Source organism: Balearica regulorum, chromosome 5, assembly GCF_011004875.1.
Source record: "Balearica regulorum gibbericeps isolate bBalReg1 chromosome 5, bBalReg1.pri, whole genome shotgun sequence".
In the NCBI taxonomy this organism is placed as follows: domain Eukaryota; kingdom Metazoa; phylum Chordata; class Aves; order Gruiformes; family Gruidae; genus Balearica; species Balearica regulorum.
The window spans coordinates 9,031,074-9,175,252 of NC_046188.1; the positions used below are offsets into that span (position 1 = coordinate 9,031,074).

General features: G+C 43.2%; 2 long non-coding RNA genes across 2 annotated transcripts; both read left to right on the top strand.

The window, feature by feature from the left end:
- Positions 1-14,972: 14,972 nt before the first annotated feature.
- LOC142601897 (uncharacterized) lies at positions 14,973-59,724 on the top strand. Its single transcript, XR_012835470.1, has 3 exons — positions 14,973-15,080; positions 58,020-58,221; positions 59,282-59,724. It is a non-coding gene; the product is annotated as an uncharacterized LOC142601897 (long non-coding RNA).
- Positions 59,725-129,713: 69,989 nt separating this feature from the next.
- Positions 129,714-135,856, top strand: LOC142601898 (uncharacterized). The gene is made up of 3 exons (XR_012835471.1): positions 129,714-129,803; positions 130,430-130,481; positions 131,511-135,856. It is a non-coding gene; the product is annotated as an uncharacterized LOC142601898 (long non-coding RNA).
- Positions 135,857-144,179: the final 8,323 nt, after the last annotated feature.

Here is a 144,179-nt window from a genome sequence, read left to right on the forward strand (position 1 = left end):
CTGCACCGCTGCTAGTGCAGGGGACCGAGGACTTGCGCCTCAGGAGGGCTCTGGGGTGGCGCAGGCGTGCCACTAGTCTCCTTTGCTCTCTAGGGATGCACCCAGCTTCATAATGGTTGGACTTGATGTTCTTAAAGGTCTTTTCCAACCTAAATGATTCTATAACCAGAGTGCTATGTGCTGTGCTGTTCCGTCTGTGGTCCTTTTCTATGGTTGGGATGGGTGTGCTGATACCTGTGGTCTATGTCAGAAAGAAGTTTTAGCTCAAAAAATAGTTGTAGGCTAAGCCAGCCAGTACTGGCATGGCTCTTTGCAGTAACCAGCGGGGCAGACTGGATGAGCTTCTGACCTTAAATCCTTGAAGAGCAATGATGAACCTTGTGGTGGGTTGACCCTGGCTGAGGGCCAGGTGCCCACCAGAGCCGCTCTATCACTCCCCTCTTTCATTAGACAGGGGAGAAAAGGTACAATGAAAAAAAAAACTTACGGGTCGAGATAAGGACAGGGAGAGATCATTCTCTAATTATCATCACGAGCAAAACAGACCGAACTTAGAGAGGGAATTCATCTTATTTATTACTAAGCAAAACAGAGTAGAGGAATGAGAAATAAAACCAAATCTTAAAAACACCTCCCCCCACCCCTCCCATCTTCCCGGGCTCAACTTCACTCCTGGCTTCAACCTCCACCCCCCTCAGCGGCACAGGGGGACGGGGAGTGGGGGTTACGGTCAGTTCCTCACGCGGTGTTTCTGCCACTTCTTCCTCCTCAGGGGGAGGACTCATCGTTCCCCTGCTCCAGCGTGGGGTCCCTCTCACGGGAGACAGTCCTTCACGACCTTCTCCAAAGTGAGTCTCCTCCACGGGGTGCAGACCTTCAGGAGCAAACTGCTCCAGCGTGGGTCCCCCGTGGGGTCACAAGTCCTGTCAGCAAACCTGCTCTGGCATGGGCTCCTCTCTCCACGGATCCACAGGTCCTGCCAGGAGCTTGCTCCAGCGCGGGCTTCCCACGGGGTCACAGCCTCCTTCAGGTGTCTCCACCTGCTCTGGCCTGGGGTCCTCCACGGGCTGCAGGTGGAATCGCTAAACCCCCTCATCCTCCCTCCATGGGCTGCAGGGGGACAGCCTGCTTCACCATGGTCTTCACCACGGGCTGCAGGGGAATCTCTGCTCTGGCGCCTGGAGCACCTCCTCCCCCTCCTTCTTCACTGACCTTGGTGTCTGCAGATGTTCTTACATCTTCTCACTCCTCTCTCTGGCTGCAAAAGTGCTCTCTAACTGTTATTTCTCTTTCTTAAATGTGTTATCACAGAGGCGCTGATTGGCTTGGCCTTGGCCAGCGGCGGGTCCGTCTTGGAGCCGGCTGGCATTGGCTCTATCAGACACAGGGGAAGCTTCTAGCAGCTTCTCATAGAAGCCACCCCTGTAGCCCCCCCTGCTACCAAAACCTTGCCATGCAAAACCAACACAAACCTTTTGGTACTGTATGCAGTAGGCTGCAAATTGGCAAGGCTAAAGGTGTCTAGAAGGGAGTAGCCTGTGGGACATATGGAAGAGCAGGGACCTGGCAATCATGAAGCCTGGGAAAAGAAAGTCTTTGGGTTAGGAAGACTTTTTTCTGTGTAAGGGTGTGGCTTGTGGTCAGCGAGAGCACAACCATCTCAGCAGCTGCGCTGTCTGCTGGTTATATGACTGTGCTGACCCCAGCTAGAACTTCTGTCCCCATACGTGATCAATGGGCAGCACCTGGGGTTTGGCACGCTGGGCTCTGGTTTAGGCTCTCAGGATTCAGCTAATCAGGAATTTGTTGTTGAACTGTTATGTTCCATTTAGTATTATGACTTGTAGCTCCACAGGATGTTTCATGCCTCGTTGTCTTTTGCAGCACCTTACACCAAGGTGCTGCTTGCACAGGGTTCCCCAAGCAGCTTCTTAGAGCCAGCTCCTGCTTAGAGAGCATCCAGCTCCCTCCCATCCCCTGCACCCAGACCCACACCATGGCTAGGTGGTACACTGCATCCATGAACCAGTCCCAGTTAAAAATCCTCTCTCTCCTCCTCTTTCTTGGCAGGTTTGTTTGTAAGCATGATCATTCCTTGACCATTGCAGGGCCCTCATTGCGTGTGCACAACTGAGGGAATTGATCCTGGTGGAGGGTGGCAGGGTCCACGTAGCTGCTGTGCTGCAGCCCTAAAAGATATTTAGATTATTCCCTCAGAAGTGCTGTGAGTGACAAGAACTCATACAATAGCTATGCCTCTTGTTTCTATCCAACACTTCACTGTGAAATGCTGTGGACTGCCCAGAAATAGGGTCAGCATGGGCAACTGCTCTTAAGGCCACTAGGCATCTTTCTTTGGAAGTTGGTTCTATGAGTGGCTCAGCAAAAAATATTCTTGAAACACTTAATAACAGGAAGTTTTAAGTCTTTAATAAGTGTTTAAAAAAACCAACCAAACAAAAACTTTTGTAGAAAATTGGGGGTTTTGTTAAACTGTTTGGTCAAAGAACCAAATCAGGGTGGTCTTTGCTTGAGTTTTAGGTGTTCCTTGTGCCCCATTCTTTTGTGCTCCTCACATGCACCCCCTCCTTTTCAACAGCACTTCAAGCCTCACTTACTGTCTCATGGAACTTTGATGCTTTATGGGAAATGTAGTGCATTTGAGGATCTGGCATTGCAGAGAAGAAAAGAACTACAGTTCCTATGAGGACTTACAGCATCTATTTTTAGCCAAAATATTCTTTAAAGTTTTTAGGGGAAAGAAAAAAAAAAACAAACAAAACCATTCACAGTAAAATTTTAATGAATGGTAGGGTGGTAACTGCTGCTAACAGTTTCCACTTGAAATTTTGTGTATTTGTTTCTACCAGTCTAGTGGTTCTCTGTTGCATTACCGTGTAAAAGCATATGCCATGGCTGGTGAGCAAACTCAGAAACCTGACTCTAGGGCTGGCCCTCTTCACTGGTGTCCAAAGACACTGTTTTTTTTGTTGTTGGGATATTCAGCTGTTTGTTCATTCTAAAGCCTTCAAGTCTGATCAACAGGTGCAACTTTTTTGGTAGATTTGGAAGTGATGTTTCACTGTGGCATCAGTTTGTAGTCTGAGAGTTTATTGTTACGGCTGTTCTTGTGCAAACTGAATGGGCTGATGTTATTGTTCAGTTTCTTTTCTTTCCTTGTGCCTCCATATTCATCCTCTTTTCACAGCGGTACTGATTCTCCCAATACATATTTCACAAAAAAAAGTCTGCAGACTTGCTGGATCTGACCGGAGTCATGTGGACAGTGTTGACCTGGCCCCTGCCAGCCCTGTCAGTGTCACTGTAAGAAACCTGGCGTTTGCTGGGGATAAGTAGGAAAATCTTTCCTATGCAAGCTGGAAAAGCTGCCCTGACAGATTGCTTTAATGTTCTAGATGGTACCCACAGCCCCACACACCTGACCTGAAATCTCATCAGCCAGCTCTGTCCTGGGGCAGAGTGTCACACAGGGCCAGTAGCCTGAGAAAGCACAAGAACTCCTGCACACCATGTGAGCCTCCTCCTGGCCTCCAAAAGGAAAGCATTGGTGCACATGGGCTTCTGCTAATAGTGGATCTGTTGTAGGTATGTGCTGGTCATGACAGCTTGATCTTTTTAATATGGTGCATTGCTGTACGTACAATATAAGTGTGCCTTGAGGAGGACTTGAAGCAGCAGAGGATAGTAACTTTGTGAATTAGTTCAAGGAGATGCCCTAAAAAAACTTCCATCAATGGTATCATCCTGCTGTGTGGTTTCAGCACAAAGACTAGTCAATGCTCTATCTTGCTCCATGCTGAATTTGCAGATGACTATGTTTCATCAGTCCGGCTCTGCCAGTTCTTCAAAAACACCAATGTGCAAGGGAGGAAATGAGGCACATGAAGACAGTACTATTGTAATAAACTCATGACCTTACTAACCTCTGGCCCCATATTCATACAAAAAATACTGTGACCAAATAAGACTACAGCTTTCAACAGATGGAGAGTCAATACAACATTGCTGAACGATAATGTATTAATTTCATTTACACAGCTAAGAAAATCCAGTATACACCAGTTACAGTGAGTATAGCTCTGCCCTCTGAGTTGACCTCTTAGAAAATTTTAACAGAGCTATACAAAAAGTAAGAGAGAAATAGTAGATGGTCATTAAATTAGGAGAAGGAATTGCCTGAAAACGGCATTTGGGAGACTATTTTTAGATAATAGAGTTGGAAACACAATGAAAATAGACCTATCAAAATAGAATATATATGACAGAGTTTTTATAAAGCATCACAAGGCTTCTGCGAATATAACATGCAAGCTGGGAATATTGGATTCAAAATTATATAAAGCTCCCAGTCAAGCTCCATCTCATTGCAAAGAGCTGTAGTGGCTTTAGGCAGATGCTAAGAAGTTGCAAGCAAGTGCTTAAGCAGTCTTACATAAGAGATAAATATGATGGATCCACATGTAGTAGAAGCACTTCTTAGGATAAAGTGAATCTCCCAAAAATCACAGTAGAGGCAAAGCTAGAAGCTGTGATAGATTCATCTGAGGCTACTGTATGAACTACAGCATAAGAGGCCAATTAATTCTCAGGCTATATAGTGAGTAGATTATAGGATCAAGGACTTTTTGCATTTGGAAACCAAATGCAAGGTTAGAGCTGAAAAGACTAGGAAGCAAGGAAGATCTTTGGAGACAATAGCCCGTGTGTATTGGATCCAGCTGCTCTCTGCAGCTGTACCCATGATTTTTCCGTGTTCTGAAAAAGCATTTGCAGTCCTACCAAAAGGTGAGACGACACTGCACAGAGCAGGCCTGATTTCATCTTACTTATACATGTATAAGTTGCATTGTACGACAGTACATCCAATGTGACGTCTGCAAGGAGGACTTTACGCGGTGTGCGGCTCTAAAAATAGCTCTGTAATGGTCCTGCCTGGCCTGTGTGCATGCATACACACACACTCACACATTCCTATGATGAATAGAGATGTACACAGGCTGCCTCTCCCAGTCCCTAGTCAGACTGCGTGGTTACACATTTCAAGACCAACGCAACATGTGATGCATCCTACTTTTTCAGAGAATACTTCTCAAAAATAAAATGGAAAGTTTAATCCTCCCCCCCCAACCTGTTTTTTTAAACCTTCTCAAATGATGTTTCTTTGTGCTGTAATTTGGGAGCTGTATAAATATATTCTGCTGCAAAGGGTGATAATTACCACACCCACACAATTTTATAATACACACATCTAATTGTAGTACAGTTATTTGTGGCAGCCAAGCACTCAAAATACACTTTTATTGTATGTCTCTCAGCAATGATAAAAAGGTCTTTTTATTGCTACCTGAATGTATACTTTCAGGGCACTTTTATTTCACCTAACCAATCTGCTTTTGGATTTTTCCCTTCGTGCGGCTTTCAAAATTCCCTTTCTGCAATTAAAAATATAGGTAATTAGTAGGGACGTATAAAGACTCTCTGGGAATGTCTTTTCAGTGCATCAGTCTCCTGCTGAGATGCTCAAGCTGGATCCAAAAAAAAGGTGAAAGACCTTCCCATTGGTACAGCAGAAAGAAATTCAGATACTGCGATTTCTTGTGGGTCAGCCTGGTCAGGGCAGGACCCCGACCAAGGTGGGGGAGGGGATAGTCAAGGTCTATTTATCATCCTTTTATATATGTCTTGCTGAAGGAAAAGCTCCCTTTCTCTCCTGAGAAGCAACAGCCTTTTCCACAATTAACCCCTATTCTCAGAGGTTTTACCTGCACTGTCCAACTAGTGCCATCGTTTGCTCCCACATCCTGGTCCCTTGATTGCCAGCACTCCACGACGTTGGATGTTGCTCTGGTCTGAAAAAGGCTCTCAGAGGCAATCAGCTATTTCTCTTTGAATTTAAATCTCAGTATTGTTCTGGGAATGGTTTACCCCAGGGGCTGTCCCCTACAGGCAGTCCTTATAGTTTCCCTATAGGGTGGTCCTTTGTATCCTCTGAGCTCAAGACCTGATCTACCCAACCTCTCCCTGCCTGTGCCTGAGGGGCAGTTCATTCCTTAATCGCTTCCTGAAGCCTGTACTTATTAGAACTTGTTTTGGGATTTGCTGGAGAGAAGCCTGAGCCTGAAATTCTCACTCCCTCATGTAGTCTTAGCTCCCAAGATTTAGCATGCCTGTGCTGTGCTATAGGCCTTCACCATCCGAACAGACTGCGATTTGCTTGCTGCTTGCTTTTTGTGAGAGGGAAGAGTATATCCAGCACAGTCAGAGGGAGCTTTGGGTCAGATCACCAAGGGTCCTGCCTCTGACTGGGTGGCTGTGGTCATTTTTAACTCTAGGCAAAAAAAAAAATCCCCATGAGCAGAAAACATAATTTAACTATGTCCTGACTGAGTCAGGGAGAGATCTTGCCTCTCAGCTCGCTGGAAGAAGACAGAAAGAAATGGCTGTGACACCCCTGAGCGAGATGTCCAGGGGATGTATCATCCTGCACAGCGAGTCAGGGGAAGCTGTCAGGCAAGTCATGTTGGTTTTTAGCAGGCACTGTGCAAAGCAATCCCTCTGCGCTTCTTGGAGAGATTTACCCTCTTGAGGTTAAGCTGCTGCAATTTTGACTGTGGAGGGAACCCCCCCCCCAATTCAAAGGCAGAGTTTCAAAGTCAGGCTCATACATGGGATTATGGCAGAAAGATTGGGACTAGGGCAAGAGGCAAGGAGAAGGGGGCATGGAGAGAGCTGGCACTGAAATTTTGCGTGACAGCCTGCTCGGCAGCTGGCAGCAGCACAGACCCTGCATGGTGTCGCTTGCTGCAGCACATCTGATGCTGGGACATCAGACCATGCTTCCCCTTTCTCTGAAGATCTCCACATTTCAGCTTCATGGGTTGGAGCAGGCCTTTGCCGATCTTAAGCTCCTTCTATCCTCGGGGTGTTTCTCTTCATCCTGTTGAAAGACCTCTCTTTGAAAAGGATGCACAAGCAAACCCTTTAGATCTCAGACATAGTGAAGGGGGTTGAACACACCTCAGTCCCTTGGAAAGGACACAAAACTGAGTGCTTAAACCCTCTGGCAGTGCAGAAATCCTCCACCTTGGTGCTGCTGCAGGACCTGCAGGAGCCCTGGAGATTTCCAGCATGGTTGTGGTGTCAGGACCCTGCCACCTTGTGCCACCACAGTGTCCATCAAAGGACACCCGGCACCTCTCCTATGGCTAAAGCAGGGGCAAGCCAGGCTGCCAAGTCTCTAAGGGCACGGCTGCAGCCCAGATGCCTCTGGTCACAACTTGTTGTCAGGATGCAATTAATCTAATTGCCTAATTTGAGGGACCAGATGCACAAGCCCTTTGGAACCTGACCCTCTCTCCTGGCTCTGACCCTCTTTGGGCAGTCTAGGTTTCATCCTGGATTGTCCGTGTCCTCCTGTGCCCATTTCTCCACTTCCCCATTTTTGCTGTCTCCCTGGGCTTCCAGCATGGATCCCAGCATCAGCCCTTCCAGTCCCTTCACCTTCCCGTTCTTCCAGCATGTCCTGAAACCAATTTTCAAACCAGCTTTCACTGTGGAACTTTGCTTCTGGGACTCTGCTGTCTACCATATTTTATTCTACGATTGTCACCCTTAGCAGTTTACCAAGGTGTCACTGAAGCCTAGCCCCAAGGACTTCTGTCACAGAGGCACAGAGCAAACTTGCAAAATATCAGCCTGACCCAGCATCCCCCACTGTCTTTCTGGTACAATGACAGTAATAACTGTTGGTAGTCTAGCTGTCTTCATTGATTCATTTAGATTATTTTTTAATCATCTTGCTTAGCACCTTTTTAATGTCCTGTCTAATATTGATTAGAAAATCTTGAAAACATTAGTTCACTGGAGGTAAACAAATATGATAGAAGTGTTGAAGAGAGATATGTCAAGTGTGCCACCAAAAGATAGGTCAAGTATCAATTTTTGCCTGTCTCTGAGCCAAGGTGAGCCAAAACACACTGAATGAACAGTTGGAGGCAAGAGGAGACTGCACGAAGTTACCACTTTAGGGGCTGTAACACTTGACTCCAGCTAGAAGCAATGCCAAAGCACCTAGATCAGCAGCGTGGTGCGAGGTCCAGGACACCGTGGTCACTGCTCAATGAGAAAGGTGGCACATCCCTTGGGAAATACAAGTAGGTGTCTACCAAAGCCCTTTCACACAGGCTTAACTGTTTTTTTTTTCTCTTTGAGAAGAAGATGCTGTTGCTCCTTCTTTGGTGTGTGATTCTGGCCTGACAGCTGAGCTTGAGGAACGCCAGTTACCCTTGTTGGCAAAATAGGTGGCAGGTACCACAGACCCTGGTGCAGTGCAGGCACAGAGCTGCCCAGCGCTATGAGGCTTTAACCTCAGCAGGGCTATGTCTGAAGCAGGCTGGGAAATCTTCCCCGGGCAGATATGCAGTAACTTCACTCAGAATTGCATTGCTCTACTTGTGCTCCAAGACACAGGACCCAGGTGTCCTGGCTTAAGTGTCTGCTCTGCATGTCTTATAAGTTATTGAATGATTGGGAATTGAGAATATCCCTGTGAATATTCTGATTTGACAAGTACATGCACAGATAATAACAGAAAGCTTTTATTATGGAAATAGAGATAAAGTTAAAAAAAAACAAGAGCCCTGTTTATTAAAGCTTTGGTTGCAGTGTAATATCTTACATTTGGTGACTCACCCTGAGAGTCATCGGAACATGCATACTAATGCTGCGATGCAGTAGGCTGAGTAATGAAGAGCGAAAGATCATTCCAGTTAGGAAGATGACCCAAACAGCTCTGCTCATCCACTACCTGCATCTCTGTCATGGCTAATGTGCAGAGCACCTTATCTGTATCCCTAATCTGCTTAAACGCATGACTCACACAACAGGCCCATGCCAGAAAGATGATGGTGAGAGATCTGAACGCTGGGGCTGGCAAGTCCCCTCCCAGCCAGCTCACCAGCAGCCAGTGGACTGAGCGAGCTGCGTCCCTCAGTCCTGGGGTGGAAACTCTGAGCCAGCGATGACGTCGCAGTCCAAGTGCTCCGGGCATCTCCGCTGAAACGGCAGGGCAGTACTGCAGATGAGATCACTTTCTCGTGCTGGCGCTCTGGTCCTGGCTTGTGGTGGGTGTCCGGGAGGCTGGGAGTGCGGAGGGAGCATTTCAGCTGGCAAATGAAGCGTGCTTTGAAAATGCAACTATATTAACAGCGTGTAATAGGCTGACAGATTGCCTCCCTTCTCAAGGTGAAGCTTTGCTTATTGAAGGAGCCAGTCCTACCAGCTGATAGGCACCTGGTAAATGCAATCTGTACGAGTGCCATTTACATGTGTGCAGCCTAGACTGGCTCATACCTGCCTGTTGCAAGGGACGAGGATTTGCTCATCATCATCTTCAGGAGTGGGGCATTGCTGGAATCCTCCTTTGACTCCTCTTCAAATACTTCAAACTTGCCAAAGCACTAGGAAGGCCTAGAACTGCTAAGATCCTTTAAGAAATAAAATGAACTCATGCTCCTGAAATGACAAACAACCCAAGTTAGCACTAACAGGGGGTTGTAGGGATCCTTCACTCAGACGGCTGCACTGGGAAGATGGAGTGGCAGGGGTGACAGGAACAAGGGAGGCAAGTGGATTCATGGACTGGGACCTGCTATTGAAATGCTGCATGACCACAGAAGTATATTCACAGCCATCCTCAGGTGGTACAAGCTCACTGTGGAATATCTTGGCTTCCTCCCTTGCTGCTGCTGCTTTTAACTCTGAAGTTTGCTTGGCTGAGGGATGTCTGTGTGGATCAGGGCCTGGTGATGTTGATGGAGCGTTGCAATATCTTTCCCACTGAGTGACAGGCAGCATATGAATCATCAGCTGGTACGGAAGGGGGGGCTACCATCTCCTTCAGTCTCGTTTCCCCTTTGACAGGGCTCCCCAGGGCTTGTCACACATGAGGCTTGTATAGTCAAGGTCTTACTCTTGGTTTTATCTTGGGAAGAGTAATTGAGTAATTGCCTAAATAGGATGGGGAGATAAACGTCTTGATGGCTCTTAGGAAAAGATCCAAAGAAGATGAGCTCCTAAAAGCCAGGTATTACAGCATCTAAGTATGAGGAGCCAGGCCTCAATGCTGCAATTCAGCATTTAGTGTGAGCAGCCTGTGGGGCCAGAGGAGAGTGAGCCCCAGAGGAGTGCCGAAGGGCATGTCCTTCATGCTGGCAGAGTGTGCAGCTCCCGCAGTGAGGCACGAGAGAAATACTGAGGGTTTCGGTGCCTAAGCAGTTTTCTGGGTCTGCCTCTTGGCAAAACTGCTTATTTTAGAGCAGTTGGGAATTCATCTGCGCTCTTCATTGGTTTCAGTTTTGGGATCCTGCCTTCACCCTGCAATGGGCTGAGGCAGCCAGGTGAAACAGCCGAACTGTATCCATCTGGACCAGGATTTTGTAGGAGTCTCTCAATAAACAATTTGATCCTTACATGCTGTTCAGACCTTCCAGCAATGCTGTCCCAGAGACATCTTTGGATGCACAGATTTTTACAGGGGTGTTGTGTCTCTTGTCTAGAGATTCCCCAGGAGCTGCCATACCCCTGGCAGCTTCAGCTACCCCCATGGCATGAGAGCAAAGAGCTTGACTGCAATTGCCTGTGCAGAAATGGCAAATAACCAGCCCTTTCCCACTTCTCTTTAGTTACTGATCCTCTCCCCCCACTCTGCGCGGGGTGGGCAGAGCAGCATTGAAAGTGCTGCCGCTGAAAGGCTTGTCCCTTGTTTATTCCTCAAATAAACCTTTCATTTATCAGCTGACATTTCGGCCAAGCTGTCTTTCCTTGGGGCTTGGCAGGAACTGAGCTAGAAACTTGTTTAACTTGGTGGAAGGGCTCTCCAGTAAGAGAAGTCTGGCAATGCTGAAGGGTGCTGGGGGTTGTCAGCTCCCTTTTGCAGGCAAGGAAAACCTCACAACACATCAGTCTGCTCCTAACAGTTTGTTACCTCCCAATGTTCATCTACTTAGACTTCAGCCTCTTCACTGGACAAATGGGAGTAATTTAGTCATTATTTCCAGCAGCAAATTGACTCCATTAGAGTTCAGCTGCCCGATGCTCCAGCTGCTAAAGGGCTGGGAGTGGTGCTGTCTGGCTGCTACAAATTAGACATCTTCTCCGTTCCTGGTTTGCCTTTACCGCTCTCCTTTTCCTTTCTGCATCCCTTCCAACTCAGACCTTGGTCTGATGCTTTTTTCACCTTTTCTCAGAGCCCTGGTGTCCTTTTTGTTTTCATGCACAATGCAGCATTGGCAGGTTTGTTGACTTTGCCATCTCTCCTGTGCCCCCTCTCTATCCGCGATGCTCCTCTTTCAGGCAGCGTGTAACACAGTCGCTGCAGACATCTGTCATCAGCTGGGCCCCCTTTGACTTGTACCATGCAACTCCACTTTCCCACTCTCCACCTTTGGTTCACAGCAAGTGGTGAGCCTGAGGGAGGGGGCAAAGCCTCCCCTCCCTGTATGGCAAATTCATGCATGGGCACAGCTACCGCTTAGGCTTTGTGTTCAGGAACAGAAACGCTAGTGACCCTTTTGTGTTATATTGACCGTTTGTTAAATCTTTAAAGTCCATCTGTTTAGGCTGAACTCCTTTTAACGACTGGACATGAACAATTTAGTGATGATTTTTCAGGAGAAAATTGGCTTGGTTTCAACTTCGGTGCCCATTGTTCCAGCTGGTAAAGCGCGGACACTGGTTTCGTGACGTGAACACAGCTTTGCAGGGGATCGTTAAGGGCTGGTGGCCAGCCCCATCAGGAGAGTACAACAGATGTGATTTTCTTATCTCTGGCACCCCAATGCTCTCCCTCCCTACTTTCCTCTCTATGTGCTGGGAGAGATGCTGTTTGTTCTGCTGATTGTCTCGTTAGGAGAATACAATTCTGTTGTTACACACTGGTATTTTTCCATTGCCCCTCCTAATGCTGATGCTCATACAAGTTTACTGTTCTGGCTCTGGCAAGTTTTCTTCCAGCCATTTGTGTCTAAACTGCTGCCCCTCTACAGCATATGTTGATGCCCCAAAGGGTCAGAGTCACAGGGAAGAGCATCTTTGAGATGAAACATTTCAGATCAAACCACTCTCAATCACCATGGCTCTGAGCAAGTTCTCAAAAATGTGTGGGTCAAGAAGTAAAAAGAACCCAACACCCAGGGAACAAGAAATTATGCTGATGAAAAGCCAAAACAACTAAAAGTCCTGCTAGAGGCAAACATTTTTATGCAGGCTATTTGGGGGGGGGGGAAGCCCCCAACATTTTACTATCTGCAAGGTACAAGTGCCAGCAAATAGGAACGTGGCAGAAGATGACCTGATTTTGATAACAGCTTTTTCTCAAGCAGTTGATGGTTGTCACTAGTTTTTTTTTCTGTAACTCAGGAGGTTAAAGATGAAGCAATATACAGAAGTTTGAGAACTGGACTTTATGGCAGATCTGGTACTGATCCGGGACTGAACTGCTTTAGTGGAAGGTTTAGGTCTCTCAGATCCTCATTGTATTTATAACTGGGACATGGGGCAAAAATAACACAAAAAGATCTAAATTGTGAAAATTAGAATTTGACAAACGAAGGAAGTTATCAAGCCTAAAGTGAAATATATAAAGCACACAGAAATCCAGAACAGGATAAGAAAGGAGATCTAGAAAGAAAACAGATGTTCAAAGTGATGTACCACAAAAAGTGACAGACTAAGCTGAACACGCCGCAGATTGGTAGCACTGTCCTACTAGAAGATGATCAGCAAAGCCTGAGATGAGACCTATCATATGTATTTTCAGTAGACACATTAGCTCTGACAGTGATCCAGAGTTTTGTGGCATAAATTTAAGCAGTTTGCAGTGAGTGCATATTGCCGCTAATTCCAGTTATCTGTAATTCAGTGGACCGAAGGGAACCCATGTCAGTCCTGGAAATTATCTGCCAAGCAGGGTTACAGGATGAGACTCTGGCCTGGTTGTAGTTTGGTGAATCACCAGTGGCGCAGCATGAGTTGTTGCCTGCTGAGAACAGGAATGTTAGACACTGAAAGTCAGTGGCAACTTGTATCTGGATAAAGTGCCAGATAAAGCAAAGGAGATCAAGCTCCACATTACACTCAGTGTAGTGTTGAGCCGTACACACGGCCGGCACTTTGTGAGAATGATGTTTTGAGTGTCTGAAATTGGAAACGAGCTGCAAACAACAGCAGTGTTACAAAAGCTGTCCCTATAGCTGGGTGGTACTGTCATTTAGAGAGACGTGTATTCAGAGTAATGGGAAACAGCTCCAAATCCCAAGAAGAGTGGTAAAAAAGTGCACTGAGAAAACATCAAATACAACAGCCATCGGAGGCTGAAATGGCTGAAGCTCAGGCATGATATGGGCAGAACTGATGGATTTACTACTGCTGGGAAACACTTGTGCTGATATTTCAGGGTGATCCATGGGTACATGCTAGAGATGCCAGAGAGTCTGATTTAATGTTGGCTGAGAAAGGCAGTGTTAGACGTGTATTTCTGAGAGTCTCTCTGCCCTCCAGAGCTATTTACAAGCCTGCATTGTGCTCAGCCTTTTTCTGTGCAGAGCTGGTGGCTCTGTGACACTGAGGATGCCATGATCAGTAGATGGCACAGCTTTGGGTGATACTGTTGCCCTCTTCTGTGCTGGATCACTTCCCACCAGTGGTACAGACACCACCATTTGAGAAATCACCTCAGAAATAGCACTTTGGGAAAGAGTGTGGACTGCAAATGATGGTAGATCTCCCATGTTGCTGACAGGTCAGTTACTTTTATAATAAACAGCAGCAGCAAAGGACTAATAAGCGCTTATTTTCCATCAGAATTTGTCTGTTCCCAGATCCTCTCCACTGGCTTGTGTTATAGTACAGTCAGGTGGATGAAGAGAGGCCTTTATATCACATGAAGATGTTAAAGTCTTTGAAAGCATTCTTCAGCTGGATCGTGCATGCTGCCATTGAGCATCCTCACTGCAACAGTGGCCTGGCAATTTGGGATGGGGTGGGCTTTTCCCTGAGTTTGTTTTAAAGGAAGTAGTTCAGTTTTTAGCCTCCTTCTCTGGAAAGCTGCATTCAGCCTCCATCTTTGCTTTCAATGCAACCTCAGGAGGGAAATGGCAACTTCTCTATTTCTCCTTTATAGTCAACCTCAGCTGTTTTGGGCTCTGAACTGTCAGCAAAGGAGAAATAACACGTGTGGATTTGCAGGTTGTTATGCTTTTCAGCAGACCCCTGACACACAGTTGAGAAGGATGTATGCCAACCAGGGCACTTGGGGGTTTTCCCCGGGGAAGGAAAGTCTGGGTTACCCTGAAATGGAAACTAGTCCATGAGTCGAGAGCCTTGTCTGTGGCAGAAATTGGTTAGCTGCTGACCAGGAATTCCTGATAGTCACATCATGTTTCATGCCATGAAATAAAGGCCCTCACAGTCTGTTCTGAACTGAGCAGCCCCTACACCCTTCTGCTGCGCTTCCTCAGTTTTTATTAAGCTTCATTAAGGAAACCAAACATCCAGCGTTTATACGAACTGACACCTTTTCATTATTGTTGAAGAGGATGAAATGTAATCATTTGCTGCAATTCACTCTTGTGTAATATCACAAATGCAAAAAAAGGCTCAAAGCAATTGTATTTCCTTGCCACCTTCTGCTTAGCAGCCCCAACAGCCCAGGTGTTAATGGGGAAACACCTGGGCTCTGGCTCTTCTTGTCTGTAGGTTGCAGCCCCTCTCCCTGTTTGTGCACTTAAATACATGCACATATGTGCTCTCTGCTGTTTAAGTGGTTGCTGACAAATAATTTGGCTACGCACATGGAGAAAACTCTCTACTTTGGAAGCCTTTGTATATATGTGATTTAGGGGAGGATTTTTTTTCAAATCAGAGCAGCTTGTTTATTCAGCTCTCTTCTGTTTCAGCCCTGAGCACCAACTAAGTATGGATGGACCTTCACAACCATTCCTAAGCTTTGTGTTGCTCAGACCTCAAGTTCCAGTGTCTGCACACGTTCACGTAACCGGACGGTAAACTTTGACAATGAATAATGTGTGGCTGAAGGGAGAACAGGAAGAAATGAATGGTGGGATTCTGCATCTGGGGAAGGAATGGGGATATGGGATGAGGGTTAAGGTGGACCACTGATGTTATTTTTTAAAGTGGGACCTTATTAACAAAGATTAGGTTGAGGAATGCTAAGAGCTCAGTTTTATTTTTGTCTTCCAGTTGCTCAGTAACATTAAACATGTGTCTTGGCTAATAAGCAATGATGATTTTTGACCCAATGGGGGGGGGGCACTCTGTAACTGCCTATTTTTTAAGCTTTTAAATGTACGTATAATGATATATACATAAGCCCAACAGGGCAGATGCTTGATGAAAAAAGAAGGGGACTGTGAAAGAATACCCCTCTCCTTCCTCCCTCCTGTATCCCAAACATTTTCATGCATCTTCTGAGCATCTCAGCATCTTCTGTTCAGCCACAATCACCTCTCTCAAACTGAGGTCTCCTCTTCCCTGCTGCAAATGCCACTGTCACCTTGCAATTGCTACTCCAGAGTCCAGAAGGAAAGCATTTACCCCCGACTTTGCTCTGCTCCTGGCCTTTGGCAGCTCTTCCTTACTTCATTTTCAGGATTTGCTGTCATGGTTCAAGTGAGAGATCTCTGCCTTTTTTCAGTGTGAATGCACTTGCAAAGCTAGATACATCAGTCCTGTGTTTATTTACATGTCAGGTACAGGACAGGCAAGAGCAATCTGAGATTTCGCATACTGCTTTACATAGCACTGACCTCTGCAGTGACCCACACTGTTATGGAGGCTGAGGTAGTTCAAACTCTGCATCAGCTCAGCCCTCAGCCCACAGAATATCATATGGGATGGCTCAAATATGCCAAATTGTGTGTTGTGATTAAGTGGAATGGTCCATGATCTATTAAGATCTGAGCAAATTACAGCCACATTAATTAAACATAGGCTCTCTGGTTGAGCCTAAGCCACAGATGGCATCCCACAGATGGAATGCCACTCTTGATATTCACAGAGCCACTCAGCCCTTTAACTTCAGCTTGCGCTGATTAGCAGAGCAATTTATTTTAGGTGCAGCTATTGGCCTCTGCTGAGGAGAGTGCTCTTAAATGGATATCACTGACAAGGGCCTAGTATAGAGAAAGAGGCGCAATGGGGAGTAGGGATAATGGAAGCTCCAAAAGTTATCAGTTGTTCTTCCATCCTGGCCTGTCAAAGCAGCGGGAAGGGGATTGGGCACTGAGTTCCCACTGATGTTCAGCAGCATTTGCCTATTTTACTATGGTAGGTGCTGTTTTTTGACTGATTGTAGCTGTGATCTTTTGGAGGATGTTATGATTAGATCTTCTAATACTGAATGTGGAGCATTTCTATAATGGAAACATTTACCCTTTGAAGCTGAGTCCTAAAGTCATCCTCATCTCTCCCTCCAGAAGGCTCAAGTTATGGCTCATTAGTTTTTGTGTTGTCTTTTTGGCAGTGCTTGTGGGAAAGATGCATGGTAGCATAGCAGGGTTTGTTTAGCAGGAATGGCTACTGGTGATAACCTAGAGTGGGGCCCCATTCTGTTAAGCACTATGTATCCTCTGTGCTAAAGAGGGGAAGGATTATATGAAATAAAACTTCGTACATCTGGCCACGTGGAAACCGATGCATGGATAAGAAATGACTTTTCCAAGGTCATAAAAAAAAAAAATCTGTGGCAAAGCTAAGACCTAGCACAAGACAGTCTGAGTTCTAGGCCAGCACAATAATGTCAATTATAATTATTAATGTCAGAGGAGGAGGAGGGAAGAATAGAGGAATGACATTTCTGCAAGGAAGAGGATGGCAGGGAATTATTTAACACTTTAAGGCATCCTGACACTGTGTGTAAAGATAAGTGTGGGATTCTAAAATCAAAATAGATTTCTTTTAAAATACACCATCTCATTTCTAACATTAATTTTTAGTTAGAGAGGTGGGAAGGACTTTGCTATTACTGCCTTTGAAAGCAGGCAGCCTGTGACATCGGTAATTAAGAGCAGTGCTGGAAAGGGCTTGCATGCTTTTCCTTCATCTGCTTCAGGGCCTCTTTTTTAACTGTAAGTGGCCAGGCTTGCCTGAAGATGCAGCAGTTGCCCTGATAAAAGTTCATCTTCAGAAATAAGTTGAAGGTAGTTTGGAGGTTCTAGGGTGTATTCTGGCTAGCTGGCTCCTGGATCGGAGCTGGCTTGTGTCTTCTGTTGCTAAAGGCAGCACCAGCCAACAACCACCACGTAATGGTGCAGTTCCTGGAAGAGTGGGGAGCATGTGAGTGCAAAACTCTGGAAAAGCTGGGAGCTCACTTTTTGGATGAGCAAGAAGAGCAACCCAATGCTTTGGCAACTGTGATGTGGATATATATGTCTCCCTATAGAGAGCAGTGAGGCATGAAATACTTGGGGACAGCTTGTCCACATCTCATGAAAGAGGCATGGACTTAATGTTTGAGGCAAGGCATAGACTACAAAGATTGGAGGGCAGGGCTCTGGAAAAACAGTGCTTTCCACTGGTCCCTTCTCTCCATTGACATCTCTAGGGGACCATCTGCAGCCTGTAATAGAAAGTTAAGACCCATCAGTTTAGAGCTGTGACGAACCAAGGGCAATTAGTTTTGGGCCTTTATTCTCCTCAGCTGAAGCTTATTTAAGTTCTTTCATGTGGGCTGTGGTTGTTCTGGGAGTGCTTTCTTCTGTAAACAGCTGTGAGGAGCACTGGCTTTCTTTAGTGCAGCATCTGTAGTTGCTCCTCACTTGGCCAGTAATAGAAGGCTGTGGCTCTACTTTTGTTCGTCATCATGTGTGCTGGCTCCAAGCCTAGACCTTTGGCCAGGACTGCTCACGCTTTGCTCCTCAGCAGTAAAGTTTGTGCATTTGAATCCTTGTGTTGTATCCCTTGTGTCTAAATAATTGCTCATAGGTAAGGAAAATAAGGTTTTGCTGGAACATCCAAGTACTGTAATCTATTTTTCTAAGATTTTAGGCAGGGGGATGTGCTGGAGTAGTATAATTTTGCGTAGGGTTTAGGGAAACTTCTGTTCTCCAGATAAGCCTATTGCCCACTTCATATTTTGGTGGGCTCGACTGAAACATAGATGAAGTTGTCTTGGGCAGGGACTTCAAATGGAGCCTAGTGGGAGGTTTCTCTAGAGCACTAAGGTTAATAGCAACAGTACCAGTGTGCAGAGCTGCCTTGGGGCCAGTGGCTGGAGACCTGGAGACTGAGCTGGAACAAAGAGTCTCCAGTTTCATGGTGGGAGCTGTCTTGATACTAGGGGACAATTTAGTTCTCCCTCAATTTTGTGGCTGCTTGGAGGATTTCTTGGAGTCAGGGCTACAAACTTCTGCAGCTCATTTGTAGAAAAAATTGGAAAAATCTGTTTCAGAAAAAGTAATTAAAATATTTTTCTTCCTATAGGAAACTGAGATTTTCAAGTTTTCATTCATACTCTGAATAAAAACTGAAATGTCAGAATTCTCAGTAGTAGGGAAATACTAAGTTATGACCAGTTCTGAGTGGAACTATGCTTTTCTTTTCCACTTTGGCCTTGTGTTCCTAGTTAATTCTCACTTTCATCTGGGTTATTTTAGGTCAGAGCTAGCTGAGCTGGATCAGGTGATTTTTTTTTTTTTTTTTTTTTTTCCTTCCGCTGCTCTACTAGATACTTGCAGGCTTCTGGGGATGCATTAATTCAGTGTCTGTTGAAAGATCTGTTTTCTGTCAGTATGTTTCCTTGCTCTAGTAAACTGTTGGGGTGTTCTGCTGGGTTTAATATTCTCAGACAGTGAGTCCTTGATCTTGGTTAACCTGAAGTTCTACCATGAAAGTCAAGTTATTCAGATACTGTTAGTTAGCTACAAAAGTTTTGCTCTGAGGCATACTGAAGTCTTTGGAAGGCTTCTCCTGATTTTATTGGCTATAGAATTAGTAATAAGTTCATTATTTTGAAAATATGGAACAACCTGATTTCTTTTTTTCCCCCCTCCATCGCTTCTGAATATATAGCTTTAAATACAAGCATCAGCAAAATTTACTTGTAACTATATTAGTTTTACTATAAGGAGTATATTATATAAATTCTCATAATATAGATTCCAATATAAGACTTACCTGTCTTTTCCTTTGGAAAGCGTTTTTCTGTCCTTTCTTCCCCAGCTTTATAATATTGGGAGATCTGTCCCTTCCCAAAAGTGTGCTGTTGGTATAGCTGGCTGTTACTGGAAATTATAGCCTTTCACAAATTAATAGCCTCCTTTGGATTGTACTCTACAAGAACCACGACTGTTTCTGTGGATAGGGAGCAGTGAAACTGAGAATGCTGGAAATTTTCCTTCAAAAATACTATTGTGTTTGAAAATTTTCACCATTTGCTTGCCTTGATATGATGAGGACCAATGGAAGGACAATGGAAAAAAAACCCCAGTTTATTCAGGAGACAATGATACGAAAGGGAGAATTAGTCCTTCCAGTGTCTCATCACAAAACTCCTGAAAACTGGGGGAAACCAAAGCCTACGTCCTTTTCATTTTGAAGTAATCATTCTCATAATAACCCACCCAGTCTTGTCCCAGCTCTGTTGATAGCAAAGCTTATTGATTATTTACCTGTATTCATGGTGCCCTTCCTGACCCTATTTAATTTGGATCCTGTGCAGGCACTTATCTTTGTGATCACTGTGGTTTAATGTTAGTGACTGAAAAATGATACACGCGGGCTCGCAGCCTCAGAAGCCATTAGGCCCTATCACCTTCGGTCGCCATCTCTTCTGTTCTATCTCAGGACTGATAAGCTTCCTGTCAATATGATGAAAGAGACCTTCCATCATTTCTTATCCGGGTATTTAAATTGTTATGTCCATGCATGTGATGAAATGCAGGGGACCTTCATCGCCAGCACTTCTCAGACAATTTCTGCGGGGTGTTTTTTCTCCTATTCCAGCATGCTGCTGCAGCATACATGTTTACTTTGTAGGAACTTAGCGAGTAAGTTCAGCTCCATGCACAAAAGTCCTACGCATCTACCTCTTGGCTGGAGATGGACAAAGCCCCGAATTGTGCTATCCATGCTCAAAAGCACTGGAGCAGAGCTGAGAGTCCAGGGGAGCTGAGGGTTTGTTTAACAGTGGTGGATTTGGCCAGCATACTGGCAGGAAGTGAGCCCAAGGCATGGGCTCCCTGCGCGAGGCCCTGGGTGGGACGCCATGCTGAGGAGAACAAGGAGGCCGTTATTAAAGCAGGGCGCAGCAGAGCAAAGGTAGTGCTGAGAGACTTCAGAGAGGAGGTTGTTTCACCGGAGAAGCCGGCCTGCGGCAATGAGCCCCGGGAGGCTGAATACCTCACCAAAGAAGAAGGAATGAAGCAAGCCACTGAATGAAGCGACTTTGAGGCCACGCAGTTATTGGTTTGGAAGTATCCCCTACAATGCAGGTCTCCTGAGGACTGTGTGCATGTGTAGGGCTACACAGCCCTTAGCGATACCTTGGCTGGATGCTGTTAAGTAAGGTTTTAAGAATCAGAAGACAAAGCGTTATAGACTGGAGGGGCTGGGACTGCAAGCCCTCTGTGGCAAAGGACTCTTTCTTCCCCTGTCTGCAGGCTGCCTAACGCAGCAGGGGCCCTGGTCTGTCATTAAAGCTTACTCTGAGCTAGCTCAGTCCAAATCACCAATATGATGGTTGACTGGCAGGAGCTTTGGAGGGGGAAAATGGCAATTACAAACTAAATGGAAAGGGGGAAATAATGGAAAAATGGAAGTTATAGAACAGAATGGACCACAGAATGAAAAGGGACTTTCTGGAAACCTAATAAAGCATCATTACCTTTGCTAGAAGTACACGGAGAACTGCAGTGGTAGAATGTGAATCAGAAAAAGTGATGCCTGCCCAATGCCAGTCGTAGCCCTTGGATTGTTTGCTGCTGGCCTTTTCTATCGGCCTTCTCTGTGTTTTCACAAAAAAAGTGGTGGCATTGAGGGAAACGTGCTGCTGTTTTTATATTCTACCAGTTCCCTTTCTTCCACTTAGCAGCAGTAGCATGCAAATATGTCTAATTTGATTTTTTTCTACCACTTCCTGATAAAAGGTAGTGTCTACCAACTCAGAATCTCCTGGGGTGTCAAAGGGGACTGGGGAGAGAGGATGAAGTTAATATGTTTTCAGTTCTCTCTAGATAGTTTTTTATTTCATTTTTCCTTAGGAATACGTATTCAGTGACCCTTCTTGCTTTTCCACTGGAGATGTGATTAACTTGTAGCAGTTCAACATAGTTTTCTATCAGTATTTACCAAGCCATAAGAACCAGGGATTGAAATAAATCTACTTCAGACTACTTCAGCTGTAAGAATTTATAGAAGACCTTATTTACTATGAAATTAAACAAGGATAGATACCTGTTTACAATCCCTGGAATGAAGCCAACAGATGTGTTTCATTACTATGGCTAGAAAGAAAAACATCCTCTATAGAATTTTCTTTTGACCAAAGTAAAAGAATTAAAAGAATTCAAATTACTTTGCTCCTTGTATTAGATTAACGATTGAAAGACAGACAAAATGGTTCATTTGGTTGAAAAAAAAATATCTTGGACCATGTTCACAAAAGAACCCTCATCAAACCACTAACTTGTCCCATGTACCTGCATTTTTACTGAATATTTGAGAAGAAAAGCTTGAAATGCCAACCATTATTTGTTTAAAAAAGGGAAAAGAAAAATGAAAAAAAAGAAGCCATTAGCTAACTGCTGTGTGTCAGCTGGTGAGTTTGATCAGCAGTGCATTTTGTAGGGTTATGCACTGTCATTATATTAGTTGATTGTGCCTCAGAAATAAAATATTAGCATGCATCTGATTGCAGAAGTTCAATAATAATAGCAGATAGTGGTAATACAGTGCAACTAGGGACAACGAGGAGCAGTCAGCAGCAGTAGCAAAGTACTATCTAATTGTCTATTTGAGGCCCATCTTGTCTCTCTTAATTTAGCCAGCTGCCAAGAATTGCTTTTATAACCTATTCAGATATCTGGGTTCAGATTGGTCCTTTGACTCCCTCCACTCTGCCCATGTCTTCCTTGGCACAGATGATCGTGACTTTGAACTCTACCGAAGGAAGTCTTGCTGAATTTACAAACTCTGGGTATTCAAAAGCAACCGATAAGCCAAGGATCTTGCTTTTTATATGGGCGTGGGCTAAATAAACTCAAATTACACTTTTAATCTAGGATACTGCTACTGGGATGACCCCCTCCACAGCCCTGTGTGCGTGATGCACAGCTACACTGTGAACTCAGAGCAGAGACTCTTCTTCGGTTGTGTGTTTGTGTAGGCTGGGACATGGGATTCCTATATGGGATCAAAACCAGATGAACAGTGATAATATAGGCTGTACTGGTAAATGATTAGCATCCTGAAATGTGAACTCTGCCTTTCTGATTGACATCCTGCTTACCTTTCCTTCTACCTGCCCGCACAGCTCCAGCCTCCCCAGCCCCTGGCTGAATAATTCTGTTTTGGTCTTTTGGGTGTTGGCAGCACAGCTGGGCTGCGGGTTAGCTCTGCCCCTTTCCGAGCCAGACAGGCATCAGCTTCCTCCTGTTCAAAAACCCTGTAAGGGGGTGAGCCCTGCTGAGAGAGAAGACTCATTAGCACAGGCACAGTGTGTGTTAATGAGTCTAAATAGCTTCTGGAGGAAGCTCATGGCTTTCCAGCACACAGAGTGGGTGGAGTGCTGCACCTCACGGTTATCAGCATCCCCTTCCCTGGGTCTGGTTTGCTGAAGTGCACGTTTCAGTAGGAAAGGGAAGAAAAATGGATAGATTTCTAATTTCTTGACTGTTCCTTCCACAAACAACCCTTCCCTGGAGCCTGCAGATTTATCACAGCTGAGAGGGAATTCTGTGGCAGCTTCTTATTAAAATATTGGCAGCCTATTACTGTTCCTTACAAATGATGCAGATGGATCACCGACTGAAACAGTGCTGAAAGGCAGCTCTGTCTGAGGTGAAACGCTCTTTGTCCATCACTGCTACCTGCACTTTCCCTCACTGGAAAGCAGATTCTTAATATTTTTTTTTATTTTGCCTACCTCAGCAAATCAAGGTCCTGAAAGTGATTTCAGAGGCTCTCTTATCTTTTAACAAATATCTATGGTCTGTAGCTGTCCTGACCTTGAATTGGTTACCCGTGCATTTCTCACATCAAGATTAGATTATTGCGACTCCCTCCTGACAGCCTGGCCTGATAAGACCCTGTACAATTTCCAGCTGGTGCTGAATGCTGCTGCCAGGCTCCTGTAATAGAGAGATGATCTCCACATTTCACCTCTGTCCAACGTGCTGTGTTATTTGCCAGTTAAGCAATATATTGACTTGAAGAGTTCCCTGTTAAAGATGAACTGCGCTTTTTATCCACACTTGCGCGCGCGTGTGTGCTTTGAGAAGTGAGATGAAAGCACGGGTAGGTGCTGCCCCATGTAATGATAATAGGAAGGGCACTGGGCACCTAACCTCACCTTACCTGCATTACTGACAGATTATTTGCAGCTCACCTCTGAACAGGATGGCATGAGTCCAGCCTATTTTTTCCTGTATCTTTTTAATTTCCTCACCTAACAGTAGAAACCTGAATTGATATCAGCTGGCTTCCCTGCCCCACTGACTGATAACTCCTGTGTTTCACAAAATTGGATGCAGGAGACTGCTGCCATTGGGGATGGAAGCAGGAGATGCTCTGTGGCTAAATGCAGCAGTTTCTGTATCCTGCGCTACAGAGCTAAGCTTGCACACAGCCTACTTCAGCAGACGTGTGTAGATCGGGAATCATCATATGCTGTACGCTACGGTGTGTTACTACAAACACTGTGAGGCTGCAGGAAACTACAAAGTGCCTACTGAAAAATGAGTAGCAGGGGGCCTTACAGGAGAAAGAGGTGCAGGGGATGGTTGAAATGTGATATTGTGCACGATCTAATAAAAACCAAGGTGGGTGAAGGACTTTTTTTACTTCTTAGCATTTAGATATTCCTTTTTTTTTCTGTATTTAAAAATATTTTCAGCTTCTGTGATTCGTTGGGAAAAGGAGACTATGTTTCAGTAAGGAAGCTGTTGATGTTCTTGCTTAATTATTTTTTTTTTCTTTAGAACTATAAATTTTTACATCCTTGATATATGGGGCATATTGAGGAAGATGAGGAACTGCATGCTTTCACAAAAAGTATCTTTCCTACCTCCCCAAGGCCGACCTGTTTCCTTCCTGCCCCAGCCAGGCTAAAGGAGCCTGTCCCTCCCAAATGGAGGGATTAGCCCCTCTTCCAGTCTGCCAAGGGGTTGGTGGATTTTCCATTACCAGAAACTTTCAAATCTTTTCTTAAATGGCATGTTCTAGTTTAAATGTGTTTTGGTTTGGTTTGGGTTTTTTTTCCAAACAGTGATCAAACTTAAAGGCAAAAGTGGATCCTCTAGGCTTTTTAATTTTTGATAACTCTGTAAAACACCAGTAATTGAGACAAGGTGAATGCTTCTCTCCTGTGCCTCACTGGCTCCAGAGGACACCCAGCCTTGACAGCACTGAGCTAGAGGCTGTGTTAGATTCTGCATTGCCACTTCATGATTGTACAGATGCAGGTAGAATGAGTCTTCCCTGAAACTGAATTTTGCTGTCATATGCCAGAGGGGTTTTATGTTGTTGCCTAACTTTATAATTAACTGGGAACTTTTTACCTGTCATTAGCTGCAAAGGTAAAAGTGAAATGCCACAGGGCTTCATGGAGTCCCTTCTCACTCTTCAAGGTCATAATTCTGCAAGGGAGGAGGGATTTTGTGTTGCTTTTTTTGTTTGAACTTTAGGAGTGGAGAGGGTGGTCAGTGTAATGCTCATGTTTGTCATTGGTGAGATTCTCCATCCCTTGGGATTACATCAGAGAGCAACAATGTGGTAAGGAGAAGTTAGTAAAAATTATGTGGAGGTGCTTTGCGTTAACTTCATTAGCCCATCTTTTGCTAGTTTTTGTTGCTTTCACAATCCAAAGACTTCTCCTAAATATTAAAAAGGCAAAAAAAAGAGAAATGCTTCTAAGCAGATGAGCTCAATCTGCTCCAAGAAATATCATGTTCATAAAGCATATGCACGGTACTCAAAATAGCTAATTTCTTTTTAGCAATGATAGCTCTAGAATGCCCTTGACCTTCCAAAGAGAAGAGATTTGTACTATTGCAGTATATAGGATTTTAATATTAAAAGAGGTTAAATAGCAGAAAGTGAAAAGCTCTTTGCTTCCTCTTTGGTAAGAAGTGAGCTAATGCCAGCAATTTCCATGGCAACTGCAAACAGACCGTCCTGTTCACTTCCATGTTATAAATAAAACAAAAATATTCTCTAAATTACATGCTGTGCCTACGTGTATTTGCTATCACCATGTTCAGCAGACACTGGAAAATATTTCTGTACATGATTTGTTAGGAAAGATTACAAGGTTTGTGCAAACTCAATAGTCTTGGTGGGCTATGTTCCTTTGAGAAAATAATAAAAATAACTTCAAAACAATGCCATCCTTTTCACTGCTGATATTCTCAGAGTTTTGCAAATAATTACAAGTCCAAAACTGATAGCTTACCAGCAGCTGGTGTAAACAATAATAAACTTGCAGCAGCATAATTTTAAATAGGAACAAAAATAATTTTAAAAAGGGTAGGTGATGACTGGGACTTTTGCCTTTATATTTCTGATGGGACACACAACGACTGGAAGGATAGTTGTTTTGTCTTATTTTGCACAGATTGCAGTAAGACTGGACCTACATTGTGTGCCCTCTCTGTTTTCTAAGTCTAAAATGTAAACTACTCCAGTTCACAGCAATTCTTTAGGCATGGGCAAGTTTCCATTCTGTCCTCCTTCAGGTCCATGAAGTAGTCTTTCCCACGTGTACAGCTGCAGGGCTCAGATGAGGCTTTGGAGCAAGGGATAAAGCACAAGAACTTCTTGTGCAAAAGCAGCTGAAGAACTTTTCTCCAAATTCCTCAGCCCCAGCTGGCATTCAGTCAGAGGACAAGCCCTGCAGAGGCATCTGGGACACTGCTCACTTGCAGCACTGCTCCAGAAGTGGAGATCTATTTTTCCAGTGTGGGGTGACCATCCCATATGCAGCTTCCCAGCCATGAAAGAAGGGTTGGGAGATGTGAGAAGAGCTTTCGGAGACAGCTGCTTCCATTAACTGCTCCTTGAGGCCTGAGGTGACCTTGAAGGAGTAACTCGTACTGCTAAAAGCAGAAAGATGCATTAGACTGAACCTGTCGCTCTCTGCAGGGTTTTTGCTGGGACTGCCCTGTCCATTTGCAGATTGCTCGGAATTCAGCAGCACAATTGCTCGCTGGCCGGAGCCATTAGGATCCTATTGTGCTTACTCAGCGTCCTGTCTGTGGGCTGAGTGTGGATGGCCAGATCACTTGATATTATTGGGTTTTAAAAGCACTTATGAGTACTGGCCTTGCCTCTTTTCACACCCAGGTTCTCAGGCTGTATTATATCAGCAAGTATGTGCGCTCACATCTGTATGTTGAGTTAGCAGGAGATGTAGACGTTGCAAAGGAGACTCTTGTTTCCACTAGTGCTATCAAGTTATCTGTCTCCTACCTTAAAATAAAAAATTCTAGTGATTGGCCTGTCCTGTTGCTTTCAGACAGAAATCTCTAAAAATGTATTATTCTTCCTGTGTGTGTGAAAGTGTCTTGCTTTTTCAATCTCTTTATTACAAGAAGATGTTACGTTGGGTTTGGTTGCTGAGGTTAGTTGCAGTTTACTATACTTGTGTATGTGTAAAGGAGGTAGGTCAAGACTTTTTTTGTATCATGTATTTTAATTCCTGTATTTTAATTCCTTCCAAAGGTTGAACAGAAACTTGTAAATACAGGATAATAAACACCTTGGCATAGCAGTGAGTGCTTTAATAGATTCTGTTTATTAAAGACAATTTTTTTTTCCAGTTAAAATTACAGGCAAGGTTCTAATTACAGTACAAATTTTCAAGTGTATTTTCCTCCACTAAAAATCTGTGTAGCGGACAGTACTGCACTTGATTCAGAGCTGGGAATCCAGCCAGAGATGTGACCCCCTTGATCCTGCCATTCTGAGATTTTTTTAAAAGCACAATTGAGGGTGAGGTGGAGGAGGAAATGTCTCCATTTTCTATTATTGAGTGTTGAATCCTGCCTCATCCCTCTGGCTGCTCAGCCACCTCAGGTTCCACCTTCCTCTTATTTACACTGGAGATCCCTGCTATTTACGTAAAAGATTTCGGCAATGCTCTTGAAATTATACTGACAAGTTTAACCACTTTTGTAGTGTCAGACATACCTTATGCTAGTCTACGAGTTTACAGTGATGTTTAACTTTAAAGGAATAGGGAGGTGGCTGAGGAGCTCCATTAGTGCCATACCTTCAGTAGGCAGGGACCTTTCCACATTGCTTACCTGTGCAATGTGAAGGCACTGTGGTAGGGATGCTTGCTGTTTGGCCAAACTGGGGTCACTTTTGAGGCTTCATTAGGGATTCCAGTCCTGCACGTCTGTGCAGAAGATACTCTGTCACACCGGTCTCGGTGCTTTGCATGAAGTCAGTGCTTTCCTGATGCTCCAAGATGCCTGTGAAGGGGTGGGAGAGAGGACAATATGGTCTGGGCAATGGTGTGGGGTGCTACCTAGCACAGCCAGAGGTTTGCATAGAGGAAGATATTTCAAATATGGCCCATACCCAATTCCACTGCTTCCAAACCCATTGTCAGTGCCCTGAGGGAATTAATAGGCCTTAACAGCTCTGACCAGCCTCACTGGGGACCCACGCCCCTGTCAGGAACTCCATTTAAGCTCAAGCCTGGGCCTTCAGACTTTTCATGACCTATGTTGTGGGTGGGTCTTGGAGCTATATTGCAGGTATCTGCTCTCATGGATCACCTGAATGTACGTTGTAAATTGTCTCTCAGCCTGTATTTGGCCCTGTCTCCTGGACGGACTTTTGACCCATGTTGTAGCCTTGTCTCCTAGCCCTGTCTCCATTTGTTCCTGACTAGATTCCCTGGTTGCCCCCTGGATCTGGTGCACTACCTGCCTGGTCTTGCATCATTGATGGACTCTTTTTCCCAGCATCTGACTCTGCCCACCATGTTCAGACTCTGTGGGACTGTGCCCCACTGGTGAGGGCACTGCCTGGGCTGGAGTCACCCTTTCCTCCCAGGCTGTCCCCACCTTGGGAAGCAGCCGTCTCTCACTGCTCCCTGGTGCTGGCTGTACAGAAGTTTCTGCTGCCATGATCTCTCACCCATTGCTCTGCAGTGCCCCTGCTCTTACCAAAGCGCTGTCCCTCCCAGCCTTGAGTTATGCCTCCTGAGGGACATCTACCATAGACCTGTGTGTCTAACTCCCCTGAATTTCTCCACCTCAGGTAGAGGGGGTAAGAGTCTCAGATCTCGGCACATGGTTTCTTCCTTCTCTCCTGGCATTGTCACTTCTCTTACAAGACCAAGCATCTATATGTATCTCCTACCCTGGAGTCAATGCCACCGGACAGCAGGATACAGCAGCCTGCCTGGGCTGTTCCTGCTTCGCCAGGTAACCGTGTTTTGTTACCCCCCTATGTGGAGTTCTCTTCTTTGCATTATGTGGTTGGGGAGTGGAGGGGATGTCTGGCCCTTTATGTTTATTTGGGGACATGTAAGTAATTGACATGTTTCAGTGGGTATCAGGGGAAAGGGGGGGGGGGGGGGCGGAAAGGATCCTTCAAGCCTCTCTGGTTGCTAAGAGACGGATGCTTCAACTTTGAGAGCCTCCATGCACGCAGGGAATATTTTCCTGGCAACGTGGACTTTCAAATCTGGCAGCAAGGGAAAAAAGGTGATGCCCAAAAAATAGAGGGCATTTAGGTGATTTGATTTCAGAGACATCTGTTCTCCTTTGCTAGGAGGGCAGGGGGCCGCTCCAGTTAGTGAACATATGTGACCACATTATATATAATAAGTTTACTTGTGAGTGGTTTGCTCCTATGCTCACAGCTTGGCCAGGTGACCCCCTTTCTCTCCTCCTTTCTGGCCTGGTTAATTTTTAACTCTGCTTTTGTGTACAAAACTTGATTGTGTAGTCAGGACATGTGTAGCACTTGCTTTGAAGCCCGGAACAGGTTTGCATGCAGATGGAGGGCATGATCGAGTAGCAGTTTAAAGTTTTATACCCACGGGACCTGCAAGCCTCCCTTGTAAGAGCCTTCTACTACCTGGTGCAGGACGTCAAAGCACAGAGCCTGCTCATCTGTAGCATTCGCGTCTGGAATAGCAGCTGCCTCCCTTGGCTGCTTTGCTGTAGCTTCTCTGACTGTGTAACTTTCTCCAAAAGCACTGCTGTTGATTGCCCGCCAAGTGAAGCTTTAGGAAGGATGCTGTAAAGGCTGTGACCTCCTTCTTTTCTATGTTTAGACTCTGCATCACGTGTTGGCACAGAGTTAAGTGCTAACACTATTGCATTGCTCCTGTCACAGTTTGTAAAAGGATGCAGGCAAACCTCTGAGCCGCCTGTGTTCTCCTCAGTCTGTAAAATGGGCTAGGAGGTTGGTGTGCACTCCAGACTGATACAGAGAAGCCATGGTGCTCTCCCTGCAGTTTCTGTGCTGCAGGATGTCCTACTTGCACGCTGCTCTGTTGGTGTGCCTTGGGCCGCAGCTGACCACGCAGTGCTTGCTTGATGTTGTTGCTCTAGTTGTAAGGCTTGTGTTTGCAGAGCAGCGAAGAGGGGAATTAAGATCTGGGGCTGCTTGGTCCTGCATTGCCCTGGGTCTTTCATGTGCTCTACAAATGATGCTTCTTTCAGAGAGAAATTCCTACAGCTGTAGTGCTTGGACACAAAGTGTTGGCAATACCAGCTGTTTAGTGGGCAAATCGTGGTTTCAATCTCAGTCACGATTCACTGAGGGGCACACCTGAGTACGGTGTGCTTAATTCGAAAGTACATAAATGACCCAGAGTCTCAGAGGTGTCCACGTGAATTCTGCCACTTGTGGAGCATTAAACACCTATATCAGGTACAGGCTTTGAGTGGAAAGATTTCACCTCACTGGGTTCTGGCTCAAACAGCCACCTTCAGCCTTTTTCTTGAAGGCATGGGAAAAGACAAACCCAAATACATTTACAGTATAAAATATTTATACCTGTTATAAAATATCAAAACATGATATTCTAACAGTACCTGTGGTTCCTGTTCCTTGTGATTGCAGAGAATTATTTAAGACCCACCTTCTTGTTTGCTGGCCATTTTGAAGGCATTAAAGAAGGTAACAATGGTGTTTTGGAGGAGGAGGTTAGCTGAGATGGACTAGGACTGCTCATGCTCTGGGATCCTGATTCTGCTTCCTTCCAGACTAATGCACCAAAAGGAGGTGGTGGTGGGGGGAAGCAACCTGCGAGGAGACTGCTACCTTCATTTCTTTTACCAACTGCTACTGACTCCAACTTGTAGGCTTGCCTGACATCAGCAGTCAATCCCGTACCTGCTTACTGGCCATTTTGCTTTTGGGCAAGCACAAATTGGATCCAGGCTGGGTATCATACCAGAGAGCTCTTGAGGTTGAGAGTTTATGAAGCAAAGTGCAGGCCTTCTCTCAGGCTGGTGCTTCAGCCAGTAGTAGAGCACTTGGTAATTTTACCATTAGTAAATTTTTGAGATGTTGCCTTTATGCATCTCACAAGCTCAGAGTAGCTTTGGAGAATGACCAGTATTGGCCATCTAAACTAGATGCTTTCTATCTTATTTGCTAAACAGAACATAAAAGAAAAAGTAGAAAATACATTAAAAGTGAAAAGGAGAAGATGCATGAAAAAGGGAATAGGAAGGGCTTTTTTTTATCTTTAGCCAGTGTTTGGGATTAAAGCTGAAGCTGAGAGCTGATGTCAGAGGCCCTTCCTGGGGCAGTTTCCTTTCAAGATCAGGACAAAGGGTCAGCCGTGTCATGGTGGACCAGAGACTAAAGGAGGAGATGAATATGTGGTAGAGTTCATATTTTTCAGGTCACCTGTCCTCATGGGACTAGTGTCAGATAAGGTAGTCTACGAAGCGGTGACAGACCCATCCTGTTGCTATTTTGCTCCGTAATTTCCAGCATACCCAGTTTGGGCTTGTCGCTCTGGTCCCTGCCCTTCCTGTTTACCAGGTGTGAGCTAAACTCAGCTTTCTCTGAGCAGTGTCCCTGACCTTCCTGCTTAGGTGAATTAAACCACTTAATAAATTTCATTAACTTTTCTGTGCAAAATCGCACAAGAGGCTGATTTTCATTTCTCTTGGACAATAGACAGTGTATGGCCACATGTTCAATCTCACTCTTGATGCTGTCCTTACTGTGCAGAGAGGTCTGCATTTTCACCTGGAGAAGAACCAGCCCAAAGCATTCTAGTTTTCCAGGAAATTAAGGCTCAGAGCCAAACTTTTTAATGCAGTCTCTTTTCCAGCTTTTTTTTTTTGCTTTCCTCTGCCTAATTGGAATCGCCTGTCAGTGTGCATTCCTAATATACTTTTCTGAATACAGCTCCTGAACCCTACATGGTAATGTAAAACCATTGCTCTGTGCTGTCTGTAACAGATGGGAAATGTAATCTTCTGGGTCCTGCGACGGGGTCTGCTCATTATTATATGAACAATGAGAGAAGAAACGTAAAGGTGCAACGTAGATTTATTTCCTGACACCTTGTTTAAAAGTCAATGGGCCCAATTCTTACCCACTGTAAGAGCTGCTGGGAGCTCTTTGGTGTAAGAGACCTCTAACATGAAAGGAGAATTCCCTAATATACTTTTTTTTTTTTTTTTAATACTCTAAGTTCTCTCACCTTAGGCTTTTTAATCTAGCTTGTCATTCAGGCAGCTTTGAGTACTGGCATGCATTTATGAGAGAGTGGGTGATAAGGTGATTCCCACAACTAAGTGAATCTCAGGATATTTGTTCTCAGAATCTCTTTAGCCTGAAGTTTTTGCTTCTGTCTCAGACCTGAAGAAGAGCTGCGGGGCCCTCTCCAGCTGCATCTGTGTGTATGTGATTTATTTATTTAATTTTATTTTTCAAAGACATGTCTTCCTGAAAACCTGCCTCATTCTCACACCTCTGAGGCTGTACCAGGAGAAGACCTATACAGGATACTTTTACTAGGGGCAACATCTTCAGTCTCCATGTTATGACTGAGAGTCTGGAATCTGTTGGGATGCTAACAACCTTCTGATGAAAGTGGATTGTATATTGCTTCTTTGAGACAGTTTGTGTATAGTTATCAGGTCTATGATGTTAAAAGCACCGGTGATTCAGACCAGTAAGACTTACTCAGACCAGAGAAGCCTTAACTAAAGCTAACAGACCAGACAACTGAAATGCTGCTAGTGCATTTTTGTTTCATTCTGCAGGTACTGAAGTAGCTTGAATGACAACGTTCAGAGAACTGAAAGAACCCAAGTAATGCATTTTTCTGTTGGACAATGCCTTCTGTCTTCTCCTTCACTGTGTCCTTTTCTGCCTCTGACCTGTCTGCTGGCAGCAGGCCAGGTATAAAGTCCCTGATATCTGATCTTCTGCTATCCTTTTACCTTCCCTGCCCCGTGCAGATCATTGTGCTATCTGACCCTGTTTGAAGTTCCAGTGTGATGGACTCCACTTCCCTATCAGGCCTACCAGTCTAGCTGGTTTCAGCGTTTCAGCAATCTTCTGTGTGGGTTGGTGCATTACCTGTAAGGAGTGGAGTTTCATGCTGGAGCTATTATGCCCTACTTATTTTTAATCCCTCTCCACCATCAGCACCTTTGCCAAGAATTGGAGTCAAGCTTTGCAAGCACTGGTTTGATCTTGCTTGCATCTTAGGTAACATCTGTATCAGCATTTGCATATTGATTCCTGGCGGATGGGTTCACAAGCCAGATTTCATTTAAAAAGCAATTGTTTTCCAATAATAATTCCTTTATCTACAGGTATGCACACAGACACACATGTGGGTTTTGGACATGCTTACAGCAGTTCCCTCCAATCCTGCAATGTGTCTTTGTTTATGGGAAAATGAATGAAACTGGATTCTGATCAGGGGAAGGGAATTCATCCCAAGTTTATTTGGAGATCTTTTAAAAACAAACAAGGCTAATTTGAAAGCTCAAGCATTTCAGTTATCAAAAGTGTTTGACTCATCATATTTCTTAGTCTGAGCCAAAGCCCACATAATAAAGTTGCTACGTAGGTATTAGCCTTTCCCTTTGCAACTTGCTATTTTTTGTGCAGGATGAAGCCATAAACATTGTTCCTTTGATTCTTGTTTCCAGAGGGAGGTAACATCCATTGTGGAAACTACTTTTTTAGGGTTGTGCTGGCTGGAGCCAGATGTGTATTACAATGCCACCGCAGTTGTGCCATCACAGGTCACATCACGTACTGGTAATTAAAGAGTAGACTCTCGGGTCATCTTGGTACACTGAGCCACTTAGTAAGTTTTCCCTAAGAGGGTTTGGTAAGTACCCACCCCTCCATACAGAAAACAGAAAGCCTTCCCTTTCCCCATTTCCTCAGGATGCCGAGTGTTTCTAGTTACTAATGTACGAGTGTTGAGGAAGGGAGGGAGAACAGCATAAACCCTGAGCTGTTTGTATTTCATAGATCTAATTACTGTATCTTGACATGGAAATGTATACAGGTACGTGAATGTATATTAGAATTAGGCAAATACAGCACAAATATATTTGTGCATTGTCCTTCCAAATGAGCTAAAACAACTGATGTTTCAATGATTGATTTTCTAGTGTATGCAATTGCAGCCTGGCTTATTGGTTTATTTGTGAACAGCTGAGCAAGTGAGGTTTTCTCTCTCCATAATTTCTGCAGAAAGCAGAAATCGCAGCAAAAACACAGTAAATAATTATCCATGAGAGTATTTGTACAACAAATTATGCTATGGGCTTTCTGGAATTTACTTGTAATGTAGAGAGCTCATAAGGGAAGAGTGAGAGCATGGATCTACCCATGGGTAGTGACAAAGTTGGGAACATACACTGTCCTTTGCATTTGACAGTGTATTATTTCTACTGCTGTGGAAGAAAACCAATATCCTTTCCCATTGAAGAGTCTGAAATATTTCCTAAAACGTTTTTAGGCCTTATCTATTCTCATCCCCTTTGGGCGATGGATGTAATGAAAGTCAGTGTCTTTTCATGTAACATGAAGTGAAGCTAAGGAACTCCTTCCTGCAGGCTGTTCTGGCTGCTGGAAGTTCATATGAATTCATAGGGAGACTGGACAAGTTCATGGAAAAGAAATCCATGCAGAGTTATTAGACACCAGTGAAGCACCTCTGCCTCTGAAAGTCTGAGACTCGGGCTGCTGGTGATCGGAAGAGTGTTCTTGTGTTGCAATGCCCTGGTTTTTAACTTTTCCCTATATATCTGCTGTAGACTACTGATGGAGACAGGTTACTGCTCTTCCCTGTACAGCCTTTCCATCCTTGGACCCCATGAGGGAACTGAGGTCTGTTATTGAAGCTGGGATGAGTGAGCTGTTGTGTCCAGCCAGCACATGTAGGTCACTATGCAAGGAAATATTTTAAATCTTGCATAGCCCCTTCTGGGGATAGGTCTAAGTTCTCTCTTGGATCAAGGCAGACATGAAAAGACTATTTGTGACTGAGTTACAAAATACAGCTTGCATTCCTAACTGATCCATTGCATGTTTAAGAAAAATAGAATAAAAGTGATGAAAATCACTGCCTCGGCTTGTAATTTGTGATCAGACAAAAGGGTTAAGATCTTGGAATGATGACTTATTCATCCAGCTGCAGTGCATATGCAGACACACATAAAACATGGCAACGAATATTTTATTCATATTAAGATATCAATGAACTACACGTGTTGCACAGATAACAGGAGGGACCAATGTGCCAAACAGAGATGCCTTGCTGTTGCTCTTTAGGTTTGATTCTACCACATTTAAAACAGTAAGAATTTTGCTACTGACTTTGGCAGAACCAGGATTTTCATCCTCAAGTATCAAACTGCAGGAATTCAAGCACCTATCTTTACACAGTCCAGATTGGAAACAAAATGTTTCTTTTAGTGATCTACAGAGGTGATGCATTCCTAATGGCTCATCAGCTTAAATTTCCTCTCACGTATTCTAAGAGCAGGCAAAAAAATTAAAAAAAAAAAAGAACAATGGAGAAAAAGTAGTATGTTGAATTAATAATACAATTTATACACTGAAAGGAATTTAAAAAATATCTTTCTATAGAAATTACTTCAGAAATACATCAGAGGCACAAATTAGGCCCTCTGAGGTATGAGTAAATGTGAGGATGTAACACATGGTAATCGAATCATGTCATTTCATAGTCATGGAGGTGATCAAAGCATTAATAAAAACTGCAAGGTCACCTTGAATTGAGGATTCAGTTTTGAGTGTTAAATGTTTCTTTCAAACACTTATCTGTGGTTTGTGAGACTTCCAATGACTTGGGGAAAATTTTGTCCCTGTGCATGAATCACCATTACTTCAGAGAAATATAAAGCTGAGTATGTGCCTATACATCCCACTTGATAGAGCTGACCTAGCCTATGTGGGGCTCTGAGTAACCCCAGCTGAAAGGATAATAAGGTACAGCAAAGGGATGGGTCAGGCTGATCCTGCAGGATTCTCAGCCCAATTCTTTTCCTGCATCAGACACAGACTATTGCAAATACAGACAGCTAAACCCCCAGGGTTTCCAGGTGGCAGAAAACTGTGGGCTTTTTTATTCCATTTTCTCTCAGTCTAAAATAAGACGCCTTCTTTACTTCACGTGAACCAGAAAACCTAAGAAAAGTCTTTTTCAGACACATCAATACACTGTTTCCGAAATGAAATATGCTCCCCAGATGCTGCAGCTTCTCAGAGAAATTGATGATCTTGTCAGTTCTGCTGCTGGTAGCAGCTGCACATGTCTCAGGATTTGTGGCTGGGCTGGAGCCAGTGCCACTCTGGCTTTCACAGTCCCAGTTCTCCATCAGAGACCAGTCTACTTGGGTGGCTCTGGTGTCCCAGGACCACCACCTTTGGGGAAACCTGCAGGAGTGATCTAGCCCAGGGCTGGACCAGCAGCTGGTGAGACCATTTGAAACCTCTGACTCTGAAGGCCCCCATGGGCCTGGCATCCCATGACTCTTCTGCCCTCGAGTGATTTGCAGATTCACACAGAATGGTAGAGATTGGATGGAGATCATCTAGTCCAATCCCCCTGCTAGAGCAGGTTGCACAGGATCATGTCCAGGCGGGTTTTGAATATCTCCAGAGCAGGAGCCTCCACAACCTCTCTGGGCAGCCTGTTCCAGTGCTTGGTCACCCTCAGAGCAAAGAAGTTTTTCCTCATGTTCAGATGGAAATTCCTGTGTTCCGCTTTGTGCCCATTGCCCCTTGTCCTGTCGCTGTGCACCATTGAGAAGAGTCTGGCCCCCTCCTCTAGACATCCACCCTTTAGATATTTATAAGCGTAGATAAGATCCCCTCTCAGTCTTCTCTTCTCCAGGCTAAACAGACCCAGCTCTCTCAGCCTTTCCTCATACGAGAGATGCTCCAGTCCCCTAATCATCTTTGTAGATGTGTAATCATCTTGAGTGACATGCTTGATGCCATGGCCCAGAGCTGTTGTCTCAAGAAACCCCATCTCCTTAACCCTGACACAACCAATCATCTCATGAGTCATTCCCAAATCTGGAACTGCACACTGGCTGCAGCCCCTCAAACTTGGGTGGATTTCCCCAGTTCTGGGGCCATGGGGTTTCCATAGCATCAGGTTCCTTGGTTTCTGCAACAGGTTGTTGATGTGAAGATATTTTTAGCAAAATGTCAAGAGCTCCATCAGATGTAATTACAGCCTCTTGGCTATGGTGTGGCTCCTGATTTACGTGGGGAAAAGTGAGACAAACCAGGACCTTGTGATGGCCTGGAAATGCTTGACTAGAACTAGTCAGGAAATGCTTTGTTTTCTTGTTGCAAAATTTGAGGAAAGTAATAAATAATTCTAATTTTTATAGACATAATTTAGTGAATAACTTTTCCTGGCAAATTGTAAGGACATTTTTTTTATTCGAAGCTTTGTTGTTTTTGAGGAGAACGCCATGAAAATGTTGAATCAAAATCTGCTCTGGGAAAACTGATTTAAAATTGGAAGACTTTCTGACGTAATCTATTTTGCTTGAAGAGATTTTAAGCTTAGTACAAAATCCAATTTTCTGTTGAGGGAAAAATATTGTCAATTGTTCTGGATTTTGGGGCAGCTCTTCAGTTCCCCTGGGGTGGAATAGTACAAAGTAATCTTAATGGCTATCTGAAAAAAAAAAATGAACTGAAAATTTCCCCAGGACCAGGAGGTCACCAGGCCAAGAAATCAAGCAGAGAAGGCTAGAGCTGGAGACTCTGCAGATTCCTGGCTGGGAAGATGGTGTCTCAGAGGCTGGTTTTGTAGCTTGTTGTTACACTCTGTGTGGCAAAACTCCATGCTGACTAATTGCAACTTAAATATGCTCTCAGTGGATGATTACTAAGTGTGGAAACATTATTTATATTTTCCAAATAATTTCAAACAAAACAACCACTAGCTAATGAAAAAGAAAAATTCATCACCAAATCCCCTCAGTCCTGTTAAGTGTTCCTGCTCGGGAATATCATGATCTGCACAAGGACATGGTCCTTGCAAGAAAAAGAATAAAGTGCCTGTGTGCTGCTAGTGACCTCAGTGGGAATTCCTGGTTGCTGGAGAAATATTGGTCTGTGCCTATGGGGGAAGCAGTTATGTGCCCAGCCTGCTTCTCTGACACAGGACTAATGGTTGTTTGTAAACACATCCAGCCTGGTGGCATAGAGGATGCAGAATCATGTCAGATATTAATTACACTGTGAATAAATACAGAGATGGAAGCTCTATTTTTATCACTAGCTAGGTAGTGTATATTTACTCTGATTTTCTCAGTACTGCCTTTCATCTTGGTTTCATTGCATCAATAAGTACATTCATTAAGTCATTTTTTGCAGAGTCCTCGCAAGCTGAATTCTCTTCTAAGATGCAGGTACTAATGTAGCTTATAAAGTAAGCATATAAAGTAGATTATTCACCATAAAAGAACATTTGGGGCATTCCTACATTTCCAAAGACTTTCCAGGACTCCTCTTTGCCCTCACACAGATTAAGTGTGTGGATGAAATGAAACATGATTATATACTGTTGCACATACAGCATGCATATTCACACCTACTTTATGCCATAGATTTTTATAGCTGTTAAATTTCCTTTTCATTATATTTGATTTGCTAAGATGAAGGCTTGTTTTATCAAAACTAATTACATGGTATGTATTTAATGTTCTGTCCCTAAGGTTTTCATAGTAATAAAATTGATTGTTACTGATTAAAATGGTTCTATTACATCAGCTTAATGTCACTTGAGGTGAATGCAGTATTAGAAAAATGGCCATTAAAATGTTGAACAGAAAACACAGAAGCCAAGATTAAATAATAGGAAAATATTTTTTTAATGGAAATTTTTTTAAAAAATTGATTATGATCAAGAATTTTAAAACATTTCACTTGGCAGGGAGAGTTATCAGATGTATACAAAATCTTATTGTGGTTATTGCTTTTATATAACTTCTTGTCATTGTCGTGTACAGAATAACGCAGGCAAATATGAACAGTCCTGCCATGTAAGGTAAAACTGTCCATAGAGTGGCAAAAATGAGGTTGATATTTGGAAAAAAAATCTGCCTAATGATGAGCATCCTTTATTCTCTGTCAAAGTAAACCCAGGAGGTAATTAGGGTTTATTACAGGGGAAGGAGGGTAAGGGTACAGCCGTGGGCTCTGCTGCAGTTGTTGGAAAGGTCTGGAGATGTCAGTGGGAGCCATCTGTGTGTCCCTGGGCTGGGACAGAGGGAGCGAAGAGGGTGGGCACAGGAAAGCATCACTGAGAAAGAGGAAGAAACAAATTTTGAAAGGAGGAGTCAAAAGAGGGGAGATACAAGACTGAGAAAAGGAGGAGATGTTAAAGAACAAGTCAGTATAATCTGGGCATTTTTAAGGGGAGAAGTCAAGCTCTGGGGCTTCCTCCACGCCATTTTAGGTTAGAAACTATGGACAATATAACAATTATCTTTGTTTTACTGCTATTATAATGCAGCTTTGAAAGAGTTGTGCATGGCTGCACTTTCAGTGAGTCAGTACCCTCATGATTTGTCAAAATATTTAGTATTTTCTTGAATCCCAACTTCCTGGAGTCATGTGACAAGCTGAGGTCTGATCTCTCTCTCTCTCTCAAAACCTGGAAATATGATTAGTGTTTAGCTACTCAAAAGACAAGTAAGACGAACTAGAAGGGTGTCACTTTATAAAATCTGCATGATTTTTAAGCTGCTCCTGGAGCCTCACTTCAGAGCAGCTCCCCATAACTTTCCCCATACTCTCGTGATGGAATTTTTAACAAATTGAGAACTATCTGACCATCCTCCATGCCTCCTCTCTCTACAGTCTCTGTCAATTTTATCAATAATTCCATATTCTTTTTTTTCTGAGGCTGAATATTAGTACTTGATGCCATTTGCTTCTCACTGCCTTTTTCAAGAAGGCCGAAGTGTCCCACTTCACTTTGACTTCAACTGAACATATTCAGAAGAGCTGAATGCAGTTGTCTGGTTAAAACGGAAATTTGCAGAAGGGGCAGCAACTTTTCCTTTAATTTGAGGCTTAGAGACACAGTGGAGTTGGAATGTGTTCTGTAAACCATGGCTGGGAAGTGGCACGATGCAACACCAGAAGAAAAATCTGGGAGGTCTGAGGGAGGAGGAGGGGAGAAGGAAAAGTCCTGAAAACTGGAAGCTTACAGAGGAAATCCATAAATAGATAGTAACAATGAAACAATAACAACCACAGTGGGCAGTGCGTCTTTGAGATTTCAGTGACATTTTCCTAGGAACAGAAGATATATCCATCCATAAACAACTTGGGAAACACTCCAGACAAAAATTATTCTTGACATAAAAAGGCATTTTTCTTGAGCTTAATTACTCTATAGGAGATGGTGACCAAAGACTGGGGAGTGAGAGTCTTAACCCCAATATTGTGAGAAGACCACTGCTGTACAATATACACAAGGAAGGAATAAACTTAATTCAAGGCAATATGAATCTTTTCCTATAGAGGTATGCTTTTCAAAACTTTTAAATGCTGTGTGCACTTTTATTTCCTTCCTCAGTCAGTATTAACCCATCCTTGAGATTCCATTAAGTTGACAATATTGTTTAATTACCAGAAAGGAGAGCTTTGTATCCATGGAGAGAATGATTCTTCTTATTTGCCAAGAAAGAGTGATTGTGTATTAGGCCCTTGAGGGTAGGAAGATAGAAGAGGAAACAAGGAAACAGGAGAATCTGAGGCATCCTAGCTTGTAAAGTGTGTGCACAAAAAGAAATTACTGCATCTTTCCTGTAGCCAAATCATAGGCAGCCCCAGTAAAATAGGTATTTTTATTCTACAGCTTACGTGTGACTTTCTGTTCTGTACTTAGATCAGTCAAGAATATAAAAAGGCTACAAAATGGCCATGGAAGAGGATTTTTGGCATTCTCTTTGTTAAACCAACCCTTCTTCTGAAGGGCATTTTTCTGGGTCCTGGAGGAACTTTGTTCTTCAAAGTAGCCCTTAGAAGGCCAGGAGTTGGTAGGAAATCTGCCATGTTTGTCCACAGCTTAAGGACAATGCTTTGGGACAGGTATGTGTGTGCTTTTCACTGATACCCAGACTAGAATGGGATGATTTTCAGTTAAACATCCCGTTTATTTAATGAAAAATGAATTTTTGAGGAAACTAGAAATGTTTGTCAATCAGCACTGGATTTGGTCTCTTACACTTTCAGATTAAAAAGAAATCAGAAGAGAACTCTTTTTAATTTAAAATGTTTCATTTTTAAGTTAAACCTTTGAACATTGCGATTTGCAGTGGTATCTTGTGGGAAACTGTAGCAAAGCAACATTGGAAAGAAATCCTTTGTTTCAGGCTGAAAGAAGTATTTTAAATAACCTATTTCACTGAGACATTCAAACGCTTTCTTTTCAGATCAGCCTGAAACAACTGCAATCCGACCAGGAAATGTGAAGTTTGTCATTTACATAATTCCACCCAAAACACAGTTTTGGTACTGAACAGCAGGACCTGATGCTCAACAGCTGCATAAATCTCGGGGTTTTAACATTTTAAGAGAAGTCTGGACCAGGAAAACTTCCTCTCTTTGTCTGATTCATGTTGTCAGATGGTAAAAGGATTCAGGGGGGAAATGGGACATATAGGTGTTTTGAGATATTCATACCATCTTTAGGCTTCTAATAAAGGTACCTGGTTTATGAGCCTAGACAGGTTATATATTCCATGGGGAGAGGTAAACTCCTAGTCGAGCTCTTAAATCTTCTCCAAAATCTCTGCTGACTGTAAAGCAGCCTAAGCAAGGCACTCAGATTGGGTACCTAGAAGTAGGATGTATGGATGCCTTCCTTGGATTCCTCAAAAGACCATATTGGGGAATTTCAGATAATATTTTCAATGTTTAATGAGCAATGGCTCAGCTAGAACCTGGGAGGAACTGACATGTTGTTTCCTAACATCTGGCAATGCAACCTGTGGGAGGACGGCAGTGTCTTGTTGCCTGTTTCACAGTATACTGAATTTAAGTATCTTGGAGCATTCAAACTTAGGATACATGTGTAATACCCACTGAAATGATAGTTATTCTTTTGTTTACAGAGTTAGGGAAAACAGACAGGAAGAGAGAGCTGGGAAGCGGGAAGGCCGGCTGCTAGCAGTAATTGCCAGCTGTGTGTGCGCAGGAAAGAACCTTGTGCCTTTATGAAAACCTGCTTTTAGAGCGGTTAAATAAGGGGGAGAGGCAGGAAGTGGAAGGAGTGGCTCCAGCAATTCTTAGCTAGATGTTTATAGCAAAGAAAGGGTAATTGTAACCATAGATTGAACTGCAGCAAAATGGAGCTAATTATAGTTTGCCACCAGTCTATCTCTTGCATTTACTATATTCCCATTACAGTAGGTAGCTGGAGCCATAAGAGCAGAGTGTATCTCCTTTTCTTTTCCTTACATAGAATTTCCACTAATGAAGATGCTACAGAAGAGTCTGCCTAAAAGTGAAATGTTAGTTCCTCAGCTGATGTAAATCACTGTAATCCCATTGAAGTCAACACTGAAGATTTAACATCATGCTAATTGAAGTCAATGGAGCTAGGCTGATATATACCAGCTGAGGTAAATTCCCCAGTGCATTCTTTCTAGCTCTTACGAGTGTTTGGAGCCTGCGCTCTGGTTTGAGTCACAGAGAGACCCCAGCTGTGCAGTTCAAACCAGGCTCCTTATTTAGAGCTGACCTTTCCTAAATTTCAGTCATGGTGTTGAGACTGGTGATTTCAGTCCAGGTTCATCCCCGCACTTAATTTGCAGGGTTTTTTTCATCTCCTTGTTCCTTGTGGTAGCATTCCCTTGTGTTTGCAGATTTTTGCTTTTTGGCCTGTTATCTAATTAGGTCTGATATATTTAGCTGTCACAGAGTACAACAATCTGTAGCTAGGCTTCTGTTATTATTGATGGTAATATTGTATGGAAGGATCCCCAGATGGTGTTAAACATAGTCTTATGAGTTCCTTTTCTGGTGTGTAAGCAAATGCTCAGTCTACGGAAGACCTGCTGTCTGATTTGGTCTCTCTCTTCGTTATGCAGTGATCTTTGAGCAAAAGCTGTAGCAAATCGTGAATGCTGTAGCAAATCGTGAATGCTCTCTTCTCATTTTCTATATCTGATGACAATTCATAGGACATAGTATTTTGGGGGGAAGTAGAAGCAAAAGCCAGATTACATATATTTTCTTCCATGGACCCATTGGAATGTGTGGAGTTGTACACGTGAATTGCTTTATAACAACAAAGCCAGCTTCTAGTGAAGCAGAGGCATGATGTGAGCATCAAACAGTCTCTTTGCAGATGGTATGAATGAAGTCAGGGATGGCACGGCCTCTAGATGCCCTCTTCTGTAGTGAATATTTTAATCAGCAGGCTCTTACTTGAAAAACATGTGAATTGCAATGACTGTATCCAACTTTGTCCCTCTTTTAAGAAACCGATGGCAAGAAAGATGATCCAATGAAACCTTTTACTCAGATAAGGAGGCAACCAGTGGCTTCTGAGCTAGGGGGAAAAACACCCAAATCACAGTTCTAGATACACACAGAATTTAGCTGCTTTAGTCTCAATTTAGACATCTGAGGTCTCTGTTATATTTAGCTTTAAATCTTGGAGTGTTGTGGAAATAATTGAACTTCCAACATCCTGTGCAGTGGTGTGTGCATTAAGAGCAGCTTTAAGGGTTGCATTAAATGTGCTCACAAACACGTGCAAATGCATTTGGCCATAGGATAGATTTAGGTTTCTGTCTTTTTGTGCAGTAGGTGAGAATATTGCCATGGATTTTACAGTTACATGCACCAAGCATTCTGTGTCACCGCTGCCTGTATTTTTAGGCTTTCTTTCAGGACATAAATACTAATGATGCCAGTTGCCACTAGGAAAAGGCCTAGAGAACTGGTGAGGAACATAAGGCTTGTGAGAAGCAGTTTGCTGGGAACAGTAGCTCCACAAGAAACACTGGGTTTAGCAGGCACTGTTTTCCAGATGGACAATATTGCTGTGAGCAGCTGCAGATGAAATCTTCAAAGCCAGTATGGGAGGTGGAGATGAAGGGAAGAGAGTAGAAAATTCTGCAAGCTGCTAAGACAATGAGAGAAGCCAGTCATTAAAATCATATAATGGTTGAAAGAATGGCAAGAGTGCTCCTCCCTAAAAATGCGACAAATTATTTTCTTCCTTGCTGGTTGGGGGAATTACTGCTCTGCTGCATCCTGACATTTCTTCTCTCCTTGGGGCATGGTAGGCATCCTGTAGAGACATTCTGTTCTTGCTGCTGCTTTCAGTGCTACCAGAGGGCCTGATTCTGTTTGCTGAAATCCCTGGGAAAGCTCCTATGGTCTCCCACCAGTGTAGGACCGACTGCTGGAAATGGTATTCCAAAGTAGAAATCTGGTTGGCATTTTCCTAACCAGCTAAGAATTGAGTTTTGTTAGGCTGAACACAAGTTATCTGAAAGCCAAAGGATGTACATGGGCTGGTTTTCCTGATATTAGATGTTTTTTAGATATTTCATTTTATGTGATAGCATTTTACTAGCAGCAAAGGCTGTCTCTGTTGTCCTGGGCTCCTGATGCAAAAGGGGACAGACAGCCATGGGTGTGTAGAAGAGGACTACATTGCATAAAACTCATGAGACTGAAGGTGAGACTATTTTCCTATTGAGAATTGCAGTCAGTTTTGCCTCTGACAGGGTAAAATGAGGACCAATGAGCAGATGGCTGTGGACTCAAGGCACTTAGAAGCCGTTAGGGTATGTCTTTGTGGCAGGACACAGCACTGTGGAGATACCAACCCTGTCTGTGAATGAGCGAGGATAGCACAGAGCAGTTTAGGGATGCTATCATATTGACAACTCATTGATGCAAATAGGTGTTGATAAATAATATGCAGCTGATCACTAGGTTTAGCAATGTACCTAACTCTAGAGTCTTCTCCTCTGTTTCATATTGGATTATGACTTTCTGAAGCCTGCTACACAATGCTGCAGGTCAGCACCATGTGTCTATACAGGCAAATCTGCAGATAGCTCAGGACCTTTGAGGTGAGCTAGTACCAGCTGGAGAAGATCCTGGGCCTCTGTCGTTTGTACTGGCAGGTAAGACCTCCCAATAAAGGAGTCTGCCTGTGTTTTATATGCGCTTACCCTTGACTGTAAAAAGCCCCTCATAGGGGCTATACAGCCCTTAAAATCTGTAGGGAAAGAGACACTCAGTTCTGAGGTTTACCCAGCAAGACTAGGAGAGGCTGATGCTGTTGGAAAGAGATTTGGTCTCACTGGCACAGCTGGTGCCTGACAAAACCGCAGGCTAGCAGACCTAGCACGTTACAATATGAAAGTTTCCCCTGTGTGGGCCTGTTTGGAGTTCTGGGAAGAGGGACAGCATTAAGTCTCTCTTCCTTCGTAACTGTGTATATTGTGGGCAAAAGAGAAGTGCCTGCAAAGTCTGTTCTGTTTGCCATGAGTCTGTCTTCCCACTGTGTTGTGACAGCCTGGCTTTGCTACAGCCCTTTCTGCCTCCGTCCCTGCCCTTACAGTCCACAAATGCAGATGGGTAAGAGGTCCAACTGGGAGAGCTGTCTGAAACGGCTAGCTTTGTTCCCTTCAGCAGAAACAAAATAAAATATATGAATGTCTATTGCCCTGTTGTAAAATTTTCACATGAACTGTGATTTTGCTATGAGCTTTCTCTGATCCACTCTGTACTAAAAATAGTGGCTAGTTACAAAACACCTAAGTGAGTGGACGTCAAGTGCCCATTACCCACCAAACCTGAATAATCCTCTCCATTTCTTCTTTAGTTGATTTGAAAATAAAAGGAAGGACTTGAGTAAGCCTGTATGATTTCTGGAGCAGTTGTTAGCAAAAATGAAGGTTGAAACTCTTGACCTCTGGTACAGAGCAGGCCTCCGTGTTCTTGTCTTGCCTCATGTGGCAAGACATGGGTTTCCTTGAATTGCTGAGCCACTCAGATGAGCAGAGAAAGGCAGTATTTAGCCCACCACGGGCCTTGTTTTCAGAACAGATTAGTGTTGTTGATAGGTCTCTACTCATGTGCATCACTAGAGAAACCTCTAGCATTTGGGACCATTTAAGTTTGCTGAATCTTCTTGCTCAGGCTCTGGCAGAGGCTGGTAGATACAGAGGCTGTCCATGGCTCTAGCAGCAGTGGACTGTGGCTAACATGTTCGCTTTAGCAGAGCCAAAAGTTGTCTAGGTTCATATGGGCTTTACTGGAGGGGCTCTCCTCATCCAAGTGAGCATGGTCATCCCCTGAAAGCTCTCCTAAGAAGAGACGGTGAAAACATCTCCTGTCTCCATCTTGGCTGCCATATTTCCCTAGAGATGAAACTACCCCAAAGTCTCTGCTTCTGTTTTCTGTGACTACTGGATTTGGTGGAGCAGATACAGGTGAAAAATTCTCTCCATTCCCTCTTGTGCATTCAGTCCCATGCTCAGGCACAACTAAAATCTGTGCCAAGAGGCAATTCAGGTTAGGAAAGGGATATGCCATTTTTCTCTACCTCTGCTTCTTGTCACATTTTGTTAAACGCGGTCATGTAGCATGTAATGAAGACATCTGTTCGTTTTGTAGGAAACTGTGAAAAAGTGCGTGCGTTTGCCTTGTGCCATCTGTTGCCATTCTGATAAACAGTTGAAAGCTCTGGCAAACATAAACAAAAACAGTGTGCTTTGGTGCTAACTGCACCGTTTTCTTTCTTGGTGCTCTGTATTTGAGCCTTTTCTTGTGATACGTTCACTATTTGGGGCTCTGGTCTGCTGTAAGGAGATCCGATGCTCAGCAAACACTGCAGTTCTTTCTTCTGCCCGTGTCCCTCCCCTGAACTTGAGACAGTAAGTAGACGCAGGAGTTCCTGAGCTGCTGGAATGATGTGAAATACTGTCTGTGCACCTGGATGGCTCAACTTTCCCCCTCCAAATTTTGTGCCTCTGAGTGGAAACTTGGCTGAATCAAGGAAATGATTCGGGGAATATACTACTGATCAGGAGGGATTTAGATGTATTATACAGGATTATTATTTTTCCAGAAGTCTATCTTGTGAGCAAAGGTTCTGCGTTACAGAATGTGTTGAAAATAAGTAGCTTATAATGGATTTCTGGAGATTCTGTGAAGATGAAGCACTATTACTGTAAGGAAAGACAAAAAAAGGGCACTTTGGTGAGGCTCATGCTGTCAGAGAAACACAAGACAATGTGGGAGAGGGGGGTATGGTGGCCAGTTAAAAGCAGACAGTGGAGAAAGAACACAAACTTTTGAGTCTGGCTTTCAATGCAAGAGCATATAGTAGTTCTCAAATATGACTGTATAAACATATTTTCTTTTTTTTTTAAAGACCAGAGGTACTTGCACAGAAGTCTTTAGCATGTGTTACTTTGCATACTCAGACTGAATCTACAGAAATAGTTTCTGTGAAGGGGAAAAAAGACCCCTGTTAACTCCTTATGCTACATCCTTGCTAGTGTTTTCTAGTGACGGTGCAGTTTTGCTGGCATATATAGACTGTGCCAGTTAACAGCTAAATTACCTTTTGTAGCTTTCTGCCTGAGTTGCATATAAAGTGGGCTATGCTGCAGGTTGAAAACAAAATGTACTGTTCTAACAATTATTCAGATTCATGTCTTATAAAGTACTTTTTGCAAAGAAGTTTCATGCAGATTGTCTAAGCCTATATTGCAGTCATCTTGGGCCTGTTCTAACAAGGAAAACAGTATGAGTACACAGTGATAAAAATATAAAGAAGCGAGGAAAAGATCATAGGAGAAATAACAGATCTTTTGAGACAAGCCATGGAAATGTGAAATTAAAAAGTACTCTAATGCAGACTGACAGGGAGCGGAGACACAGCTCACATTGCAGCTATAGCTGTTCATAACAGCTAGTTATTTTTAGTCGGCTTTCCTTAGGAAGCCAGGCTTATGAGCACAGAGGGGTATGTTTGTGTGTGTATACACATGCATCTGCCTGTGCGCTGTCCTTATGACTTCAATCTGCTGGTCTCTTCTAGCAGAGTTTGACAGAGAGATGGTAGTTTGCATCCTGACAAGTTTCCTGAGGGTGGATGGGGAGGGGAGTTTGACTCCGTCCCATGTTAGGCGTGAAGGAATTCACACGGGTAGAGACTAGAATAACACCCCAGCTACAGGAAAACCTTGAGAGGGAAGGTCTATCACCTTGTTAGACACAGGAGAATCTGGCTGCAAGGCACCAAATCATACAAAAACAGATTTCAACAGCTCCACTGCTTATGGAACAACTTTTGAGGAGGTGGGACTTCTGGCAAAAGCTTCATTTTGGCAAATTCAGCAGACTCTCCTTCTCTGGGGACCAGGCGGAGAAGAGAACATGAAGCACAGACACAGCAGTGGGTTACACCAGCTCTTGGGAGTAGAGCTGCCAGGGGCTGGAGTTTCTATTTCTGAGAAGATGTTGCAACTTTTGGGGGGGGGGGGGACTGACAAACTAGATGAGCATGAATAATGTCCTTTGTGGGAACATATATCAAATTATCTTAATTTTTATTTTAACATCACACTGGTTTTTAAATATATGAAAAAATGTTGAACTTTCATGCTGTAAAACATTTTGAGAGTCAAAACACCATTGAAATTATTTTCTTCAGTTTCAGTAGAATTGTATGTTCCTGCAAAAGGTTAATTTTTATGAAAAAGCATTTTTTTATTAAAAAAAAAGAACCTTGTCAGAAAGAGTTTATTGCTTGGAGTCCAACCAATTTCAGTATCAAACGATAAATCAATCTGTACAATTACAGCTCTAACTGGGATTAGGTCACAGTAAAGCTTATGAGTACTCAAGACTTAATTAGCTCACTGAGATCAGTGTGATTCTATATTGACTTGGTAAGTCTTGAATCAAGCTCTGAAGGTCTGATGAGCAGAAGGACTAAGTGCTGTGGTACCTAAATTTCACTGACATTTCCCCAGCTGGGACTCGCTGTCATGACTCCCCTGGAGTTTGGGAAGTCATCAGATGTGCTATTCCTTTATTTTTGTTTTCCTCCTCCTACCCCCTGTTTGGTAACAGTCTTAGGGCCTGTGCCTGCATCAAAACATCCCTCTACCTGGGGGACGGGAAACCCTCATTTCCCACTTGAACCACTAGGTTTGGAGATTCTTCTTGGCTTCTTCTCTTAGACCTCTTCTGTTTTGCATTGGAATAGTTACACTGATGTTGTCATAGAGAGTCTCTCTGGAGACTTATGGTAAGGGCACTCATAGGACTATAACCTCTTTTGTAGACTCCTTGATAACCTGAGTAGTAGTATCTTTATGCAAGGCAGGAGCTCCTGGCTTTGGGTGAACTCCAGCTTTGCCCCCTCTCTTCTGTCATTGTCCTGCTTGAGGGACCAGGCAAGGGTATGTGAAGTTTCCATGCTTCCAGCTGGGTCAAAGAGATTTTATTCTTTCTTGTTTGACCTGGTCCATGGACAGATGGCCTTGCTGCATGTCTGTACATTTACATGAAGGAGATACGAGTTGCAAGCTGTGTTGCTGTATTTCTGTAACTGATTTTGAACAGCTTTGGTAAGAGACTCCAGAAGAAGCCCAGCCTCTGGGAAAGGAGGGGGAATTTGAATCCTGTCTTCCTGCATTCCAGCCAAACACACTTATTACTAGGCTAGAAGTTAAAAGTGAAGAGTGTGGACCTTCCATGTTTTGGCCAGAATCTGGTGCAGGTCTGCTCTTTGCTTTACTTCTCAAATGTTTTCTTAATTGAAGGATTCTTTCATATAATAAAAATATTTAAAAATCACAAGTTGTTTTTTACGCTGTTGCCTAACTGGGTTTTAATATGGCCCCATTTTACTTGTGTCCTTGCTCATGCATATGGGACTATCTGGTTTTGTTCAGTGAGTTTTCAAGTCCTCTCCTGACCTGTTATGTGCTGCCATCAATCTATGTCTCTCTGGCTGAGAAATACAGCTACAGGGGTACTGGGCTCTACAGGTGTAAGTTAGGCAGGGAAACATCTGGTTTGTGACTCACAGTAGGGCAAATGAGATGGTGTCAATCTGCTCAACAACATAAAGACTTGGACAGTTCTAATAATGCCTCAAAGTGCTAATTTTATGTCCCTAAAGTTAAGCTAACTTTATTAGCAAAAATATAGGTACCTTGGGACTTGAGGTGCCCAAGGGTTAGGCTGCAGTGCTCTGGGAATTTTTAACTTCAACTGGTTTGTTTTTTGTATAAAAATATCAACTAGAGGCTTTAAACAACAACAAGGCTCCAAATCATGTTGGCAGTGAGAAAGAATCCCTACCCTGAGAAGATGACTGTCTTGCTAGGCAGCAAATGAAGAAAGAACGAGTACAGGGAGTGAGGGGAAGTAATTAGTGTGTCACATTTATCAGTGGAGATGGGATTCTTGAAGCCTCTGCCTTGTGCTTTTACCTGTGTGCCTTAAGTGCCCTTTCACATCTGGGCCAGTTTCTAGATGTGGGGTTACTGCTGTTTGTCTCCGGCATCACATGGGGATCTCGGATCAGTTTAACCCATTTATAACTTGTTCTTAGTCATATAGCAACTGTAGAAGAGCGGTCAGTATTTGGGTGGCCATGAACACTGGATGCTTTTTCTCAGCTGTTTCTTATGTCTTATGGTGTTGGTGAGGAGATACTTATGTTCTAGTATCTGCCTTATGTATGAGAGGACAAGTCTATAGAAATAGCAATCTATCCCCTTATTAAAGACCTTGAGGCACAGACTGCTTATGAGAAGAGGAACTGGAGGTAATACAAGGTCATCATCTAAGATAGTGGGATCCCTTATGATCTCCCAATCCAGTCAATATTCAGGATTGGCGGGTTTATAGGACTGGTTTCCTCTCCTATGGCTGGACAGAAACCTGCTGGGTGTTACCCACTAATTTAGCAGTCCCCTTAAAAGAGTGGTGGATGCTGTAGCCAGGCTACCCTGCTGAGGACCTCTTTTGGATTCCAGTTTATGTTTAATGTGTGGCATTCCTCTACTTTCCAAAGTCATTCTTGAGTCATCCACTGCCCATCAGTCTTCCCTGGTTTTGTTCTGTGAAATGTCTGTTGGACAACAAGGTGATGGACTGTATCTCCAGCTACTTTAAAAAACAAGGAAGAAGATACTGAGCAAAACCTCAAGTAAACACCATGAATATGTAAAATGTTGAGCATACAATTAAACAGTACCTCTGTGTGGAAAATTAATGTTGGCTGTATTAATGGCTTTGTTGGAATGGAAGTGGGCACATAAGGCATAATCTCTGCTATATCTGAAAGTGAAGGCCGTTTGCAGTGGTGGTAGTAGTGGGCAAGAAGTCACAACACTTTGAGACCAGCAGCTCAGGCAGTTTTCAGTCCACCTCACAGTCTGTTTAGCTAGTCTGTACTTCATCAGTTTGTCTATGAAGATGTTATCGGAGACAGTGTCAAAAGCCTTAGTGAAATCAAAATAAACATCCTCCCTCATCCACCAAGCCTGTCATCTCATTGTAAAAGGCTATCAGGATAGTCAGGCATGATTTACCCCTCTTAAATCCATGCTGACTACTCCAAATCACCTTCTTGTCCTTCATATGCTTGGAAATGGATTCTAGGAGGATCTGCTCCATCACCTTCCTAGCAATCAGGGTGAGGCTGATGGGCCTGTAGTTATCCAGACCCTCTTCCCTGCCCTTCTTGAAGACAGGAGTGACATTTGCTTTTGTCCAGTCCACAGGAACCTCCCGTCTCCCCATGATTATTGTCTCATACTGACATCAGCCACCTCCCCAGCATTCACGGGTGCTTCCTGTTAGGTCCCATGGATGTTTTTGTCCAGTTTGTTTAAATGTTGCCTAAACTGATCATCCTCTCCAGAGGGTAAGTCTTCCTTGTTCCAGCATTTCCTACTGTCCTCAGGGACCAGGGGTTCCTCAAGACCACTCTTTGCAGTAAAGACCCAAGAGAAGAAGGCATCAAGTTTCTCAGGCTGGGGGCCCGTATTCCCACCTACGTGAGCTTGTGTCTTTGCTGCTGATAGGAAATAGAATGAAGGTTAGTTCTGCATCTTCAAATAAGGCATTTAACTAAAGGAAAATAGGTCGTGATCTTTTGATAATTTTTTGGTAAATGAGAACTCTTTTATGTTGTATTGCTGACACTTGTGAGTGTAAGTGACAGAAGACCAAAATGTCTGTTAGCCCAGTTATGTCTTACATGCAGCAAAGCAGCTATTAACACAAAAGAGAAACAGGACCCCCCGTGGTTTGTCTTTTGCTTTCAGTTATTCATTCCAGTAACCAGTATGGGAAAGTTTTACCAGGTAACTTTGTTTCTGAGGCTACAAATCACAGCAAGCAGATTGATCATGAGTTAGCGACTAGGGAGAGACAGAAGGAAAAAACAACACCCTCCAGCTATAATGTTTCCTAAAGTTAACATGTTGCATAAGAGGTGTAAATAATAGGAGGTCTGAGGGCTGCTGAATTTCCAAATGCTTTGCTGCAATATCTTGGGCTGGCAATTAATCAATTTTCTGTGCCTTTCAGAGTTTTCCTCTGAACAATGCTCTTCCTCTGAAGCTCATTAGCCATCAAAACCTGTCATGTCTACACATGTTTTTCTTGCACCTCATTAAGAGATTATTGATTGTTGGCTTCTACCCCTTTCAGAATTCGCTTCAGAAAATTAATTTCAACCACAAGTGCAATTTAACTGAATGCTTTTGCCAATGCTTGATAATGACTTGCTTTGTTAAAATTAAAAGTTTTCATCATATTTATTTTATTTTGCCCCCTGCAAAACACGAATCATCTTCATCTGAAGCAAAAATAGGGAGAAGCCTCACCTTGTTAAAAATGTATAATATTGTCTTAAGATAGATTGAAGCCTGAAGCAATTTCAGAAATGCAAGAAAACTTCATAATTGCCATTGATCAATTTGTAACAAGTGTATCTTGTGGCCACCAGCTTTCTCTTGCTATATGAGATTTGTCAATATAGTCATTCCATTGAGGGAGGAACATAGGCCAAGCAATTAACATTTTTTTTTCAGAATTGCTTTGGTAATTAGGGACAATTTTTCACTGGTAGGTTATTAATTATTCAGCTCTCATGGGTTTCTTTTAATAGGAAACATTGGCAAGTTCTCTCTGCAGTCATGAATGAACTTCTCCTGAGTCATCAGCCAGTGAAGTCAGTCAAATCTTTTGCTCAGGAAGAAGAAAAAAGGCTATTTACATCTAGCAGTTCCTTGATGTTTTGTCCATTCTGGTTAGTGCATACAGCGAAGGGTAGGCTTGGCTTTAAAAGCTGGTGTGGCAGGCAATGCAATGGTACCCATTCTACAGGGAAACAATTGAAGTAGAGAAAGATGAAGGACTAGATTTGTCCAAGGTTTCTAACTGCTCTTGGAGGCTGATAATTACCTAATGAGAGTCTCAGAAGTACCCTCATAAGGTGAGGCATCAAGATTCTGTTGTTTCCATGCTGAAATCAAGTAGATGCAGAGCATCAAACCTTTTTGTATACTTTTGACATTGCAGTGAGATGATTACAGCACCCCATCCTGGAAGATGTGTCACTAAGGGTCTTCTTCGCAAGAGACCTTATCTTGACTGACAAAGCTGTGTTAAGAGGTTTTCCTTCTTTACCCAGCATCATTGCTGGCTGCTTGTTCCTGCCTTCTGCTTTATCACACAGGTTTTATAGACCCCCTTCAGTCGTGTTAAAATTGACTTTTGTGACAACAGTGGAACATGGACAGATGAAGTATTATGATTCACAATCAACACTCAAGAACTGTACTGTGCAGCTGGAGGGCAGTGGTTTCTGGAAGAGAATCATAGGATCATTGAGACTGGAAAGGACCTCTAGAGATTGTCTAGTTCAAGCCCCTTGCTCAAAGCAGGGTCAACTAGAGCAGTTTTCTCAGTGCCATGTCCAGTCAGGTTTGAATACCTTCAAGAATGGAGACTCCACAATTTCTCTGAGTAACTGGTTCCAGCATTCAACTACCCTTGCAATTAATTTTTTTCTTATGTTTTTGTGAAGATTCTTGTATTTAATTTTGTGCCTGTTGCCCCTTTACTGAGCACCACTGAGATTTATCTGGCTCTGTCATCTTTATTCCTCCCTGTCAGATATTTATACATATTGATAAGATTCTCCTGAGTCTTTTCTTGTCTAGGCTAGGCAATCTTGGCTTTCTCAACCTCATCTCATATGTAGGTGAGGGGTAGTGACATTTGAATCTGGCTTCACTGTCAAGAGTAAGCTTGTGAAAAGTCACTCTAAGGATACCTGATAACTGGAGCTTAGGTTTCTGGTTTCCCAGAGCTCTCTATTCAAGCCTTGTTGGTGTTTTTTTGACCTTTCATCCCTCTAGATAGAAAGATGAATAGTGGACCTGACTAGATGGGCCCTTCTGATCTTCAAAGCCTCAGATGGAGAAGTTTCCCCCTCCATGATGTTGGTTCAGATATGCTCCATTCTTTATGTCCCAGCCTCCCACTGTTAATGATACCCCTCCACTGTCTTGGCAAGAATGGCTGGGTTGACCCATCTGTCTCACTTAACTAATTAGGGATTGATTGGGTGAGATTCAGACTGTCAATTTATTTTAAACAAGGCAGGTTAACCTGAAATCTGTGGTCTCCCGTAGCATACTGAAAAACAACATTTTAAATTCCAAGTTAAAATTACAAATCTATTCAACCACCAATAATAAGAAAACAAAATCTACAGACGCATTTGCTGTGGTAATTGTTCTGCATATCACTGGAGGAGAAACATTTAAATGGCTTTCAATTAGGAAATATGTTATCTATATAGTTTTAAAGCCATTTAAAATTAAAAGAAACTTTTTAAAAAAAAAATCATGTGGGCAAATGTTTTGTTTCATGGAAGAGACAGACCAGTTAGTTACCTGATTTTGTACTCTAACCTCTTGCTTCTCCCACTAACTTCTGCACACAACTCTCTTGCCTTCTGACTGGATACTTGGGGATTCACAGCCCATTGCCTAATCCTGGGTACATTTGCCTGAGGATAACTAACTGTCTGTCCTGCTCCTGGAGTGGTCTTTGACTTGACAGACTATTCTTCAAGCAGGATCAGTAGCCACCAGCTGCTCCCTCCTGTTAGTTCAGTTCTGGTTATGCTGGCTTCTGTTCAGCTCATACCAGTGCGCTTAATCAAATTACCACCTGTCACTTCTCTGTTTCTGGACTGTACAACCCAGCATGAGACAGCCAAGTTCAATCCTGCTGCAGTCAGTGGTAAAGCTACCACCAACCTTAGGGAGATAAGAGTTTCCCTTGGTGTTTGATAACGTGGTCTACAATTATGGAGATACCTATCTATAACCCATTGCTTTTCTGGCATTAGAAACTGGGAACTGCCAGGCAGGCAGTGCACTGTGCTATGTGGAAAGTCAGTCCAGTGCCTCTCTGGCCATTGGCAGTTTCGCATGCTCCAGTGAGAAGCTCAGAGGCGTTGATGGATGATAATGACTGGATTTGTAATGCTACTGCATTAAGCATAATATGTGGATAAGAGCTGTGGGTGAAATCCCCCTTCCTTGTACAAGTGCCAGGCTTGCAAAAGCATTCAAGGTGCATACTTCTTGCTGCAGTTGGTGGTATTCTGGTACTGTAAATGCCTTTATGGATCAAGGTTGCTGCTATGGACCCTCTTCCTCAGAGTAAGAGAATAAGCTCAGGGCCTTTGGGCAGGTTGGGTGTAAAGTACCTACTGTTATGACCACGAATGGCCGAGACCAATGTGCTCTGCCTTGAGAAGTATTCTCATCCACAAGACTGCTATGTTCCCAGGTCTCAGGCTGTTATGGGCACCACTATACTCTTCGTGAAGGTGTTGAGTTCTAACTTAAAAGCAGTTGGACTTCTTTTGCTCTACTGTTCCCCTTGGCAGGCTATTTCAGACCCTAATTGCTGTAGTGGTTAGGAACCCTCTTTTAATTTCCAACCTAAATGTATTCATGGCCAATTTATATTCATTTGTTCTTGTGCCAGTATTGCCCATTAACTCAAATAGTTCTTTTGTCTTCTGGTGTTTATCCTCAGGATAGATTTGTAGAGAGCAGTCTTCCCCCTTTCACCAGCTATTTTGCTAGTCTAAACAAGCTGAGCCCCTTTGGTCTCCTCTTGTAAAACTGGTTCTTCATCCTGATTGATCTTGGTCTCTTATCCAGTTTGAAGTCAGCTGTACTCACACAGACACAAATCCAGAACTCTTTCCTACCTCTAGAGGCTATATCATCTTCCCGACTTAAGTAAATGCATTTGCTCTGTGGGTCCATTGGCCAAGCATTACCATTCTCCTCATGTATCGCTGTTCTTCATATTTCTCTAAGCAGAAGGTAGCTGAATAATCCAGTTCCATCGTTAGAAAGATTTGTGAACGACACCAGCCATATGTCCTGCTGTAGCAAAACTGCTGTATTTCATTTGTGTTGGACTATGGCTAATGCAGAGACTTTGTTTTAGGCTGGTTTCTCTCATGTGGTGTTCTTGATCTTTCCCTCCTGTCTCCTCTCCTATTTTTTTTGGCGGGGGAAGCCCTTAAGAGGGTAGTCAATGGGATGGTGTGTAAGAGCAAGCCCTGCTTTCTTCCTGACTTTTCTTCCTCTCTGCCAGCACAGTTGTATTCAGCTGGAGGATCACATTGAATATTTCCAGCTGCTCTGACATCTCTTAGCTTTTCAGAAGTCTGAATTTCCTCTTCGCTGGCAAAGATTTAAACGCCTTTCGTTAGGCCTTGGTCTTCATCAGACAAAATATCAGTGGTTTGTTCAGTTTTCATGATGAAGAGCAATCCTACTGGGAGAACATCAGTGAACTTCTGAGCTAAAACTGGTAAGCTTTGAGGGTTTTGTTCACTGGTGTTGGCAAGACTCTGGAACAGTTCCCTGCAGGTCTAATTATTTTTACTAGACAAACTCCCATTGCAATGAATAGGAAGTTTAGACTGTGCCATGATTTCAATGGACTTTATGTTGTAAGACTGTCATATCAGAATAATTCATAACATACCATGAGAAGGGACTGCACTGTGAGAGGAACGTGCTTGCTGGCGTGTCTCGTATAAGCAGGGCTATGCTTTAGCAATAGTTCAATATCATATTTTGACTGTGTATATTGTTTCAATTCACAGTGTCTTGGCAGTGCAAGCAGTCACATTTCCTAGTGTTTGAAAAGAACAAGGAAAATTAAATATGCAAGAGCATTAGAGTACTATGCAGCATTTCACATAAAACCGCAAAATTAAGGCAACCCAGACATACGCCTGCTGCTCTGCCTTTTGTTTGCATCAACATGCCTCTCAGCTTCAGCTCTATGACATCTACCACTTTGAAGGGACAGTTCTATGAGTTTATGATGATTAAGAGTAATTTAAGAGTGAATTAAGGATGGACTGTGGTGGCCGTATTATGCTTCAAACTTGTTTCTTTTGTTTGTTTGTTTGTTTTTCTTTCAAAATTTTCCCTAACATCAGAGCCATGGGTAGGACTGGCTTTACTCACAGAGCCTGACTTAGAGACTTAGGTCCATGTGTCTGTGAGGGTCAGGGTTAGTATGGTAGAGACTGGGAGATAGTTTATGCCTGGTTCTGACAGTGTTTTTTCTTGGTTAGCCCTGAGCAAGTTATTTCTATTCCTTACTCTTCTGTCTCTCCCTCCCACTTTCTTTGTTCCAGTGCTTTGAGACCTGGTAGGGGTGTGCAGGGGTAGGATGTTCCCAAAATATTGCCTGGTATTTGGTAACCCATGCAACAGTTGGTATGTTTGTGTTAAAAGCACTACTGTCTTTTTATGTATTCCTGGACCTCATCTTTGGAAAGGTCTTTTTTTCTCATCCTGCCAAAATGCAGCATAGAAAGAGGTAGGATTGTTTGTATTTTTGGATGGAGAGGAGATATTTTTCTGAGATCTGGTATAGAAAAGAAGTTCAGTTTCTATGCTGTTAACTTTTCATTGAAACTTCCTAAATTTCTGTGTTCATAAAGAAGTTCATTGTTCAGGTCAAAATATTTTTCACCTCAAAAACTTCTGGAAGATGTTTAACCAGCTCTCCAATACAGTCTTGTTGGAGCCAGTGAAAAATAAAGGTAAGGTTCAAAAGACTTGAGGGGCAAAACCACTTCATGTTCCTAATCTCTGTTCTTGTAGGTGATACGCTCGCTCCTCGTGAGTAAATCCTGAAGCATGTTACAGCAGCGCAGTGTTCTCCTGTTGCACATACTACACTGGGGCTGTGGATCAAGGATGGCATTTGATCTTCAGAGCTGTGTCTCATCTACTGTTAACGAAGGCAGGACTGTCTAGCAGATGAGACGTGATAAATAAACATAAGGGATCACATTGAAACACTGTGAGTCAAACTTGATCACAACATCTTTTTTTGCCTTAAATTCCCTATTTAGAAAATTGGTCAGAATAACGCTCCGTTTCTCACAGCCTGAGTCTGTCCTGTTTGTTTTGATTGCAGGCTCGTTGGGACTCCCATTATTCTTGTACAGAGACTGGCATTATGGGACACAACAGTTGCAGGGGGGTCCCAGGCATGATGACAATAAAATATTAAATGATGATAGTAGGAAGATTGTTTGTAAAAGTCAGAATCCTTGGCACAGGTCTTAGACTAGAACTTGATCCAGGCAGGAAAGATGCAACTGTCCATTATCATTTAGATACAGAGCTGGTAGTCCAAGCACTACATATCCCAATTCTGTTGATCAGCGAAAGCTTTATAAACAGAATAACAAAACACAAGACCCCAGAGGTTGTGTCAGGGGAGTACTTTAGAGGAGTAAAAAGTTGGTCTATGCTTTTGTTTCCATGGGCACCCTCCAGTTACTGTTATGAAGCAGGGATTATTGGCTCAATAATTAATTCACTGATTTACAAATAAAGGGTGTAACGCATCAGGGTGCACTTTTTATATGAGAAAATGCTACATTATGGCTTTCAGATTACTTGCTGAATGTACAAAGTTAAGGTAGTTTCACTTTGGTGTGTCAGTCAATAACTTCAATTAGTGGAGGATGTGGGAAGAAGAGGCAAAAGAAAACTAAAAGAAAACTTCCTACTGTCTGATCCTCTGCATAGGAGATACATTGCAAAAGCCAAAGAAGAATAGTGTGCACATAGAAAGAGCATCTAACAGGGTTACTGACAACCAGGATCGTGAGAAAATAGCAGTGGGATGTTTTAATCAATACAGAAGGAGGGGTGATTGATTTTAGGGATAGCAAGGGGTTACTCAGCCAATAATTAGCCACCTTATCAAAGTTATCTGGTAAAACCATGGATTATGCTGGACTCAGAGTACTGGCTCTGTGAGGAGAGTTCAGATCTGGATTTTCCTCTTCCCCAGTGCTCTTTGCTGCTGACATTCTGCCGCAGTCGGTGCCCTTTGTTCTTTTTCACAGGCAAAGGGATTCTCTTGTGCTACAGCATCAGTGCAGAAGCTCTGGGAAGAGCCGCCGTGTCAGCGCATGACAGGAGGCAGAGCCAGAGCTGTTCAGGAAATCTTTGTGCTGTTTCTTTTATGCTAAGTTTCTCTACATTAAAATGGGGCAGAGAGGATTAGAAGGTGAGTGTAGGAAGATTATCAAGTAGTTCTACATTTTACCATCCTCCCCATCTTTGCCTGTCCTCCAGTGTCTCCAGTCCTTCAAGAATGCTTAAAGAGCCCTTGTTAAAGGAGATGGTACCCCTTCTCAGGGCAGAAGTACTCAATGGTGCAATCGTTACCAAGATGGCTGAAATAAATGGGTGAAATACAGCAGGTGGAAATCTTGTTGCTGTAGTTTGAGGAGTTCTGAAGCACTGTCCTTATTCCTGTGACTAACCTGAGCCTTTTCTGCAAACACTTGACCATCCAGCTCAGAGCGCAAAATAATTTGTAGGATATACTTTCTAATTTCTGGCCACTGCCATTTCTGACTCATTTCTGTGTCTAAACACAGAAAAAGTCTAAAGGGGACTTTTTAAAAATAATATTTTGTGTCTTAAGATAATGACCCCAATCCACTGATGCTGTGAATAAGACTATTCTGTACTCTACCAGGATTACAATTTGCTTGTGCTACAGTATTGTGCAGACCCCTCAGAAAAGACTAAAACCATTTCAGACTTTGATAAACCCAGATAATGAGAGAGTTCCTTCCCTGTTTAGGGCTGGCTGAACATTTTCGATCAGTCTCTTTTTAGCAAAATGTATTTTTGCCAAACTGAATAAATATGTGGAAGAGTCTACTGAAGAGACAGAAAGATGCTCTGCATTTGCAAGAATGAAAATGTGTTTGATCTTGCTTTACAGCAGGTGACCTCAAATATGATAGGACTTAAATGAACCATTCAGCATCTTTTAGTAAGTCTGTAGCAGAGCTAGGATCTCAATTTTGCTGCTCTAAGCCCTAATTCCAGAGTTTTAAACACAGAACCATCTTGTTCCTCCTTTATGTCTTTAAACTTAGAATCATAGAATCATAGAATGGTTTTGGTTGGAAGGCACCTTCAAGATCACGTAGTTCCAACCCCCCTGCCATGGGCAGGGACACCCTCCACTAGACCAGGTTGCCCAAAGCCCCATCCAACCTGGCCTTGAACACTTCCAGGGAGGGGGCCTCCACAGCTTCTCTGGGCAACCTGTTCCAGTGCCTCACCACCCTCATAGAGAAGAATTTCTTCCTAACATCTAATCTAAATCTCCCCTCCTTCAGCTTAAACCCATTACCCCTTGTTCTATCACTCCATGCCCTTGTAAACAGTCCCTCTCCAGCTTTCTTGTAGGCCCCTTTAGATACTGGAAGGCTCCTATAAACTTGGTTGGGCCCTACTTTCCATGGACCCCATGACAGCGTAATGGGTAAGAGTGTGGATGAACAGTTACAAGAACGTTAATTGTATACCTGGCTCTCCTGTTACTGATGAAGACCACTCAAACTTTGTACCTTGGTTTCTTTTAACTGTAAGATAAAGATGATGCTGCCACCTCAGTTTTGCATTGTTCCAAAAATGCTATGTGCTCTTATTTTGCTTGCTGAACACTCAGGGCCAAGACCTGTACTTGTTACTTGGCACTGCTAAAATCAATGGATTATTTGCGTGTTAATGCATTATGTATGCAGGGTTCAAGGCAGTGCCATCTGTGAAAGCCTACAGGAGCTGTGGTAAGGTCTTGCCCTAGCACAGTTCTTACACACTTCTCCTATTGCCTTCAGAGAGGTTCTTCTTTCGCATAGTGTTTGGCACGTGCTGAAATATCCAGTTGAATTGAAAGGTAAGAACAGTGGATGCGATGCCAGTTTTGCCAGAGTGCAATAGTCTCTTTGAGGGTTGCACAAGAAATAATGGGCAACTACATGAAGATGCAGGGAAGATGTGTTTGAAATTCTAATTTTGTTGTTTATGCTCAGACAACTCAAACTGTTCTCAAGGTATTTCTGTATAAAGCATAAAAGTTTCTAATTAAACTTATAAATCAAGAACACATGTACTGAAATAGTTCCCGCTGCTAGATGCAGAGTATTTATGTGATGTGTCAGAGAGCAAAAGGTGCTGTAGAAGCAGGAAGTAGTTGCAGATTGCATATTGAAATCCTCGTGGTGTACAGGGCAGTTGATAAAAATAATCTTTTCGATATTGATGAACCTGGTCACAGATATGTATTTATTTTTACATATAACTTCAGTGCATGCATGCGTAAGTGTGTCTCTGCATAATATAAGGAAGAACACTCTTTATACCAGGTATCTCTCCTCAAATATTAGGTATCCCTCTATTCGGAAGAAAAAATTGCCATCAAGCTGAAATCCAGAAGTCACCATTCTCAGTCAAAAAAACAGGAAGGAGTAATCAGACTAACTTGGCTCAGTGTGTATGTAATCCCCAACTACTTTCCTTGATTCAGCTTGAAATATAGGCTGTCAGGGTTTGTCATACTGTATTAAAACATTTTCTTAGAGATCAGACTAGAATCAGAGCACAGACTAAGCGGTACTGTGTGGATGGAACATAAACCTGTTACTATCCGTTGCTGTTTTGTATTTAAAAGAGAGATGGTACTGCAACCAGGTCTGACTGAATATCCTCTTATAGGACTAATTAATGTCCAATGTGCCCAGAAGGATCAGACTGGTACTGTGTGTTCATTTAAGTGTTTTTTTAAAATCAGGATGGCATTTGACCTGCTGGTTAGTGGATCCTGTTGCTAGGAGTAAATCTGACCCTCAATAATTAGTGCTAGAGAGCTTCTTTTGGCCTCCAGCTCTGGGATGAAAGGTTACAGTGCTGCGATGCTGTTCAAAATCCATTAACCAAACAGAGTCTTAAGGAGCCTTTGGACTTCTTGACCTTATCCAATCTCTAACAAACAAATTCTCTAAGCTAATCAATGAAACAGAGTAACTTTGAGGTCTTTACATCTACCTACTCTTTAGTGTTTTTAACCCAATGCTATAAGGGGAATGATTTTCTCCTGCTCTGAGCTGTGTTTCGTGCATCTTGCTAGGACACCATTGTCCTAGACATTATTTTTAAGACTACAGAGATAAGCAATACTGCTAGTAGGCACTGCTAGACCTGACAAACACATTCAGCCATTTGGAGCCTAAAAGTACTTGACTAGCCCCAGCAGTAGGTGAGATTTTCACATGCACAGCTGTAACAATATGAAAACTCTTTGTGAACAGCATGCGCCATCTTCCTGTGGATGCATAAGCAAAAGGGACATGAATTATGTGTAAACACTGATAGGCTTGAAGCCCAAGAGAAGGGATGACTAAGTCGTATCTCTGCTATAGATGCAGACATAATGAAAAATCTCAGGTTTCTTGGGGACACAGAGAAGATCCCAGTGGTCTTGGCATTACGAGGAGGCCCATCAAACTGCATTAGCAGACTAATTAAGTGTGCAGCTTAAACTTAATTTTCCTGGTAGCATTAAGACGGATTAAACATTATTCATTTTGTGATGTCCTTGGTTCTCTGTTAGTATTTTTCAATCCTCTTCCCACCTTGTCATTTTGTTTCAATCAGTAACATTACTGTTTTCAGTTTAGGAAATGCGCATGAGCATGATTTAAAAATAGGATTTTCTGAGCAAATCTTCATAACGTACAGCACCTGGCTTCCTATTTCTCATAAGAAAAGCACTCCTTCTTTTAATGAAACAGGTTAATTATGTAAAGCATGAACGTAGTGGGTAAGCGGAGAAAATTTGCTAATCTGTAAATGAGGAGGAGGATCCATTTTATAAGGTGCACTTCCTTATTGCTCTGTTTCTTTTTCTGCCATGCAAACTAGGTGAGGCTGTGTATTGGCACCAGTATGAAACGGTAGGATAGCAAGTATTCTGATTTGTGTTTCTGCTTTGTTTTCTGATACATATGTCCATTTGCAGTGCAAATACACAGTACAGTCTTACACAGAATGGGAGCTGCAGCCTTGTTCCCTAGATCTTAATACTTCTCTTTATGACTCTCTACAGAAACCTGGAAAGATTCAGATGCTTGGGGGTAAGGAGTTAATTTTTCTTGCTTTTTTTTCTGGGAAGACATCTTTGATTTTTGTAATTATTTAAGTAGTCTTGAAGTGCTAAATCTTGCTCTGCAGGTAAACCCAGATCCTGCAAATAGATGCCCAGACGCTGATTGCACATGCGATGGGAGTTTGACTGATGTGTCTATTAATAGGCTATATGAGATCTGTTCTCTCAGACTTGAAATCTGGCATTCTGTCCCAAGGATTTGGGATTTGGACTCTTCAGTCTATCAAGACGTGAAACTCCTGGACATCATACTAAAACTTGTGTGTTCAGTGACAGAAATAGTGGCCTGTTCAGAATTTGGCTTCTGGGCATCTGCATACTGATATCATCTTTAATTACATGATCACATACTACCTTTCCATCTGAGTCTCTAGGTAGATTAACAACTATAAAATATCTAAAAGAGAAGAAATTATAGAACAACTTGAAACAGATAGTTGTGATTTATTTCATTTTGTGAAATGAACGCTCTGATAAAGGGTAGGGTAGTGGGGCATCTCCAAGCTAAAGAAATAGAGTACCTTTTAATCCCTTTTATGTGTCCTTCAAATCTGCCATTAGTCTTTACTGCACCAGGAATCCCCTGGACTTGATGATCTTAAAGATCTTTTCCAAACTAAATGATTCTATGATTCTATGAAATGATTCTAAGCATGTCATTGTCTGACATAATGAATAAAACCAGCAAAATTTTCTGGAGCATGATGCGTCCCTGGATATGTGGGAGGACTTTTTTCATTTATTGTTTTTTTGCATGGCTGTTACTGACTTATTTTCCCAAGTGGATGCTTATATTATTTTATTCCCAGCATCCTACTGGGGTTATTGGATCTGGAAGGTAGCTCTCCTGCTTCTGCAACTTCTTCGTTGCTATAATCACACTGTAGTAATACAGAGGGAATTGGTCAAGAGAAGCATCAGATGATTTCTGTGATTACTGCTTTTGCTTCATTTGCATTGAATTACTATTTCTTATTGGGAGAACTCAGTAGTGCTTTGTGCTTTCTAGTTTTAGAAGAAGGGACAATTCCTGCTTGAAGAAACACATAGCCTGGTAGCTGAGCCAGAAAAAAAGGAACAAGCAGAAGTATTTTTCTGTCTAAATCAACAAAATTCATAAAGATAATCAGAACAAGAGAGGTTTATTAAGAGATGCTTCAGCATGGAGAAGGTGTAATCTCGCTGAGGTCACGCAAGAAGGATGGAGTGAATTAGAGGTGGTTATTAAAGGTGTTCTCCTTTGGTTTTGTTACAGCAGCCTCTCTCCAGTCACCCTATTCAGTGTATTTGTTTGATATTTTGCTTTTTAACTTGAGGGACCATGAACTGGGAAAAGATGAATGCTTGCAAATAGGTGGTGATTGATGCTGGTGTGTGGCTGGACTTGCACTAGTCATGTGAAGCCTGTGGACCTTTAAAGCCTTGCTCTTGTAATGACAGTATGAAAAATGAAAACTTTCCTAGTATTCCAGCTTTTTAATGTTCACAAATGCCATTCAGAAGCCCAAAAGTAGTAAGGTAATACGTCTGATTTCAAAGAGATGGACAACTTAATTGGTGTATAAATTTAGGGCTAATAATGCATACTTTTTTTTGGCAATATATTCTGTATACTTTGTGTGTTAGCTGGATAATTTGTTTCTGCCTTCTACCTTAGGAAGCAGTGGGATGGTGCTATTTATCTTATTCCTTGTGGGAGACTTTTGTAAAGCATATGCTGGGCTGCTGATAGAGTGCATAACAGGCATTGCAATTTTTACTAATCTGAAGCCATTTTCGTTAAGAAGCACAGAATGCAGAATGTGGCTTGAACAGACAAAGTGCATTTAGTTTGAGACTGGTGTATGAATTTTCCAAACAGAATAGCTAATCAAAGAGTGAAGTTGATGGAATAATAACGTGGTTGGAACTGTCTGCTTTATTTACTGATATAAGTCATGTTGAAAACAAGATTTTGAGAAGCAAATTGTCTGTGGGTGAAATTCTCCCTCCACACTGCTGAAGTATAACTTGTGTACTGGGTATTCTAAGGACTCTGAAGGGACTTAACAGGTGAAAACCTACTCAGTGGCCTGTGAGATGGAGAAGATTGTGATCCCAACCACACTCCATGCTACAACAGGGGGGGAATAGAGAACAGAGAAGATATGGGGGTTGCTGTGAGTGTGTGGTTTGAATCCCTCTCCTCCCCAAAACAAAGGGACCACTATGAAACTCATCTTCCCCTCCCCAAGTGCCAGGCGTGTTTGTTTGGTTTTGCCTCCTCATGCGTACACATGTACACGCATATGTTTATGTGTAAACACAAACAAAATGCTTATCACTGGAAGACTCTGCTCTGCCTGCTGAGAGAACAGATTATCTGCTTGACAACTACAAGTCATGTCATTTGAAGTACTGCTGGAACATGCTCGTTTCCTTCAACAAGGAGCAAGGTACAAAAGATGTAGAAATTAGAATGAAACGTAAACTTCATGCTTTGCCACAGGGATGACTTTTACCTTTAACTTGTTTTCTAAATTTTGAAGGAACTAGACTTTGCCTTGCTCAGCATTCCTTGTTCAGCACAGGACCACAAACTCCTGATGGAGGACAGGTTTGTGTCTGATACAGCTGTTTTCCTGCAGTACATTTCGTACCTTGCTGAAGAAACAGAAAGTTGTGTTGTTATTGTAATTTTTGTCGTTGTTGTTATTACTACTACTACTACTATTACTTTTTACTTCCTGTAATGGATTCCTGGCGTCATCCTCTGTGCAACGCAGCCTATCTATGTCAGCACTTTGAATTATTACTGTTGTTTATTATTTATTATGTGTTAAATGCTGACAATGTGACGCGCAAAGGATGTAGGCTGAAAGAGAGGCATTTACGCAGATGTGATTTATGCTTCTTGCAAGCTGCCTCTGTAATAATTCTGAGCTTTCATTTTTGCAAATCTCAGGTTGGTGGGTTTTACAGGCTATTCAACTAATTCAGTCCCATCTTTCAAACATCTGTCGCCTCTGAAAAGTTCTCAGTGTAAAGAGGAAACTGTTATTTATAAGAAGAAGCTGTCAAAGATCAGCTATGCTCAACAATCTAAAGCGTCGTTTACGTACATCAGCACTAAACTATGCTCATTTGGATAGCATGAATGGCTAATTTTAGCTTAAAATTGGAAGCAATTATGGGTTCAGGAAGAAAAGTAGGGCTGTATGTCATTAGTAATTGATTTCTTTTGTGGAAGAGCTTGAAATGATCAGTTAAGAAGAAAAATATTGTTAAATGATGCAACCTGTTGCATGCAATATGCAGATGTTTCCCAAATTTGTGTGTATGTGTCTCAGGTGGATGGATACTTCTGTTGTCATTCCGCCTCCTCCCTCTGGCTCCCTAAAAACTACTTTTCCCCCTGCATCTTTAACTTCTGTGAAACTCTTAAGCCGATGATAGTTTACACTGGGAGCATTTGCAGCTCATGTACAAAGAGGAGAGTGGTATGCCGTGGTGTAGGAAGCTCTGAGTTACTTGGTAAGATGTTATTGCTAACTTTCAATAACACAAGGTCTTATAAATAAATAATTGTCCCACGTTTGCATCTTACAATGAACTACAGTAGGCCAGTCCAAAAAACCAATGATGTTCTGCACATTGATAAGAAAAACGTAGAAGCTTGTGTACAACATCCGTAGGGATAGAAATGACTATGGGAATATACTCCTGTTCCTTCTTTCCCTTTCTGCTTCTTGGAACAGCTTGTGATCTTTCAAGGGAGTGGTCCTTGGCAATCTAGGGAATAGCTACTGGGTCAGGAATCCTGACCTCTCTCAAATGAGTCAGGTTGAAGAAATTGCCTTGCACTCATTTTTCACTGAACCTCACCTTCTCATCTGCAAGGAGTCACCAGAATGATCAGATCAGCTGCTGGGACCAAATTGTCATCCTTTCTGCTGCCCGTACTACAGTGTCCTTCTTAGGGTTTTTAAGGACTAGCAAAAGGAGGGACAGTATTACCGACTGTGCTGATGTTATAAAAGATCACTTCACTGACCACCAGCTCTAGGAATGCTTTGGGCTAATGAAATAAAGCACATTTGCCCCAGCGGTGCCAGCGAGTGGGTAGAAGAACGATGAAATGATTGTTGTATCTGGAAACCAGAATTTCAAGAGAGTCTGTTAGAGAATTTCAAGACTGTCTTGGATTTCTTTTCTGGGAAGGGTTATGTTTACAGGATCTTTCTCAAAGAGATGTGAACTGTGAGTCTGAGTTGATTAGTTTAAACTCAGTATTGTGCTAATGTGATGATGTGGCTTTTGGATTAGAGCTAGATCGTGTCCAGTTATTTTGGTGTGTGGACAGGGCGAGCATGCATCTGTCTGCACAAGATCACATAGACCTGCCAGATGGGATCCAGTTCCTCAAGCATTATGTAATTTCAGACCATTTGAGATGCGCAAGGGTATCCAAAACATCCAGTAAGGGGCTGGCAGCAATAACATAGGACCTACGTCTGACCCATGCTTGCCTGGAGAGGTAGCTAGCAGCCAGACAGGATTCCTAGGGGCATCTAAAAAGGGCTGAGCACCTATGTGAACCACATGCCTGCTTTTTCTGTCTAGAGGGTTGAGAAGCAGACCTATGACATGTGCCCCATTTTTTAAGTGGCTGCCTGGTAGAGATGGCCTTTCCTCCAAGAGGCTGGGCTGAAAACAGGATTTTCTGTCCCCTTTGCTAAGAGAAGCCCATCTAGAAAAATGACAGATTTGCATATGGCTGGGAAGCTTGAAGCCAGAGGTGTTCTGTGGAGTTCTAGTTCACAAAGACAAATATGTGCAGAACAGTTGGCTGAAAAAGAAGCATTTCTAGTTTACTTACTGAAGACTTTTTTATTTTATTTGGGTTCAAAGCTGGCAGGATTGCTAATTTCATGAGCAGCTGAGGGGTGAAAAGCCCCTTACTTCAAATCTTGGAGGACATCTGCCAAGTACATCTGCTTTGGGACTAGCACACCTTGCTAGCCAAGACAGCAGAACTGTAAGGAATCCAGGGTTCACTCAAGAGCCTTTTGTGGATTAGGTCAACATTTGTCAAGACATTTTTTTAAAACAAAATTTTTCAACTCAGCAAACCATTTTTGATGATCTTGTTTCAGCCAAAAATTTCCAAGAATCTCTGCTTGCAGAGTCTGAACCACACACGGGAGACATTTGGCATGGCTATTTTCTTTCCTTAGGACTCTTTATGGCAAGAAAAATTACACAAAGATTCCATTTATCGCATTTTTGAAATTCTTATGTAAGATTTATGTATGTCTCTGACAGATTGTAGGGTGATCTCCAATCACAAATCCTCACTTTCCTAAAGACAGAAAAGATCTGTGCAAAATTCTTATGGAAGAACGAAAGACACGTTTATATTTAGGCATTCAATAGCTTTCTCTGACTACATTAAAACTGAGTCTTAACATTCAGTTATCGAACTTATCCGGTTTGGTGTCTCAGTCTCTCATGACTTTCTGGCTAGCTGCATGGCATTTGGTGTATTTCTGTAGTGTATAGCTTCTGACCATACCTAATTAGGCCAAAATTTAGACCTAGTAAAAAAGATTATATTTTCATATAGTAAAAAATAATATTATAAAACACTTAATGTATGGTAAAATAAAAAAATTGAAAAGATAACCTACCACATTTTTTTTCCCCTCGAACCTCATGACTCTTGGGGCCCCACACCTGAATTGTAGATATTTCTTGGTTTTAGCATTGCTGGATTAAAGAAGAAAAACTCTAATCCCTTTTATTCTGATTTCCTAAGGGAATGAGACTTATGATCTTATTCTGCCTGCCTGCCAGTCAGTCTTGTAATAACTTTTGAATCCATTGGCTGGTTTCACTCACCTTTGACACAGGGTAGGCACCTCTCAGATATTACATTCCTACACGTTTTGTGCAAATCAACTGCTAGGCCAAGGAGAAAGGCTTTATTAGAAATCCCTCCAAGGGAATGACAGGGATGTCTGTTATCCCTCCCGTAGGGTAGCAGCCACCCAACCAGTCAGCAAGTTGGTGTGGATCTAGTTCCAGGTTAGTTAGCCATCACACCTGGGCTGCGACACTGGGGGACCTGGAAATGTGAGTTCAGAATGGATGTGGGAAAGTCAGGGGATGTGGGAAGGGAAAAGGGTTAGAAATGCGAGGGTTAGAAAACACGGGGGAGACTGGGATGTTGTAGTGCATGTGAGGAAGGGACACTGAGGAAGGTGAGCTTATAGTGGGAGTGTGCCTGAAATGGGGATGTTAAAGGCAAATAAGTAAGGATATTTTGCTCAATATCAGTAAGGAACTAGGCTTAGACTAAGGCATAGAGGGGAAGGTGAGATGCATTTACAATTCTGCTTGTGTGTTTTGCATCCCAGCTATTTGGTGGGTGACAATGAGTAGTTAGACAACTGATTATTGAGTGTGTGATGATGATCTGTCTAATCTTAGTCCACAGCAAATGTATTTAACATTTTGATTTTTCTATTGAGTAACATTGTGGCATTGGTTGCATACAGTACTTTCTAACATCTTATTAACTCAACAAAATCACAGAGTACTTTTAACAATAAGTGGTTTGTTTGGCTGCATTAATATCAATTCAAACTGTTTTTACTGTCACTGCATACATATGAACCATCTCTTTCAGAAAAACAGATTTATTCTCTTTGTGAGAAAAATCTTAACCGAAACTCCTATTACCCAGCATACTCCTCTACATGAGAAATTTTCTAAATTTTAGCAAGTTTTGCAGTAAATAAATGCTGCTCTTGGAATATTTCATAGTGTGTTATAGAGCTAACTTGCCAGGGTTTCAAACCCTCTGCAACAATTCAAAGAAATGATTTGATGTTTTGCTTATGTTCTTAGTGCTTTGGGAAAGGAATATGAGCAAGGATTTACTAAAAGAGAGCCCCAAACTGGGTGTCACTTTGGTTTGGAAAATGCTATCATTACGCTCTGTTTATTTATCTGTTTTGTGGCATGATATGTTTTGATCAAGGGGACTCAGTAGGCAGAATAAAATGGAGAGTTTGAGACAGATCGAAGAGCAACCGCTATTTGACACGCTTTGTCCACTGGCCTAGTTTATTAAACCTGGAGTGAAACAACTAAAGCACTAGTGATGAATATGTCTCAGTTTTTCATAAAATGAGCTCTTGGGTTTTGCTGGTAGTGGCTGTTGTTTTTCATATGAAATTGGTAGAGTGTTTCATTAAACAAAAGGCAATTATATGTATTAGCAATAATGATAGAATCATGGGAAAAAAAAAAAAAAACCCAGCCAAAAAATACCCCCTATGGATGTAATTTTAGAAACGCATTATGCAAGGGGTTAATTTGAGAGCTGGGTTTTTTTCACATTTTGAAAGCTTTGCTGTAATTTTGTATGAAATTTGAGATCAGTGAGTCTATAATATCTTATGAATAATTTACAATGCCAACACTCTTTCTGTGGAAGAATACTAAATTAATTAAGGCCTGGAGGAATTTCCATGTGTTTAAGCCACATTATATCTTCAAGGTTTTACTGCTTCAAAGTCACTGAGATGAACTCCTGGCTTTTCAGGTGTTAACAGTCCCAGAAAAACAAGATTGGTGCCCTTGCTTTAGCCTAGAAAAACTAAAGGGCTTGAGCGCGTGTGTTTTGTGTGAATCTATTCAAATGATAGTACCTTGCACTCACTTTGTTCCTTCACTTTTCTGCGATGCTGCATTTAAAGGAACTGCCTTACCATGTCCCATACCCACAGATATTTTGCTGGCTTGGATGGCACACTGCAGTGCCACAGCTCTTCAGCGCGGCTCGTTTCTCTGGGTTAAAGGAAACAGGGGCCATTTCCTGACAACTGGAACAACCCATAACTGAGCTTACCCCTGCTCTGAAAAGCACAAAGCATAGTTTTAACCACACCAGCCAGTGCAGGAAGGGGTTTCTTTGGACCTTTTAGTCACTTTCAGAGAATCAGAAACCTCTTATTTTTGCAAGTCTCAAGCTGTAAGAATCTCCCACAACTGATATTACAGTGATGGCTGGATATGGTGAGAACGCCAACCTGCCACACACACATTATTTATTTAAACAGGACAAAATAGCTGTTTCCCAGCTGCTCTTGATGCCCTTGAGTTGAAATGCAAATACAGAAAAAACATGTGCCACTATAACCAGCTGACAGCCGTTCCCCTTCCCTGAAAACCAGTCAAGCAAAGTAAAGAGGAAATAAGTCCCTGTCCCATGGCTAGCCACACTCAGCATCCTCTCCTTGCTTCCAGCTGCCCTCCAACTGCCCCAAACAGGGAAATTTTATTCTCTGTGAGAAACCTGTCGAAGGTCCCTTGTTTAGGCTCCCATTCAGTACACCATTTATTGAACCAGACTAGTACTGACATATCTCCAGGCCTGGGCTTCGAGTGCCTCACAGTCATTATGTTCTTCTTCTTACACCACTGCTGTGCTATCTCTACTTCAAGGATAACGCACAGAGTGCAGAGGTTACTTTGCCAATGGTTCATAAGGGGATTGGTGACACATGAAGACACTGAATTTATACAGTCATATCAATGTATTCCCCATTTCACACCCAAGTCCTGTCTCTCCTATTTTTCAAACTATGTGCACATTACTTTGTGCCTACGGTGGGGAAAACTGTACAGCTTTCTGGCTGGGAAAACCTGGGTGTGGTTTAGGAAAACCTACATATGACACAGAATAGCCCACAACAAAATATATTCCCGTCAGCCTGCAGTAACTGTCACCTTGACCAGTTTCTCTGTACTTTATCTCAGTGTCTTTTCTATAGGGTACAGATGATTCAGGCGCAGTTCTCTGTGGTTTCCTCCTGAAGTTTCTAGTAGAGCAGGAGCATGGAGAGGTCATGAATGGAAAGGGGACGCTGCAAGGTGCTATGCTGTGCCGTCACAGAGATCCAGCTTTCGTAGCTGTACAGTGTATATGGGTTGAAGACCTGGAGATGTTGGATGGTGGTGCTGGTAGGACCCGTGCTGTCAAGACTTACAGTAAAGATCTCATGTCACGGGATATTCTTGCTCAGATGCTGTAACACACAATGTGTCTCTCCCAAGAGTTACAGCATGATGGCACTTGAAGTGGGAAACACGCCTCGCAAAGGCAGCAGAAGCTCAGCTGCATAACCTCAGGTAAGCATAGATCTGAGCTCACTTCAAGACCAGACTTGTCCATTATCCTTCTTGCAAACACATTTTCTTGTGCGGAGGAAGGCTGCCTCAGCCATGGGGTTGGTATCTCTGTGAGGCCCCAGCTCCTGCACATGTGGTTTGGCTGGATTAGGCACCATCCGTGCGAGTGGGCTATGGACTCACCCACATTTTAAGCTTGGATCTTTCCAAACACTGAATGGATTGTTTGAACCTGGAATGCTGCTGCTGCAAAGCCCATGGGTCATGAAGAGTGCTGTGCCTAAGCCTTCTCCTTGCTCCACAGTGTAGTTTGGGGCGTCTGGTCCCTCCTCAGCACAGAGCTCTGCTTCTTCCTTACAGGCATGTAATGAAACACTTTGCTGAATCAGGACCTCTCTGGCACCACCACCAATTTGTACATACATTAAATCAGAAAGGAACCGGGGCAAAGACTCAGGATACAGAAATCTGCAGTGTCTGATTATATGTGGTCAAATTACTGACTGTGTATGTTCAGGCTACTTGAACAAATTAAAAGTGGGGGATGGAGGAAGGATAGTCAATGAGGCCTGTATGATTGTAGAAGGTGGGGGGAAGTCAGGCTAGGGGCCCTCAGCAATACCCAAATTGTCCTGTTTGCCAATATCCAGGGATAATTTACACATCAAAAGGGGAGAGCGGAAATGGACATGAAAAGTGACAGCAGTTGCCAAGTTAAATAAAAGCCCCTCAGTGAACATGAAGAGCAATAAGAGCCGTTTGGAAAGTTGGCTGCAGAAGAAGAGGTTATGTGAGAGCTTATACCCAACCGCCTTCTTGGCCCCTTGGGAACCAATACAGACGTGGAATTCACTTGACCCGCAGGGCTGAGCAAAATATGGCCACACATCAGTAAAGCCTGATGCTTAAGTCATAGGAAACAAAAGCAGGACTGTGCCAGATGCCAGACGAGTGGGATCAGGTAGCAGGAACCACAGCCTGACTTCAAAACGCCTGAGTAAATCTGGGCTGCTAAATTTCCACTGGACTGAATCTGAAGAAAATAAAGTAGAAGAAAAATGCCGTTTTTTTTCTTTTCTAGCAGGATTCTAGCAGATGAATATAGGTTGAGTTTGAATAAGCAAGAAGCAGTATTTCTAAGACAGGGTGTTTTTTTTTAAAATATGAGGCTTTGTAGCTTTGGCATTTTCTTGTCATGAATCACTGAAGGACACACAGTGTGTTTAGGTGGGATATGAACGCCCAAATCTTTCCTTGCCTCTCTGCCCTCAGTTGTAATATTTTTTTTTTTTTCTCCTTTGCTTGGAGCAAATTTAGAAATAGTCTTGATTTTCCCCATCACATCCGAGTCTCACTTTCTACTGCTGAATAGCTGCTTAAAATATGTTGTCAAACAGTGTCGTCCTGGCTCGACTTTGCTAAGAGATGGTGCGAATGATCTGCGGTTTCCGATGCAAGCACTAGGAGAGCAAAACTAATTGTTGCCCCAAGCAAGAATCTTCCGATGAGAAGCTGATCTCTTTTACACGAGTCCAAACCTGAAATAACTCCACAGACGTCAGTGCAATCACTCTAGATGTGCAAGAGAGGCGAATCTGCCCTCAAGTCCTCCGTCTTCTTTCCCCGGGGGAAGGGCAGCCTGGCTCAGGAGTCAGGGAGGGGGGAGAGTGCCAGCAAGGATTGATGCCTTTTATACGATCTGCATCAGCTTTGTGATCAAAGGCTAAAAGTGATCGGAATAGGCAGAGTCCTGGGCTTTCCCATTCACATGGCACAGGCAGGCTTAACCCTGCCCGCTTAGCGCCGGGACTCAGGGCTTTGATGCGAGGAATCACGTGCATCTCCACCGCTGTGACTCTTTGTTCCAGGCAGTGGTGTGCCTTTGGGGTGATGTTGGGGGGGGGAAGCAGAGGGGGTTTAAAACCTCAGATGTTTTGGATACATTAGGGCTTGAGTCCACCCAGAGTGCTGGGAGTCTATGACCGTACCCCAGCGCTGGTTTGTCTGCCTTCCCCCGTGAGCCATTCGATGTGATGAAGCCTGCAGCTGCCGGGGGTCTCTGCTCTCTAGAGACGAGCCAAATACCGCACAGGGTGGCTCTATCTTTGGCTGCCGTACGGTGGGGATAGGATTACAAGCAGCTTCATGCTGACAAGGCTTTGGAGGAATAATAATATCTTGAATATTATGGAATTTGAGCAATAATTATATTGGGAGGATAATAACACCCTCTAGGGAATAAGGTTGTCTCTCTCTTTCTTACGACCCTGGCACAGAGAGGCTGTAGCTTCTTATATGTAGCGGGAATTAGCAGCTTCTTCAAGGCCTACATGCCAGTTCCAGTTAAGATGTTCCCAGCATGTGTTCTGGCACTGCAGATGGGATGGGGATCTCCCTGCAAAATAAAACAACTGGGGCTTCCAGATCTGCTTGAAATCACTCTGCTTCCTCTGCCTGGGAGGTGATAGCACTCAGAGATTTCCCTTGGCACCTGCTCTTCCTTTCTTCTTCCAATCACTTAAGGGCCAGGTCAGGTTTTGCTCTATTATATTCTCTTTAAGACCCAGACTCCCATTTGCTGTGCTTGTGCATACCTCCATCAGTTCAAAGGAGCTATGCCAGTATAATCAAGCCGAGCATGTAATACACCAAAACGACGGTTTGGGATACTGAACTCTAAATTCGGGATAATGATGGTGAAAATAAATAACCTGATTGGGTTTTCCTTGCTAGAATATAGCCCATTTCTGATGTAACTGATTTGCATTGTCTTCACAAAAACTCTTTACTAGCACCAGATTTAGTACCTGAGGCTAAAGGAGAAGAGTTAGTTTTAACAGTGAAAGGACCTTGCAGCAACATGTCTGGAAGATGCAGGTTTCTAAGGCTTTCTAAGAAGACAAGGAAAGTCCCCTGGATGAAAACCCTGCCCTGTACAGAAGTATTCCTGTGTTTCAGCATTGTGTTCTGGCTGGCGAGCCCTCCTGGGTTGGGAGAGGGGACCAGTTAGCCAGCCCTCGGGCGGTATGAGAATAGCAATCGCGTGTGCACTGTGATGCCAAAGAGCTGCATCCCCTGGGAGAGGTCAGCCCTGGGACAGCATGGCTGCCATCACACGCTGTTACTGACCTGCTGCACATCCACAAGCTGTTCACCTTTCCTGCCAGCTCCATTCGGGGAGATGCCACCAATTCAAGAGGGCGAAAAACTAGGTGAAGCCTAATACAGCTCTGTTTTGGCTGGCCCTGCAGAGCAGTAGGAGGATTTGCTGCATAATCTAGAGGGATCAGCAGGCTCAGAGAGCTCCTGAGCCTAGGACTAGTTCAAGGGAAGAGCAGGACAGACTAGCAGAGGCACGTCCAAGCTCTCAGCAGCAATATACAGGCTGCATTGTAGCTTCAGTACTGCCTGTTGGCGTCTTCTTCCATCAGAGCCGGCAGCGTCTCTGAAACAGCTGCTTGCCTTCCTTCTCCGACACCCAGCAAGGTGCAGCGATGGCAGCTGTTTCTTACGGAGAGTTGCCGAGGAAGGGCAGCTGGATCCAGAGGGACTTGCTTTGGGAAGGGCAGGCCTTGGGCTGTGCACATGCCAGTCCGCACAGGCAAAGCACCATCTGCTGAGAGGTGACTGATGCAGAGGAGGGAGCAAGGACACGGATTGCTTCTCAGACTCAGAGGTGCAGACAGACTGGCATGTATTTATTTTTTTTTTTATTTCAGCAGGATTGCTATGAAAAAAAAGAGGGGCTGGTATGAAATCGTGTCTTTGTCAACTACAAACGTGCACACCTAACATGTAAAGTAAATGGGGAACAGTGGCCAAACTCATTTGAAAATCCTCTGAGCTGCAGAAAAAGATACAACTCCTAAAGTGAGAAACCAAGCAGCACTGCCCAGATCTCTTTGACACGGGGCTCAGGAGAGGGGAGAGAAATCAAATCAAACTCAGCGGGCTTTTTAGCTGCCTGTGGAAGAAGTTTCAGCCTGACATGAAAGCCACAGCCATGGCAGACGCTCGGAGGTGCCTTTCAGATGATTGCATTAGCCGTGGCTCCAGGTGTCCAAGGGAGACAGCTGACAATTACACCTTTTGTTTTCTTTTTCATGTTTGACAGCCAGATGCCTTTTTGATCTGCAGTGTGTGCTTGTCTGTGTGCTTGTCTGTGCATACGTGTATATTTATATATAATCTCAGATCTGTCACTTCGGCAGAGTCACAAATGGCTTATTTGAGCATTTAAACAAATACAGGGCTGATTTACACACTATAGCATCAAATGGAGGGGTTCCCTTTTAACACTCATATTCCCCTGCAGTTTTACCAAACATGTTATTTCTTGTGACACTGTGAAATTATAAGGCTGTCATGTAGATTTTACTAAAGAAAAGCCAGTCCTGTGGCTGGTTTCCCAAATATATGGCAAAAATTTCAGCTGAACTGTGGGGTTTAGCATCTCACAACAAAGCCCAGGGTGACTGGATGCACGTTGGACATGATGCCTATCCAGAAATGAGAGCTGGTTCAGGAGCTGAGGGGTCTCGGTGATGGAAAAGCAGAAGACTTTAACAAAATCTTAGAGGTAGAGCCCTTTCTGTGGATCTGGAAGTTGAACAAACCGGGTAATTCCTACTGACTCCATGTTATACAGCCAGAGCCAGAAATGTAAAGAAATTGTTTGTGTTAGTTCAGATATTGAGAATGAGTGTTCCTGCCAGTGAAGAGTTAAAAATCAAAATCCCCAAGCCCCTCTCTTCCCTGCATGTTTACTACTGGTCACTGCAGGAGACAGAGTATTGGCTTGGAAGGCCTCTTATTGACCTTATTACATTCTTATAAAAAGCAAGTTGTTTTCTGATTTAGAGCAGAGATTTTCTGCTCAGAGGAAAAATCTTTGCTGGTTATTTCTGGCTCTGGAGCCAACCCCGCTGCAGGAGCTCTGAGGCCTCCCAGGTAATGGTACAGTCTGCGGGAGACCATTAAGTGGTATTCTGAGAGATGAAGCGAGCACTTCCAGGCTTGACTTACGTTATAGTAGTTTAAAACCATGGTGTTCACCACAGTATTCACAGCCTGCCATCAGAATTGCTTGAGAATAAGGCAGCAAAAACATTTGAGCAACCAGTTGTTTTGAACAAGAAAAACTCTGACCCAAGAGGGGGATTGGACTAATTAATGTGTGACCTTATGGCTCAAGCCAAGACCAAGACTTACACAGACTGCAAGATTGTGGACTGTCATTATATGAAAGAAGACTTGTTCCAGGAATTCCTGCTCTTTGCAGGGACTAGACTGATATGGGCTATGAGGGTGGGTATTGGAAATTTTTTTTTTTTTTTTTTTTTTTTTGCTACTGGAGAATTGATGTGTTGGAGGGAAAACAGAATATAATTAATGATAAAGTGCTGTCCCTGACAGTGAAGGGTGAGTCCTAGATGCCTTAAAGAAATAGGTACTATGGAGCTCTTCTGGTGACAAAACACTTGAGGATACTTGATTCTACAGAGAAGCCAAAGAGAAAGGCAGGAGCTTGTATTTCATGATGCTCTCAGAGCTGAGCTACCCTTGGAGGAAAGTAAGTCTGGCAGTGCTGTCAGCACTCTCAAAGGACAGCCCAGGGTGCCATATATCCCTGCTCACATTCATGAGTGCCTCTGCAGACTCCATCCATGCAATGTGTGAACAGAACATGGGAGAGAGTTGCAAGTGTAGGACATATGAACTCTCCAAGGAAGAGCTATCTAATGCTCCTGCCGTAGTGTACTGTGATTGCAGTAAGTTCCTCATTTAATTTTTATTACATTCAGAATTCATAGAAAATCACTGTAAGTTGTAGTTTTAATGGAAATTAACCCTGTTAACCAACTGATCAAATCTTGGGTCAAGATGACATGACATATGCAAATTATATCCAAAGCTCGTGTACAGCTGCATGTACAAAGACCACACTCTACCACAAGAAAACCTCCACTGACTTCAATTAAAGTTTTGCCCCAGTCAGCTTGAGCTTTGTACATATAGTTCTATGTGGGCTTTGTGTATGATTTGCATATGTCATGTAATGTACAATATGGTATTGTGTACTGGCTGTCTCCCCCTAATTAATACATGATAAAAAAAACTCTTGGAGAATAATGATTAAGAAAAAATTGTGCATAAGGAAATTGCTTGCAAATGACCACACTGGTGAAATTATAACCCAGTAATATTGCAGTCCCATTTATTTTCTGTTAGGTTTAATCACCAGTGATAATTCAGTCGAGGGTAATTAATCTTTGCTGATCAAAGTACAGGAAAAGGCTGAAGTACTGTAGCTGCATCATAATGACATATAATGCTGATGCTGCACAATTGCCTGTTTGCAGAGAGATGCGAAGATGTCCTCATCGGCATACAGTCAATGAGTGGGAGTTCGTTATCACTCAGTAGAGGATAGGGGCTCAAATAATAAGGTAAAGAAGCCCAAAAATGCATACATAGGCAGATCTTTACAACTAGAGCTCAGCTCATTCCCTGAGTTGGAGGTGTGTGTGTGTGTGGAAACTGCAGTAAAGACCGGTGAGGAAAAGGACATTCAATATTCTTCTTTTTTGAATTGCTCTATCAAGATGAAGTCCAGTTTATGCTGCACTGAAGAAAAACGTAAGTTTAATTCCCCAAACCCTTAGATTCCCCAGCAGAAACTCATGTTCCCAAGTTCCTTCTGTCAGTCAGTATCAAAATGGAAGCTTGTTGCATCCATGGGACTAACTGGTACTTTGTTGGAAAGGATGCCTTCTCTGGGTGACTTGATGTGGTCCAGATGCCTTAAAGCAGATGCCTTGTGCATCTTCCCTTGAGGGAGGTCATTGATGAACAGAGGGAGATGGACTGAGGGCAAGAGATCCTGCAATGAAACCAGCGTGTGGCTGAGAGCTCAAGAGAGTAGGCAAGCAAGGTGTCCACCTTAGTTCTTCCTCTACCACTTTTTGAAGAACAGTTTCAGATCCTGATTGTGCTGCTGTCTTGGACTAGACAAAAATCCAGCAAGACGATTTCCATCCATATGGCCAGAGAGAAAAGAAGGGCATGCTTGCTCCTGAATTGTTTCAGCTAAACATTGGATATATAATGTGCTTGAACTTACAAGGCTTGAAGCCAATGCTGTGCTCTATTGAGTTTTGCAGATGACATTTAAAAAATCCCAACACCTAATTTATTTAGTCAGGGTTCATTTATTTTAATCTTTCAGCCAAGCCGTTGTTTGGGAACTTTGATCTGAAAGTGGTGTTTATTTTCAAAGTACCAAAAAAAAAATCTTTCCATGTCTGAATATTCTATTTAAAATTCTTTTGATACATCCTTTTATTGACACTGCCACCAAACATCAGTGGTGTTAAAAAACAACAACACCTATTACTAAAAAGACAGACAGTATTTAGAACTACAATGGTTCCAAAGTACAGTGAATCAAAACTGGAAATCCATCAGTTCTTTGGCTGCTAAATGATTTCCATGCTGGGCTGGCATTTATCTTCTAGAATAGAGAAGCCTTTCAGAGAACAGCAAATATGTGGCAGGGGGCCAGAGGCCTTGGATATAAGACAATTAGCACAACAAGGGGAAAGAACGGCTTCCGGAATTAGAGATGAATAAGAAATATTTGTAATGTGCACTTTAAGTTATTGGTTGATCACAGTAAATATTTGTCACTTATTTCTCTTGGTTGCAAGCATGGTGCTGTATTACTTGTCTGGTTTTCTTTCTTCTGTAATTAGTTGCACCACTGAGTGGTAGGACTGGTACATATCAGACTTGTTGTCCTCTTCTTCATCTTTAAAAGGCTACTTTGTTTGGTTCAAAATAGATAAAACAGCAACTTGCTAGTTGTTGCATAGACTGTTCCCTCCTAATCCGCTGGCTCTCTCTCCTACGTAGCTTTAATTAGACATGAGGATTTAAGCCTTTACGTTCTGAGGCATGTAACAGTCAAACTAATAATTAAGAGGATATATTTAGATGGTTTAAAAAAACACACTGTACTTCTAAGAGTAAATCTTGATGTTTAAAAGTGCCGAAGGGTTTCCAGGCTCCTCACAGTATCACGAGCTGTAAATTTGCTCTTCTTATTGTCAAAGGAAAATACCCAATTGTAGAACATAAACAGACTGTCAAGTCTCAAATATTAAGAAGTTTCAACCATCTTGTGCAACTCTGTTAGAAAGAGAAGGTATTGTTTCATTGACTGAGGTAACGTCAGCTGAAATTCTGGAATTTCTCTGGGATTTATTTTATGAAGATGAAGAATTAATGATAATATCATAATCTAGCATTAGGGACTGAAACAAGAATTTACTTGAAAACTAACAGATGCAAGGCATGTGAAGGCATCCTTCCGCATTACGTAGTTCTGTTTAAGGCTCAGCTGGGATCATGTCTGCTTTTGGACACTGCACTCTGTGAAAAATGTAGGTCAAGAGAAGGAAGGTGGTTCCAAAGAGCAGACTGGTGTGTGATTTGGTGATCTTCAGGTGTGTACCAAGCTGCTGCAGAGCAGAACAGGTAGTCTGTTCTCCAGGATGGACAGAGCAAGGAGTAATGGGCTTAAAGTTCAGGAAGGGAAATTTCATTAAGGCATTAGGAAAAACTTCCTGATGTAAAGGTAGTTAAGGACTGGGTGAGATTGTCTGGGCTAGCTGTGGAGACATGTTGAAGGTTTCCCATAGCAGGGTAAAGCAATATCTGTTAAAGATAGTTTAGATTGGTGTCATTGACATGAATGGTTCCTGAAGTTGCTTTCAACCCTGTTTTCTATAATTTTCACTAATTGTGCTCTCCTCTCGCAGGTGATCTGCTTTCCTGCTGGGGTATTGGGGAAATAGCATTACTGGTCTTACATGTCTTTTGGAGCCTAGCATAGATTTGGAATTACATATCACAGAGCTGCTCAGAATATATATTTTCTATTTATCTATGTATCTGTGTATCTATCATGATGAAAATGTAAATGAAGATGAAAAGAATTTTTTCTTTAAAGGTTGCCATGGGATAATATTGACTGTTGAGAACCATAAGCATTTTTTTTCCTGGAAAGTGCCCCATGGGAAAACAAAATCAAAAATGCTTCATTTGGAGTTGACCTAACCCAAGTGAAAATGTTGTACTTCAGCAACTCAGTGGAGAGTGCCTGCTTGCACAGGAGTTTGTGGGAGTTATAGCTTTGTCTCCCAGTCCATGCCATGATCTCTGTTCTTCTGTCTTCTCACGGTGTATCATTACGTTGCCTCTATGGGAGATTGCAAGACTTCTGGGAGGATACGGTATGACCTGGTTTACGAATGGCTTTAAGGAACTGAGGAGCCCACACTACAATTCCCATGGGGCACGTCAGTGGCTTGAAATGGACTATTCATGTTTCTGACGTATGAAATATTTCACTTTGAAGTGTCAGAATAAATTGAAAGTTACTCTTTTCAGTCAAAACCTGCCTCTCTCCACTGATTTCTAGGTGATTATTTTGGAGAGTTTCTTTTTCTGACAAAAAGCAATGTTTTGCATTGAAAAGAGTTGTTTTTCATATCAGAAGATGCATGAAAAGAGGATATGCCACAGAAAATTAAACTTCCAGTGAAAACAAGCAGCCAACCAACCCTTTCTTTCCCCTTTGCTGACTCTCATTTCGACTGCACACAGGGAATTCCTAAAATTGAAAGTCTTTCATGGTGCCTGCTGCAGAATGAAACTCTAGGGTGTAGCTAGGAGCTGCAACAGCATTCACCCCTCCATGGGACCACCCTAGAGAGACATGTTCCAAACTGATGAGTGAACAGCAGTAGTAGGAATGACCTCTGCTTTATGATCCCACTTATCATGGGGGAGGACAGGGCAAAGGACTTACCTGAATGACTGTCCCCTTGCAAACCTGTGTGAGAGGGAGGTCTCCCTCTAATTCCCTTGATTGGGATATTATCAGATCCTCCTGAAATGTTCTGTCAGGTGAGTTGGGTTCCCCTCCTTCAGGGGACACCTTCTCTTTGGTAATTCTGTCCCTTAGTTCTGGCAGGTCCTCTGGGCTTTCAGGATCCTCAAGGCAGGGTTCCCAAAGGAGGCTTGCTCCTTGGGCTTCATTCATGGCTGCATTTCTTTTAAACCCTTTAACTTTAGCCCCAACTCTTTGCTCCCTCTGAGATTTCAGTCATCTACCCTGTTCAAATGACTTCAAAGTGCTTTGAAACTCTGGCTTAAAGGGCTTACTACCCTGCACTGCTAGTAGTACAGAATAACTGCACCACAGGACACCCTGACCACCCCTCTTCCCATCTTCCATGCTGAGAAAACTAAAGTGGTTCAAAACTCCACAAGAAATGTCTTCCCCCTTCTCCCAAGCTAGTATTTCTCTTGGCTATTTCCAAGCCCTTTACAGCTGTCACATAGGAACTACGTGCAGGGTCAGAGTGCCAGCCCCTGGGTTTGCATTGCAATAAAGCAGCATAAACGCAGCAGCTAGAGCATAACTGAAACCTTTAAACTGCAGTTTCCTTCATACGGGGTCAGGTAATCAGCAGGGTCTGCTATATGATTACTAGTAAATGTAAAGCTGTATGGAAACCAGCTATCTGTGCCCAGGAAAGACAAGTGGTATGAGAATAAAATCCCCACTGAGCTGACATCTTGTCCCAGAGCCCTAGGGCAACCTGGGTCCCAGTCCTGTCTCTTCCAGAGACCTAGTATGGGTCATTTGGATCTTCCAAAACTTTCTTCTCTCCCCGCAGTAACATTAGCCTTTTTGTCTCACTCCCCTGAAAGCTGCTTGAGGCAACAGGCAAATCCACGGTTAACTGTGGTGAGCCAAATCCTCACCTATCGCAAACAAGTTAGAGATTAATGACAAATGCCAGCTCCAGGCTGGACCTTGTGTTCTGAATAGGGTTAAACCAACTCTGTGTTTTACAGCACACAACAGGCTGCTCTTTAGCAACAGTTGGGCTTGGGAGATGAGACCAGCCAGCCCAGCCTGCTGGGAAATTTCCGTGGGTAGCACTCTCAGGCATGACTCAGTCTGTTCTGCATTGCAGTTCTTGGGAAGATCTGTCATGTCAGAACCTGCAGGGTGGCGACATCCTTGTAATTCCTCTGGAAAAATAAAAAGAAGTGCAAGTCAAAGGCTTTAACTGAGCTTCATACTGTTGTGCTGTGTATAGGTACAACTTAAAGTCAAGCAATTGAGTAAAGAATGAATTAAACCTAATAAATGACAAAATAATGGCAGTTGCATGTTAGATACAAGGAGGAATATTTTTGCAGCTGTAAGCGTTCATCAACCAGAGAGCCTGTAGGTATCCCCTTCTTGAGTCCAGTCGTGCCTGAGTGTCCACCTCCTGTCTTTCCTGTCCCTACTCCTCCCTCCACTCCTCAGCTCTGGTATTAGCATTGCACTCTCAGAACTCAGAGAACAGAAAAGGGATACAGGAAATTTGTCTCCTTCCTTCTTGCATATTACAAAGCACTGTATGCATATTCTGGCTGCCAGCATTTCTAGGAATGGGTCCTTTGCAGAAAGGGGAGTCAGGGGTCTCTATAGCCCCTTGCCCCAGATGGGACCCTGCACCCCGCTGTTCCTGTACAACACAGGCAGAGTTCCAAACCAGGACTGGGGAGCTGCTTGCGTGAAGACAGTGACAGTGGCTAGTCTTAGTGATGTACAGTCCTGCCATTCTTGTGCTTCTTGTCACTCAAACCAGGTGCCTTTGACACCAGAAGTGAAATCCTTTGCTTGCAACAGCTGATCTTAACTGCTGCAAAGATTAAACTTCAGTGACTGTAAATCAGCTGCTCTCCATCCCTCTCATCAGCATTTTAACTACATGTGGGATATTAATTATAGGTTGTCTTTTTCAGACCTATACTTCTGCATTACTTGTTGCTTTAGGATCTGAAAAACCGGCCACAAGAGACAATGGCTCTACAGTGGCTTTTAGCCTCTCAGGACAAATCCCAGAGCTGACATCATCTGCTATTATGGTGCACAGATCTAACCACTCTGACATAAGGTGGTAAATTATTCATAATTTGGCAGCCACCATAAATGGTGAATGTGCTTTAAGAAACCTCAGAATTGCAAGACTGGTTTGTCACCACAGTCCTATTAGGCCAGCAGCCTATCTCTAAAAACAATACTTGGGATTATGGTGATAGAGCCTTAGGGTAGATGTATGTGGAATAAATTATTTCCCCTTGATTTCATGTGAGTTTCTTGGCTAATGTCTACAGGCAGAAGGACTAAAATCCTTCCCAGATGGGCCAGTGTGGCTTCTGCCCCTGTGACTTTGCAGTTTAAACTGAACAAAAGCTAAGTGCAGGGTGCACATGCAATTGCAGCAGATTTGGTGGGTCAGTGCACAGTGGGAGGAGGAACTAATAACCTTGGACAGACAAATGTCCCGTCTTGTTCTAACAAATTTGTGCTCACTTCTGTACTGGATGAAGATGAGGGACAGGGACCTGGGCACACTGGACTAAGATGAACAATAACCATGACAGAAACAGGTGAGAACTGTAATCGAGGCTTGCAAGCTATTGAGTTTTAAGGAACTCAGGTGAATGGTGCAAATATACATCATTCTAGCTAGGGCTATATTAAGGGTTTGCAGAAAAAGGACAATCCTTTCCCCACATATTGATCAGTTATATGAGAGTCCTAGCACGGGATGGAAGGTTAAAGCTGCTATAAGCAACCAGTGTGACTCTTGTAGGTGATTCTGCATCACTTCACAGAGGATTCAGATTAGACCGAGACCATCATGAGGGACAGAAGGGGAGGAAATAGTCTTTGTGACCAGTGTTTTGCCCCTGTGAAGACTGGGACAAGCAGAAGCTCACCTGAAGGTGACAGTGCCATCATCCTGGCTGGTTGTCAAGACATGAGAATGGGTGGAGAGGAAACCCAGTACTGCAGCCTGCTGTGGCTCTTGTAGGTCTTGGTTTCTTCCAGGAGACACTGGTAGTTTGTGCCTTGCTATAGCATATCCCTAGTGCGGGCTGGAAACAACTGTTCAATCCTAAACGGCAGTTCCTGATGTGTGATAAAATGTATTTCCTTCTCACTCTTTGTCCTGATTCTTATACAGCTTTACTGTACACAATCATCATTACTGTAACGAAAACACATTTATTAACCCAGGAACCTGAGGGAAAACTGACCAGGCTGTTCTTTCCTTTCTGAGAGGTATATCTTGTTACTCAGAGAAAAATGCTTTGCATCAACTACCTTATTGATTTACTCTGTTCATTGAAGGTTTTTTGTAACTCATAATCAGTCACGTTATCCAGACGTAAAGTAGAGGCTGGAATAAATTTTTCAAAAAATGTTGAAACTGCAAATGACTCATGAATTTTCACAGCCAGTAGGGACCATTATATTCTTTAGCCTGACCTCTTGTATATCTGAGGCCAGAAAATATGACCAAGTAACTTATTTATATGATATCAAAGGAAAGGTGTTCTTTGTAAACTGCATTTTAAGTAGTCATTGCTCAGGGAATGTGTGTTTGTTAGATTGCTTCTATGTGTGCTGAAAATTTCGTTTCTTTCCTTTCTCATTTCCAATTTCAGTCTTTGCATTTCCTCCAGATCCATCTACCTGGCTGTGCTGGTAACTCTGGATAATGCCAGAGACCCCAGCAGCCTTCTGCAGTGCCGATGCGATGGTGTGTGCTTGGGCATCTGTTTGGAGTGTACCCAACTTCTCCTCATGAGAAGCTGGTGGACAGAGAGAGGAATTGCATGGTCAAGAATTAAATGGACCTTGCTGAATACTGACAAAAAGGAATGTTGCCCATTTAAAATTATTTCTTCCTGCTAGTGGAGATGACGAAATGTGTGTTAGTTGTCCAGGAAAAAAAATCATTTGATTTTTCAGAGGCAATGTAGCGTCCTGTTTCTCATCCAAGGGGGGATAATGGAGGATGTCAGAGTGTCTGCAAGACATCATCCAGGCAGGGATGAGCATCGTCTGCCCATGCTACTTGTCACCATAGCCATGTGAACATGGTGCTGAGCTGGAACTAATAAGCTTCAGTGATAGACAAGATACATGAGCACAGGTCAAATGTGCCAGTGTTATCCATATAGTGTCCCTTGAGTCCAAGCAGAACTGGAGTCTGCTTGCACACTGCTGTGTATTGCATCGCCAAAATTTCCTCTTGAAACTGGAATGTCGTTTTTTTCGTCTGTGATCTGCCTAGCTAATTCCATGTATCAGGATGTTGCATGATGACTGGCGACAATGGGTGAACCCTTTGAGAAAAGGAGAGTTCTTGGGAAAGTGGACTTGGCAGATTTTCATTAATGAGTCCTGGCACTTTTGGGGAAACTCTTTCCCATAGAAAAAAATTAAAAGAAGGTAAAAGTGACTGATTTTAGAAGTTGGAGGAGTAAAATCTGACAAGGTAAGGTTTAAGGTGCTGTTTGGCACCTTAAAATGGCTGCTGTAGCTGTACTTGGAATGTGATATATATGCTGACTTCAAAGGGAAATGGTGTTATAGTCAAGTTCTTCTGAAATGCTAAGAAGAGGAGTGTCCATCAAAGGATAGATATTGCCCTCAGAGAATGAGATTTATCTATAATAAAACACATCTGGGTGACAATTTTAATGCACAATGTTTTAATGAATGGTAAATAAAGGCCAAACATTAATGTTCCTTCTTATTAAACAAGGAATCCATGTAAATAAGATGCACTAGCAACAGCTGAAAATAGAGCCCTTTGAAGACAGGTCCTTTGAATTTCTGCACCTTCACATAAAAAGCCATACCAAGAGTGATAAGTACATTGCCACCTAGCAGCTGTCCAGGCAAAAAAAAACCTAGGAGCACTACTAGCTACAATCTGGCAAATCCAAGTCCCTCTGCAAAACAAAATCCCAATAAAGCACTAAATTGCAGGAAGTCAATAATTTTATCCAATTAGGCAGGATAAGTGGGCTGGTGCCAATCTGGTATCTCACACTTGAGCAGGATAGACACAGCTGCAGTGGGATGCTGGTGACAATTTTTCCTCCAGCAGTCTGGGATGAACATAAATCTGCTTATAAGCATGACATTTCCATGGAAGTTGGTAGTCTCTTACCCTCCAATTTGAAAGTAATGTTTTTGAGGTTTTTTGGCATCTACTCACATCTGAGTTGGTGTGATTGCTCAAAGGTGGAAAACTTGGAGATGAAGCAGACTCTCCTCTCCTCCTTCTGGAGCCATAAATCAGCATTAGCATGTTGCTGGCACCAGTGGATGTGGGAGTGTCACATCCACAGATCCTGTACCAGAGCAATTGTCCTCCAAGACCTTGTCACCCCTTTGTCTTTCTTGTCCCAGGATGCTGCCAGACAATGGCCAGTGAAGGAGGTCTGCTCCCTGCAGCCTCTCCTGGAGAGCAGAGATGTGTTCAGTGTCTAAGGGGAACACATTTTGTGAGTGTGCTGCTGAGCTAATGCAAGTAGGGACACTCCATCTGACCTAGGACTGGAGGGAGCCTCCCTGCACGCCTAGGGATTATTCCAGTAGTGTTTGCACATTTGTGGGTTATTTTGCTTTTAAAAAGCCCAGCAACCAAAAAAAATCACCCAGACTTCTAAAAATAGAAGACCAAAATGGATGGTTAAGCCTGTAGATACTACTGCTAGATTTATTGCTATTTAGTGTCATGGAGTGACAGCCATGGAGGAAGAGCTAGCGCCTGTAGCAAAAATCTGTTTGGAGGAAGCTGTAGTGACACCTATCACTGTTAAAGGATCTGATTTATAGAAGAGGGCCACAAGTTTTTCTGGAGGAAATTGTCTGATAGAGCAGACAGGACAGAGAAAATGTGGGGGACTTTTAGCAATACTTAGCAGTTTGTTTTGAAAGACAGAAATAGCAACACATATTGGCAACAGGTATCAGCAAGAGATAATCAGCAAATTTCCCAATTTTTAAGCTTCCCTCTCACTTTTTTCCTCTTGCCCCTTTATACTGTGAAGGCCTGGTGTGTCTGAGAGCCAGCACACAGTCCACTGTCCCTTGTGATGAACACAGGAGTGAGCTTTAATAAGAACTGGAGTGGTGATGATGGCAGAAGCATGTGCTGCCAAAGTGACATTCACTCCTGAGCCTTGCTTATGGTAAGAGGGATGCCTACATCAGCTTACATCCTTGAATATTTTAAGCCTGACATTCACATCGTGTGTTTTTCTACCTGCAAGATTGGCATCCTTAATGTACTTTGAAAAAGACACACCACTGCATAGCAATTTCCACAACAAGTGTTGTGTATTAAACATGTATATATGACAGAAATATGTGTATCCAACTAATACCTCTGTTACATACACGCATGTGTCAGCAACACCTTTAAAGCTTTCAACATATGGTTTTGGTGCTTAAAATTCAGTGGTGTTCCTGCTTCAAAAATGGGAAGGATAACATGAATACATAAGGTGCCTTAGGGCAATGAAAGTTAGTTCTTAGAGGTATTTGTGACACATGATTTAAAACAGGATGATTAGCCTCTGTTGCTCCAGATTGTTTCTGTTGGCCATGGATATAGTAAATCCATTCCTAGCCTGGCTACTCCTTCTCCTTCACTTCCAAGAAATCCAATTTTTTGTTTTAAAAATGTACATGTAATTAAAGGACACGTAATTCAGCAGAAAGTCTTTTAAATGCATAACTGATTATCTACTTCCTGTAATTGCTGGTTTGTATATTGAAACTTAGATTGAGTTGGCAGACAATAAAAGATTATTTTTTAATTAGATATACTCATCCCTATCATTTGGGAATAGGGGATAGTTTCCACAACTGCTGTTCTTCCTATCCAGGAACACATGCTAATCTCTTGCTTGATATCAATGTTATTTTTTCCCAAATGAGAAATAAACAGAAGCCTGCCTCTCTTACAGAAACAGCATGGCTAGGCAGTGTTTGTCATTTCAGTTTGATAGGATGCTGGTAGCAGGATGTATTTGTATGCATTATATGACGCACAGCAAGACTGTGTATCAAGGCCAGTTTAAAGGACTAAGATTCACTTACAATCCCCAAGGATTTTTTATGTTTATTCTTCATTAGAAATTCTGCTTTTACATCAAAAGATTGTCAATACAAAATTATGACCCTCAAACTATTCTTTTATGGGGTCCCAAACTAATTTTTTTTCTTTTCCTTGTGACAAATGAACCAATTGTTAGCAGTCTTAAAAGGCATCTCATGTAACCTCTTGCCCTGCAAACTCCATCTAAAATGACAACATCTCTAGAGACCTTTCTTTGCTTGATAAACTCAGTTGCAGCCTAACTTTGGTTGAACACACACTCTCATGGGCACTGGAGTGTTTGGAGCTCTCTGGTAACAGTGTGGCTGCAAAACAGGGTGGGTGTCTAGCCGGTGACTTGGGAGCAAGACGCATTCAAAGCATGGGCTCTCAATTTATTATTCTTGTAATGTGTGGGGACAACATTTGAAAGCCAGCGATAGGGTCCCCACACCTCTCCTGCTCAGCCTCCCCTCCGCCATCCACAGCTGCATTACTGTCGTGTGGTGACCAGAACAACGGATTTCATGGCAAAGTTCTGTGTATATTTTTAGTTGTCCTTTTAATACAGTTCAGCCACTAGAAAAGGAGGTGGCAAAAGCACTGGCCACCCTTACCAAGTCCTCTGGAGGGACTAGTATGAACCCATGTGTGCTAGCACAACCAGTCCTTGGTTCACATTTCTAGTTAGAAAAAGAAGTTTTGTGGTTTGTGGCACATGGCAAAGCTGTCTCTAACTGAAACTATGCTGAGTTTTGCTTGTGCTTAATTTTTGCTCAGCCTTCTCCTTTCCACACCTCTAGTCTCCCCTGTTTCCTCCTCCAGACATTACCCTGTTGCAGCTCTGCCGGTGTAACTCCTATTCATGCCATCCGTGATCATTTTCCTCTTGACTGCTGTAAATCTCCTTCTATTGCAATTTTTTTTTTTCTGTGGGCCTCTCTCTAAACAAAAAGGATGTGATTCTTCTCTCCCTCCCACTGGCTTTAACCTGTTGTAGTTTGCCATGTCATTATTCATGATTTAAACGAGGCTAAGCGAGAGAAGAATAGCGCACTGAGATTTTCATTATGCCAAAGCCATGCTATTCTCTGCACGCAGGCTATGGTATTATATCACCCTGTCCCTTCACCACTTTCAAAGGCTTCCTTTCCTCCCGATCAAGCTCAATAGTAGGCTAAGGACTTTCAGAGCTTGTTTTTGAACTTGCCTGACCCTGCTTCTCTGATCTCATATCCACTCCCACACACATTTATTTGGCTTTTCTAATCTGGCTGTCTCCTGTGGCTGCCCAGCTCTGAGCATCTGGGTGTTCGTTGTTATTTATGCTTCCCATTTGTCTGATGCTTCGAGCCCCTGAGTCATTTCCCCTCTCTCAGTCTCACCTCTGCGGCTTTTCTCACCCTCCCAGCTGGCGAGCAGGCGATCCCGCCATCCTCCCTTTCCACCTCCTTGGGATGACGAGGGCTGGGACTGCGGGCTGCACCTTGATGCCTCACTGCAGCACTCCGGGTTGGGTTGAGCTGACTCCTCTTTCCCTTATGATTTCACAAGATCTGGTGACTTTTCTGACTTGCACCAACTGTCCAGAGCCCCCTCGCTTTGCTGGTGTGAGTACAGCCATTGGGGCATGACACCCTTCCCTCGGTGCCTTCCCCCAGGATGGCTGCCGCACTGCCCTGTCAGACACCTCACAACAAGACTCCTCACTCCAGCATCCTCTGTCCAGGGCAGCTTTCCACCTCCTCTCTGCCCCAAGGGGACATGCTGAGCAGGGTGGCTGAGGAGGGTGATGTGATGTCCCCTGAAGCTGCATGTGGCTTTCTCCTGCTGGGAATGTCAGGATCATGGCGGTGTCTTTGACTGCAGGTCCAAGGTGTGATTTAGCTAGTGGTGGCAGCACACAGGTATTCCCGGTGTGGTCAGCACCCAGGGACCTTTCTGCGATTTCACAGTGCTAATAAAGTGAGCTTTGTCAAAGCTGGTGTTTTTCAGGCTGCATTTTAATGCCATTGACTCAGGATTTATGCTCCTGCAACAGGATCCTCACGTGTGCAGGCGTAGGCTGCTCGTTCCTTTCCTTCAGTAATTGCTCGGCTGCCCTTTATGTGGAGAAGAGAAAGTGAGAGGTGGTGAGCAGCTGAGTAACCTCTAGCTGCTACTGCATCTTCAGGAGGCCTTTCTGTCTGGCAGGTGTAACCTTTGGAGAAGACATATGCTATCATCACTCTTCCTCTCCACCCACCAAGCTACCACTGAGGTGATATGTGATCAGATGATTCAGAGAAGACCCTCAGGGCAGGACTGCCTGAAATATCCAGGTATCAAACATACTGATCATCTCCATATAACTTTCTTTCTATTATTAGGGTTATATTATAATAATATGTGGGTGTCCTGCTTGCTGCCCGGAGCAGCAATTTGCATGTATTTATGTGACTCTTGAGAGGTGTGTGCATCTCCTCAGCGCTGGAGCAGATTCTGTGCAACTTTTTACCTTCACAATAGGTCCAGCAGTGCCTTTCAGCGAAGTGTGGTATTCATGTGTTTGAGATTACCTAGACAGGAAGGAAGAAAACGCTTACATTTTTGTATAAATGACAGCATCATTGCTGGATTTTTTTTTTAGGGATCTGCCACCCTTCCAAACGGTTGGATAGCACCAAGTAAGAGTGAACCCAGAGAAGCTGTGCCTTCTTCTGAGCTTTCACAGCTTTTGTGAGGCTGACCTCACAAGCATGAGTGGAGAGTATGCTCTGACCACACACAGCGTGCACTTTGCAACACGTTTGTGGGAGCTGTGGGAAGAGGCAACCAGGGAATTTGACCATAGGGGAAACTGTCTGATCTTCTATACCCCTTTATGCAGAGAAGATCAACCCTGGGACACGTGTGACAGCCACCCCCGTTGTCTTCTGTGGGAGTGAGTATGGCTGGGAAGAAAAGGATTGTGTTTCTGAAATCTCAAGGTGCTTCTCTGGAGCTGCCAAGTTGTTCCCATGAAATCAGTTCATCACAACCCCCCCAGCCTTTCTGGCTGTTGAGACTGAGATTTTTTCTGCTGACTGTTTCATCAGAGGGCTCAGGACCTTTCTTGGTGTGTTGGGTTTGCATGGCAAGGTTTTGGTTGGGGGGGGGGGTAACAGGGGTGGCTTCTGCGAGAAGCTGCTAGAAGCTTCCCCTGTGTCTGATAGAGCCAATGCCAGACAGCTCCAAGAAGGACCCACCACTGGCCAAGGCCAAGACAATCAGGAAAAAAAAACAGTTAGAGAGAGCTTTTGCAGCCGGAGAGAGGAGTGAGAAGATGTAAGAACATCTGCAGACACCAAGGTCAGTGCAGAAGGAGGGGCAGGAGGTGCTCCAGGCACCGGAGCAGAGATTCCCCTGCAGCCCGTGGTGAAGACCATGGTGAAGCAGGCTGTCCCCCTGCAGCCCATGGAGGGAGGATGAGGGGGTGTAGAGATTCCACCTGCAGCCCGTGGAGGACCCCACGCCGGAGCAGGTGGAGGCACCCATGGGAAGCCCACGCTGGAGCAAGCTCCTGGTGGGACCTGTGGACCCATGGAGAGAGGAGCCCATGCCAGAGCAGGTTTGCTGGCAGGACTTGTGACCCCATGGGGGACCCACGCTGGAGCAGTCTGCTCCTGAAGGTCTGCACCCGGAGGGAGAGACTCATGTTGGAGAAGTTCATGAAGGACTGTCTCCCATGAGAGGGACTCCATGCTGGAGCAGGGGAACGATGAGAGGAGTCCTTCCCCTGAGGATGAAGAAGCAGCAGAAACACCGTGTGATGAACTGACCGTAACCCCCATTCCCCATCCCCCTGTGCCGCTGAGGGGGGTGGAGGTTGAAGCCAGGAGTGAAGTTGAGCCCGGGAAGATGGGAGGGGTGGGGGCGAGATGTTTTAAGATTTGATTTTATTTCTCATTGCTCTACTCTGTTTTGCTTAGTAATAAATAAGATGAATTCCCTCTCTAAGTTTGGTCTGTTTTGCTCGTGATGATAATTAGAGAATGATCTCTCCCTGTCCTTATCTCAACCCACAAGCTTTTCGTTATACCTTTTCTGCCCTGTCTAGTGAACGAGGGGAGTGATAGAGCGGCTCTGGTTGGCACCTGGCCCCCAGCCAGGGTCAACCCATCACACTTGTGAAGGTCCTGGTTCTCTTCCAGTTGGATACTTGGCTCTGCTCACAACAGAGCAGGCAGCGTTGGTAAGATCCTTCTTATCCTGTGAAAGTGCATGTTTTGAGCTATTGTACACTGTGACATCATACACTTTCTTCCCCTACAGAATTTTAAGTTAAGCAATTCATTACCTCTGTCCAAGATTTCAGAGGCTCTGACTGCTCAGGCACAGTAAAAATTTTAGATACATTTTCTGGCTGTTCCCAGATAAGCTATAGAGCATGTGTGGTGTGTCCAGCACTTCCAGGAGCCATGGGCCTTTCTTTGGTCTGTACGCTGGACAGATGGTGTGTATATGCACAATAAATGCCATGTGTTTCCAAGCACAGACCATCTGTGAAACATAGGCATAGCATGTTTGATGCTTCTTGAAAACCTGGAATAGAAATACGGCAACCCTATGGCCGATGCTCTGCAATATGACTGAGACCAGAATTTTCAAAGGACTTTGGACTTTCAGCTGCTGATGATTTCAGCAGATCTTCCAGAACAGATGCTGAGCAGGGCTTGGGCTCCATGACTGGGTCATTTGGTAGGACAGATGTTGCACATGCAAGTCCCGAGTACAGCAAGGAAAAGCAAGGAAGCTCTTCATTGGGAGGCTGTTTGAAGACTGGTGCAATGTGGAAGGCTACAGGGTGCAGCTGGGGTCAGGAAGATATTCTGGCATGAATTCAATGTGACGAAAGGGTTGTGTGGCCCTTTTACTAGAATTCTACTGATATAAAAAATGCACCTACTCATATTGATAGCTGTTTTATTTATTCACTTATTAACCACCCTTGAAATTACAGTCTATTGTAAAAGTATCACTATTTTCTTCTCCAGTGGACACCTGATTAATGTCTTCTTGTAAGCCATGCACGCTCTGCCAAATGAGAGTGATGTGTTTCCCAGCTGATAGCTAAATAATTCTTTAAGTGAGTTATTGTCTCACTTAGTAGCTCTGGTAGACTAGACCCCCACCTGATGCGCCCTCCCCGTGCAGAAAAAGATTTGCTTAATTTTGCTCTAATTTAGAATGCTATTAGCATAAACATTCATCAGTGAGAAATTGCCCAGAGGCTTTTCTCTTGCATTTTCCCTGAGGGGCAGTTCATGTTTTAAGCTCTCCCCAACTAAAAGGTCATCCCATTTATTCCAAGCTTTTCTGGAGACTAACCTATAGCCAATGTTTATATAAGAGAACACTCTCATTAGCACACTCCTGCTGCCTCTGAAGAGTATTTTGAAGATTTTTCAAATTTGCAGCACTCTCATATCAAGGAATGAAGAGAAGATAGCTTTTGGGGCAGACCACCTGTTCTCAGGGGGTGAAAATGCCCATCATCCCACTGGGGTCTTCACTGCCTCTGGAGTTTCTGGAGGAGGTGCCTGAGGACAGTTCAACAGCACTTCACACACAAGTTCATCTTAACCTCCTGTCTTAGCTCACCTCATTCCTCTCATCTACCTTTCCCTTTCCTATTCTCCCCCCTTTCTCTGGACTCTCCCACCTACCAACTCTGTTTTGGTGTGCTGGCTCACATTGGTAGCTGCAACGTCAAGAAAATGGAAACACTCTTGAAGGCATTGAGATTTTGAGCTTAGCTTCTGTCTCAGATATAGTCCTTACCATCCTTTTGTTATCATCTCTCATTCTGCTGTTCTTTGTCACTATTTTCTTTGCTGAAAAATCAGTGTAAAGTATCCATCTAATTTTGGTGCTGGGACCTTCACGTCTTTAAGTTCTTGCCTATCCTCCCTACTCATTTCCTCATTGTTTATTTTATTCATAGACCTGAAGATCTCATTTCTCTTCCCTTCTGTATCCTTTGCAAGGTCTTACTCCACTTGAGTTTTGGCATTTCTTGTTTTATTCTCAAGATTCTTGACCTCTAATGTACTGCTCTCTTTGCTGGGTTGTCTTTTTTTCCATTCTTTGTTGGCCCTTGGTTGATTGCTATTATCCTTTGTTGAGGTGGTTTATCCATTCACTTAAATTTAGAGTAATTTTTACAGGCTTTGTTTTTCCCTGGCCTGGGACATGTGCTGGAGGTAGTTTCTATATTTTGGCTGAAAGGAATCTCATGCCTTTCCCACATTCATGCCTTTCAGTTCTTTAGTCCAGCTGAGTTCACTAATTAGTTCTTTTAATTTCTCAATTTTTGCCCATTTGAAATGTAGAACCTTAATTACAGACCTATTTTTGTCTACTCTTCCATTTAATTTAAACTGAATCAACTTGTGATCGCTCAGTCAAAGGTTATTTTCTTTGATCGCTTCTTCTGTAATGTGCTTGCTATTTACCAAAATGAAGCCTAAAATAGCATCAGTGGTTCAGCACTCTTTGGTGAATTAATTTGCTGGCAATTACTTCTAAGACTGTCTGGGCCACGCTGCCAGTAGTGCCTTCTGTCTTTGTGAAACCGTATTTATTTCCCTCAAATTTCATTCCTTAATGACATGGTGCATCATCTGTGATATTGATAAAGAAGCAAATCAAATGTTAAAAACTCTAGAGAGGAACAGAGAACACATCAGGGAGCATTTTAATGTCACTTTGTAATTCTTTAATGCTATATGCATTTCTGGTACATCCTATCTCATAAAGGGTACAGCATACACGGAAAAGGTTCAGAGATGGGCAGCAAGAATGTTGTGCGGAAAAGTTTCTGTCTGAGGAACAACTGACTGGAATAACAGTCTTCAAGTTGGAGAGGAGATAATTGAAGATATCTATACTGATGGACGGGATGTCATAAAAACAGTAAATAAGGAAGGATTGTTCACTGTCCTCACCCACATAAGGGAATATAAGGGCGTATGAGGAGAAACTGGCAGATGGCTGGTTTCTTCACATGGTATGTAGTTCTGTGAAACTTCTTGCCACAGGTTGCTGTGGCTGTTTATAGGGTTCAAAACAAACAAACAAACAAACCAGCCCTAGACAGATTAATGGAAGGAAAAAATCTGTGAAGACTACTGACAAAACCTCTGACTCAGAAAGCCTATGTAGGCAAGGTGTTGAACCTGAGGAAATATCACTGCAGGCTTTCTCTCTTATGTTCTGCCCTGGACATCTGCCCTTGGCCATGTTCTGAGACAAGATGGACTTCTAGTCTGTAGGGCTGCATCTATAATCCCACGTCCAGTGATGAGCAAAGGCCTTCAGCCTACTGCAGATTATGATGACTCCAAAATGATTCCCAGTTCATGGGCAAGGATAACATAGGAAGATTAAGAACAATTTATGTTTGATTTTCCTCTCTTTGGATCTTTGTACAGGCCTGAGTAACACTCTGTTCTGCATAGTATGTGCTTGCCATTCTTGCTTAATTTCCAGGCACCTTTTTGGTTGGAAATGATGTGTGGTCAATGGTCTCCATGCTCCGGTAGGCAGCATGTCACAGAGTGAAATGGCAGGGAAGCATAGACTTCTGCTTGGGGTCATCTAAGGAATAAAGGTAGGAGAGGTCAAACAATTAAGAAGCTGTGATTGGCTAATAAATATGACCAAGTTAATGGCCTCATGTGTGGCATAGCTGTGCAATAGTGTTCTTAGGCAGTAGAAATCCTGTGAGTCCACTGAGACCACTGGACTCTGCTACCAACATTTGTCCTGTTCTGTCTACCTCTCTGTTCACAGAAGATGCTGCCAAAGTGGAGTTCATAACATGCAAATCTCTAACAGCTGTCTGATGTTCCTTTAATCATTCACATATGCTGCATTAAGCCTTCTTACAGTAAAAAGCACAAGATTTTTAAACCCCACAGCTTCCTAGGACGTCTAAGTTTTGACTTATGACACTTCAAACCGAAGGTACCTGGCAGTGTGCATTTGTCATACGTACTTTGGAATTGCTCGAGCAATGAGTTCGTGTTCAAAGGCCTGGGATCCTCTACCCTGCTTTTGGTAGTTGGCTCTAACTTATACAAAGACATAGTTCTGTCTTGGCGCATGTGGGGAGAGTAGTCTGTCTTTCCTGGATTGTTTCCTTCTCCAACCTTTTGTCTTGTCTGTTAAGGTCATCAGTTCCCCAGGCAAACTCTCTCTGCACTGTTTGTTCAGAGCCTAGAGCAAAGATCATAGCTTGGCCCCTAGACACTACTGTAATGCTGCTATGAATGATCCTTTTTGAAAACTGCACAGATCATACTGGTGAACTCCCACTTGGACGCTTCCAAACTGGTCATATGCACATCACTCTGATGATCAATTTTTTGTGGTTGCTTTGAAAAACACCAGTTTACTACAGGCTTAATACGAAGAGGAATATAAAGAAGCAGTGTTCCTACTATGTCTCTCATCCCCTTTGGATATTTTCCAAGCTTCCTTCTTCCTGAGGATTTGTTTTTAGAGTTTTTGTCCCTAAAAATCTTTGATCATTGTGCCTACATTAGTCTGTGTTTGGAGCATCTTCAATTAAAGCTCATCAAAACTTGATAATTTTTTTTAATTCACAGATACATTTAATAAATACTTTTAAATTCCTTCTACTTCTTCACCACCCAGAGTTCCTATTTTTTGTTAACACATACCATTTTAAATCCTTTTAATCTTCTTCACCTTCACTGTATCTGTCTATGACTGATTGTTTCAGCACCTCCTCAAAGCTAGGACTGGAATTCATGTCTTCTTCAGCGTTTCAAACTACCTTTCTGGGGCTGTCTCACCGTTGTTCTGACTCTTTGTCATAGCTGTTTTGTCCTTTCATTTGTACTTGCAATCTCAGAAAATATTCCCTCAAATTTCTTCTGTGAGAAGGTCACCAGGAACTTGCTGTCTTCATGTTGCCTACTGGTTCCTGTCTCATTTAGTGGCTTCTGAGCTTTGTTAACAGAATGACTCACCAAAATATTTTGCCTCTCTCCGTATCGGTTGAAAGAGCCCTTCTGCATCAGCATGCATTTATATATAAATATGTATGTGCCATCCTGCTAACTTAGGGTTTTATTTACCTGTTCATGTGTCTGTCTATCAAGTGCTGTTCTCGATGGAAATTACTTCAATGTCTCTCTGTTACTTTGAAGTGATTTCTAGACAGCTACTTATCAAAGAATATTAACATTGATGGCGGATCTATTTCCCTATTCCTGCAATTAACAATTCTATCCATTGAAACTGTCTTTATGGGTCCATGACTGAAGCAACAAAATGTGAAAATTGTAGCTGGGAATGCAGTAATACTTCATGTAGCAGAGGGCAGTAGGACCAAGTACAGGGGACTGAACAAATGTGGTATTCCATTAAGCACACAGGGAGAGAGGAGTTTAGCTCCATTGAATTCAGTTAACTATTAACTTCAGCGAGGCAAAGAATCCTCCCTCCCCTCTCCCTTGCAAGACTCTCACATAAGCATATATCTTGAGAGCTGGTCCTGACAAAAGGCACTGTGTAAGCCGTGGTAGTCTTAAATACAAAGGGTTTTTTTCCTTCTATTCCCCTCTTTTCTTTGGTGTGTCTTTGCTTTATACATTCTGAAGTTCAGTAACTGTCAGGATTTTTTGACCTGACACTCTTATCTTTGTTGATCAGGAGTATTATTGTGTACTGTAAGTCAGGCTGATCTCAGCAGAACGATTATTTGGCAAGGACTATTTACTCTCTCTGGTTTGGGGCATCTAACATAGATGGCTGAATTAGGTGCCAAGGCTCCCTGTTCAGTCACAGGAATTAGTCTGACCTGTTTCACATGAAAGCTCATCCAAATATCATTCTTGGACTATTGTGGGAAAAATATGACATGCACCTTCTGGAAAAATTACACAGGGACCAAGTTTGCAAGGGGGAATAGTACCGTATTCTTGCCTTTTCTCATGATTCCTCGAATAGGCAGGCACTAAATCAAGCTCAGCAGCAGATCTGCTCTGCACACCAGCGCTCACTGCTGCAGCTGGTATCAGTGCGACTGTCACTGTGCTCTCACTATGGCAATCCTTTCATATGATACATGAGATGTTCCTGGCCTGGATTCAAAGGGCAAAGGAGAGAAGGATAACAGTACAGACTCTGGCTTTTGAGCATTTTGTTTACTGGAACATCCTTTTAACCATTCAACAGTGTATACTGTCGGGTTAGGGAAAAGTCATTAATGTTGCCCTTGGTAAGAGGATCAAGTAATAGTGCCATATGCTCTTATGCAGTGAAAGGCAATCACTACCTAGAAGACTTTTCAAACTGAAAAGCCAAATTAGACTTATTTTTGCTTATTTTGCCGTACTGTAAGGGTATACACCATCGCTTCTTCACCAATGTCACTAAAGCACCTAAATGTACTGGTTGCACCTGTGCAAAGCAGATATCTAGGAGAACCAAGGAAACATTTTCTTCCTTAAATAACTGTTTCTCCACTGTCTGACTTTTTTTTAAAGCAAAATGTGCTTATCCCCTTGTTCATGAAGTCAGAGGTCTGTGCCACCACTCCTTGCTCTGGAGAGTTGCTTATCATGACTTCACCTCTACAGCCTCAGACATTCCCTAAAGACCAATGCCAGGCTGGGTCCCCACACCCATCTGCAGAGATGCAGAGTTCCCTTGATAGGTATGAAGTCTTGACAGCTTTGTGAAGCCATCATAAAGAGAGGGAAAATTAAACAAAGGGCAAATTAGTAGTATCGGACCTGGTGCATTCTTTGCAAGAGGCTTAAATCTGTGTTGGCTCCCACCTTAATCCACCCCAGCTGACGTGCATCAAGCACAGAATCACAGAATCATAGAATCAGTTAGGTTGGAAAAGACCTTTAAGACCATCAAGTCCAACCATTAACCTAGCACTGCCAAGTCCGCCACTAAACCATGTCCCTAAGAGCCACATCTATACATAATATGTAGCATAAATCAGCGCAGAGCCTGGCTCCTGTGCTGCACAAACATTAACTAATTAATCCTCCTTATAGCCGCTTGAGATTGAAAATGTGTTATTATACTTCTCTTCATAGAGTGTGTGGCTGAAGCAGAGAGGATAAATGATTAAAGGACACATAATGATTGTCTCAACTTGGGCGCAGAAGGACTCTCATTTTTGAGCACTTTTCACCTATTTTTTAGCAATCCCAGTTGAGGGATGAAGAGGAGGAGCTGTATAAGCTATTTTGAGACAAGCTTCAGGGCCTTATCCTCATCTGTGCTACTCTTACAAATCTGGAGAAATTCCCTTTGCTCCTTGCAGGGTTTACAGTAATGCTGAAAATCAGAATCTGGCCCATCATATTAATACAAAATGTGAGGAAAAAATACCCAACAACAAGCAAAGGGCAATACAGAAAATAGGTTTGTTACAAGCAAATTGGTTATGTTTGTTTTTTTCTACATTAATGCTGTCCAGGCCTCCCCTGTGTATTCTCAAGGAAATGACTTCGTTATATCAGTGAAGTATATTGAAAATGAAATCAGTGGTAGCACCAAATGTGCCCAGACATGACAAGACTTTTAAATAACAACAGAAGAATTCTATCTCCTTTCCTGTTTGTTCCATGTTAACTTAAGGAGATTGGTGCTGACTTTCTGGAATGGCTGCAGCAAGCCGTAAATGATGTATGAAAATGAAATGAAAAATCTCTGCCCAGGACACTGTGCACAGTAATCACTGCTGAGCCAAGTTAATAGCTGTTTGCTCCTGTACACTTTGACATGAGACGGAGCCAGAGAAGCCAGCGGTGCAGAAATTGGAACAACTACCCAAAAATATCCTGGACAGGATGTCTGCTGATTCTTCACCCAACCTTATTTTTGGTGGTGTCCTTTACAGCGTTGAAAGGGAAGAGACCCAAATGTTTATAATCTTTCCTGTCTGTATAAGCCAAATGGTTTGCTCATGGGAAAGTATCAAGTTAGGCAGTGATGCTGTCTTCTCAGGTCCTGTTTTTTCTGCTTCTGTTTCCAGAACTGTCCTCTTCCCCATTTTTATCCAACTGTATCTGTATCTGTGTTGCAACGTCAACACCCCTGGGCTTTAGGGCTGTGCAGATAAAAGAGGCTTGCATCAAATGGGCATAATTAAGTGAAGTGCATGTGTGCAGGTACAATTAACACCTGGTGATTATGTCAGCAATGCAACGGGCATGGTGACAAAGGGCATTTCTGGTGACCTAGTTACTGAAAGACTCTCTGGTAGTCACATCGCAGTGCAACACTGCAAGCAGTGATTATTAACACCATTAAAAAATTCATGCAAGCCCAGGTTCTGCAAATGGTCTGCCATGTGAATAAGTCTCTGTGGAGATAAAAAGGGCACCACAGCAAGCATAGAAAGCCGATGTCCAGGCTAATGGTGCACTGGCTAGAAGTTGCTCTTCAGGGCTTGACCTACTGCTGTGTCCTCAGGTGACGGACTGACCAAACGTTTCAGGGAACATCCCTCATCTGGCATCCCCTTCTGGACATTTGCTACATAGCTCTCTGCTCCCTCTCTTGTTCCTTTTTGCATGGGTAACTTCTGCAAGTGTAAACTAAAACTAACAGAAATCAAAAAATAATACAAATTAAGCAAAATGCCCTTTGTGTGATACTCCTTCACAGCCTAGAAGCAGAGGGAGATGGGATTTAATTTAGGCGAGTCCTCTGCTGCATTTCAGATAAAGGATTTTTAATCTAGTTGTAGGTTGATAAAAATACCCCTCTCCGATCCTGCAGGCAACTTTTCTGCCAATTTTCTTTGCAGAGAGGAAGAGAGAGGAAGAAATAATTGAAAGAACACTGCCGCATAGAAAATCACACTGACGGAGTAATGCACTTTGGAATTGTGTGCTCTGCCAGATCCTTGTTTTCTACTATTTTTTTCTTCCTTTTACTTCAGAAATTTAGAGCTATTGGTAATCATCAGGATGATTAGGTGATTTTTTCAGGATTTTTTTTGTCTTTTTTGAGCACTAGCCAGGTAGCAGTCTTTTAAATACAAAATGATTTCTCTATTCTGGAGTGTTATTTCAACTTTCACAGTACAGCTTGTTCCCTTCCACCGCAAGCAGAAATTTTTCAGGGTTAATTTATTCATCTAATTGCTGGATGCACATGTGGTATTGCAGTCCACAGTGATTTTATGGACTTAAGGCTATGGTAATGACTTAATAAACATGCATGTGTACATGATTTGAAGGCAATATATTCTCTTGAATGTAGCGTTTCAGAAAACACGGCATGAAAAATAAAAGGGTAGCCAGAGGCATATCTCAGTGGAGGCGTGAAATGCTGAGCTTTTAGTATTTTTTCCAAATTAAAGACTCTGTTTAGAAAAGGTATTACCTGTCCAGTTTTCTGACAATTCATGAGCATTTGAATAATCAAAAAAACCCTCACAACACAACACTTTTTTTGGCTTCCTTTGCCTCCATGTTATTCTTTTGAATGCTCCTCTAGGCTCTTAAAGTTAGTGTGCACATATCCACAGGAAAGCGAAGTTGAGCTGAATTAAGAAAAGGAACAGGACATGTTTGATGGACAGTTTTCGGGAAAGGCATGTTAGAAAATCTCTGATGGTAAAAGGGTGAAGGGGGTCGGGAGGGAGGGACAAGTTTCAAGGGCTGTTGATTGAGGGGCTAATGAAATAAGCCATGCCAGCTTAAACAAAACCCATCACAAAAGTACCTCTGTTAAAGTGTTTGAATTCACACTGGTTTAATGTTAAAAGGAGCGAGGGTTGAATTCCATAGCTGTTGGGGAATCTGTTATGCTTGAAAGTTAAAATGATGATTTTTCAGTTGTCCCATTGGCACTTATTAAATCTGATGGTCTGAATGCAACTTCCTTCTTGGGAATGAACCACACACTGCTCAAAGCTGGGATCATGTGCCGGGGGATGCTCGTCCTGTGTATGGCTCCTTCTTACCTCCTCCCCTGTTCACTGCTGAAACCAGGGTGCCAGCCAGCATGGGCCTTTGATTGACCCCATATGGCAGTTCCTTTGCTCTTGTAGCAGTCTAACAGTCTAATGACATTTTATGGCTGTACTTCATTAAGTAGTTAGATTTTTTTCTGATGAAGCCCATTTGCATTGGCAAGCAAGCCTACCCTTTTCTTTTTGAGTTGTCTCTTAGTAACTACTGGTCTGTCTGATGAAGAGGTTGGTTCATTGATAACTGGGAGAAAGGAGCTGCTTGCAATGAGAGTTGTTGTGTGGGTCAATGGTTGGGTACTCAGTGATTTTGGGTGGGAGGTCTCCAGTTCCTTACCCTTTGCTTTCCCAAATATACAGCACTATGTTTCTTCATAAATCTTGTGGAATGGGTTATGACAGCATCCAGATCATTAAACCATGAGACCAGGTGCCAAGTGGTTGGCCAATAGCAAACGTAAACTTCTCCAAGTCTTGGAAAGGTCTGGGTAAGTGTTCTAGCTATTGCCCAGGCCTGATATCTGCAATGTTAAATACTTCAGGATATTTTTTCCTGGAACTGAACAGATCACAAAGTTTTTGAAGGAGTTTAGATCTTTAGTTCAATTTTGAATAACATTTGGCTCAGTTTTTAAGTGTAGCCCTGGTCTGGATACTGGAGCTCACCTGCACTTAGCATCTCTGCTTCCTTTAATCTGTGATCAGAAAATGTCTCACTGCAACACTTAGCTATCACTTGAGATGGAAAAGTCCTCTTTGCTCAGTCACAGTGAAGCAAGCTCCTGCCACAATGGCTATTTTTGGCCTTGACCAGATGAGTGTCTTGGGGGATACCTGTAAATCTTTCAACATACTGTGGATTTGGATGCCATCTCAGCCTGCTCTGGCTCAGGAGGCCATTCTTGGGGATGGCCGGTTTGGTCTGTGAAGGTAGATGTAGGGAAGGCCCAGGATCTTCAGATGAACCCGTGGTTCATGGGAAGGAGCATCCTGAATCCTACTGCCCTTGACTTTCTAATATGTATTTCCCCATGCAACCCTGCCGCTGAGACTTGGCCCTGTCCTGTAACAGTGATTTTCATGTTTGGGGGAGATAAATGGTGATGGATTCTTCTGCTTGAGCTATGGAATTTTGTCTCCAAAAAGATGATACTTTTTGGAGGCACAGCTGGTGAAGGACAGCTCATGACTTTCTCTGTTGCCCTACTGTGACTCTGAGGCACAGGGGAGATCTTTCTCTTCCTTGCTGCTCTCCTGCCCCCAAGAAGCCAAGTTTAACTAATCTTTCTGTTAAAGTAAGGAGCTAAGGTTGAAAACTGAGCCACTGAGGTGCAACTCTTTTGAAGCCTGTAGTGGTTACAGCTGTCAGCTGCCTTGGTGAGAGCCACACCACCCTCCCACAAGCTCGATCCCAAGGCAACAGGAGTCTTATTACGGATTTCAGTTGGTTTTATTTGGCCTGGAAGAAGGTGTGATGATGTGGTCTCCCACTTTCACATTTGCTGTCCTGAATACTTAAAAGAAGGAGCACTGTCTGTGCATCTGGCCATCCCTACAGACGAGCTGTAGGTCCTTGCTCATCTTGCTTAATGGTTGCTCAGCAATGCTGGCAGCTTAAGGATGATGATACCCAAAAGGGCTGTAAGTTCCCTCTGCCCTTGGTGTGCAGCATTGTGCCTCCATTTTGACTGTAGCTCCCGTGCTTCTTGCTGCTTCCTAGACTCATTATTTTTCATTTTGCTACTGCTAGTTTTGCTAGTGGGATCCCATTTGTCAAAACTGCCTCACTGAAGCAGAGACAAGATTGGGTTGGGGGAGTGAGATGTACAGCTTCACAAGGGATGACGTTACTTCCACAGTGCAAGATCACATCAGCAAAGAACTGAAGGTGACTGCAAACACATTCTGGAGAATGTCATTCATTATTTGTACGTACAACCAAGATGGAGCTATTCCTCTTTGCCCTCTTGGGAGGTGCTATTTAAATGAGGAAAAGGCAGGTATTTCTTCAAAGAGCATGCAAGTTAACCAAACAAAGCAAGGACAGGGGAAAATAAATATTACCCTGACTACTGAGATCAAAAGCAAGGCTTAGAAATGCTAAATGATTTGCCTGAGTTGATAGAAGCAGTCCATAGAAGAGCAGAGGTGGGAACTGAACTCAGAGCCTCTGACCTGGTGAGCAGTGTCCTCTGAAATACTATGTGGTCAAGAAAATGGCAACATCATCAAAATCCAGCTGTTGTCTGTGAACTCTGACACCTGAAAAAAGTGACAGCATTAAAAAAAATAATCTGTTTACATTTCTGATAGTATTTTCCTCATGTCAGAACTGTTCTTTCACAATTTTCATTGTTATTTGATATTGTTACTGTATATAGTGGATAATTTAATAGTTATGTTTGATAGCAAAATATTTTGAGATTCCTGAGTCTAAATGTTCCAAAATTCCTTTTCTCAGAAATATTTGCAAGTTAACTCCTTGTTCTAGTTTTGAATGAAAAGAAGTTGGAATATGTTGGCATTTGTCAAAGGACAAGTCTTCTTCTGGTGAAGGATGAAGAGCGATGTATTTTGTACTAATTTTTAAAGATTGTCCCTTCCTTCATCATCATATCTTACCTAGTTAAAAATAGGAAAGATATTCATTGCATTGGAATATATGCTTGCAATACACTTGTGTAGTTATCAGAAAGACTCAGTTCTTAATTACCCGCAAAAACCCATTTTTTGCCTGATATACTCTGGCACTATGAATATTACCCCTTAATTAACTATCTTAATTCCTCTAAATTAAAGAAAGATCATTTAGAATATTACCACGAACATATTTTTGTTATTAACACCAGCTTTATCCATCAAAAAAGAAAAAAAATACTTTATTCTTTCCTTGAGCTGCGGTGTAAGGTTTTATTTTCTTGGGCGAGTGAATGAGAACACGGTTCTTAACTCTTAACTCTGCATTTCTAAGAGCTGCTTGAAACAGAGCACACCCTGGATTCTTTTTTTCCCCTGTTGTCACAGGCTGCGTGGTCCCAAAGGCTGCTCCATTTAGGAGAAGGAAGTTAAGTAATTGCCCCCTGACAGACCTCCCTGTCAACTCTTCAGGGTATCGGTGCTGGGTTGTTTGGTGGGAAAACACCTAAAGTCAACACAGGGAGGTACTGGAAATAGCATTCAGATGGTCAGGGGATATCCAGAGGGTCAGATGGAAGCACATGAAAGAATCGAGCAAAAACAGAGTAAGGAACCATTTAATGGAACCATTTAATGACTGTGTAACTGTGTTTCTCTTTTGGCTACCAGGATTTCCCTGGAGCAATTGCCCGCTAGCCAGTAGTGAATACGTCTGTAGATGCAAAGATTTTTCTGTTGACTTATACTTGGTTCAGGCGTGAAAACCCTGCCTTGAGGTTGAGGGTAATTACTATTGCATAGCAAAGACATGCGGGGCTGATTAGTTCCAGGCTAGATAGGGAGAGAGGGTGGATGGTTCCCAGGTAGAAATGAAAATAGGACAGACGCTTTGCTCTTGGGAAGTTGGTGTTTAGGCTGAGGCTCGTTCCAGATGAGGATTTGGGTACCTAAAGGAGGACAGAGGTAAAATTAGGTCCTGCAGGCCAAAACTATAACGTGAATCAGCTGCTGCCTAATCCTGAAAGTTTCTGGGTTCAATGTCTGTCTAAATATCTGGAGCAGCACTTCTGTGTGCCCAGGGCTGCCCTGCCTGATTGGGATCCAGGGACTTCACCTGAGCATTGAGCACCACTCAAAACCTCTCCTGATGTGTGTGGGTGACTGTTGCAGCTACCTGAGAAGAGGCAAAGGCCATGTTGGTTACATCCAAGGAGAGGCAGTATCGAGATGGGTATTTTGAGGACAGCAATGCTGAGCTTAGGTAACTAAGTTCTGCTTCCCTCCTGCTGCTGTGCCTGAGCTTGTTCTGGGTCTGATCTTCAGTCCACAAACATCTGTGCTGGGGGGCAGGTGACTGAAGAGGGACCATGATTACCAATGCTATTCCTGTCACAAGGGATTGGGAATTTTTTAGTGATAAGAAGGATGCACTTTAGGTTCCTTGCTGATGCTAAGTGCTAGCTCTACCTGTGTGTTAATGAAACGCTAGCAAAGTTGAAACTGAGTCTCACCCCAGAAGAACTGGTTAACTGTGGTGTTGGGTTGTTTTTTTTTTTTTGTCATCACACTCTTTTTTTTCTTTTTCTTTTTGGTTCATAGAGCTTTGCTTTTATGCTTTTCCATTACACAATTTTATGCCATTACTGTGGATGAATTAATCTTATGAGAATAGCTGTGGCTGTCCTTTACTGATGGAGGAGGAGGGCAGGAGGAATGACTTCAGTGTTCCTTTAATTACTGATCTCATTAATTACCCTCCAAACCAAGCAGGTTTTTGCTCAGAGCTGTTTCCACAAGCCAGAATATTCTTCTGGAACTGGTTTACACCTGAAAGGGTAATTGTTTCCTGACTCTATGCTTACGTATTTCCAAAACCCAACAGCATCTCATCCAGCTTCATCATACACCTCCTCCCTCTACAAAACTGGGCTTGCCCCAGTTAAGAAAGTTCCTTATTTAGACCCATCTTAAGACACCTGCCTGATAATAACCCTGGCATAGCCTGTAACTGAAATTGCTTGTCCTCTGCATGCCTGATATAGTCAGGACCAGAATTTCCAACCTTTGATTTACATCTTGAAATAAATGGGACTTGCAAAATACATACAGACAGGCTCAAAATTGACAGGGCTGTGCATGAGAACCCACTCAGCAAACACTCACCCTGGAGCTCCTCCTGCTGAAATTGCCGAGCGCTGTGTCTTGGCCCACAGGATACGCTGGTACAGTGCTAAAGGAGCAATCAAAAAAGAAAAAAAAATAAAATTCAACTCAATCCACCAGAAAACGGTTTTCCTCTGGTGGTCCTCAAACAAATGTGGTTCTGGCAAGCAAGGAGGGTAAAAATGATCCCCTCTTTGTGGGTGCACTGCACCGGCTTGGTGCTGCTGCTGTGGTGTTGCTGCTCTATAGGCACTTTATGAGTGATGTGACAGCTTCCCTGACTGAAGTAATTCCAAGTACTGTAACATGAAGTGTCAAGGCAGACAGTAGAAAACATTTCAATCCTTTTCATTAGAACAAAGCACTATTCTCTTGACGGCTTTCAAATGCATATTGTTTAGCTATTATGTGCTAACCTTGACTATTATATTCCAAGCACAATAGCTGTGGGAGCTTTCTGCTTTTTTGTTCGTTAGTGATCATGGTAAGAGGATTTCTTTTTTTTTTTTTTTTTTTTTTTTTCAGGGTCAGTAAAAAAATCAGTTATAAAAGGAAAAACAAAAAAAAGAAAAAGTAAAAAAAAAGAAATATTTATGTTGCAGAAGCAGTGAGAAGGAAGTCTGAGGTCTCCCCTTGTGTTTCAGTTTTCAGGTGGGTCAGATGGTTCCCGGTATATGGATTTTTACCCCAGTGTGGTTTGTATTTCTCTTGAGAGAAATAAAGACTGCAAGTGCATCCTGCCTAGACTGCTCATATGACTAGTGACAAGCTGATGCTAAAGTGACTGCAGTGTTAGTTACTGAAAGCCTCAGGCAACGTACAGAAGGTAAACGGTTAATTAAAATGATTCTTCAAGGATACCTTTAAGGGAACACGGAGACTATCCAAATCTCCGCAGGGAGTTATTGATGGAAATTGCTGGTCCACATTTTCTCTCGGGGATACACACAGGGTGGGTTACCTTAACTGTTTTTGACATTTCTTCTGTCTGACCATGAGGTTCCTGAGATGAAAAGATTAAATTGCTCCTGTAAGAATGAGATGTGACACAGGTGAAAGCCAAAGATAAAGATACAGAAATGTGTAAGCAACACATGAAATCTCCTGATAAAGCCTGGGCTCTTCCCTAGGAGCAGGTGGGACATGCACACTGGAGGACAGTTTTCCTTTTTCTCACCCAGGGTTTTGTAGCCTCTGCTTGCCCAAAGGCAAGATATTTTGCCCCCTTCTCCTGAGCAAACCTTTTACAGTTTCCACCATCTCATCTTTTCCTAATTTTTTCCTCATCTCATTTTTTGTTTTTGACCAGAAACCTCATTTTGTTCCACTTACTAAACTCTTTCTTAAAGTGATGCAATTCCCATCACCTTCCAAATCCTTCTTCCTGACCTCTTCATCTCTTCCCACCCATTCCTACCTTCTCCCTTGCACCACCTCTCAATCCCATTTTTTCCTACCCCAAACTCAAAGATTACCCTTTCCTGCTGCCATCCCTTCCCCTCCGGTGGCTTCAATTCTTCCCTCCCTGATGTTTGATTTTTTTCTCCTTCCTTGGTGCCAACGCCTGACAGAGAAGGAGTCGCTGATTATATGTCTTCATTGTAATTAAACTGGGCCAGAGCCCATTATCTGGCACTAAGAGCAAGTGGCATAGCCTGGCTCACATCCATACAGCTAAACTCTCTTCCTCCCCTAACAGGATGGCTTTATCCTTTCTGCCTATTGGGAACAGCCCTTGGCAAGTGCTACTCTCTGAACCCTGCCCAGACGCAGTCTCTGAGAGTACTCCCTAGGACAAGCCAACACTGTGCCAGGGAGCATGCTAATAATTAAACACTATAGACTGTGCTACAGGCCTTGGTGCTGTTTAATTTACTTGTAAAAATACAGCCGAGAGAATGGGAGAGGCAATGTCCTTGCTTTCAGCTCAGGTAGAGACCCACGCTGGAGCTACAGGGTCAGTTTGGCCCGTGCAGGGACAGTGGACTGAAGGCTGAGCACGACCTCTGGAAGTGGTTATCTTTCAAGCATAAACTTGGCTAAATATGGGCAGGGGTTTTTTTAATCTAGTGGGGGTGTGGGAAGGATGTCCTTGGTTAAACTCCTGCCCTCCAGCCACCACTGCCAAGTTCCTGCCCCCAAATATAAGCTTCCAAGCAAGGATTTCCTTGGGATTTTTAAATATGAGTGAAAAAATGTAGCTTTTTCTGCTTCCCCCCTGAGGTGAGGATGGCAAAATTCAGCTGAAAGAGAACACCTACATGGGAAATTTTACCTCCTTTAGTTAACATTTAGCAAAATCTGTAGCAGCTGAGAGCAGGGTCTTAGTAGGTAGTGTAAAGCATTTTAGTAGTAAGTGGCAACACCTCTGTCTGCCGCACATAAGTGTGGGTACACGTGCAGACTGGGGGGGGTGGGGTGTGTGTGCTGGCATAACTCCTTTGATATATCATATTTACCTGAGACCAAACCGATGCTGTATTAAAAGGAAGGTCCTAAGCTTTTGGGATGGGTTTGGGAATGATGTTCTGAACTGGCTTAGTGTGAGATTGTGCGAAGGCAGAGATAGTGCTAGTCCGCTGGCTGCACGGCAAAGCGCTGCAAACCTGGGACTTTGCTCTGACCTGCGATGTGGAAATCTTTCATAACTAGTGACTCTCTTGGTTTTATATCCTGAAAGAGTTTGAGATAAATAGCACATATACATCCAGGTGTGTAACACACCTGGTTCCTGTATATATGTGTGTATTTATAGATTGCCAAAATCTAACATCACTACATATCGAAATGATTAAAATAGTAAGGTAGGTTATTGCTGTTTCCTTGGCTTTGGAAGTGTTATATACAGCCAGTAGTAAAACCAATAAATAATTACTGTGTTACTTAATTCTAATGTTATTTCTGAAATAACCATGTATATTTTCTGAAGATTCTGCTTGTCTTTTAAGCCTGAAATAACAGGCAACCAATGTCTGTAATCCACCTGTTTCTTTTTTTCAAATATATACATTTGTAGACTGGATCACTGGTTCTCTGTACTAACAATGAAGAAAAGTCCTGAAAACAGCTTTTCAGTCAGTTAGTGTTACCTGGAATTTGCCTCAGACTAAGATTTCAAGATTTAGCCCTGCAGACAGTAAGATGGTCATCATCTCATGCTTCATGTAACCACCTCCTTGTGTATAGCATGAGTGAGGATGACTGAAACATGGGGATGACCAAAGGGTTCTGTATGCCATTTTGTCCTCAGTTTCCCTTGTTTTCTTTTCCCATGCTGCCACCCTGGGAGTTTGTCCTCTCCCAGTGCAATGACAGCTGTGTGGGAAGTTGGAGTTGTGCTCCTCAGCCCCCTGCCTGGTTGTGTGGTCCGAGGCAGAACAGGTATCCTCAGCAATACACACGTGCCAGGCTGCACACCTTAGCTTGGGGTAGAAGTGATCCTTGGTCATCCTGTCTAGTGCAAGGATACTTCCTACAGTTTCCTTCTTCCCCCTGCCCCCCCCCCCCCCCCCCCCCCCCCCCCAAAAAAAAAATCCTTTGTGTGAAACCAAAACAGATGTTCAAATGACGTGTATTAGCACACAGTAAGTCCATCCAAGGCAATAGAAAAGCTCTGATGAGCCTATCTGGTGTTAGAGGCGTAAGTAACAGTGTCTTTGTGCGCTGTGTGGGAACTGACAGGACTGTCTTGCTGGGGAGATTGGCAGCAGTAGACTATTAATGTACAGATAAAGGAAGAGTGTTATCTCCTGGTGTTGTTCAAGTCATTGGCAAATTTCCCTTTGACTCCAGCAGAGATGGGAGTTGAGCTGAGATGCTTGCCTTTTTATGGACAGATTTTTCTTTTCAACTCAGAAATAACAATTTTTGGAGGGGTAAGGCTGTGACTGTCGAGACAGAAGATGGCTGTGAAAGCAGCAATTGTGTTGGCAGATCTGAGTGCTGTGGGACCCGTACATAAAGCCTTGAATAGCAAGAAGAGATTTCCAGGCTGGGACCCTATCTGGAGACAAATAGGGCAGAGCAACCGAAGGGAAAGGCAGGCCACCAAAGCAGAGGTGAGGGCTGGGAGGAGCAGGGCACAGGGCTCAGCACCCAAATCTCAGACCTTTGATCTCTTCTTGGTGTGTCACTTAGGTGGCTCAGCAGGCTCATGGAAGAATGGTTATCAAACCACGGTCAGCCTCTCTGAAAGAGGGAGAAAATAGCAGCTAAAACAGAGAGGCTATAATTAAAACCAGATTCAAACTGACATCTAAAACTTGTTCAAATAGATCTAATGCCTTTTGCTGGTTTGCTGCCCTTCACACCTTTCCAAGTCGCCCGTGCAAACACTGCAAGGCTGCAATTTGCCTCTGAGAGATGCTGCATTTCCTTCAAACTGAGAACTGCTCTGGGCTTTGCAACTTTGCAGTTTTTGGCTGAATCCCTCCCATTTTCTTTCTCCTCCTGCCCTGTGTGGGCAGAAGCCCTGTGGAGAGGACAGCAAGGTAAACAGAGCTAAGCAGAGGAGGTTCAGGGAGGCTTTCCACTGGGGAAATGGACGCCTTGTGCTGGAAGCCAAGTGTCCTCAGCTGGACCCCATTTCAGCTCACTCTCCCCTCTTCCGCAGTCAGGAAGGATTTAAACTTTCCAATACAAGCTGGAGGTAACAGCTGGAGGAGATCTTGGATTTCTATGGATTTTGGCTCAGACCAGACTTCTTTCCACTTCGTAAGGAAAGTGCACTGATAGCCTGATTTACCCACCCACCTTTTGCTGGAGCTTTATGAACGCTGTCATGACACAGAGCCTTTCTAGCAGTATATGATCAGTAAATGGTGGCCCCACTGCCCAGCAGATGTGTATGGCTATGGGCCGTATAGCTGATAACAAAAGGTGTGGTGACAGGAGTGGCTCTTTGCATTTCTCTCTTCTTTCTCTTCTTTGCAGTTTCTCCCAGCTAGACAATGCTGTCAGTGCCAATGTGGGAGCTCATGTAGCTCTTCTGTGAGCTAGAGCTTTTTTCTGACTGTGTTCTTCCATTTCAGTGAGTTAAATCAGCTCATGAGGGGATCTGATGGGCACTGGAATTAGCACAAGGCTAGGCCTGTGGTGAGGGAAGAGGAGGAGTATGTTTGGGGCACTCGCTCTTTTTGATTCCTGTTGAATCGGTTCACTACGTCTCAAGTGACTATGATGACTGCAAGACCTCTGTCCAACATTCAAACAGAGCAAGAGAAAAGAAACTACAGCATTTTCTGGCTTTATTACATTAGTCTAATATTGTACTTAACCTTGCTAGCTTCCTTGTGTGAGCTTTGCTTGTGTTGGTGCTGTGGAACCTGCTTTCTGCTGTGCCCTGCTGAAACACTTCAACGGGTCCTTTTTGCTGATGTGACTGCTGTTCCCACAGGAGTACCAGGGAAGCCTGGTATGCTGGGTGGTCAGTGGCTGGCCTTCCTGGCCATCTTGGGGTACTGAAGGCTACAGTCCCCTCTCTGTGCAAACACTTGTTGGGCCAGAGATTATGAAGTCTCAGAAGTAATTTGTGAACTGCTCTACTTAAGGGATAGGGCTGTTGTATAGGAAAGGGCTTAGCTCTGGTGGAGAACACTTTACCTTGGATACCCTCAGCCAGCCAGCCCCATCCAATCAAGTGGAATTCCCCTTTGATTTTTAATTAACTGTCTTCTAAATTTAGCATTTCCTTTTTTAGAGGATGTGAAGAAGGCATGAACCTAAGTTTTCTGAAGAGTTTTTTCTCTGTCAAGGCTCAACAGCAGAATGACATTATGAAAAGATACTCAAATTCTCTGAAGGGAGATGGCTGATTTTCCCTGCTCGACTCTAGATCCAATATTCAGGAACACAAAAAACATGTCCCAGCAGGTTAAAAGGATCTTCAAGTATGTAACTGTCATGGAAGCCAGTGTAGGCTGAAGAATGGGAGTGGTGGAAATTACAGGGATAACTCTGATAACATTTTCCTGCTGAAAGGAGAGAACTGGCTGCACTGAAGTGACAAAACCAGCTCATTGTCCAGGGGCAGCAAGAGGCAGCTGCTCCCTAAGGGAGGACAAGCTGGGAGATGAGGGTGACCCCAGCCTGGGCAGCTATGGGGAACAGTCCTGCAGGGTATGAACATGGTGGGCAGAGCTTGATGGTTCCACCAACATTCCCAGTTCAGGCAAGAGGTGAACCAGATCCAGGGTCCACACAAGGCATACCATCAGGAGGTAATGGATCCATAGAGCCAGAGCTTGTCACAAGGCTACAACATGGGTCCAAAGTCCATCCAGAAGACAAAGCCAAAGACAGGACTGTAGACAAGCAACAGGCTAGCACTATGCTTATACAAGCCAATAATTTGCACTCGCTTCTTTTCTAATCAAGATGTCTTATGATTTTGATCATTCCAAGGTACTCCTGAGTCTCTCTTTGTATCCAGGATGTTTTGGATGCCATATGACAGGGCAACAATGTGAACTGGGGGGAACAGCATGGTATCTTCCCTAACATTCACTTATGGTAAAAAAATCCATTACTTTCAGTGAAACATTTGCTGGCTTGTCTTCTTTTTAAATGGAATTTCATAAGGTTTCTTGAATCTCTCTGACCTAATTTAACCATGCTAGAACTAGTGAAGTTTGGATTTTATTCAGTGCAGAACACAGGTCTTTGGGACAAAAGGTCATATGATCTTTCTTTGATGAATAGTATTATTAGAACAAATTTGCTATCCAGGCAGACATGATCTGTTTCAAGTACTATCCAATATTTACAAGATAAAAGTTGCTATTTTTGTTACCACATGTATTTTCCTGAAAACTTAGATTTATCCAGCATAACAGACCAAGCTGTGCTGAGTTGTCTCAAGGACATGTACATTTTGTTATTATAGTGTCATCTTTATGATCTATTTTCTTAAATTTTTTTGTCTGGTGTTCAGAGGAAGAACATGTGCCATGTACAATTTGAGGATGCCATTGGATACAGCAAGCTCAGAAGAAAAAATCAACTATTCACAAAGCTCAGCATATTGCCATTATCACAGGTAGCATTCCTCCTTTTGCAAAGCATTTAAAAGGCCAACTTTGTAAGAGCAAAGCATCGTTATTACTGTTTATTGTTGTGTTATTTTCTCTGTTCCACACCACTGATCATGTTTTATTTACCAGTCAAATTTTGCATTATTAATGGAGAGTAAAATTCAAGGCTTAATTTCAGAAGAACAAACCCTCTGGTCTTAGCATAGCTCTTCGATTGTCCCTCCAATTGTCTTCTCACCTTTCCCCTTTGCATGGCACATCATTTCTTCTAGGGTGGTATTTTCCTCAGAAATGTTTGATTTTTTTGGTTTTTGAATGGACAAGGTTACCTAAAAAAAAAGGACTCTGTGTCATCTCTACAGCTTGTGTAAGAGCAAGGAGAACAGCTGCCTCCTGAAGTTGGCACCTGGGAGGGATGGAGTCCCCTCTGTGAAAGGCACGTAATGAAGTTCCACTGTTAAGCAAAAATCATCTGAGAGCAGAAAGCAGGACAATCTTGTGAATATAAAGTTGGGAGCCTCCAACTTAACTGTGAGTTAATTATTGTGAGACTTTCAGTCTCTGGGGCCTCTTGACCATGTCTTCCTTGACTTCCTTCTTGACTTGCCAGGGCCTGCCCATGTGGACTTCCTTGTCCTGCAGGTCTCTCCCACAGCTTTTAACCTACATGCCCTCAGCTTTGCAGTGGGATGAATAGGCTTGTGATATGGCTTACAGTAAATGTAAGCCATACATTTACATGGTGGTGTTGGGTTGGCGGTTGGACTTGATGATCTGAGAGGTCCTTCCCAACCTTAAGATTTTATGATTCTATGAAATTAACTTGCTTGCTCCCACTTTCCTTGACTCTTCCATCAGAAGGTAGCACAAATATCCCTTGGAGATGAGGCAGGGAGATCTGGAGCACATCCTTGGAAATGTCAGCCTAAAAAATAGACTAGATTTTGGGAGTAAGAGTTGAAAAAAGAGGAGTTCAGGTGATCAGCTCCTCTCCAGTGCTATGTAGATTTCCTGTCTGCTTTGGGAGTTTCAGGTTTGTGAAATCAGGGCGTTTAAGCAGATACCAAAGGCTGACTAGTGACTTCAGGTGTCTTAATACTGCAGTGCCTAAATATGCTGTAAAGGGAGTAAGAGAGATTAGATATAGTGTATGGAAATTAAACAGCTTTGACGTGTCTTTAGGCACCTGACATGGGAGCAGCCAAAACCTCTAATTACCTGAAAGTTTGGCTCCATGAGTACACAGGGAAGCTGAGCACCGGGCTTTCCTTTTAGAAGAAAGGAGTGTTAAATATGCAGTGATTCAACTGTATTTATATAAAAAAAAGATAATTTTTCCATATGCTTTTTGTTTTGCATACAGAGAAACTTCAAAGACTTCCTCACTGTTTATTTTTATAAACAAACATATATACAAGTGTACAAATACACAATATTGAACCATGGAGGGGGATGGGTGTGTACATATACACAAATGCATACATTAAATGATAGTTTGGTGGTGGATCCAAAACTACTACAGGCACAGGGCAAGGTCCCTCAGAAAGTACCATTGTGTTAAGAAATTACATTTGGAACAATTTGGGAAACTTCCCATGTCGGAAGGACAGGAAAGGGTCCCTCCTGCTGGATGCACGGTGGCTAAACACAGCTCTGGCCCCGCCGGGGCTGCACTTACCGTCCTGCAAACCTCGCTGAGAAGACTGCAGAACCTGCAAGCCAGCAGCAGTTTTCTGATTCCAAGTACCATATCACTCCCTGGCACACATATTTTCCTTGGCTGAATCCCTCAGTGCCTTGGTAGCTGTATGAGAAAGCTGTGCAAAGCCTGGTTGAACACGGGAACTTCTGCACCTTGTACGTCTTGTGTGCAGGATGAACCAAGGCAAATCCTAAGTCATCTCGTTGCATTTGGAGTAGTGACAACTCGTCGACACATGGAAAGGAGCCAGCTACCAGACCAGCTCAGTTTTCCTTGTTTAATCTCTTAAGCACATTTTCAGGCTTAACTGCTTGAGTGGCAGAACCTCCATCAGCAATTTAAAAAAGCAATTATTTTGAATCTGTTCAGAAAATATTTTTATCCACAAGATTCTGCCCAGCTACTGCATATTAGAAATGGTATGAATCACTCTGAAATATTAATTGATAAGATTCATGACCTTAAAAACATTATTAAGAGTAGGATATAAGGCATGCACAGTTTCATTCTGGCCAGGCATTTTAATGCAGAGCATTTTAATGAAAGAGCGTTAATTATCTCAAAGATGGTAGAAAAATCTTTAGCAGAATAGAAAAGTTCCGTATATGATCGGTTGTGCATTATGTCCTTCACTTAACACAAAAAAATGTACCGGATGAGTTATAACACTGCAAATCCCTACTGGAAAAGTCACTTTTGCAGAAAGTATTTTTTTCATACCACTGTGCTCTTCTGAGCCACCATAGCAAAGGCGTGAGTGGCAGCTCTGTTTCCTCTGATCTTCCTGCTACTAACAGTTCAGTTTTCGTAAGAGCGATCTATTGTCTGTAGTTACTGAATGACATTTAGGAAAATTTCCATTTGTGTTTTTCTGTGCATGCAGTGAAACTTCCAACGTCCTTCACTGGTTATCGTGGTGTCAGAGATTAAAGAGACCCAGTGGCTCGCCTAATTCACTGCGCCTGCCTTTCTCCTGCTCAAGCTTGTCCTATTTTTCAGAAGTGTTTACCTGATTAGCACATGCAATTACTGATGTGTGCATAAGGCTCAGTTCAGATTTTGAATGTTCCCTGAACCTTTCCCTCTAGATCAAAGCTCCTATGTCCTCCCACGCCAGATCAGCCTCCTGCTGCAGTCGGTGCGACTTTGGCTGTTAACTTTGGCCCGTGAGCACATTCCCGGAGCGCAGAATTAGGTGTGGGCTCCAGCACTTTGCTGCATCAGGACCTTTGTTAGAAACTGAATCCAAGCCTTCGTGTTTTTACATTATCAGTCATTTGTGAATTCTTTATAATTTTTTTAATGACTTTTGCAGAGAGCAGTCAGATGCTATTAAAGTTTTACTGAATTAAATTGGAGAAACTAATTTTGCTCTTAGTATTTTATTTCAGTGTGTAACTTGATTTTTAAGAAGCACTTTGTATTGCATGGCCGTTTGCATTTGCTTTATAAGCATAACATAAAGGTTTCCCTGGAGTCATGGAAAAATTACCTTCTACGTCCCCTATCTAATTAACACCATGTATGTTGCCTAACTCCTTATAATTCACTCCTGTGCACAGTATATAGAACATGATTGGAAAAATAATTTGAAGCAATGAGAAAAAAATGCCTTTTGTCATATATATGATATGGCCAAATACACTTCCAATCAAATTAGATTAAAAAAGAAAGGACAGCGGCACTAAGATATCTGATGTTGAAAAGAGACACCAAAGGCTTAATTAAAAAGTGTGGTTATGTTTTTAAAGGGGACTACGTTTAAAGCATAGTAATTAAACCCTTCTTGCTGAATAGCTCGGTGACCTGTCCATGTCCGGGGCTGTAGCTGCCTGGCTCCCTGGTGAGAGCCCTGATCCAGTGTTCGATGGGTCACAGAGGAGCTGCTAAGCCCCTGGCCTGTTCTGGTGGGTCACAGGTTTCCAGGAGGGAGAGCAGTCAGCCGGTACACTGTTAATTGCAGGGCTGGGGTCTATCGTGAGGACATAGCCAGATGAGCTGCTGAAATCGAGTAAATCCAAGTACTGCCTCACAGCTGAGGGGGTGGTAAGACTTTAAACCGTTCCAACCAGATTGTAAGTGCCGTCTGACCAGGCTGTGAGGATTTTTCATTCTTTTTTCTTTTCTTTCTTTTTTTTCCCCCCTTTCTCCCTGTGGAGCCTGGAGGGCTAATATGATTTGGAGAGAGAGCAAGTGTCAGCGGACTCAATTCTTGCTAGTGCATCAGCAGTGGAACCAAATTCCAAATGAAGAGGTTAACCCCTTACCCTCTGCAGATTCACTGAAGTTAATCAGATCATGTGTGTGTAAGCCGGGGCACCGCTAAAGGCAAGAGGCTGGATTTTGCATCCTGCATAAATTACACGTGGAGGCAGAGAGCTGGGGCACGCGCAAGGAACTGAATCAGTTCACAGTCCCCCAGCTGTGCCATGTCATGTCAGCCAAAGGCAGCCTTTGCTCATGCTGCAAAGTTGTCACCTTTTCTAGGACCTGTCACAGCAGGACTCGGTTCTGACCTGCCACTCCTTTGCTCCCTTCACGTGAGATGGATATCCCCCCTCCGTCTTCCCTGTGGAGAGTCAGCTCATGTGGGACCCCGTGAGCCTCTGGCTTTCGGATATTGCTCGCTGCTGGGCTCGCCTCAGCAGGGCTTGTCACCACTGGGTGTATCTGGGTGTTTTAAGGTCACATTGCATTTCCTTACCAGAGGAAGAGAAGGAAAAGATATAAATATATAGTCATATTTTCTATACTTGCACTTAAAAAATAAACATTCCCTTTTTATGCTTCTAAGAAGATGTGGTGTGATTTCCTGGAGAAGGAGGGGGAAAGAGAGCTGAGAAGAAAGGCAACTAGGAAAAAAAATGCTTTTGATTTTAAAAAAATAAATGTATGTGTTTATTTTGTCCGGAAAAATTAAAATGTCCACCCTTTTCAGAAATCACTGATTTTCCACTGGAAAGAAGGGGGGGAAAAAGGAAACAGAAGAAGTTCCTCACTTGCTGACTGTTTTGGGGAAAGTAAGTAAATGCAATGCAAATTTTCTTCTCTGTATCATTTGGTACCAAACAGCAGTCCGTCCTTTTTCAGACTTTCAGGGAAGAGAGCCCACCCTTCTACCTCCTCTACCCTGGAGTGGGAACCACTACTCACCCCTCTGCCATGGGTCCTTGTGTGACCACCCCGCCATGGCTGATGTGTGGGTCACCCCGTGGCAGCCCGGCACTGCTCCTCCACGTGTCTTTATACACCCACTGACAAGGAAATAGCAGTCTGTATGGTCTGCTGGTGTAAGTTCATGTCCCACTGACTTCGGCGCAGCTCATCTGATTTGCATCAGCACCGATTTGGCCCTGCCCAGAACAAGGGATGTTCATGCACGTTGAAATGGGTGGAATTACTCCAGAGTGATGCTCATGTACATGAGAGCAGAGACTGAAGAAACACTACCAGGCTTATAATTTCACTTGGAAAAGTGGACTTCAAAGGTGTCTGATAGATGGGAAGGAAAGAAGACGTAGTATTTGACAAATTGGTTAGAGCTTCAAAAAACAAGGTGTAAAGTGTATGCTGGTGGCATAGCCATGGTGGTCTAAGGGATGTGACTCAGGCATTTTGGGAGGAAGCATTTTGCACCAGAAATTACTAATTTGGCTTAAGCAAAAGGCAGCTGAAATGATACCTTCTTAAGCAAAGGCTACCAGAATTAGCAAGTTCGTTCCCCCCCATTATAAACCCAGGCAGTCCTCTCTGCAGGCCTACATATATTGTATATAGGGCCTAATATCATTTGAGATCAAGCTTAAAATATTTCTGTCCCCTCCCTCCCATGAATTCTGATTTTCTTTTTTCCTTCAGGAGGAAGAAAATCTGTCCTGAACATCCATTTTCCTTTCCTTTCTCATTCCTTCCATATCCCAAAAGCCCTGCCTCCCCTTTTGCTTTCTTATTTCAGATGTGCAGGATTTAAGAGCTCCCTCCTCCCTTTCCGACCTTGGTCCCGTGCCTTTCCCATGTGAATTATGAGGTGTCTGCTTTGGGTGGGTTGGTCACTCTGCCGCTCACTTGTGAGGTGCTGGAGGACTCTGCTGTGGATTCGAAATGCTGCAGATACTTGACACACAAAGAAGTCAAGTGAGCAGTATGAGATGTTTATTAATTGGGAGATGCATATCTCATATGCTGAAATGGAGCGTAGAGAGAAATTGGTTCAGGGTGCTGAAACACAGGCACGCCAGCTGATGCTTATTCGTCTTTGGCTAGGGGAAGGGATCAGTTGCAAACCAAATTCCTTCCTGCATTAACCAAATTGCCTGTTGCTCTGGATATATCTTTTATTAAATCAAATCTTTCCAGCTCTAAACTGCAGCTGTCAGTTCTTGAATCAAATATATTGACTATTAAACTTGTCACCTGGGAAATGACATCAAAATTCTATTCCAAACAGATAGCAGTTGTTTACCAATCTCTGAGCTGATAAAGAACATACACAAAATACTACAATTTGGGACTACATAAAACACACTGAACACCTTCCAAACTGAATTGAGATCAACTTTCCTGGTCACAGCAAATGGAGCTTTATGCCTACAAAGAAGCTCTTCTTTTCAACTTCTCTTTTAGGGACACTGGTATATGATCATGTAGTGTGGCACTAATAGTGTATAAATGAGCTTTGCTTATCAGTATGGTAATAATTGGCTGATGAGCAGAGCTCACTAGATATTGAAATTTTGGAAGGAAAAACATGTATTATTCTGAAATATGACCAAGTTACATTTCAAGATTTCCCACAGAGTGGGAGTAGAAGGTAAATGAGAGAGGGACTAGCCAGTGTGAGAATCAAGAGAAATTTAGATTTTCATTATTTGAAGAATTTTTTTTTTTTCTTTTGAGGCCTGTGCACGCTGTGACTGCATTTATATTCAGGGCTAAGGGCATCCCTCAGCCCTGGTTTTCTAACCTAGATCAGGTCTGTGTCTTGGCCGCAGGTCTGGATTTTCCTTCCATGGACACAAGCATCTGGTTGGGCTGTGTGTGCCCAACCTGCTCTTTGGACAGGTTGAGGAGTTGGGTGTTTGTACAGAGAAGTGTTCCCATCTCACCCACCCTATAAACAGCTTAAATTCCTTGGACTTCCCCAAGGCTTCAGAGTTTAGGGACTTCCAGGCTCCCAGTGCCCTGCAGCCCAGTGAACAAAAGAGGAGACTGGGAAAGCCCAGAAAGCAAATTTCCAAGCAGGAAAAATGGGCAGGGTGGTGTAAGACTGGAGATATTTTAGGGCTGGTTTCTCCCTGACTGCTCACCCTCTGCAGCATGGGGAGATGGTGCCCCTTGGCAGCCAGCTAACCCTTGTCTTCCTCTCCTTTTTCAAGGGCACAGTTATCCTGACCAGGACTATAGTGACTTAGGGCTTCCATTACAAAACATTTTACTTTGAAAGGTTCTCCGAAGAATTTAGAGAAGAAACTAATTCATTTTTAAGTCACCTTGAATCACCCTGACAATGCCTCAGCTCCTGCAGGGCTGTGAAGAGTACAAAGCACTTGTGTTTTGCACAGCTGCCACGCTGGTCCTGTGCACGGGGTGGCTCTCTCACAGAGCAGCCCGGCTGTCTAACCTTAAACCCTGTGAATATTATAAAAACAAGAAGCAAGGCAATGAGTGAAGCCGCTCACCCTGGTTTCTAGCACCCTGAGCTTCCATGGCAGAGTTCTGGTTTCTGAAAATAACTTTTTTTCTTTTGGAAAGTCCTCTCTTTTTATATGGAAGGGTTAAAAACCAAATTCCTCAGTTCAGGTAACCAGGAGTTTAGTGTGCTGGAGAGCCGGTTCCAAATACTGTAACTCGCCCCCCCTTTCTGGTAAAGATCCATGGACAGCTTTTGAGCTGTGCACGCTCAGCACGAACCATTGCTGCAGTGAGAGTCAGGAGCTGGGCTCAGGCACGCAGTCGGGCTGGGGCTCAGCTGAGTGGGGTTTAATTCCTGGAGCTGACATGGCTTTCCTGTGTGATTCTTGGCAGGTCACCAAATCTCCCTGGGCCTCACTCCCTGTCTGCAAAATCACACCTCTCGGACCTGCTGCCTCGAGAGAGAGAGCTGGGGAGAGGCCATTTGTTATTATGTGTTTATAAATTGCGGGCTTTCCTCTTGGACAAGGCCCCCAGACAATCTCATAACACCAATCGCAAGATAAAGCAGGCAGATAATCTTAAATAGTCTGGCAGATGTTGGAGAGGCTCCAGCCACGAAGCGGTCAGGAGGTATAATGCAAGCTGCTTGTACGGCGCTGAAAAGACTCACTATCCTTTTGTAGCTCACCCCTGGTGAAAAACCCATGATTTATTTATTGAGGAGCAGTTTCTGAGTCACCTTCTTCTCCACATTATGAAAACACTGAGAAAGTGAGTCATTTTGAGGAACAGAGCCTGCAGCACTCAGTTCTCACCCTGCTGCCTGGAACAGGAGAGGGAGAGCCCAGCAGGTGGGCTTGGAAGACAGGGAGAGCGGGAGATGCATCATGCTTTTCTCCAAGGGTTGTCATCCGACCTTTGGAAAGTCACATAGCCTCTTCAGGATTTAGACTGTAAACTGAGAATGGTGGCCTGGCCTTGCTCAGAAGGGTGTTTTTTATAGGATGACACCATTAGAGATGTGAGACTGTCAGCTTCTGTGGTAACAGGGTCCTTTGAGAAGCTTTGGACAGGGAGAGTGATAAAAGTGCAGACGCAATAACTGACTCTGAAAGTGTAAAATGTGGCTGTAAAGACCACCAGAGTCATCTGTTCCCCATGTTTGCAGTGGATGGAAGAAAAGACAATGTCCTGAAATTATAGTAAGGAAAGATACAACTTAAATATTTGGAAAAACCTCCTGGCAGTGGCTTTGAATGCTGGAATGGATTGTCTGGGGAGAGGGTGGACTCTCCAGCCCTGGGATTTTAACCCCAGTTAGATGCACATCTGTTTGGGATGGTTCAGGTGGAGCTGCTTCAGGCTGCTTATTTCTGGCTCTGTGCAGACAGGAGTTGACTGTATTCCCTGAACAGGCAATACAACAACCTTTAGCAACACCCTCTGTTACTGACTGTTTCAGCACATCAGAGTGCAAAGAAGACAAACATTTGATTTGCCTAATTATTTACTTTGTTCATTTCTGTCCTGCTGGTCTTTGATATCTTCCCTTCCACCAGTGACACAGACAAGAAAGTTCAGTGCTTTCCCCTGTCTGTGTAAAATTTGCCTCTCTATCCATCAAACCCTCATTTGATTTTGATGTTGGTCCTTGCTGCCTTCCAGTCCATGTCCAGTTGCAGGACTGACTCCACCCTGCAGGCATCATGTAGCTGTTTTCAGCTGCACGTATTTGCTAATCAGGGTATTTGATAACAGTTGGCCTTTAGTCTTCTCCTCTAGTTGGTGGGCTGTTCACTGAAGTGTTAAGGCTTTCTGGCTACTGCTGCCGGGCATTTGGAAGAGGCGTTAGCAACTCTGGGACCCTGGAGTCTTCTGGAAGCTTTAATCTCACAAATGGGAAGTTCCTGCTGATGAAGAGCAAAGAACACAGCATCAAGATGAAAGTCCACCTCTGTGTCTGGCTTTCTTTCACTGTTCTCATGAGGTGAGCTGGAGCAAGTTTCTCCTCTGTGTCCCCTCTGGCAGAGCTGTCCTGCCCATTTCCACTCCTGCCCTCCTCAGCAGAGCATCCGTGTAGGCAGTTCTCTGTCTCCCTTCTCTCACCTCTCCTCTGTGTGACTTCCACCTGGGTTTTGCTCTGTCCAGGCACTCTGCCCTCATGAAAACACCTCCTGCCAGAGCTGGTGCTCCCTGTCCTGCTCTGTCCATGGCAGACCCATCCCTCCCCTCCCTGTCAGCCCATGCAATGGGGGGCAGCACTTCTCACGGGACCTGGGAGACACCAAGGGAGGTAATTTTGCTCTTCCAGGTCCCCTCGGGGGACTTTGGCTTTCCCATCCTTTGCCTCAGACTGCAAGGTGGTATCTCCAGTCAGCCTTTTGCCTTATGAAGGTCTCTAAATCATTAACCTCCCCTGTAAGGAGCATGAGGGCTGTCCACCCCTCTCTCCTTCCTGCTGGCTGACTTAGCAGGAGGGCCACTGGATCATTAGGAATCAGGGTATCAGTGAGTTGAAGCCACTCTGAAACAACCAGTCTTTCAAGAGGAAAAGAAGTGAAGTCTCACTGCATGACCTAGAAAACACTCATCCGTGGTGCCCTTCTGCTCTTAGGACAAACAGCTCGGCAAGCAGGTTCTGGCCAGCACCACCGGCAGCATCGTGCTGCTTGAATCCCGAGGAGGTGAAGGTACCATCTGTGTTATGTTCATGCCACTGACAGAAGTTGAGACATCAATCCTGATCTGCCTCTCTGTGTTGGATCTGCATGTGAAGACAGCTGTTAAGTTTGGGTAGAAGATTTGCTCCCTCTGCTTGATGCATGGTCAGATGTCACTGCCTGGGAAGAGAATTGTGGGAGGCTGTGTGGTATTCACTGCACACTGGGAAGGGTCAGTTAGGAGAGCAAATAAAACTCAAGGATGTATCAAGAATGGGATAGAAAGTCCTTAGGATACAACCTTGTGAGTGTTTCACCATTTCACTGGCACTGAAATTTCTATCTGAACAAGGAGACAGAAGAAGGCATCTTTCAGGAAGAGAAGAGAAAAACATCTCTTTTTACAAGTCACGTAGACTGTGTGAGGGATGCCAAGCGCTCTCTACATCAGCCACATACAGAGCTGGTGGGTGGAAAAAACCTCTTGGATGATCACAAGGACACAAAGCTGTAATCTGGCCCACAGTAAACGGTCACCACGTTAGCAGGTGGGGGTTTCCACCTGTCAGAGCTGTGAGTGTCTGCAGCAGCGAGAGGGCAAAGCTGCAGATGAGTTTTAAGATGAAGGCCGATGGATTTTGAATAGTCTCCTGAGTCCTTCCAGTCCTACATTTCTGAAAAAGATACCGGAGAAAAAAAAGAGCTATAGAAGGAATAAGAGAAATGCTAAGACACAGCAAACTGTCTTTGAAAAGAGACTGTGAAAAATTAGAAGTGTGGGAGGCAGCACGCTAAAAGTAAAAAAAAGAGAAAAAACTCCAGAAAGCACTCCCACCCTCTATCAAATGGTGCAGGGAACGTAAATCAGGCTTTGCTGCTCCCCCTCCTCGTCAGACAGGAGCTTCCAGTAACACTGAAAGGCAATACACGGCAAATTTATTCACTCAGCCCCCAGCGATGCAGTGCACAAGTAACCTGTGGGAAATGGCTGCCATTAGCATCACCAAGTCAGAGAGTCTAGCAGGAAGGATTAGAACTGGATAGGGCTGGTGAGAACATCTGTGGTTACATATGAACGGATAAAAATAAGCATTATAAACTTGCATGCTTTCAGGCACAGGCAACCTCAAACTCCTCAGGGCGAAGAAACTTCCCTTATAAATAGGTTATTCCATAACAGTCCATGGCATTAGCCATCAGAGACAGGATACCGGACTAGATGGGCCCCTGGCAGTTCCTCTGGAGAAACTATCTTTCCAAAATAAAGTCCCTAAAAAAATTCCCTGCAACAAAGAAGAAATTATTGAGTTGTTTATTAAATAAATTAATTTGAATAGGGAGAACAGCAGTTGCTTTGTTTCCCCCTCAGTCTGAACTTAGGGCTCGGAAGGGAAAATGAAACCACTGCTCCGAGCAGCAGAATAGCATCCTCAGCGCTTGCTTCTTCCAGAATAAAAGGCCTATATTTAGAGTATTCCAAGTATTAGAGATACACTGAGCTGGCAACTGGTTTGGGCAAATTTCCAAACCCATCTGAATTTCCACAGAAGTTAGACATTTCAGTAACACGAGAAGTTGCAAAGAGAGCCGAAAATAGTGTTTTGCTATCTTTACAGCCCAACCTGCTGTACTTAATACAGTTTTGAGAGGAAGTGTTTGATAGGATTTGATGCAATCAATATTAAACTGCATCTGAATTTAGAATGGGTGTGGTTTTGTGCATATACTCACATATACACAAGCCCGTATACACTCTGAATGTGCAGGTATAGGTATATACAGAGTAAGGTATGCAGGCTTTTCTATCAGGTTCGTTACCTGCTTAGTTATTCATTGTCTTTTGACATCTGTCTCTCTATTGAGACATCTGTCTACCTATCTATGATGGGACTTATCTAGCATGAGTGTATTAGAACCGAAGTCAGGCTCTAAATTCATGCAGAGTTGTCCACTTTTGATTTAAAAGCTCTAATAACTGTTTTAAAGGAGAAATACAGACACATGAGACTATGATAAAGGATGGCAAATGCTATGCCTCTGAATCACTGTAACAGTTGCAGAGTCCCCTAGTCAATAGTTTGCAGATACCTCAGGCTGATACGACAACCATGCTAGGTACAAATTGCATCTTGCTTTAAGAGAAGTAAGTGATTTTTATAGCTACCTTCCAGAGTATCACAGTGGAAATAACAGCAATTTCTGTAGTGAGTCTTTCATCACTCCATGTAATCCCCCCTTCCTTCCCTCCATTTTTGATTGATCATACATTTTGCATAGACCATTTGGGCTGGTGATTCCTATGCTTGTTCTCTATCCAAGAGTCAATCTTGTCACAGGGGAAAATTACAGCTTGTTTTTTATTTCTGTATTGGTCCTGTGTGATCTAAAGGTATTTGTCCTACCTCTTTAGCTCTTTTTAGGGGTGCCTTTATTATGATGTGATCATCCAGATGAGAACAGAAGCTACACTCATGTACTTCAATGTTTGTCCCTATGCTTTATGTTTCATAATGGCTGGGCACAACCAAAGGCTTCAAAGCAGCAATGGAAAATTTTAAGCACAGAAACTCAAGTAGAATTTAGCCAGCATCTGGGCTGCAGTATTTTCAATCTGCAATAAGAGGAACTCAGTGTACCTTGGATGCTGCCTCATATTAATAAACATGTATGCGTTTAAGGTTGGCAAAAGAGAATCCAAGCAGATCCCAAATCAGAAACATCTAAGTGCAGCTCAAAATGCATCAAAGTGATTAATGTAAAAATCATTAGCTTGCTTGGTCGACTGCAAGTGCTATGAGTTTTTCATCATGCTGGAGTTTTCCTGATTGCACACTTCCATCCAGGTCTAGTACCAGGCACCTCACCTGCATGTTGGTGCTTGTGTGGGCTGTCTTCAGTGCAAACTAGCTGTTAGGTGTGGGACAGAGACATAAGGATAAGTCAGACAGTCTATCATCAGATATGATGTCACAAGTGCCTGAAAGTCACTCATTCCTGAGTGGCAGGGCTTACTGACAGAGTCTTTGCCTGATCTGACAGCTCTGACAGCTCTAGGAGCTGCTTGGAGAGGATCCAGCCTGTCAGACCTGGGGAAACTCAGAAAACCCAGTAAGGCTCACAAGTACGGGATGCCACAAAGTCAAAAGAGACAGTGTGATGATGCATTTGAGAGATGTGGGGTTTTCCTGTGTGACCTGCGAACACCAGGGCATCTAGGACCTTCTCTGAAGGTGCTTTGAAAAAGAAACGCACAGAGAAGCAAGTCTATTGCCAGTGGCACATATGTAGCACAGCTATTATTGTTAATGCACACATGACAAAGATTTTGCCATCTTGTTAGTTAGGAACTATTATGAGGTCACTATTAGATAAATTTTATCCTCATTTTATCATCCTCTTGGATATACAGGCTGACATTTCTAAACTATTTGTTAATTTTAGTGAAGGGTATGAGCATAGCATAGGAAATGCAGAAATGTAGAAATGTTGGTTTTCTTCTCCAAGTGTTAATAAAAAGATTTGTTTCAACCTATTTTTAAACATTTTGGTAGTGTTTTTTAAATATCATATATAAAAAATGTTTCTAGCAAATTGCTAGAAACAACAGCTTAGATCAAATCCATATGGCTAAGTGATTTGAGTGAAAGTATAAATGAAAACTTCTCTTTCAGATAGGTCAGAGATTAACGTGCGACCTTCAAAACTGTTCAGTGGCAACGAGTTCAACAGACTCAGACCATTTAAGCTAAGCAATTGCCCGTATATTAACTCCTATTTGAAGGGGATAGATAGAAGCCAGGATAACTCAATCTCCCAGAAATCCCTTCTTTGTGAATTCCTTGCCCGATTCATCTTCGTTAGCATTTGTTTTGTTGAGTGTGTTCTTCTGGGATACAGCCTTTTAGGCTCAGGAGAGGATCCCCAAATACAGCCATCTGCACCTTTGCTCTTAGTGTCATTCATGTTGCTTCATTTTCCTAATTCCTGCTTTATTATCTTCTAGTTTTACTCCTATTATTTTTCTTAGTAAGGAATATATTGTGATTTGAATACTTTGCACCCTTTTAAATAACATGACCATTTATTTAAAGGCCTGGTTCTGTCCTCTTAAGCCACTTGCCACTCTGTGGAAGTCATCTTCTTTTATGTCCTGTTTGCTGTTGAATAATGTTTGAAACAAATGTTACTGGCCATCAAATGAAACACTGGGGGTTGATCTTTTTTTTTTTTTTTTTTTTTTAAAAATCCCAGTCTCACAAAATCAATCTGGGCTCAGAGGACTAGGCTGTGCTCTCTCTTCCTCTTGCCATCAACGAAGAAATCTGCTGTCATGACAATGCTATGGAAAAGGTAGGAGTTGGGCAGAATGGTTCTTGCTCTCTCATCACAAAGCTCAGAGGAGTAAACATGTACTAGAGACCATAAACCAAACAGATGCTGTGTACTGGGTGTGCACATGAGTCCCAATTCTAGGCTTATAGAATCATAGAATGGTTTCAGTGGGAAGGGACCTTTAAAGGCCATCTAGTCTAACCCCCCACAATGAGCAGGGACATCTTCAACTAGATCAGGTTGTTCAGAGCCCCGTCCAGCCTGCCCTTGAATGTTTCAAGGGATGGGGCATCTACAACCTTATGTGCTGCTATTAAACACAGAAGAAGGGTTCCATTGTGTGCCCCACATAGTGTTACTGCTGAGGGAACTCAGTATACATAAAATAAAAATTAAGCTTAGGAAACAGGTCTTTTGAGTCAGAAAGTGTTATTTTTCACAGACAGTTTTGGGGTTTTGTTTGTTTAACATAACACCTTGGAGACCCTAAAAAAAACTTTGTTCCTTTTGAGATCCTGACTTGCTCTTACTGCATTATGACAGATGGGATTTTGGGGTAGGCAGGAACCCCAGAATGTAAACAACATGCTGCAAAACACAGTGCTCAGGCCTTGCTGATGAAAGGGCTTTCTGTCTTCTTGCAGGGCTGAACACTAATAACTTCCAAAGAAACCACAGCATAGCATGGAAAAACAGGTCAGTAATTGCGCAGGATGCTCTCTGGCTTAATGCTGTATCTTTATGTGCTTGTCTGCCTGTTCAGTGCACCTGTGCATATGGACGCATTTGTGCATGCATACCAATTCCTGTGTGTATGTACCTCCTGAAGACAACTGCCAGGAGTAATTCTTCTCCTTCAATCGTTTCATCCGGATCCTCTCACACACAGAGGCTGCTGAGGCATATTGCAGATCTCAGCCCAGTGAGCGTGTGCGTAGGCACAGATTTGCACTTCTGGTGGTTCAGTGGTGTGTAATGCTCTCTGCATAATGCTCAAGCGGCTGTGATTTGATCTCTGATAGCCCTACTCAGACTTGAAAAGGCATCCACAGTTTCCAGAAAGTGCTCTCGATGCTGCAGAGCACCAGGCCAGGGAGCTGCTGCACAGCAGTTTCCCACAGCAAGCGAGGTGTCTGCACTGACCTTGTGCTGATGAAATCCTTGGCTGATCCCGACAAGGTTCAGCTCCTGGAGTATTAGCGGTGAAGCTGACATCCTCTGGACTCCATGGAGCATGACTGGGAACAACACGAACTGCAGAGCCCATGACAAGGAAGCACAATTAAATAAATACCCCCTTTTCCTGCGCACAAAGGGAGAATTGATACCCCAGTCAAAAAGCCAAGTGCTGTTACAGCAGTTCTCTGTTATAGGCATGTGTTTATTGGCTTTAACAAAGTGTCAGAGAGGACGCCAATGCAGATTTGTGGAACAGATATTAAAACATCCTTTAAAACGATTTGTTATGTATGGTTGATGTAGCATGGGCAGGCCGGTGTCTTAAATAACAAATGGGAGCAAAGATGTGAAATGTCTTGCTTTGAGGTTTTATATCACAGCTGATAACTTTACTCCCTGTAAAGGAGAGTGTAATCACTGAGCAGATCTGAAAGATCCTGATAAGGCACTGTAGTCTGCATCCTTAGGGAGGTGACTTTTTCAACAGGGATACATTTAACCCTTTGATTTGATACGGACTTAAACCGTCACTTCTGTTCATCTCAGACCTCCAAAGGAAACTGCAGGATCTCTCTGGTGAACGTGCTGTTGCAAACACCTAGCCTGAACCTGATCAGAGCATGTGAGCTTGTGATCTCTCTTTGAGAGCGTCAACATCAGGCTTTCTCTAACCTGACTACAGGAATAGACTTCCCATGACAAAGTGAGAAGCACGAGCCCTTGTGACTGCAACGTGAGACTGTGTGCTTGAATTTACTCAGAGTAAGAAAGGGAAGGAGTGATGGAAAACATCACCTGTGCTGCTGTAGTGACCTGGCTGCTCTTCTAGACTGTATTTGGTGGAGCAATCAGTATGGTGCTGCTACAAAGATTAGTGGAAACAGCAAGTGTGGAAAATATTTTCTATTGATAGAACGGCTAAGCTAACTTTACAGTTGAAATCTTACCTCTCGCATTTTTTTTGGCTGCTGGGATATAAGCCCCAATCCTTTTCATTTTATTGTTTCTAGTACCTTGTCTGCATTTGATGAACAAGGCTGAATTAGGACCTTTGAGCAGGAATCTTCTTCAGCCTGAATGCTGGAATCGGCATTTGCGGAGCACAGCTCTTTATCTTGTGAAATTAGGTGCATTTACCCGTAAGCTCCTGGGGTCCTGTGTGTGCTCCCTGCAGAGTCTGCAGTGTGCTGGGAGATCTAGCATGGATGAGATCCCTCCTGGCAGGTTGGAGAGGATCTAAGTCCGCACAGCTGCTGAAAGGCTAATCCCACCCCACCACTTCACACTCATCTTCCCTTCGGCCACGTGCTCGTGCTGCCTAACTAACCCTACCAACACCACAGTGCAGTTGCTTTTCAGATGGCTCAGGTCTGTGAGCCAGCTCACCATCTGCTGAGTGCAGGGGAGGAGGCAGGAATGTGCAGCTGGAGGTGAAGGCAGAACTGGTCCTCGTGGCAGCTGTGCATATTAAATCATTTTAAAGTAAACCGTGAGCATCCTAAATGAACACTGTGAACCGGAGTCTAGCGAAGGTGGTTGGTACCTCTCAGCACCAGTGCAGTGCTCTGCGGCATGGGGCTAAGGGCTTCTGCATGTGCTTGAGCCAACAGATGCCGACTAGCTACACTCGATGCTTCAGAGCAACATTTTGATGCACAAGCCATCATGTCAGCTTTACAGTCATGGTAATTTCTCCACTGCAGGCGAAGGAGGTAGCCCTCAGTGAGGGATGTGGTCATGACATGCTTTGAACATAAGCTGATTTTGCTCTGGAAGTGAGATACTGCATTCCCTGGCACCCACACACTGGACGTCCTCTCCTCCATGCACACATATCGCCAGCTTTCTGATTTGAACCCTCTGTGCTGAGAACAGTGAGTTTAGTCTTTTTTTCCCAAGATTTGTTCTCTGCAGGGGACCAGCCTTTTCCAGCTTCTTCAGAGACAAAACCTTTCTTTCCTTTAATCCTTTAGGGCTGCAGAAGTGACAAAGCAGTGGAAGAACAGAGTGAAAATCTGCACCAGATTTCCTACAAACCAGCCCTGATTCCAGAAGCTTTACCCCAAAATGTATGGACAAGGCCCAAACAGCATTTCACTATGGACTCTCTGTCCCACCTGGGTCAGGACAGGGGGTCGTGATGCACAGACCAAAAAGAGTATGGCTTGACTTTGAGCCAGGCTGCAGTTTCAGAAATGAAATCTCATTTCGCCACAGATGGGAAAGAGAATGTTACATGGAAAGAGAGGAGACGCGGTGCACATCGAATGTGAGTGTTCACTGCACGCTCATGTGGAATTACAGCTGTCCTCTAAAATTATAGAGAGGATATTTGTTTGCATTGCCTGAGAAGACAACATTTGCAGAGTAGAGGCCTCTTTTACAGTAACGGACATAGGCTAAAAAGGTGACTGCTTCAGGACGTTGCTGTTGTGTGAAGCAAAGCGGCGGTAATGAAAATTGTTTAGCTTTTAATTAGAGCAGTCACTACTGGCAACCACTCCAGTCTTATCTAAGGCATTTTCAGCCAGTAAATGCATCTTGGTGAAAAGCAGCTCCTCATTTTCAGTAGCTCTCTTTTTGAGCTATTTTGAGTGTAATTGCTTGGCTCCTTAATGAGGGGTGGGAGGAAATCCAGCGAAACCATTGCACAAGCTTCAGCAGCCTGGAAGGCATTTTGGTGAACAGTTTTCCACCATGATTTGTGCTGCATCAGGCTGGACTGTTTTGCAGTGATGGACTGATTTTGGCTAGTATTTGACTGAGAAGGCAGGAGAATAGCGAAAAGCAAGGGCATAGCTTTGGTTCTTATGGGACTGGTTGGGATGAAGGGACCCTCGGTGTATGATTCATCACAGTGGATGTACAATAGAGGTGTCCATACTAATTCAGCTCTATAGGAGCAGTTCTGTTCAGGCTAATTTCCCAGCCCTGCACTAGCTGGCAGCTTCTGCTACTTATGAACAATGGTGTGTGGCACATATTCCACAGGAGAAAAAAATTTTCTCCTTTGTCTCAGGCATAACTAGTGCCTTGACCTTGGTTTTTCCACATCATATTGTTATACAGTATCTGAACACCGTTCTGGAAAAAAACTCCAAACAAGCAAACTGTTCTCTGCAAGAAGTTCAATGTTTAAAGGCATCCCCTGGTCAGCAATCATCCTAAATCAATATTGAAAGAGAGAAGTAATTCACTGAAAACACCATTCATTAATTAAAGTGTGGCCTGGACCACAATGGCATAGTCTCTGAAGACAGAGTTATTTATATTTGGTTACTGAAGGATATGTGAAAAGGCTAGTTGCAATTGTCAATGATGGTTCATAAGGAAGGCTGATTGATGGTGTAAATGCATTAATTATTGAGACAAATTTAGCAGGCTGGAACACTGCATAAACCAGAAAGTGTTCTGAAACTTATGTAGAATTAATTGCATTTGCCTTTGCAGATGTCTAGTTTCTGAGCACCTGAGCTTGGAGCTAGCAAACATGAAGGCAGCCTTAAGAAGACCTGACTGCCTTCAGGTTCCTGCTCAGTCAGATGGCAGTAAGAGAGTTAATTTCTCCTGCAGCAAGTAAACTTCAGCTGGGTGTCACTGTTGGAATTGCATACATTTCCCATATGTTATCCTTCTGTGAAGATGTATTGCAGATACAGAATGAGAACAATCAAGTTTACCCTAACCCAGGCTACATGACCAGCTTGCCAAGAACTTGAAATCATTGTGTGATATCTAGTAATATGTTATTACGATTGCAAAGTGGCTGCATGTCCCATGACCTCACATCCCTTGCCTTTGTCAGAATCAAAGTAGAGCAGTCCTGTTTTGGGAGGTTTTCTGAGGCTGCTTCATGGTGTCGTAGATGAAGCCTACCATGATTTTTTTTTAACCTAAAACTGTATACTGTGTCTGGTGATGGATCTCCTTGTAAAATAATGACCCATAGCAGAGAAGTGAGGTTTGATGTCTGGTCTCACTCTGAAATGGAAGAGGTAGCCACATGCCCGATGTCCCATCTTTTTGGACTTGAGCAGAGATGACATAAGACTCACATGTGGTAATGCTGTATTTGCACTTACCCTCACAGAGAGGTAGGAAATCAAGCACAGGGATTAACTCTACTGTTACTGATTGCCAGATGATTTGAGGTTTCCTGTGCTGTCCAAATTCTTTAACTAATGTGGCTTCAGCTATTTAAGGAAGACAAACATGGATGTTTGGGCTCAATTCAGGAAAGAACTTTGGCATTCATTTAATACCAAGCACACAGGCGAGCTGAATTTCAAGGGTCACGTCTAAATACCCTACTGAACAGGAGATGGATAGCTCTGTATTCTTCTAAACAGCTGTCTCCTTCACAGACAGTTTTTAAGTCAGACTCTTTAAGCCAGATCCTTAGTGAGATTTCCTGAGATTTCAGCTAAAGAGATACCCACATAACCCACAGGAGAACATGCCCATCTGGCAGAGGACCTGTGTGAGGCTGCCTCAGCTGCTGTAGCTCTTTAGTAGAAAGAGGCAGCTAATGCTTTGGTTGAGGAAGTTCTCAATTAAATCGAGATTGCTTGGGGAGGCCAGGGAGTCTGCCGTTGGGGGTCCTTAGGAATGACCTCCAGAAACAGTGCAGGTCAAGCTGATCCTGTGTCAGAGCAGGATGACTGACCAGATGACTGCCAGAGGTCCTTTCCCAGGGTTTTCATGTTCCCAGAAGAATGAATAAAAGGTCAAACATTTTATACCTCATTGTGTGTGCCCTGTAATGGAAGAGTGATAGGTAACTGTTAAATCAGTTTTTATTGATAAAACACCAACTATCACTTAATATTTTAATCTGTAGGTATGGATTTCACCATAAGGTGGAAACCAATAAAGAAAAATAACTCCTTTTTCAAGCACGTAGTGTTCAGTTTTCATTTCTATTTGTTCATAAGCTGAATAATATGATTTTTCAGGATTGGATTGTAAAAAGCAGTTTCTTATAACCATAACTTTTGTGAAAAAATACAGATCTGATAGAAGAGCTTTCATTTCTTCACTGGATTGACATTATGCTCCCTCACACTAGCTGGTATTTTCAGATTAATTGTTAGGAGCAAGTTGTACATTAAGGGAAGAAGAAAGAAAGAGAAGAACCTGGAGAGCCTGATACCACACATCACATCACTGATACACAGGTCACATTGTCAGGATAGATTGACCAAGCAAATCAAGAATTTATTTTTTAATTAAATGCACTGAGGTAGATGTTTTTAACAATCAGTGGTGATATGACTCAAAAAGTAATTTACTCCTTATTTCTGGAATTACTGGTGACTGACGTGTTTGTGATACATGCTGACCAAGTGTAGTCATGCTTCGCAGGGACAGGTGAATGACTGAGAAAACCCTTCCTGCTGCACAGTTATTACTCATCTTGTATTTACATGGGAGATAGGTCTGAGAAGAGTGACTACAGCTTTGCTGCATGGAGAGAACTGAATGCCAACTTCCAGTTGCAAAATAAGCAAAACTCCTGGAAACATTCCTCACTTTGTCTTTTGAAGACATTGAGCAATAAGGGTGAAATTACTCCCAACCTGGCAGAGACACAGTGCAGTCACAGAGAGTGACTTCTCCCGTCCCATCATCCTGGGTGGAGTTTGCATGCTGGGCTCAGAAATATTGAGTCCACGTCAGTTTGTATGTGGGTCTGAGCCAATGCTCACCCAGCATCCAAACTGATCGAATTGAACTCTCACATAGGTGAAAGCTGCAGGTGAGCTCTGGAGCACAGCTGGAGATAAACCAGAGATTGCTTTGTCCATTAAGACATAGCTGTCAGTGGCCCATAGCTGTCGTGATGTCATGGGTGACATGAAGAGTGATAAAGTGCAGGAAGCCCGTCCCTGAGGATGGGGAGGATGCCTCAACTCACCCTGCCTGCAGAACTGTTGTGAACATTAGAAACATCTCACCAACAGACACATGGGGACAGCCACGGAGCATGAAATTTCTCTCAGCCGCATCCTTGCCATCTTCCTAGTGATTTAGGGACATCTCTTGAGGAAAGAAAAGGTGAGGTCATTAAATGAATCAGCAGAAGGCTATGATCAAGTGGATCCAGTGTGTGAGCACAAAGCATCACTGTGACTGGTGAGCTTCCTTCTTTCTTGGAATAGCATCTGAGAGCTGAATGAAGTTATTTCCACCCCCTCTCACTTCTGGTGGACTGACCTCAGAAGGGAGTGGTAGACAAACCAGCTGGGAGTAACTAGCTATTTAAAATGGATCAAAACCGTAACTGGGAAACTTCCTGAAAGGGTTACTGGGGAGGGGACAGGGAAACACCCAGGACATTCAGACCTGGCTAGCCAGTGAACTTGGAAGGGAAACAGCAAAGCAAAGTGGTCTCTCCTCCACTAATCAAGAGAAATAAAGAATTGAAATACCCCCTAGAACTGATGGAAAATCAGGTCAGGAACAGAAATATTCATGCATTCGCTCTACTGGAGGGTAAAGAATTTCCAAACCCAATTTCTTTTGTGGAAACCTGGCTCCCTAAGGCTCTGAACGAGATGCAGAGAATGTCCCACTGCATGTGGTGTGCTGGTTCAGGATCCCTGCCAAGGCAATCACTCCCAATAACAAGCAAAGCAAAACCGAGCTGCCAAGTTTCAAATGTTCATGGAAGAAGGAGGCTCAGGACTGTAGAGAGAGCAATGAGGAAGTATGAGTTCATTTACTTCCAAATCAGTCTGAGTGTCCTCACTGGATGTCCTGTTGCCTCAGATAACATGGGTTCAAGACTAGCTTCTTGTTGTTTTAGGAACTGTTCTGATATAGAGCCCAAGGAAAGAATACCTAAAATTTAATACAAGAGAGAGCAGATTGATACACCATGGTAGATGAAACTCATGGAAACAGGAGACCATCTGGGGCATAGTGCGATGTGATACCTCAGTGCTTGTGGAGTCCAGAAGCAGACATGAGGCCGTTCTATGGAGGACAGCTTTCAAGTCTACGCAATACATGTCCTTTCCTTGATCCCAAATGCTCTGTCTTGCAGACTCTTTACTTCCAAGGGCTTCCCTCCCTCTCTCTCTTCTTTTTTCATGATTACACTTTTCCTGCCAGTCTTCTGGCTGATGTCATCTTATGCTGGGAATAGTCTTGGTTCAAGTGTGAGGTCATGCTGGAGATCTCCACAGTTCCTTCCCAACAGCATCACTGTGATTCTGGGGGAGTGCCAAGCTCTGCTCAGCCCCAGAGCTGCCCTCTAGATGTGCAATTTTGTAATGATTTTAGTGATTTTCTACAGTGACAGCTGGTGGTGGCTTTCAACTCTTCACTGCCTCTAACTAGCTCATCTCAATGTATTGGAACAGGCACCCAAACAGCCTGACACATCAGGCCTCCGCTACCTCTTTCAAAACACATTTTTGGGTGATATTGTCCTTTCCTCCTATTTTAGCCTCACTCCTGTGTCAAGTATGCAGAAAGAAAAGAGAAGAAAACTTTCTTATTTGTCTGTGCTTTGTGCGAGCCTGCAAGGTAAATCTAGGATTATTTACAAAGTTGTATAAAATACCCAAAACTATTTTAGGTACACCATCTGTATCTTAATTTAAAATATATATATATATATATAAAAACACAGAAAAAAACCCCCACATCTTTTCCAACCTAAATGATTCTATGATCTGAGCTGCGAGGGCAACTGGAGTGGTATCTCAGTTTTGGCAGCATGGCAGTACCAACGCCCTTGTTAAACCTGACTGAGCATTTGCTTTATCAGCCAAGGTTGTCTTTGTAGCAACGACCGTTCTAGTTCCCCCATCAATGTAAGAATCTCGTTGTCTCGATGTCTTCCTCCTGATGTGATGAATCACTCTGTGAAGTTGCCAGCCTTTCTCCAGTGAATACAGGGGTGCTCAGGCCACCTCAGAGGTTGTGAACTGGGAGGGGATAATTTATGAATGCATGCACACATGGGCTTCCGTGCCCCAGGAAATTAAAAAAGGGATAACAGCAAACACTGAGAAGCACCGCTGTTGCCAGCACCTGGAGAACATCACTTGTTTACAGCCGGGAGCTCACGTAGCCCATGTTCCAAGGAGGCAGGTCCAGGCAGGAACAGGGAGAGGTCTCCACAGCCCCATCGTGCCCAAGCCAGACCAAGCCGTGACTCAGTGAGCAAACACAGCCAAGCACTGAAGCGTCAGCTGGCCTTGCTGCAGTAATACCTGAGACTTCTGTTTGCTTCCCAAAGGGATTTAGCAGTGAGGGAATAACTAGACAAGGCAGGAGAATGGCAGATAATGTTTACCTCCTTTTGATATAAATATATTTCCAGAATAGCATCCTTCAGTGCTAACATTCCCACAAGAGCAAAACAACAAACAAACCAAGTTATCGTAGGACAGTCAGTAAATAATAATAATAATAATAAAACCAGTAATAATAATAGTAACAATCCTTTCAACTAATCCTTTATTTTCTTTTGTAGATGGGGCTACTTTGACCTGACAGAAGCATGCAGCAGGGAATGACGCTGTGTCATCTAAGAAAATGGCAGCTCTTGTATTTCTCTGCTCCTCCTTTCTCTGGTGTCCCATCAGCATTTTGTGAGGCCAGTGCAGGACGCATGAGGAGGAGGCTCTGAAGAAATCCCTCCGATCTCATGGTCCAACTTATTATTTTGGAAGTGAATCCAGCCCCTGGGAATTGAGAGTGCCTTCTGTGAAAAGCAATTTCTGCCTACTTTGGTGTTCAAGACATGCTGTATAAACTTAGAATGCTCCTCTGGTAGAAACTGTTAAAGATGCATATCACATGGGCAAAGACACACAGAAATGACCCCATAGTCCAGCTTATGTCAGTGTTGTCATACAGAGGCAAAAAGTCCCTGCCCTCCAAAAAGGCACTGCTTAAAAAATGCAGTCCTTCAGAATGACATTATATTATCTAAGTTGCTATTACTGCCCTTTGTGCTACATGATGTGAAAAGAAAAAAACAAGGGTAAAAAGGAAAATCTTTTAGCATTTCTTGCTTTAGACATTTAGGATAATTTCTTATTACTTTGTGCAGAAGTTCTGCATAAAATTGCCTAGCCTTCAGACACTGTGCATTACAGGTGTTGTAAACGTTAGAGGGTCCACCTGAGAGCCCTGACTGTTTTCATAGGGACAAATATAGGTGGAAGAATTGTTTGTAATGAATATCATTCAACAAACCGCATCTTCCATTTGTGAATTGTCCATGAAGAGATTGTAATTTTCTTGAGCTGTTTGCTGAATCACTTCTGGAAATCATTCTTCACTGGCAGCTTCTTGGAGAGCAATTTGCTGGGAGCATTTCATATTCAAAGTTTGCAACTTGAGCTATTTTTGTGAGGTGTGTCAGTTCCCTGGTAGGATCTGTTCCCTGGTTAGATGAATTAGATGAACTCCTGAAGTTTGAATTTCTGAGTAATCCCAGCTATGAATATGAATTTTGAAACTTTGCAAAGGTGCCCTGAAATCTTTGAAATCTGTTTGAAATACATTTGGGGTTTTTTTGCAAATATTAGTAAAATATGGAAAACAAAATGAGAAGTTTGAGGCAAACTCATTACAGCATTCAAACGAACATCATGGCTGCTCTAAGCTCCTGTGATCAGGCTCTGTGTTTTCAGTGTGACGGCTGATTTGCAATCAGTGGCACATCGTCTTGGGTCTAACAGGTTTTGGTAAACGGTATTACTGAACAGGTAGGGATAAAAGAAAAACTGTCACAGGTCAGATGTAAGCAGAAAATGTTAAAGCTGGTGATGAGCGGGTGCTTCATATGACTTATTCAGAATTATTGAGTGCTTGACCCTGATTTTGCTCAAACACAGCCGTTCTGCTGACTTGAGCAGAGCCTTTCCTGGTGTCCTTCATCTCTGCCAGCAGCAATTTCATTCCTAAACTTACCTCAGCTGAAACAGTTGACAGGCGAGAGATTAACTGGATATAAGGTCATCTGGGAAGAACACCCTGGCCCAAAATTCTCCAAGAGAGACTGTTCAAACCTGAGGCTGTAATGGAGGCCCTAATGGTGGATAAAAACAGTAGAAGGTTCACGTTTCTGTTGGCAGTGTTGTACAAAGTTGTTCCAAAATGGTTTATACTGCCAAGGACTGTTTTCGTTCATGCTGGGCTTGGCTTTTCCTCTTCATGTCCTCATGATGACAGCTTGTGTTGAAGGTGAGGGAGGGTGGAGTGTGTGGGAATCAGTTGGAGGATTGTTTTCTCCTCGCAACTACTTGGTGCTGCTCCAAGCTGTGCAGTGCTGTGGAGGAGAGATGTCCCTGAAGAGCTGAGGCATGAAGCTAAGGGCCAAGATGGTGTACACACAGACAACATGGTCTTCTCCTCTCTCCCTCCCAAAACCAGATGCAAATGGCTGCCTACAAAAAGTTGCCTTTTACGGTGAGACAGCTGAAGGAAGGCAGCTGATAATGAGACTCATGGGTTTATTGAATTGGAAAGAAAACAAAGCCTTTTAATACTTGCCTCTGTGCTCTTCCAATCATGGAGAGAGAGAAGGCCTTATCTTTTGGTCGCAAAAGAAGTATTGACAAGGACTCAAATAATCCCAGAAAAAACTGTTCAAATAAAAGTTTTCACAGCACAAAGCTGTGAAAATTAAAGGGTTCACAGAGTCTCTCATTCAATCAGGAGCTAGTGCTCCCTGAGAGCCCAGCGCCTCTCTGAATTAACCTAATGAAGACAAGATGCCACTGGCATCTCTCATCCACCTGGAGATGGACAGAAATGAGCCCAGCACCTTTCCAGAAGGGGCAAGCTAAGGGCACGGAGCAGTTAACGGAAAATCCTCAATTAGAGGTGATCGGGATTCAGCCCGGAGCTCCTACTAGTGGATACACTGTCGGTCTTAGACAAGCCAAAGGTCTGTAGTTAAAAAGGCAGACAATTGAACTACTTCAGCCCAGTAATGATTTCATAAATGCACGTGTCTGAGTAATGAGTCCCTATATTATCCCTTCCTCCCACTTGTATTAAGCCATCACGCCTGGATAATCTAACACTTTGAATTAAGCCCTCCTGGTTTACCCATTCTGTGCCGAGAAATTCTGCTAGTGTTCAGCAAATTGCTGACCCCTATCAAGTCCTTACAAGTACAAAATCATTTACTTTATTTATATAAGTCATCCTACAGGCCAGATTTATAGGGCAGACAAAGTAAATGCACCTGTGTTGATGCAGTGGTAATTTCGTTGTGTTATGTCAGGGGGAGTCTGCTTAAAGACGGCGACTTTCATGGTGCAGCTTGAATGGGGTTTGGCTACAGAAGAGCACAGCTGGCCAGCAAGCAGGGGTGAGCAGCAGCAAGACTGGATCTGAAAGTGGCTTTTGTGGCTCTTCTATTCCTAATAACATATATTAAAAAAACAACAAAACAAAAGATCCATTTTGAAGGAGAGGGGGAAAAAAAAACCCCACTCATTGACTGCATGAGGATTAACAAGGTATTTTACCATAACATTAGAGGGGAGGAAGTCTTTTTATGGAAAGTACTGTAGGGAAGATGATTGGTTTTGCTTGCAGTTGTTTTCCCTGCCTCCCTGTTGTTCTCTTTTTCAGTTCTGTAGAACAGGCTCAGAAAGTGGTACAAATCATATTATTTGTTAATGTGCCAGCCTGGTGAGTGGAGAATTTTTAGTGGTCTGTGAAGAGAACAAGCACAATCCCTGTTATTTGTTAATCACTTCTTTGTGCATAACATTCAAAGACTGTTTTAAATATTTATCCTCCTTTTTCTCCAAGGATTTATGTTGGTTACATTTAATTCCTTCCTGAGCCCAAACCTGGCGGGGCATATAAAAGATAACGCTCACAAGGAATGATTTAAGGTCTTCAACTTGCCATTTGAAATCTGGGAAAGAATCTCAAGGACTTCTCCATCATGATGAAGGAAAAAAAAAAAAGGTTTGTTTAAGTAAGCAGCTTCACACAAATTCACCTTTTAGCATTACTAAGAGGAAGCGTCACTCCATGGCAAGTTACAACAGTGCTATCTGCATGGGAACGGATCAGTCATAGAATAAGCCCTGGCTTGTCACAAACTTTTGGTGAACCAATAAATGGCCAGTCTCAATGCATTGTATTGCAACTATCATGCAAATCTATCAAGAAACAGAGAACCTGGCTTGCTTGGTTCTTAGTCACCTCATATGTCTGCCCAGGAGGTGGGAAACAGCTTAATGAAATAAACTACAGTCAGACTTTGACTCCTTTATGTTTTTCTTTCCCGGTATGACATTAACTGCTTGTGATATTGTCAAGTTTCTTTCAGTTTTTACATTGTGTAAAGGACCATTAAGTGAATCATTTTGCGCAGATAAGCGAAGACAGCGTGCGCTCTGTGGCAAAGCCCTAGTGAGATTTTGGGTCCCGTTGGACCCCGAGTAGAAATCCCTGGATGGAGTAGATTGCACAGGGATGTTTCTGTATGGGGTGAATCACACAAAAGCATTCAAATACAACAATTATTTTCTTGGATTTTTTAATTGAAAACACTTCTTTCAGCTTAATAAAGTTGAGGGTGTAAATTGGTTACTCTTCTCTGTGTAAATAGCTTCGGTTATTTGTCATATTTGTGTGTCCTTAATTTCCCACAAGTGTTATATATAGGATGGAACTCTTCACTTACTGTTTGATAAGACTTTGTTTTAAAAAGCCCATCATCCAATCAGGGAGGATAAGCCTAGTGACTGAAGTCTCCAATTACAAAATCTGTATACTGAATACCTGAAGGTTACAGCTTACAAACAGCCAGATGACGAGAAAATATTGTGTGATACTAACGATTAATCATAGCCTGCTTAAGAATGACGTTTCCAAGAATGAGGATCAATTTGCCAGTGATTCACTAGCTGTAGAAAGAACTAAAATCATAGCATGCATTATTTGAAGTGAGTGTTTTGATCAGTTCAGTAAGTATCAAAAGCTGCTTCCCATTGGCTACAGAGGAAGGAGGAAATCAAAAAGTCACCTGTGTTTTTCACATAAGTTTTTTTTTCAGTTTAATACTGACATCAAAAGTTTGTCAGATAGAGACAGAGCCTTGTCTCTAGCCCTGTGTTACATACAGTGAAATGCTGGTCCCACTGAATTTGGTGACAAAATTCCCATTCATTTAACCTCATGTCAGAAGATTGATTTTTATTGACACGCTGGGGAGCAATT